Genomic DNA, 144,179 nt, shown 5'->3' with positions numbered 1-144,179 from the left:
TTGCTAAAACTCATGTCCGTTGAGTCCACGATGCCCACCAACCATCTTGTCCTCTGTCATCCCCTTTTCCTCCTACCCAAAACCTTTCCCAGCATCAGGGTCTTGAGCCTGCCAAAATGCAAATTGGATCAAGCAGACTCCCTGCTTGAAATACGCCAATAAAGCAGAATTCAGAACAGAGCCCATGCTTTCCCAAATGGACAGAGCCCTTTAGGATCGCCCCTGCATCGCCCTTCAGCCCTAGCTCCAGTCTCCTCCTCCAGCACCGAGCTCTCCCATCATCATTTCTGTGTGGCAGTTTCCCACATGACCATTCCCAGCTCTGCTTCACATGTGCTATTGCCTCTGCCTAAATCATGCATCTGTGCTGAGGTGGCTCCCTCACCTCCTTAAAGACCCTTAAAGATTTCTTCTGCCCCCTCAGGGGGGTTACTCAGGGTCCCCACCTGCATTATCATGACACCTCTGCCTGCAGGACATATACTTCCTTCACGGTCTTCTGCACCCCTCGGCGACCTCCCTTTCCAGCTGCCTTCTACTAACCCTAATGCCAAAGTCGCTCAGTGTGCCCATAGCCCACACCTCTTCAAGCTAAACTCTCTGTCTTTGCAATCCCATCCATGACATGACATCAAACACCATTTATGGACCAAATCTCCAGAAACTACCAACTCTTTCCCACACTGATTCCTGAGCCCCAGAATCACAAGCATCCCACTATCTTCCTAACAGGTCCAGTGAGATTCTTCCATGGTACCCCAAGTCAGCCTGCTCACACCCCCCAACTTCCCCAAAGATACCTGCTTTCATCCCAAAGATTCCTTTGAATTTTCTCAATATTCTAATCTTTATGTATTTCTCCGTTGTTGCACATTCCGTCTCTCCCACATGCATCAACATCACTGCATGAAACTTCTGTTAGAGCTTCCTCAGTGGGTTCCATGCCTCCCTCTGTCCTCTTATCAAATTATTCTAATCATCACATCTGTAAAGAGCTTTTTAAAATGAAAATTGGCCCATGTAACTTCCCTCCATAGAATCACTGAGTGGGTTACCACTGTTTCAGAATGAGACCAAAATCCTTAGGATGGTGAATGATCTTGCCCTTTTCTCATCTTTCTCTCACTGACTCAGCTGCAAGCATTCTAGATTGAGGAGTGGTGGAGATGGACTTTATTTGTTAGAGCAGGCTTAGGTTTGCAGCAAAACTGAGGGAAATGTACAGAGATCTCTCATATATCCCCTGCCTCCACTGGGGCACGGCCTCTCCCTCTGTTAACACCACTCCCTGATACAACTGATGTACCTACACTGATGCACCATTAGCACTCAAAGTCTATAGTTTACAGGAGGATTCACTCTTGGTGTTTTAGATTCAGTGGATTTGGACTACTGTGTAACAACAGGTGGGGCTTCCCTGATAGCTCAGATGGTAGAGAATCTGCCTGCAACGAGGGAGACCTGGGTTCCATCCCCGGGTCGGGAAAATCCCCTGGAGAAGGGAATGGCAACCCACTCCAGTATTCTTGCCTGGAGAATCCCATGGACAGAGGAGCCTGGCAGGCTACAGTCTATGGGGCTGCAAAGAGTCGGGCATGACCGAGAGACTGACACACACGTGTGGTCTAAGTATGTTTAGCATAGAAAGAAATGTCAGCTTGTCTTTCAAAGTAGCTGCATCATTTTGCCTCCCCATCCACAGTGAACGAGGATTTCTGTTGCCCCACATCCTCGATGGCTTTTGGGGCTGTCAGTTCTGGATCTGGGCCATTTGAATAGGTGTGTAGGCATTAGGTCCTTTGGAAGATCTTTGAGCATCCTCCCTGCTGATGGGACTTACTGTTTCTCTGCCTGGAGCACTCGTGCCTGAGCTGTTCCTGTTCCCCTGGGTCACGTGCTCTAGTTAATGGCGTTGACCTCTGCGTTTGTCCTCTAAGAAGGTGGGACTGGATGTGCAGGAGATTTACTAAGGAAATGTCTGCAAGGGTAAACGGGGACCACAAGTGAGAATGAAGAAAAAAGCCTGTAGGCATCAGACGCATTATCAGCGTAAGAACGAACGTGAGGGTCTCTTAGAGGCTTCTTGTTAAAAGTCGTGCAAGGTAAGCACCAGAGAATAAGAGGCAGACTGATCTCGACTGTCACAGCCGACAGCCATCCTCCCTGTTTGAGCCAAGCTCTGTGTGCCAAGCTGAGGCCTGGCTCTGACCAAGTGACCAGCTCCACCCCTCCTCAAGCAGAGTGACTCCCGCACGCAGGGGAAGCACAAGTGGGCTTTTGCACACTTATTTGATAAGGGAGCATTCTGAAAGGGTTACCGGAGAAAAAGCCTATGTTGATAACTAAATTTCATTTCCAGGTGAGGTCAAGTCAAGATACACTATATAGTCAGCTGACCTGGGGGCTTCCCTGGTGGCTCAGTGGTAAGCAATCTACCTGCCAGTGAAGGAGATACAGGTTCTATCCCTGGGTCAGGAAGAGCCTCTGGGGAAGGAAATGGCAACCCACTCCAGTATTCTTGCCTGGGAAATCCCAAGGGCAGAGGACCCTGGCCGGCTACAGTTTGTGGGGTCGCAAAACAGTTGAATACAACTTGGCGACTAAAACAACAACAGCAGCTGACCTGAGCACAAAAGAACAGACTTTCCAAAAGGATAAAAAGACAAGAATCAGAGCATCCTGGAAGGAGATGCCTTTCCATCTGGAATGCTGAGTCTGGCCCGACAAAGCACATTTCAGACTCCATGGGAAATAAATCCTAGAATGGAGTTTTGTGACACCTCAGTGATTAGGGTTTTATTATCTTGGCTTTTAAAAGAAAAGGGACATAAGATATGGATAATAAAAATTTATGTTTCAGTTCCATTGCTGCTGCTGCTGCTGCTGCTGCTAAGTCACTTCAGTCATGTCCGACTCTGTGTGACCCCATAGACGGCTGCCCACCAGGCTCCCATCCCTGGAATTCTCCAGGCAAGAACACTGGAGTGGGTTGCCATTTCCTTCTCCAATTAGACCCTGCCTATTTAATTCAGGCTCTTCACCCTGAGCCTTTCTACGTTAGAGAAACAATGACAGACTTCCCTGGGGGTCCAGCGGTTAAGACTCTGAGCTCCCAAAGCAGGGGGCACCGGTGCAATCCCTGGTCAGAGATCCCGCCTGCTGCACAGCGCAAAAACAAAGGAAAAAATGCCTTAATGACAGTGGTGAAGACTCTGTTCTCAGTCCACAGCTCTGCCTCCTGACAGTTTTGACTTCGGAAATATTCCTTTACCTGTGAGTCTGTTTCTTCATCTTCAGAAAGTTATTATAAGGATTAAATATAATTCCCGGGAAGTGCTTAGCGCAATGTCTGGCACATTATAAACACTCGATAAATTGTAGCTGTGACTAGCTTAACTATTATTACTTTTTGTTTATTGCATTGCTATCTTCATACTTATTTGATCAGAGTCACTTTCGTTAATATCTAAGCAAAGGTATAATCGGGTACCTGCCTCTCTTTGCCTTATTTCTCCGGGTCTCTCCAAAGTCCAAGGCATATTTTTCTGTGACTTTCCCTCACTGCTCATGGGCCGTCCTGAGGCTTGAAGGTGAGTGCCAGCTCTGAACTTGGCGGCTGCACAACTCTGTGCAGACCCAGAAACATCATGTGCTTTCCCCAAGAAGCCGCCAGAGACCCTTTCCAGGCCTGCCTTTCTGCCTGTATGCGCTGCTTGTTAGCTTGGCCCATTTCTGAGGACAGGGTCTGGGGGTTCGCGTGAAGTGAACACGTGAACATTAACTCAACCAGTGCTGCGTGGGGCTACAAAATCAGGGCTCAGATCGTTTTGTTTGTAGCAATTACCAGGCTGACCTCTTATCTTATATGCCAGTTTCACTTGCCAGGACGCTGTGTTTCACATCAGGGTTAGGGAGCTTTTCTGTCCATGACCAGATGGCAAATACTTTGTGCTGCGTGGGCTGCACACAATCCTGTCTCATATTCCTCTCTTTTGCTCACCGCTCTTTTCTTTTAGATTTTCTTTGTTTAGACTCTTAACCTGAGGGTTGTATGGAAAATCTGTGGGTTCAAACAGACCACAAGCTACAGTTTGCTGACCCTTCTCCTAAACTCTTGTTCTCTTTGTATCAAGACAGTTTGGGCATCAGGAAGAACACGCACTTAAACTCCCTTCTCTTGCTCACATTAAAAGTCAATCTTGCTTTTAGGTTTTCAGGAAACTAGGCTCTTTCAGAGATAGAGTTGGAAGAAGAGAGGTATTTCATTGAAGTATCTTCCGAAATACATCGCATTTACACACACTCATACACACATGATCTCTGTTAACAAAAACGTCTGAGCGGTTTCAGCTGGTGTCCAGGTCTCCATGGGAATGTGGCTTGAAACCCGATGTATATCCTAAACAAGCGCTGGGTTTTCTGGCTGGTGACACACTTTATGAGTTGACTTTGGAGGGAGTCCGAGTCCATCAGGGCCTGCCTGGCGGCCCCGCCCCCGCCCCCTCCTTCCTTGCGCCCCTGCCCCCAACCCCAGCCACATGTGCTCCCTGCGGTCCTCCCTGTCCTCCCGCCTCCACGGGCCTCTTCCCGCTGCCTCGCTCTGTGGGGCTTCTCTGCGACGAAGGTTAGACATCTGGTTTCCATCTCCTCACACTGTTTAACTGAAGCCCCGCCGACCCAGATTTCCTGTTCATAAATCATTACTCATCTGGAACACACTCAGGACTGCTTTGGGGACTGTTTACTCAGCGTATCTCCTTTTTTAGAAGAACTGCTTCCCTTCCCCATCGTTTGCAGCCGGCTGCCATATCCCAAGTTGACAAGTTCCTCAATTTTTATTTTCAAAAGGTACACAAAAGGAGAATTCCTGTGATGAGACATTGAAACAAATTGTAGCAAAATTTGAGATTGGTAAAATGTGAGATTTCATAATAATAAAAGTAGTGAAAAACTGGAGGTCTGTGTATATTTTCTTAAGAAAATAGGATATTTGATATCTTAACTAAAATTGCCAGGAGTTAGCACATGATCGTAGCGATGTGCCAGGTGGTGCTTGGAATGTTAACTCATTTAATTCTCCTAACAATCCTACAGAACAGGTACTATTAACCCTATTTTGCAGATGAGAAAATTGAGACCCAGACAAATGTTGCCCACACATCGAGTGAGTCCTCTGAAGAGACTCCAGACAGTCTGGCACCAGAATCTAGGCGCCTAATTCAATTGCCTGTTAGTTTCTTCATCTGTTAAAGTATCCCCATTTCACAGATGAGCAAACTGAGGCACAGAGAAGCCAAGTAATGAAACCTTTATAGCTATTTTCAAATCTCTTTAAACATTGTCTCATTCCTTCATGTGCCTGTGTGCATGCTCAGTCATGACCAACGCTTCATGACCCCATGGACTGTAGCCCACCAGGATCCTCTGTTCATGGAATTTTCCAGGCAAGAAAACTGGGGTGGCTTGCCATTTCCTCTCCAGGGGATCTTTCCAACTCAGGGATTGAACCTGCCTCTCTTGCATCCCCTGCATTGCCAGCCAGGTGGATTCTTTACCACTGCGCCACCTTTTTTTCATACTTGTATATTTCAGTGCTTTACTGTCTGAGTTCACAGTAAACTTCAAAGAACTCTTTTAATTCTTCTCCGTAGAACTAAAGCTTACAAAGCTAGTCCCATTTTTATATTTTTCATAAAAACATGTGATGTACAGATTTCTCTTAACAAACATCTCGTAAGAGAAATAAAATGAACATCAAAATATTTTTACCTAAAAATAGATCGAGTCAATTAGATGTTTTTCCTATGGTCACAATGATTTCAGAAGAATCTAAGTAAGAAAATGAACATGTGAATTAAGGCAAAGGGCACTGAGTTCTGCTCTAGTTCTTGACTGGAAAGGACTTGGCCATATGTCCATACATAACTTTACGGGACTTGGGAAGTAGAGTTTCGGTGTGTGTCCACCAAAGAGGAGACTGGGTTTTGCTGAACAGCTTACAACCACTATGGAATGTTCTTCCACTAAAATGTAAGCTACATGAAACCAGCAACTTTGTTTTGCTCACAGTTACATTCACAATGCCTAGGGCAATGCCTAGAACATATTAGACACTCAATAAATTCATTTTAAATGAAGGGAAAATGTGATCATAGGCAAACTTGACTTAAAGGTAATCTGAGAAGGCTCAAGCTACAGTTCAGGGCATATTTGAGAACAAATTCCCTACGACTCACGCTCCTGTTTATTTCCCCATGTGTACTTCTTGCAGATCAGTAACCTCAGAACTCAGGAGACTCGAAAGTCCCAATGTCGCGGTTTCCTTTAGTGGGCCTGATGAATAAAAACCATGATATCCAAAATGTCTGGCATTAAAGATTTACAAATGTATGCCTCAAAAATAGAAGAGAAAGGAACCCTGGCAATATTTTAAGCAGGTAGGTCACTAAGACTCTCCAGCTTTAGAGAGTCTCAAGATTTTTCCATCATTCAGCACTCACCCACACCTTTCTTGATCTTCAATGTACCTACAGAATGGGTTAGACTGATGAGAAGGTATACACACACACACACATGCACACATCAGGAAATCCGTTTTGTTCAGTCCATGTCCATGGCAATGTGCCAGCAAACAGACATGTGTTGAGACAGCATGTGTTGAAACATCCAGTTGACCAATGGGTGGTGCTTTCCAATGTCCATCTTATTCTGTCTCCTCCAGTTCACATCAGATGTGCACACATTTAGGACCCACACTGCAAGTTGTGAGGACAAGTAGCTACACCATATCAAGACCATGCAAGGGAGGAAATAGATTTAACCAGCAATCCTATACTCAGAGAGTAGTGGCAGCTCTGGATACAATGACTGTGTGTGTGTGTGTGTGTACACATGTGCTCATGCACAGCCAAGCAGTGGACTCTAGACTGGAGAACTTGCCAAGCCTCATTTATCTAGAAACTTCTTTCCTGTTATCTACACAGTCAGCCTTATCAGGATTGGATAAGTAGGTCCTTGTCCAAACTGGCAGCTAGGCCAATTCGTCTTTCCCTAGAAATTGAAATGGGAGAGTTGGGTAGCAGAGGGGTGATGTTTTCTGATGCTGGGGAAGGGAGAGTTGTGTCAGGAGTTCCTGCAAGGTGATGAGAAAGAAATGGAATGGTTATAGGGTCTTGTGACAGCTAAATGATGTCACCATAAAGCAGTCTTTCATAACAGTGATGATTACTTTTTACTGAAAACACACGATATGCCAAGCAGGGTACTGTTTACTTGTAAGAATTCTAGAAAGTAGATATTATTAACATCCTAGTTTATTAAAAACACTGGCTCTGAGTTGTCAAACTAACACAAGTGTTCTAGAATTCTGCTGCTATTATAGCAAATATACAACAGCAGTAGCTTATATCAATACAAATTTTTTTATTGCACAGTTTTGGAAGCCAGAAGTCTGAAATGGATCTTACTGGGTGAAAATTGAGGTGTGAACAGGACTGGATTCCTTCCTGGGGGCTCGAGAAGAGAGTCCTTTTCCTTGCCCTCTTCTTTAGAGGCTGCTAGCATTTCTTGGGGCTTCCCTGGTGGCTCAGATGGTAAAGAATCCACCTGCAATGTGGGAGACCTGGGTTCAGTCCCTGGATCAGGAAGATCCCCTGGAGAAGGGCATGGCAACCCACTCCAGTATTCTTGCCTGGAGAATCCCATGGACAGAGGAGCCTGGCGGGCTACAGTCCTTGGAATCAAAAAGAGTCAGCCACGACTGAATGACCAAGCACAGCATTTCTTGGCTGAGGGCCTCTTCCTCCACCGTCAAAGGCAAACACCTAGGAGCTCTCTGACCTTGTTTTCATTTTCATGCCTCACTCTCTGATTCTGATCTCTGTCCTGCCTCTTCCACTTTTCAGTACTCTTGTGATTAAACTGGGCCCATCTGGATAATTCAAAGAACTTCCCAGATGGCTCAGTGGTAAAGAATCTGCCTGCCAATTCAAGAGATGCAGGAGACATGGGTTTGACCTCTGGGTCTGGAATATTCCCTGGAGAAGGTAATGGCAACTCACTCCAGTATTCTTGCCTGGAAAATTCCATGGACAGAAGAGCCTGGTGGGCTACAGTCCATGGGGTCACATAGCGTTAGACACAACTGAGAGACTGAGCACAAATAATCCAAAGTAATCCCCTGTCTGCTGTTTAGCAGACTTAGTCCCATCTTCAAACTCAATGCCCCTCTGCCATGTAATGTAACATAATCACAGATTCCAGGCATGGGGATGTGGCCACCTTTGGGGGTGCACCCTTCTATCTGAATCAAGGTTGCAGAGCTGACAAGTAGCAGAGTTTGCATGCAGATAACAGAACTTGGAGTCATAACTGTCACATTCTCCTGCCTCTCATCTGATTTCCCTGCTGCTTGTTTTGCCCCTGGAATGACTTCTTGGGACACTTCAAGCCTGCATCCCATTCTTCAAAGCTCAGTGTGACTTTCATCTCCGCCGGGAAGCATTTCCTGAGTAAAGTTCTCCCAGTGAGCATCAAAGCCCTGGTCAAACTCCCATCTGTAATCTTCCCTTCCAAGTGTGCAGAGTCTGGAAGAACTGGAACCCAGCCTTATGCAGCCTACTTCATCTTCCACCATCTACCCATCTGGTTTGAAATCTTAGGACTGAAAAGAACTCTTCTACAGAAAAGCTTCTCACATGTGCAGGAAATAACCAATGACCTGTCACCTCGAATCTTCCCCTTGCCTCCTGGAAGACCTCTGCTTCCTTCAAGCATCTTCATGGTCAGGGACTGGTGCCACCTCCCACAGTGAGCATCCTCTCCTGCACACACACGTTTCCCGATGGGCTTCTTATGGAGCAGCAGTTCCTTTGGTGTGGTCTCACCAGACCTCCACCTAGACATCATATTTCCATAAACTCATGTGAAATCAAACAAGGTTTTCAATGGATATTTAACAGTGTTTACTCTTATTTGACTGAGTGAAGTCACTACAGTCATGTCTGACTCTTTTTGACCCCATGGGCCATAGCCTACCCAGTTCCTCTGTCCATGGGATTTTCCAGGCAATAATACTGGAGTGGGTTGCCATGCCCTCCTTCAAGAGATCTTCCTGACCCAGGGACCTAACCAGTGTCTCTGACATCTCCTGCATTGGCAGGTAGGTTCTTTACCACTAGCACCAGCTTGGAAGTCGCTACTATTAAACTATTATTTCTTTACCCTATATTGGAAAGTAGTTCATTTCTAGGATTTGGGTGAGCAGATCCAAAGAGAATTATTCACATTTATGGCTATCTAAGTGGATTTTTACACCTATGGCTAATTCATGTTGATGTTTGGCAGAAACCAACAAAATTCTGTAAAGCAATTATTCTTCAATTAAAAAATAAATAGACTTTTTAAAAAGTGGATTTTTATAGACTCAGCCCCCATCAATCAACTTCTCATCAGTCTCCCTACCAGTGCACTGCAGGTGGATTCTTTACCAACTGAGCTGTCAGGGAAGCCCTTCATGCTATCTATAAATGCGAGAATAGTGAGCTCTGTATTTCTGTTCGTGGCCCTGATATAAAAGTCTAGAGTTGGAGAAAGCTCTACAACACCAAGACCAAAAACCTTTGGGTGGCTGAGTCAACAATCCCTTTGGACACCGCTAGCCAGCTAGTAATTTGTCTCAGCATCCCAGGCTCGACCTCATATTTTTCCAGCATGTCCACAAGGAGATCTTAAAAAGCTGGTCAAATGTCTTCACAAGGAAGAGATGGTTCACTGTGCTGACCACATTCCCCAGCTAAACTCTGGTGAGAGAATTGAGAGCTGGGTAGTTCCAGTTGTACTGCTAACAGTTACTTTCCCCAGCTCTTCCAATGAACCAAATGCAGTGTAGGGATTTTTCAAACCAGTCACCCTACATAAAATGGCAAATATCTTGTTTAACATCATGTAAGTGATAGAATCCAAGAACAGGGTCATGGAGACAGGTCTGCCTCTGATGCCTCTGGACACATCAGTGTTCCAGTGAAATGAACACAGGGTCTGCTCTGCCTGTCTCCCAGGGCTATGTTAAGTGTCAGTTAGCTGAGATGATGAACTTATGCTTTGAAAGCTGCAGCACTATACATTTAATGTGATCTTGGGGATGGTGGTTTAGTCGCTAAGTTGTATCCAACTCTGTGACCCCTATAGACTGTAGCCCGCCAGGTTTCTCTATCTAGGGATTTCCCAGGCAAGAATACTGGAGTGGGTTGCCATTTCCTCCTCCAGGGGATCTTCCTGACCCAGGTATTGAATCTGCATCTCCTGCAATGCAGGCGGTCTACTGAATGGCAGGCAGATTCATTACCTGCTGAGCCACCAGGGAAGCCCAGGGTGATTTTGACATCATCCAAGAACACCTTTCATGGCCCTACCTAGATATCTTCAAGCAGCTCAGGAATGTCTACACATGGATACAAACCTCAGGGGAGTTATAGCAGCAAGAGGTTCCTTAAAAATGCACCTTCTATGTATGGACAGTTTGGAATTGAAGAGCCATTCATATAACTAAAAATAAAACATATGACTTGTTCTTAAGTTCCAAACTACTCATATGTAGTAGGTGCATTTGGGGCTTCTCTGGTGGCAGGGTGTTATAGAATCCACCTGCCAGTAAAGGAGACACAAGAGACATGAGTTCGATCCTTGGGTCAGGAAAATCCCCTGGAGTAGGCAATGGCAACCCACTCCAGTATTCTTGCCTGGGAAATCCCATGGACAGAGGAGCCTGGACGGCTACAGTCCACAAATAATAGGACACAACTGAGCAACTGAGCAAAGGTGTATTTTTAAGGAACTTATTGAAACCAGAACTACTGCACATAAAATAGATAAATAAGGACCTACTGTATAGCACAGAGAACTACCCTCAGCGTTCTACAATAACCTAGATGGCAAAGAATCTGCAAAAAGAATACATAGATATAATACTATATGTATAACTGAATCACTTTGCTGTACACTTGAAACTAACCCCACGTTGTAGATTAACTATGTGTCCTTAGTTGCTCAGTTGTGTCTAACTCTTCGCAACCCCATAGTCGGCCAGGCTCCTCTGTCCATGGGATTCTCCAGGCAAGAATACTGGAGTGGGTTGCCATGCTCTCCTCCCAGGGATCTTCCCAACCCAGGGATCGAACCCAGGTCTACCACATTGCCGACAGATTCTTTATACTTCAATTTAAAAAAGAACAATTCATTTAGTTGGAAACTTTAATAGTACTAATACCAAGAGAAAGGCAAACCTGCTTTGTTTTAATAGAACAAGTTTCATATGAAAGTGCTTCATTTTTATAGTCTGGCATCTTTGGGATGACTTGTCTGAAGAGAAAAGTTGACATTGAAAGGATACCTTTCAGGCACATGTGGTCATACCTGGTACTTGTGTGTGCTAAGTCGCTTCAGTCGTGTCTGACTCTTTGTGACCCCATGGACTGTAGCCCGCCAGGCTCCTCTGTCCATGGGATTCTCTAGGCAAGACTACTGCAGTGGGTTGCCATGCCCTCCTCCAGAGGATCTTCCTGACCCAGGAATCAAACCCATGTCTCTTACACTTCCTGTATTGACAGGCAGTTCTTTACCATGCACACCACTTGGGAAGCCCACAACTGCTAGCTGGTGCCATGCAATAACCTGAGAGAGGACCAGCGGGAGGGATGAGGGTGCGTTTTCGCCAACTCTCATTCAAACACACAGAGCAGCAACGGGAAGTGTGCGAAGTGTGAGGAAACAAATGTAACAGACAAAAGACCAGCCCTCCTCGTTCATCAAATGTGTGACCCCAACACAGCCACTCCAAGTCTCAGAACTCAATCTCCTCATCTGTAAAGAGCATTCACCTTCTCTGCCTTGGTATCTCCTCTACAGAACCGTTGTGAAGGCTAAGTGAAATAATGTATATGGCATTGCCCACCCCAAAGCCAGGCTAGACCACAGGATTTTCCGTGACTAACATAGCAACAAATGTTTGCCTTGAGATGAATCATGGCTAATTCACACAAGACTAGCTGCCATGGATGACTGAACTTTGCCTTTGATCAAAAACTTATCATTCAGTATGATGCCAGAGCTTTCAGTCAGTATACCACAATCCTCAGCAAACCCACGTTGGGTGAAAATAAAACTTTATATAATGTATGAACACTTCCGAATGTGAACTTGTCTGCCTTTGCAATAACAAAAGCCCAAACATAAGAAGTCTTTTAAAAGTGGGGGGTGGTAGACGGCTTCACAGCTGAATTCTACCAAAAACTTAGAGAAGAGCTAACACCTATCCTACTCAAACTCTTCCAGAAAATTGCAGAGGAAGGTAAACTTCCAAACTCATTCTATGAGGCCACCATCACCCTAATACCAAAACCTGAAAAAGATGCCACAAAAAAGAAAACTACAGGCCAATATCACTGATGAACATAGATGCAAAAATCCTTAACAAAATCCTAGCAATCAGAATCCAACAACACATAAAAAGATCATACACCATGACCAAGTGGGCTTTATCCCAGGGATGCAAGGATTCTTCAACATCCACAAATCAATCAATGTAATTCACCACATTAACAAATTGAAAAATAAAAGCTATGATTATCTCAATAGATGCACAGAAGATCTTTGACAAAATTCAACATCCATTTATGAAGAAAACTCTCCAGAAAGCAGGAATAGAAGGAACATACCTCAACATAATAAAAGCTATATATGACAAACCCACAGCAAACATTATCCTCAATGGTGAAAAATCGAAAGCATTTCCCCTAAAGTCAGGAACAAGACAAGGGTGCCCACTTTCACTGCTACTATTCAACATAGTTCTGGAAGTTTTGGCCACAGCAATCAGAGCAGAAAAAGAAATAAAAGGAATCCAAATTGGAAAAGAAGAAGTAAAACTCTCACTGTTTGCAGATGACATGATCCTCTATATAGAAAACCCTAAAGACTCCACCAGAAAATTACTAGAGCTAATCAATGAATATAGTAAAGTTGCAGGATATAAAATCAGCACACAGAAATCCCTTGCATTCCTATACACTAATAATGAGAAAGTAGAAAAAGAAATTAAGGAAACAATTCCATTCACCATTGCAATGAAAAGAATAAAATACTTAGGAATATATCTACCTAAAGAAACTAAAGACCTATATATAGAAAATTATAAAACACTGATGAAAGAAATCAAAGAGGACACTAATAGATGGAGAAATATACCATGTTCATGGATCGGAAGAATCAATATAGTGAAAATGAGTATACTACCCAAAGCAATATATAGATTCAATGCAATCCCTATCAAGCTACCAACTGTATTTTTCACAGAGCTAGAACAAATAATTTCATAATTTGTATGGAAATACAAAAAACCTCGAATAGCCAAAGCAATCTTGAGAAAGAAGAATGGAACTGCAGGAATCAACCTGCCTGACTTCACGCTCTACTACAAAGCCACAGTCATCAAGACAGTATGGTACTGGCACAAAGACAGAAATATAGATCAATGGAACAAAATAGAAAGCCCAGAGATAAATCCACACACATATGGACACGTTATCTTCGACAAAGGAGGCAAGAATATAACAAGTGGTGCTGGGAAAACTGGTCAACCACTTGTAAAAGAATGAAACTAGATCACTTTCTAACACCATACACAAAAATAAACTCAAAATGGATTAAAGATCTAAACATAAGACCAGAAACTATAAAACTCCTAGAGGAGAACACAGGCAAAACACTCTCCGACATAAATCACAGCAGGATCCTCTATGATCCACCTCCCAGAATACTGGAAATAAAAGCAAAAATAAACAAATGGGACCTAATTAAAATTAAAAGCTTCTGCACAACAAAGGAAACTATAAACAAGGTGAAAAGACAGCCTTCAGAATGGGGGAAAATAATAGTAAATGAAGCAACTGACAAACAACTAATCTCAAAAATATACAAGCAACTTACGCAACTCAATTCCAGAAAAATAAATGACACAATCAAAAAATGGGCCAAATAACTGAATAGACATTTCTCCAAAGAAGACATATGGATGGCTAACAAACACATGAAAAGATGCTCAACATCACTCATTATCAGAGAAATGCAAATCAAAACCACAATGAGGTACCATTTCACACCAGTCAGAATGGCAGCGATCCAAAAGTCTACAAGCAATAAATGCTGGAGAGGGTGTGGAGAAAAGGGAAACCCTCTTACACTGTTGGTGGGAATGCAAACGAGTACAGCCTCTATGGAGAACAGTGTGGAGATTCCTTAAAAAATTGCAAATAGAACTGCCTTATGACCCAGCAATCCCACTGCTGGCCATACACACTGAGGAAACCAGAATTGAATGAGACACATGTACCCCAATGTTCATCGCAGCACTGTTTATAATAGCCAGGACATGGAAACAACCTAGATGTCCATCAGCAGATGAATGGATAAGAAAGCTGTGGTACATATACACAATGGAGTATTACTCAGCCATTGAAAAGAATACATTTGAATCAGTCCTAATGAGGTGGATGAAACTGGAGCCTATTATACAGAGTGAAGTAAGCCAGAAAGAAAAACATCAATACAGTATACTAACACATATATATGGAATTTAGAAAGATGGTAATGATAACCCTCTATGCAAGACAGCAAAAGAGACACAGATGTTTAGAATGGACTTTTGGTCTCTGTGGGAGAGGGAGAGGGTGGGATGATTTGGGAGAATGACATTGAAACATGTATACTATCATGTAAGAAACGAATCGCCAGTCTATGTTCGATATAGGATACAGGATGCTTGGGGCTGGTGCACGGGGATGATCCAGAGAGATGATATGGGGTGGGAGGTGGGAGGGGGGTTCAGGACTGGAAACTCATGTACACCCGTGGCTGATTCATGTCAATGTATGGCAAAACCAATACAGTATTGTAAAGCAAAATAAAGTAAAAATAAAAATTTAAATTAAAAAAGAAAAAAAAAAGAAACATTTAGCAAATACGGCAGAAGCAAAGGAAAATCAATGGATAACACAAGGTAAAATGAAGCCTCAATTGCTTAACAAAGAAGAAGGGAAAACGCATGAAACATCAGGCTCCAAGGCCCGTGAGGAGGACTGCCCCTCTGGTCTCATAAATCCTATGTAACAAGACAGAGATTACCAGCCATAAAGCATCTCTTTCTCATATGATGTCATTTCCATAAATATAGTATTTAAAGAACACAATGATGAGTGCTAACTCAGGTCACTAGGGAAAAGACAAATGTGTTCAGAAAGGAGTTTTTGTTGTCAAAGTGAGGTTTTAGAACTTGTCTCAAAAGGATGTTACAAAACTGCTTTGAAGAAATAAATACACACATATGCATGAAAAAAATAATAATAAATAAAAGTGGGGGGTGGTAAGACTGTTCACTCTTACTGAGATATAAAATAACAGAAATGCAAATGGTGTTTTAATGGTAATATTTACAAAACCTTGTTTAGTTTTTTTTTTTTTTGATTGGAGCATAATTGATTGACAATGTTGTGTTAGTTTTAGGTGTAAAGCAAAGGGAATCAGTTTTACAGGCTTCCCAAGGGCCACAGTGGTAATAATTTGCCTGCCAATGCAGGGGACACAGGAGACACAGGTTCAGTCCCTAGGTCAAGAAGATCCCCTTGAGGAGGAAATGGTAACATACTCCAGTATTCTTGCCTAGAAAATTTTATGGACAGAGGAGTCTGTCAGGCTACTGTCCATGGGGTCGCACAGAGTTGGACATGGCTGAGCACACATGGACACACTCTTGAAAGTCCTCTATCCATATAGGCCATTACAGAGTATTACGTGCAGTTCCCTGCGCTGCACAGGTGTGCATTCTAAGTCGCTTCAGTTGTGTTCGACTCTCCACAGTCCTATGAACTGTTTCTCTCTCCTCTGTCCTTGGAATTTTCTGGGCAAGAATACAGCATTGGGTTGCCATTCCCTTCTCCAGGGGATCTTTCCTGACCCAGGAGTCGAACCCATGTATCTTGCATCTCCTGCATTAGCAGGCACATTCTTTACCATGGTGCTACCTGGGAAGCCCCATCTTATATATAGTAGTGTGTATGAGGGGCCACAGAGGATGAGATGGTTGGATAGCACCACTGACTCAATGGATATGAGTTTGAGCACACTCCAGGAGACAGTGAAGGATAGGGAAGCCTGACATGCTGCAGTCTATGGGGTCGCAAATGGTCAGACACGACTTAGAGACTGAATGACAACAACAGTATGTACAATACCTTTTCATAATAAAGAAAAGAGTGTTCTGTAGCAGAAAGAAAGTGAAAGTAGCTCAGTCGTGTCCGACTCTTTGTGACCCCAGGGACTATAGCATCCTTGGAATTCTCCAGGCCAGAATACTGGAGTGCATAGCCTTTCCCTTCTCCAAGGAATCTTCCCAACCCAAGGATTGAACCAAGGTCTCCTGTATTGCAGGCAGATTCTTTACCAATGGAGCTATCAGGGAAGCCCTGTAGTAGAATAAAGTGAAAGTGAAGTCGCTCAGTCATGTCCGACCCTTTGCAACCTGTGGACTGTAGCCCACCAAGCTCCTCCGTCCATGGGATTCTCCAGGCAAGAATACTGGAGTGGGTTGCCATTTCCTCCTCCAGGGGATCTTCCCGACCCAGGGATCGAACCCAGGTCTCCCACATTGCAGGAAGGTGCTTTAACCTCTGCACCACCAGGGAAGCCCTTAAATACAAGAATACAGTCTCTCAGAAAACCTCCAAGAGACACAGAACTTTGGATCCAAGTACTAACATCAAAGATTTCAAGGGAGGAAAGGAAGCCAGGTTGAAAGAAGAAGGGGGAGGACGCGGGAGAGGGGGTTGATAGGGGTTGCCTTACAGTCATCTCCTGCCACCTGCAGATGCCCAGGTGTTATGGCACTTTTCCCCGGGCCTCCAGAGAAGGGAGGACTGGAACTCGGCGCTACCAGAAATCAGACCAGACCAGAACCAGAGTTCGAGTTCTCTGCCAAGAGGAGGTGATCGGTCTCCAATCCTCAGCTCAGGCTGAGGGCCCTTCGACCAGATTCCTGCATCCAGGACTGGGGGACTAGAAAAATGGGGAAGAATAGGAAGGGTTAAGGAGAGGAAAGAGAGGGAAGGGGAGAGAAGGCAATAAAGTCTCTTGTTCCTTACTGGTCGGGGCACTCTGGCCAGTTGTCCGCATCAGGAGGAGACCAGGGACAAAAGGGTCCCAGTTGCGGCCGCTGGGTCTGGTCTATTGGCAGGCAAGCTGGCCCCTGAGTACCCCGAGTGGTCAGGATGTCAGTCTCAGCGAAGAAGAATCCCACCAGAGTTGCCATTTGTTGCAGGAAGGCTCACCCCTTCCAGGGCCCGAAACTGGGCTCTTGTCTAACACTCGGAAATGAATTGTCCGAGGAGACATATGTGCTGACAAAGCAAGAGATTTTATTGGGAAAGGGCACCCGGGTGGAGAGCAGTAGGGTAAGGGAACCCAGGAGAACTGTAGTAGAATAGTTAATACTAAAGATTTAAAACAAAAAAAATATGTATTGAACTATGCAAATACATTAGGAATCTTCCACAGACATTAGCTCAGTGAACCATTTTTGCAGACAAGAAAACTGAAGCTTAGAGTGGTTAGGAAGCTGCCTCTGCCTACACAGATGTTCTGGGCCCAAGGGGAGATTCAAGTCCAATCTGTTCCGCTCCACAGTGTGTGCCTTTTTTGTCCGACTGCAGACTCCAGTAAAACAAGCTGCCTCCACATTCTTAGTTCACCTCTTGCCACTTTTTTCCCAATTATCTGGGAAAAAATATTCAGGATGCTCAATACGTTTACATATTGAGGTCTAAGGAAGTCATTCTGGCTTATGCATGAGATAACTTGAATTTTATGCTGACCAAACATACATTGTGCATTTTCTTTAATTATTTTTTTAAAAGGGGCACATTGATCAGAAGTAAAAGAATAAATGCCTCCTGCCGTGAGACACTGATGCTGGTCCTCCTTCAATGCTAAGAGCTCCTTCCCAGGTGCCCAGGTTGGGTACATGGCACATGGATGTGCTGAGTTGCCGTGTACGTGCTAATCTGGTCTTATTTTGAAACCTTAAAGAAACACATCCACAACTTGTTTAGTTTTTTTTCCCCCCTTTATTTTCATGTTCTTTTCCATTCTGGTTAATCACAGGACATTGAATATAGTCTCTGTGCTATACAGTAGGACCTGGTTGTTTATCTGTTTTATATAAAACAGTTTGCGTCTGTTAATCCCAAGCTCCCGATCCTTCCCTCCCCTGGGCCTCCCCACCTTGGCCTGTTCTCCAAGTCTGTGAGTCTGTTTCTGTTTCATATATAAGATCATTTGTGTCATATTTGGGGCTCCACACATAAGTGATATCATATGATATTTGTCTTTTTCCATCTGACTTGCCTCATTTGGTATGATAATCTCTGGGTCAGTCCATGTTGCTGCAAATGGCATTATTTCATTCTTTTTTATGGCTGAGTAATATTCTGTTTTGTGTGTGCATGTGTATATATATCATATCTTCTTTGCCCATTCCCCTGTTGATGGACATCTAGGTTGTTCTATGTCTTGTTTGATGTTCTTTGTTCTGACAAGATATAAAACTACACTGAAAGCCCTGCTTCTCCAGAGAAGTTCCTCAGAGTGATCAGAGAGGCTGGCTTCTGGACTATAGCCCTCGGCTTGTCTCAAATAAAATGCTGTTCTATTCCTATTATAGATTACTTCTGGATGATTTTCATCAATCTTCTGGAACTGCCTCCCTGAGCTCATACCACTGATACTTCCCCTTCTGCTTATGGTCAAGGAAACTGGGGAACAGGACATGCTGGAGATGAGAGTCTGAGTCAAACAGGCTTTGAATTAGGGAGGGTGGGACATGGCTGGAGGAAGCCAGGACCCTCATGGCTTGTGTCCAAGTGTGAACAACCTTTCAGGCGAACCCAAGTGGATGAGGATACTGAGAAACAGCCATCAGGTTGGTCCACATATGAATCAGGAGGATCTGGAGGTCCTGTATACTACCTGGCTCAGGTCATCTGCAGACAAGGACTGGAGCAGAGGATCCAAGACCTAGCACTCCCAGAGGGAGCTGAAGTCAGACAGGAGTCAAGACCTCAGCCAAGACTGCGGTGGATCCCAAGCCTCAAAGATAAAAAACTGTTTGCTGCAAACTGAGTGAAGAGGAGTATGGCTGAAGGCCACAGGATGCTCCGCTGAGCAGAGGCACTTAGGCACTATAACCCTTTTTTTGCTTTAATCCAGTAGCATCAGGAACACTGAATGGCCAAGGAGCAGCATTATTTCCTACTCTCTGGATGCATCATTGTTATAAGACTGGAAATCTCAGTTCTTCCTAGGGTACTGACCTCTTTAACCAAGAATATTCCAGAGTCATGGTAACACACCCCAAAAAAAATGCAGTCAGGTCATCAGGGAAACTTGTGGGAAATTGCATATCCCTTTTCACATGACTGTTCTTAGAGTCATGTATATTAACTTCAGAAGAAAGAGCAGCATCTCTTAGCCTATAGGCCAACCGCTTAACATCACAAGCCAATGGATCTGGTTTTCAGTGCTGCTCATTTTGAGTCCCTGACTCTCGTACCATGGTCCAAGAGCCAGTGTAGAGCCTCATCCCTTGCCATTTCTCTCATCTGCTTACCACAAAAGGAGTAAATGTGAGAAGGTGGTGCCTAACACACAGCTGCTGATGGTTACCTCCCTCCCTGTTCGGATAACTTCGTTGAATTCAGCTCAGCTCAGTCGTGTCTGACTCTTTGTGACGCCATGAATTGCAGCACGCCAGCCCTCCCTGTCCATCACCTACTCCCAGAGTTCACGCAAACTCATGTTCATCGAGTCTGTGATCCAGCCATCTCATCTTCTGTTGCCCTCTTCTCCTCCTGCCCCCAATCCCTCCCAGAATCAGAGTCTTTTCCAATGAGTCAACTCTTCACATGAGGTAGCTGAAGTGTTGGAGTTTCAGCCTTAGCATCAGTCCTTCCAAAGAACACCCAGGACTGATCTCCTTTAGAATGGACTGGTTGGATCTCCTTGTAGTCCAAAGGACTCTCAAGAGTCTTCTCCAACACCACAGTTCAAAAGCATAAATTCTTTGGCACTCAGCTTTCTTCACAGTCCAACTCTCACATCCATACATGACCATAGGGAAAACCACAGCCTTGACTAGAAGGACCTTTGTTGGCAAAGAAATGTCTCTGCTTTTCAATATGCTATCTAGGTTGGTCATAACTTTCCTTCCAAGGAGTGAGTGTCTTTTAATTTCATGGCTGCAATCACCATCTGCAGTGATTTTGGAGCCCCCCAAAATAAAGTCTGACACTGTTTCCACTGTTTCCCCATCTATTTACCATGAAATGATGGGACCGGATGCCATGATCTTCATTTTCTGAGTGTTGACCTTTAAGCCAACTTTTTCACTCTCCTCTTTCACTTTCATCAAGAGGCATTTTAGTCCTCTTCACTTTCTGCCATAAGGGTGGTGTCATCTGCATATCTGAGGTTATTGATATTTCTCCCGGCAATCTTGATTCCACCTTGTGCTTCTTCTAGCCCAGCATTTCTCATGATGTACTCTGCATAGAAGTTAAATAAGCAGGGTGACAATATACAGCCTTGACGTACTCCTTTTCCTATTTGGAACCACTCTGTTATTCCATGTCCAGTTCTAACTGTTGCTTCCTGACCTGCATACAGATTTCTCAAGAGGCAGGTCAGATGGTCTGGTATTCCCATCTCTTTCAGATTTTTCCAGTTTATTGTGATCCACAGAGTCAAAGGCTTTGGCATAGTCAATAAAGTAGAAATAGATGTTTTTCTGGAACTCTCTTGCTTTCCATGATCCAAAGGATGTTGGCAATTTGATCTCTGGTTCCTCTGCCTTTTCTAAAACCAGTTGAACATCAGGGAGTTCACGGTTCACGTATTGCTGAAGCCTGGCTTGGAGAATTTTGAGCATTACTTTACTAGCATGTGAGATGAGTGCAATTGTGCAGTAGTTTGAACATTCTTTGGCATTGCCTTTCTTTGGGATTGGAATGAAAACTGACCTTTTCCAGCTCTGTGGCCACTGCTGAGTTTTCCAAATTTGCTGGCATATTGAGTGCAGCACTTTCACAGCATCATCTTCCAGAATTCCATCGCTTCCACTAGCTTTGTTCATAGTGATGCTTTCTAAGGCCCACTTGACTTCACATTCCAGGATGTCTGGCTCTAGATGAGTGACCACACCATCGTGATTATCTGGGTCGTGAAGATCTTTTTTGTACAGTTCTCTGTGTCCTTGCCACCTCCTCTTAGTATCTTCTGCTTCTGTTAGGTCCGTACCATTTCTGTCCTTTATCGAGCCCATCTTTGTATGAAATGTTCCCTTGGTATCTCTAATTTTCTTGAAGAGATCTCTAGTCTTTCCCATTCTGTTGTTTTCCTCTATTTCTTCGCACTGATCGCTGAGGAAGGCTTTCTTACCTCTGCTTGCTATTCTTTGGAACTCTGCATTCAGATGCTTATATCTTTCCTTTTCTCCTTTGCTTTTCGCTTCTCTTCTGCCCCTCCTGACCTTGAACGTGGAGTAGCAGGATGTCTTCGTGCAAGGTGGATAAGATAAAGGCCCCGAGCTCTGCTTTTAGGGCGTTCTCCCTTCTCTGTAAAGGCCCTGAGTAAGGGCTGAACTCAGCAGCGCTCCACTGTCATGTGCACTGACTCTTCTTGTAGAAACATCTGTACGTCCTGTTCCATTTTTCTTCTCCATCAGCTGTTAACGACACGGTTGAAGAGTTGGTGGCACTGTGACAGAAGTGGGAATGTGAGCTACTTGCTCTGGCCAGGTTCTGGGGTCTGCAGACCCTGCTCGCTCTGACCTGGATCTTCCACTGAACAATGGAGTGACGCGGGGCACACGTGACTAGATGGGTGGCTGGTGGATCGGGCATCATCTGGCTCATGACTGGGGACCTATGGCACTCTCCCCTTGCACTTAGTACCATGGAGGAGCCATTTCCAAAGGAGAGTCTCTACATTGTTGAGAGTGCATGGACGACTCCAAACTCCACGGGAACTCTGCAGTGATTCCATCCACTGGGGGGCTCATCCTGGCTCCTTGCAACTCCCTCACGTCCATGGACAATTCGGGGAAGTCCGACTGTTGAATCACAGCTGGTCCCCGTATGCTGGTTCCCTGTGTCTGTCTTATGATAAACTCAAAAGCCTTCAAAGAAAACAAGCGGATAGCAGTAAAAATAAATTTAGAAGATCCAAGGCCTGAAGTTCACAAAGTTTAATTTTGGAAGAAATGAAAAGCATAAGTAAACAATCTAAGAAGCTTTCACATTCGAAAAGGAAAAATGAAGCCGCGTAAACTGAGATCCTGAACACCCAAGAAGCTATTAAAGAGGATTAAAAGATGACACAAAGTTTTAAAATGATTCAAGAGAAAGAAAGTGAAAAACAATAGAAAGACGAATGATTAGGGAATAAAGTTGAAAAGGGCAGAAAGACAGTGTTTAAATAAGACGGCAGTTTGAATTCCAATGCCTCACTTGACAAAGGGGAAAGGACCCTTCAGGTGGTCTACATGGACCCCCCACCTCTGTTTAGAGGGGAGACCAGGCAAGGCCCTCGAGTTGACATCCAAGCAAATATGTGGCTCCTTGCCTTATTCAAGCAAGGGTTTGGGAACTGGACGCCTTGGAGGCTGAGGCCATTTTGCCCTCAGTAGGACATTGGCACATGGCCATGAGTGTCCCAAGAGATGTCCTAACAGCCTTCACTGCCAAGCGGCCAACATCCACACATTCACTCTCCATTCCAGGCAGATGCATTGAGTAAGGGGTCCTGTGGGTCGTGAGGGACACACGAACTAATCCAGACCCTGGCTACCGAAGACTCATGGAATACTTAGGAGCAAAAGTTACCCACAAAAGTTACTGAGACCCAAACATCTGTTTTCTTTGTCCAGTGACCTTCAGTTTTGATCTTTTCCCATCTGCAGGGTATGACTTTGCCTTGGGTCCCCAACCAAATTTGAGTTAATGTCCCTTTTTGGTGGCTCAGACAGTAAAGACTCTGCCTGCAATGCAGGAGATCAGGGTTTGATCCTTGGGCCGGGAAGATCCCCTGGAGAAGGGAATGGCTGCCCACTCTAGTGTTCTTGCCTGGGAAATCCCATGGCAGGATACAGTAATCCTGGCCAGCTACAGTCCATGGGGTCACAAAGAGTCAGACACGACTGAGCAACTAACACTAACCAACTAACTATTCAAAAGTTTGGGGCTCATAGGAGACAATATATTACAGATAGAGCATTTCACTGAGAAACTCAGACACCACTCACCAGGCCTCTAGTGGTACCCAGCCAGTGGGTACATCCTTACTGCCACAGGTCAGGGGTGACAAACCAGCACCTGAGATGGAGATTTGGGTGCAGAAAGGTTATTTTTTGGGGACATGTCTTGGAGACCAACTCTGCCATCTCTGAGAATGGTCACACTTCTTGTGATGGAAGAGACGGCAATGAAGACAGTGAAAAGGAGGCAGGCAGACGACAGCAAACCAATGGGAGGCAAGAGTTTTCACTGGGCCGGTGCAGGGGTGTGGGGCAGTAATGGCTCTGGGAGGTGATGATGGAAGCAAGATGGCACACGCACCCTCCAGCCCCGGCATCGATGGGATTCAAAGCAAACCCCTTCAAAGGGCTGAGGCAGACGGCATCCCCTGGGGGCAGAAAACTAGTTTTCAAGCAAGGCAAATAGGAGGGGGAAAAATCACTCTGAAAATTTTATTGAAAAAAAAATTTATTGATATAAGGCGAGTTTGCTGATGGCAGCAGTGATTCAGAAGGCTCAGGGGCAAGGTTTGGGAAGCAGGGAAGAAGTGCAGGATGAAGAATCTTAATTAGGTGATGTAGAGGGCACATGGGAGATGATTGCAGGCTGCAGTGAAGGATTAAGCACCCTCATATACTGGCCAGTCCAGAGCTTCTGCAGAAGGGCTTCTGGGCAGCTTGTGAAACCTACAAGCAGCCTCAGTCAATACTGCTCACTCTGCATGTTTCAACCAAATAAGGCACTATTCCAGACCCTACCAGAAGGAAAAGAAACCAGACCTCTGGGGGTCAGAATTGAGAAGCAGAAGATGAATGAGGTACCAGTGGCCACTTCTCCTAAACCCTGCCTGAAGGAAAGAGGGAGATGAGCAGCAGGCCTGAGCATCCAGCCAGTGGGGGGCAAGGCCGGGACTGGTGCCACGTGAGGCTGTAGCAGTACCGCTGCTGCGCACCCATATGCAGAGGCCTCTTTATTCCTGTGCAGGCCACTTAGAGCTGAGGTCAGCCACCTGTGTCTTGTGCCCAAGGATGACCTGAGAAGCTGAGAAACCTGAGGCCTCTGTTCACGATCGCTGAGGTTTCCCTGGCTACAGAGCTTCAGTGAGCCGCCTCTCAGTTTCAGCAGGTGGTGCCCGTGATGTCTGTGCCACAGCCTGGCATTCCCAGGCAAGCCACACTTAAGACCCCAATGCCTGAGGGAGGGAGGGAGTGAAAGCCGCTCAGTCGTGTCAGACTCTTTGCGACACCGTGGACAATATAGTCCATGGAATTCTCCAGGCCAGAATACTGGAGTGGGTAGCCTTTCCCTTCTCCAAGGGATCTTCCCAACCCAGGGATCAAACCCAAGTCTCCTGCATTGCAGATGGATTCTTTACCAGCTGAGCCACGAGGGAAGCCCCCAAAAGTGAAAGTCACGTAGGACTCTTTATGACCACATGGGCTGTACAGTCTGGAATCCAGGCCAGAATACTGGAGTGGGTAGCCGTTCCCTTCTCCAGGGGATCTTCCCAACCCAGGGATGGAACCACGGTCTCCTGACTGCCTAGGAACCGTGAAAGCTCACTTCTGTTGATTAACAGCTGACCTGGGGATTTTGCCCTTTGCTGTGGTTCCTTGAGTGAGACATGACTTCTGACACTGACTGGTGGGGGATCAGGATCCAGGGCAGTTGTCAGAGAAGGGGCCCAGGGCCTGTGCAGATGGTCAAGCTACATCTCCCATGCTGTTTTTTAACCTGGAGATAGAGATTGCAATAGGAAGGCAGGTAGCAGAGAAAAAGTTTATTGTTGGGGGAGACATTAGATATGAATTTTCAGTCACGTCCAGCTCTTTGCAACTGCGTGGACTGCAGCCCACCAGGCTCCTCTGTGCACGGGCTTCCCCAGGCAAGACCACTGGAGTGGATTGCCATTTCCTTCTCCAGGGGATCACCCCAACCCAGGTCACCAGCATTGCAGGTCAATTCTTTACTGTCTAAGCCACCAGGGAAGCAGATATGCGTTCAGAAAAATGTAAGGTCTTGTAAACAAAAGGAAAATGGTAAGCACTTTAAAAATGTACAATATTTGTGAAAATCATTTACTAAGTAATCTTTCAAACAGAACAATAAATAGGCCCAAAGGAAAACAGACAAAGAAGTCAAGACAGACGTTCAGGCCATGTTGAATTCAAAGGCCAATTTGTCCACCAGCAGCTATATGGCTCAAATCTTCTCTGAGCCTCCACTGCCCTGCCTGCAAAATAAGAGCTGCTACTAGGCTCCTTTCCAACCTCCCTGTTCCCCTTGACATAAGCCCAACAGTCCATGATGACAGAAAGTGGGAGAAGATTGTCCACCTGTGCTGAGATACAATTGTGTCCTTTGCCTGCCGATATCTAATAGTCAATGTCCCTCTGACTTCAAGGTATTAAGCACAACCCTTTTGCATGACGAGTAAGGTGCTTGAAGACCCGTGGGCTGGCTTTCATTCCAGCATCATCTCTACCATCTCAGGCAGGTCCAGCAACAACAAAACTCACGTCTCCTGAACACTTGCTTCTCTCCAAAACCACCAAGCCATCGTGCTCAGGGATACCCCTCATTCTCACCTCCACTGGAGCAAGTATCTTGTGTTTCCTTGTCTGTTCATTGGCCTCTAAATGCTATTTAAGGGGCGGGGCCAAGATTTTCATTTTTTTCATCCCTACGGGCTTTCACAGGCTCATTTGACAGTGGTGTCTCTGCCTTGGGCATTCCTCTATCAAAGCTCTTGCTGTATCGCACTGCAATCTTTAAAACAAATTTTATTGGGGTACAGTTGATTTGCAACGCTGTGTTAGTTTCAGGTATAGAGCAAAGTGAATCAGTTATCCCTGTTGCTGTTTAGTTGCCGAGTTGTATCCTACTCTTTTATGACCCCACGGACTGTAGCTCGCCAGGCTCCTCTGTCCATGGGACTTTTCAGGCAGGAATGCTGGAGTGGATTTTCATTTCCTTCTCCAGAGGATCTTCCCAACCCAGGGACGGAACCCGTTTTTCCTGCACTGCAGACAGGTTCTTTACCACTGAGCCACCACGGAAATCCATACATATATCCCCTCTTTTTCAGATTCTTTTCCCATATAGCCATTGCAGAGTGTTGAGCAGAGTAGAGCTATACAGTAGGTCCTCATTAGTTATCTAATTTATATATAGTAGTGTGCATACGTCAATCCCAATCTCCCAATGTATCCCTCCCCTTCACTTCCCTGCCCCGGTAACCGTAAGCTTGATTTCTACGTCTGTGATTCTGTTTCTGTTTTGAGGATATTCATTTGCCCTGTGATTGTTGTGTGCCTGTCTGTCTTCCCTACTCGAGCACCGTTCCCCCAGCTATTAACACAGAGTCCATCTGGGTGGGGCACACGCAACCCCCGGCCTGCAGGGTCTGGTACCGCACATCAAAAGAGTTGTCAGGCTCACACGCACCCTCAGGCACGCCAGCATGACTGTTCTTAACATTGTCTGGATTTTGTCATTACCAGATACGACAATGCCCAGAAAGGGCCAAATCTCCGAGGCTGGAGTGAGAAGAAGGAGTTGGTCTGAGCTTCTCTTCCAGCAGCTTCTTCCTCCAGGCACTTCATTTATGATAACATCTTGAGCGTTTGGCTCACAAGACAGGTCAGCCTCCTCTCTCCTCGTGACCCTGAGTGCCCAGCACATTCAGGACGCCCCCTGCGTTGTAGCACAGATTCTGTTTACTCTTCCTAGAAACAGCCTTGCTGGACACAATGGATCTTCAGACAACCCTGGCAACTCTCACAGTCAGGCACGTATTTACCATCAGACCTGCAGACCTTGTCATTTGCTCTAATCTTCTGTTGAGGGTCACATCTAGTGATTCTGAGGTCAAGCTGGGTTTTATTTCCAGGCCGCAGCTCAGAGTTCTGCATCGTTGCAGACCAGACACAGCATCAGTGAATGTCCACGCAGCACCTCTAAACCTGAGACTGCAAACTGCTGGCCCGAGGGCCAGGTGTGCCTGGGGGACATTGACTAAACCTGAATGCCCATCCGATGAACCTCTCCCCACGCTGTACCACAAGCTCTTAGCAGTCCCTTCCCCAGCCTTGCTCATCTAGGAAGCCTGCCAGGCCCTTGAAAGATTTGGGTCTGAGAGGCCACCCACCTCACATACTGCATGAGCTCCAAACAGATTCGGAAGCTGAGACTGGGGGCGGGTCTCTGGTCCATCAGGGAGGCTCTCTGGTTGCTAACACTTTTCCTTTGCACCGTCCCATTCTGTCTACTCTGAAGGGTGGGGACCCCCAGGCCCAGAAGCCTAGGAAAGCATGAGCCTGGATGTCAGAGCGATCACAAGAGGGCCTGGCCTGAAAGCCCCGGGCTGGTGGGGCTCCTCTCTGAAAGCAAAAACTAATCTTGGGCTGGGGTTGGCGTTGCAACTTCTGCCAAACAAGGGAAGCACAGAGGCCCAGAGAGACCCAGCAGACGGTTCCTGTATTTTCACAGCAGACGAGAGCAGCCATGGTGGAGAAGACTACTGCACCCTGCCTGCTATTTTTAGCCTCCTCTCTGCCACGCTGGCGAGGCTCTGCTGTGAAACGGCAGGCAATGGGATCCGGGTGTGCAGGCTGGCCCACTCCCAGCAGCTGCGCGTTTCCTTAAAAGGCAGGAGAATGTCCAATCCGACGGCTACGGGGCCGGAGCGTGGACCCCAAGCGGCCGGCGAATTTCCATCCTAGAGGGCTCTTCAGGAACAAGGAAACTGACAAGAGCTTGCGTGTGAGCATCTTTTCAGTGAAAAGAGGTGTTTATTTTGAAACTCAAATAAAGGCGAGGATTTGAGCTGATATACATTACATTCTGGTCATCAGAGGAAAGACTATCCCAGTGTGATTCATCTGTGGCAAGACTAGAGACCTACTCGTATAAATTCCCTTCAGACATTTACTTTACAAACCAAAGCTGTTTGGCTATTTGGTTCAAGTTTGATGCTAAACAGACCGGGACTTACTCCAGCCTTTCCCAGGGTGATCCCACAGAAGGAAACGGTTTTCTGAATATATTTTAACATAGAATAAAATGAGCAGAGTAGGACAGAATGGAGCAGAATTAGAACGTATTCTAATTTGACACCCTTACTCTAAATAGTAGAAAGCAAGCACACATTTTTGCTTGCGGAAATGGTTGATCCTTATTTTTATTATTCCGAAGTTGCGTCTTATCACGAGTAGCCTAAATTCCATTGATGGGGTGGGAAATTCGACAAGCTATTATACGTAAACAAGGGCCAAGCACTTGAACATTGAATCTCTCTTTTGTCCATGAAAGTGCAAAAAGAAAAAAAGGTGGCCAGATCAAAGTCTTTTTTTGCTTGCTGTTTTCCAAGTACTGCCATGGGTTACAAGCATAGTGCTGGCCTTAGGATGAGTGAAGGAAACCAGAAAAATTGAGAAGGTGGGGAACTAGGCATGGGCGGGAGTGTCAGGCAAGGGCCACCGCCATCCAGGTTGAGAGGCAACAGAGCAGGTGCCTCACTGAAGCAGTTGAGTTGACATCTTGGCTTTTCCTGGACCACAGAGAGGGACCACTGTGAGGGACCACAATAGACAGGAAATGTCCGTTAGCCCCATTGGTTCAAGTGCTCTTTAACAAAAACTATAAAGTTCTGTTTCTGCTGTTTGGTTTTTTCCTTTGAAAAAATATCAAGAGCTGATTTACAAGAATAAAGCTTACACCCCTGGGGGAAGGACACACTGTTTATTACATGGCACATGGCACTATGTCATGGACACACACATACACAAACCTGTGCACATACAGCAATGGATACAGCCAGCCCCCAGCCCCTGACCAGAGTCCCACTGACCTTCTCGCCGTGGGCCCGTTTGTCTAAGAGTCATCATGCCAGTGCTCAGATTAGGAAAGGCCAAGCATGCTCAGTCGCTAAGTCATGCCTGCCTCTTTGTGACCCCACGGACTGTAGCCCGCCAGGCTCCTCTGTCCATAGAATCCTCTAGGCAAGAATACTGGAGTGAGTTGCCATTTCCTACTCCAGGGCACCTTCTTGACCCAGAAATCAGATCTACATCTCCAGCATCTCCTGCATTGGCAGGTGGATTCTTTACCACCTGGGAAGTACCCCCCAGGAAAGGCCACCTGAGCCCATTCTAAACGTCAGAGTTCCAGAGGTGTCTGCTGGGAAGCTGCTGGGAAACACACCATCCCTCTCAAGAGAGCCACAGAAAGAGACGGGCCTCCTGTTCCTTTAAATATTGCCATCTCCAAATGGGACCATCTCGATACCAGTGTAAAGGTAGTGCCCACACTGAAAATAGCACAGGTGATGAAAAGCACCTGGTCCTGGATGACATCAGTCAACCATCTAACCGACGGACCCCACAGCCCATGCTCTGGATTTCCTGTAAGGTGGGGATGAGAAGTTGTCTTTACAGGAAAAGCCAGTGAGAGACAGGGTTTCCGTTCCTGGCTGCAGAGGGCACCTAACATATAGGTCAGCAACTGTGCAAACCTTCTAGAGACCTCCCTGCCCTCATCTCAGCAGCACTCAACACAGCCGCACACACTCTTCTTCAAAGAGTTTCCTTCCATTCTCTCCAAGATATCCTTCTCTCCTGCTTGTCTTCTAACAGCTCCAGCTGCTCCTTCTCAGACTCTTTAGCTGGGTCTATCTCCTTTGCTCAACCCCTAACCTCTAAGTGTGCTGAGAAGTCTATCCTAAGCTGCTTTCCTTTATCTGTCTACACTCACAGACTGGGGTGTCTCATCTGGACTTGTGACTTAAAGTATCATGTGCTTAGCCGCTCAGTCATGCCTGACTCTTTGTGACCCCGTGGACTGTAGTCCCCCAGGCTCCTCTGTCCACGGGATTTTTCAGGCAAGAGTGCTGGAGTTGGCTGCCCTACTCTCCCTCCAGGGCATTTTCCTGACTCAGGGATCAAACCGGCATCTCCTATGTCAGCTGCACTGTAGGCAGGTTACTGCTGATCCATCCGGGAAGCCTGCACCATTTTACTTGGCTACTTTTAAAGTTATGTCTTATTCTTTGACTTTTGGTAGTTTTACTCCGATGTGTCTAGAAAAGTGAAAGTGAAGTTGTTCAGTCGCATCCGACTCTTTGTGACCCCATGGACTGTAGCCCACCAGGCTCCTCCACCCATGGAATTTTCTAGGCAAAAGTACTGGGGTGGGTTGCTATTTCCTTCTCCAGGGGATCTTCCTGACCCAGGGATTGAACCTGAGTCTCCCACATTGCAGGTGGACACTTTCCCTGAGCCACCAGGGAATCCTAGATGTGTCTAGAGCTGTCCAGAGAATCTGTGGCTTTCTTTGTATCATATATTCCTCCAAAGTGCCCGATCCGTGACTTTGGTCCCAGATACTGCCCTGAACTTCAGTCGCCCTTCTGATATTGTTGACTTGAAAATTCAACAGGATCCCACGTGGCAAAGCACATGAGGGAATCCTTGATTTCACCACTCGTCTGTAAAAAGAAGCAAATGGCACACCAAGAACACCATTTATCCCTCATTTGTTTCTCATCTCAGTAAAAAGCATCAACCATTTAACTCCCTTTCCTTAGCCCTGTGTCTGATTCGTAGCAAGTCTTTCTGACTCTGCTTATTGACTTATTGATTCAAAGAAGTCCAAACACACCCTCTTTTCTCCGCATCCTCTGTCTGCTCCAGGGCCGCATTTCCTAACCACCCCCTCCCCTGTGTGCTCCAGCCCCTCCAGTGATCTCTCTCTTTCTCCAACGCACCAGACTCAGCATGTCAGACTCAGCAGAGCCCTTGACCCAGCTCTCCTCCCAACCCGGATTCCTTCTCCTTCAGGTCTTCCTGTGCCTGGCTCCCTCTTGCCTTTGGGGTTTAACTTATAAGCCAACTCCTCAGAAGGACTTGCCTTAACCACCTAAAAGCTCATCAGGTGCCCTCTGCCTGTGGGCACCTCCTCATTTACTGTGAGATCTGCCCATCCCCCCTGCCACATCAGATTCATGCAAGTGGGGTATGTGCATTTTTCACCCCGTATCCCAGGGCCTCATACAATACCTGGCCCACTAGGTGCTCAACAAACATTTGTGAAACATGTGATTGAATGATGGAGTGTGTACCAGTCTAGGTTCTAAGTGGCGACAGAAACTTCTCTGGTTAACACCTGCAGAAAATTATTTTCTTGGGAGGATGTTGAGTAGCTAGCTGATAGACACAAAGGGAAGACTGGAAAACCAGGTCTGGTTCCAAAACGGACAGGACCCAGGGAGCTAAGCAACTAGAGGCACAGCCAAAATTCACACCACGGCAGGTCGGCGGGACCACGCCTCTCTGTGGAGCCACGGACCACAGGACACAGGCTGGTCCTTTACCAAAGCAGGTTGCCAGTCCCCGTCTGCCGGGCATACAGTGGGCTTACGGTAGGAGCTCAGATAGTCTGCTGAGTCAGTGAGTCTCCTCCTCTCTCCCCATTGGAGTAGCCAGATGTGCGGTGTCTGTCTTTGTCCTCTCCAGACAACACTCTCTCATCAGCTGGGTTTTATGTCTGTACCTCCGTTCCCGTGGATTCACGTCCGAACAGGCAGGTAGCTGTGTTGTTTATGCCACACTCCGCAGCCCACCTCTGAGCGCACAGGCAGCAACACAGTGTTTGCAGGCACTTGACAGCTCTCTGCTTCCACAGCTCCCAGTCTCTCAGGCTGAGAATTGTTTCTAAGAGTGTGGGCAGGGAGCCTGGAACAGCTGGGCCTCAACGACTCCCCCTCCCCGCCCCACAGTCGCCCCACGAAAAGGGAGGGGCGCCAGGAGACAAGCACCAGCTCCCCTTCTCCATCACCTTCTCCCCACCTCCGGCCCAGGCCCCGACGGGCTGCAGCCCCGCCACACACCCCCACTGCAACCACAGCAGTGACCTGCTCAGACTGACACACTTTTGTTCAACGTTTCTGTCTTGCTTCTCTGACAACTTACTTGAGAACACTTACTCTGAGAACACTTACTTTCCCATAGAAGCAACTTGCAGCCAAAACTTAGGGTCTGTTTTTAGAAGAACCCACACCAGGACTGTTCCACAAATGACCTGGCAAGTCCTTAAGCCAGAGTTGCCATCCAGCGCAGCTTCTGTAATTTGAATCTTTAAAAACAGAGTTTTGTGGGGGGTTTTTTCTCACGTATATAGAGGTTCCCCAACTTTTCAGCCTTGTTTCTAACATCTTCTAATTTCTGTTTCTAACATCTCCTGGAAAATCTGTGTGGACGCTGGAACTTTAGAATTCCTCTGGAATTCAAACATGCTTGGCTGGTTTGCCCTGCAGCTACCCAAATCCTTTCCACTAGATGGCTTTTTGTACCAGTGGCTTAAAGGTTTTCACAGACACCTCTGACTTCAGGCAGGAAAATCCTATCTACTTTCCAGGTTGAGTCTTACTTGGACAGTGTCCCCCTTATGCACAGAGGCCTTTTCTCCTCTTTGTTTCCCATCACCAGCTACCAAGTGTCTTCGCGCTATCATGACTGGATTTTTAAATACTCTTTCTCCAGCGTTTCACTCTTGGGCAGTTGCATGCCCACCCTGGGGGTTGCAGAGTCAGGAATAGTATGGAAAGGGATCTCTGAACTGGCTTCAGGCTGGGCTGCAGGATCTCTGAAGGATGGTCCAAATCTGAAGCTGGGATTGCAAACAGACAGGAAGACCCCCCTGAGAATCTGATGGCCTGAAGGACAGCGCTTCAGCTCCAGGGGAAGGCAGAAGGCACAGGCAGCATCAAAGACCAGAGGCCTGAACTGAAACTGGAGCAGGCGTGGACCCATGGACACCCCTGGACACCCCTGGACCAGAGCCCCGTGGCTTGGCACCATCGACAGCACCCATCTCCGGAAGCCACACCCTGACGGCTGGACTCAGAGAACTCGGCTCCTGACAGACAGCCAGGTCCGGCTGGAAATCTGACAACAAGGGAAATTTGGCAGCAAAATCTGAACCATTCCCTGAAACTGAATCGCTGTAGGGCAGAATGTCAAATTGATCTTGAAGTTTCGGGATCTTGGCTTCCTACAGAAAGACTGGCACCCCGTCATACTCTTTGTGATCTTTTTTTAAACTATATAGACAGTTCTAAAGGTGGTGGGGGAGGCACTTATATTCACAAATGCAGTCAAGTTGGTGAAATGATTGAAATGTGCTAATAGTACCGTCCAAACAGATGTCCCAATGACCCAGCCCCAGAGAACCAGGCACAAGCCCAGAATATCCAGCTTCTCTGAGTTCTTCTTGAGCCAGAGCAGCTCTGGATAATGGGAAAAAATGATGGGAAAACTGTCGTTAAAGGAAAAGGGAAGGATAGAGAATTTCTTTCCACTGAGAGTTACAGAAGGTCTTGAAAAGTGTGCTGAGAAGGGCAAACTTTGTGCTGGAAGAAAATGTAGAGTCAGAGCTTGGACCAGCCTCCTGCCAAAGAGCCCCTGGAGAAAGAGAGTGAAGGTCCCCTGGGACCAACACATCTTTGGGAACTCGGGGAGAACTTCTGGGTCACAAAGACTTTGTCAGATGCAGCCTCTGTTAGGTCATAGCTGGGTGACCTGGACCACTCTGACCTTCTGTTTCATCATCTGGACAGCTAGTATAGTGACCGCTAGCAGACAACACGGCCTGAGATAATGTGTGTGAAGCCTGACACGTAGCTGCTACTGGACAGCAGTAAATTGTGTTCATTAAGATTATACTGTCTTCTAGAACAGCCCCAAACCTCAGCGCATTACCCCAGTAGAAGTTTAGCTCTTGCTCACAAAATTCTAAACAGGTGCTCTTTCATGGCAAGCCACCTCCATCCACACAGCCAGGTAGGGGGTTGTCTGCAGCTGCCCCAGAAAGCATTAGGTGGACGCTCAAATCAGGGGCATGCCACAGCTCAGGAGTGAGGATGTGGAGTCCATGGTACAGTCTGGCAAAGACAGGTTTTCAGAAAGAGGTCCACATCTGTCTCCAGGCAGAAGTCCTGCAACTGGGACCACACTTTGCTGAACCAAAGTTAGGACGGATGATCTAACAGGGGGGCTGGTTGTAGTGCCACACTGCTATCAATTCTTGCGTATTTTAGATCACAGTGTCCCTGGAGTCCCCCCTCACTCTGTCTGCCGTTGTTCTGGTCCTTGTCACCACCGCCTCTCATGTGAATTTCTGCCGCAGCCTCACCACGATGTCGTCGCCCATCACTGGTGTCAGCCCCTCATTGATCTCACATCTCATCTACACATGGCAACCGGTGGATCCTGTGAGGTCAAGGACCTTGCTGTAAGTCCCTGGATGGAGCTGCTGAACAATGGCTCCATGTCACTAGTCAGGTGATCTGGGCTCCCAAGGGTTCCCCAGCCCCTTGCTCTCACGCAACACAGCCCAGCTCATAGCATTCTCCTCCATCTAATGCACACCCTTTGCTCTTGGGGCCCTGCCTGCCCCAAACTCTCTCCTCAGTTACCCCCTTGGCTATCTCCCTCATCATCTGCAGGTGTTTTTCCATCTCCTTCTCAATGAGGCCCATGGTGTTCCCACTCCTGAAACATGGCAGCCACCCCAACACAGCACTGCCTGCCTCCTGCCCCACAGCCTGGTCGCCTCCTGCAAAATCAAGTCCACCTTTTGCTTCTTTTAAAAAAAATATTCATTGGAATATAGTTGATTTAAAATGTTGTGCTAGTTTCCACTGTACACCTGTTAATCAGTTACACATACGCATACATCCACTTTTTTCGATTCTTTTCCCATTGAGTAGAGTTCCCTGTGCTATACAGGAGGTCCTTATTATTTACCTATTTTATATACATTCATGTGTATATGTCAATACCAATCTCCCAGCCCATCCCCCGTTCACTCTCTGGTAACCAGATGGTTTTTACATATCTGACTCTGCGTCTGTTTTGTAGATAAGTTCACTTGTATCATTTTTTTAGATTCTGCATATACTTCTTCATAAGGAAAGCTGGGCACTGAAGAATTGATGCCTGTGAACTGCAGCATTGGAGAAGACTCTTGAGAGTCCTTTGGACTGCAAGGAGATCTAACCAATCCATCTGAGAGTCAATTCCTAGGCAGGCTGATAAGAAGTCCAGGGGTCCCCAAGGAGAGAAGGGTCTGGAATTCTTGAGGAGGAGAAAAGGACAAACAATTTTTTTTCCCTCTACATTCCTTAGTCACATGAAATGTTTTTATCTTTAAGCCTGGAACTGATGATTACACAACGAACAACTCAGTTTAAACTTTGTACTAAAGATTCAGTTCAGTTCAGTTCAGTCGCTCAGTCATGTCCAGCTCTTTGCGACCCCATGAATCGCAGCATGCCAGGCCTCCCTGGGATCACCGACTCCCGGAGTTCACTCAGACTCATATCCATCAAGCCGGTGATACCATCCAGCCATCTCATCCTCTGTCGTCCCCTTCTCCTCCTGCCACCAATCCCTCCCAGAATCAGAGTCTTTTCCAATGAGTCAACTCTTCTCATGAGGTGGCCAAAGTATTGGAGTTTCAGCCTTAGCATCAGTCCTTCCAATGAACACCCAGGACTGATCTCCTTTAGGATGGATTGGTTGGATCTCCTTGCAGTCCAAGGGACTCTCAAGAGTCTTCTCCAACACCACAGCTCAAAAGCATCAATTCTTCAGTGCTCAGCTTTCTTCACAGTCCAACTCTCACATCCGTACATGACCACTGGAAAAACCATAGCCTTGGCTAGATGGACCTTTGTTGGCAAAGAAATGTCTCTGCTTTTTAATATGCTGTCTAGGTTGGTCATAACTTTCCTTCCAAGGAGTAAGCGTCTTTTAATTTCATGGCTGCAATCACCATCTGCCGTGATTTTGGAGCCCAGAAAAATAAAGTCTGACACTGTTTCCACTGTTTCCCCATCTATTTCCCATGAAGTGATGGGACCATATGCCATGATCTTCGTTTTCTGAATGTTGACCTTTAAGCCAACTTTTTCACTCTCCTCTTTCACTTTCATCAAGAGGCTCTTTAGTTCCTCTTCACTTTCTGCCATAAGGTGGTGTCATCTGCATATCTGAAGTTATTGATATTTCTCCTGGCAATCTTGATTCCAGCTTGTGCTTCTTCCAGCCCAGCATTTCTCATGATGTACTCTGCATATATGTTAAGTAAGCAGGGCGACAGTATACAGCCTCGACATACTCCTTTTCCTATTTGGAACCAGTCTGTTGTGCCATGTCCAGTTCTAACTGTTGCTTCCTGACCTGCATATAGGTTTCTCAAGAGGCAGGTCAGGTGGTCTGGTATTCCCATCTCTTTCAGAATTTTCCACAGTTTATTGTGATCCACATAGTCAAAGGCTTTGGCATAGTCAATAAAGCAGAAATAGATGTTTTTCTGGAACTCTTGCTTGTTCAATTATCCAGCAGATGTTGGCAATTTGATCTCTGGTTCCTCTGCCTTTTCTAAAACCAGCTTGAACATCTGGAAGTTCACGGTTTAGGTATTGCTGAAGCCTGGCTTGGAGAATTTTGAGCATTACTTTACTAGCTTTAGTAAGGATTGTATAACAACAGTGTATCCTGCTTGAGGACAGTTTCTCCTTCCTGAAAACCTTCTGGCTAATCCTGTTATCTTAAAATGTAAATTATGGGAGTGGGTCTAGTAAGATCTTTACAACCTCCAGACATTCTTTTGATTCACTGTAATAACTAATTAAAAGGTATATAACTCCATTGCTAACACTAGCGAGGGGGCACTCTTTCTGCCCCCTTCTGATGTTTATGTCAGAAGCTTTCTCTATCTCTTTTATACTTGAATAAAACTTTATTACACAAAAGCTCTGAGTGATCAAGCCTCATCTCTGGCCCCTGATTGAATTCTTCTCCTCTAGAGGTCAAGAATCCCAGCGTCTTTCATGGTTCGGCAACAACCTTTCACATCCTAAAGGAGACTCGGTCCTGAATATTCATTGGCAGGACTGATGCTGAAGCTGAAACTCCAATAGTTTGGCCACCTGATGTGAAGAACTGATTCATTGGAAAAGACCCTGAAGCTGGCAAAGATTGAGGGAGGGAGGAGACAGGGACAACAGAGGATGAGATGGTTGGATGGCATCACCAACTTGATGGACCTGAGTTTGAGGAAGCTCTGGGAGTTGGTGATGGACAGGGAAGCCTGGCGTGCTGCAGTCCATGGGGTCGCAAAGAGTCAGACATGACTGAGCGACTGAACTGAACTGATCCTTCTTCATCTTGGTCCTTGCATTCTGTGTGTCTCCCACCAGGAGGACATAAGCCCCATGTGGTGAGGGATCCTGTCCGGTTTGTTCTCTACTTCACCCTAAAAGCCCAGAGGAACACATACAATGTGCTCAGCTGTCATATGAATTAGTTGACTAATTGTCTCCACTAACAAGACAGAATTATGTGAAAATGGGATCTTAGTGTGAGACTGAAAATTTGGGATAACGGAACCCATTCAGGATTGTTCTACTTCTTTTTATAACTAATGTTGGGATAAAATGCAGCTTCAAGATGAGGTCTGGACGTTGGGAAGGGAAAGTGCCATGCTGAGTAGGGCACACATCTGGTGGCTGAATGGGGGCCCCAGGACGGCAGCCCTCCCTCCAGCTGTGCTTGATTCCGCACGTCTGAGTGTCCCTGGTGTGAGTGTGAGGTGTGGCTGCAGTGATGTGTGCGGCCTAATTTAAGCTCTCCCAAAGACCACGTTTTCTCTTCCTGGGCATCCCTACATGCTAACGGCACCGCGGGAATCGGAAAGGTGGCCAGGGCTGTTTTTCTCCTCCTCTCTTCCCACCTCCTCACATTTTATAGCTGTATTTGCATTGTCTGGTTCCCCCAACTAGGTCAGTTCCAACGAACTGCATTTCTAGTGCCTAGACCTGGTCTAGCACATGATACACGTTCAGTAAGCACTTATGGAACGAAAGAAAGAATGAATGATGCATGGTTAAGTACGTCCATACCACACAGATTATAAAACAATTAAAATTTTCAAATAGTGTCATTTGTATGTTAAAACATCTTCAATTTTAAAATAACTGCTTGGTAAGAGTCATACATGTTTATTTTAGAAAAAAATTAAGTCTAGAAACATTTAAAGAACATTTAAATCACCACGCCAGATATAACCACTGCTTAAATTTTGTTGTATTTACTTTTATTTTTTTCTCACCAAAGAGAAGTTCTCATGTGTACATGCACACATATGAAAGCATCATATTAAATACACAGATCTGCATATTTTTTAACATTGTAGCATATACATCAATTGATTAATTGCAAGGACCATTTACCTGCATTATGACATATTTAATGGCTGTCTTTTTCTTTTGTTGATTAAGCATCCTTTTCTTGTTGGCCGTTTTGATGATCTCTAATACATATTTGTCGTTGCACATAATGCCATACCCTTGAACATAAATTTTTGTGCATCTCTGATGGTTTCCAGGAAATGAAGATTATGGGATCTGGTCCCATCACTTCATGGGAAATAGATGGGGAAACAGTGGAAACAGTGTCAGACTTTATTTTGGGGGGCTCCATAATCACTGCAGATGGTGACTGCAGCCATGAAATTAAAAGACGCTTACTCCTCGGAAGAAAAGTTATGAGCAACCTAGATAGCATATTCAAAAGCAGAGACATTACTTTGCCGACTAAGGTCTGTCTAGTCAAGGCTATGGTTTTTCCAGTGGTCATGTATGGATGTGAGAGTTGGACTGTGAAGAAAGCTGAGTGCTGAAGAATTGATGCTTTTGAACTGTGGTGTTGGAGAAGACTCTTGAGAGTCCCTTGGACTGCAAGGAGATCCAACCAGTCCATTCTAAAGGAGATCAGCCCTGGGATTTCTTTGGAAGGAATGATGCTAAAACTGAAACTCCAGTACTTTGGCCATCTCATGAGAAGGGTTGACTCACTGGAAAAGACTCTGATGCTGGGAGGGACTGGGGGCAGGAGAAGGGGACGACAGAGGATGAGATGGCTGGATGGCATCACCGACTCGATGGATGTGAGTCTGAGTGAACTCCGGGAGTTGGTGATGGACAGGGAGGCCTGGCGTGCTGTGATTCATGGGGTTGCAGAGTCAGACACGACTGAGTGACTGAACTGAACTGAACTGATGGTTCCCTTGGGATAAATCTCTACTTGTAAATGTACTGGGGGAAAGTCAGGAACACTGTAAATGCTGTTCATTTACACATGCATGCTGCCGGGTGGGATTATGGGAATGATGGCCATCGTGCACGTGGTGAGGGTTACCTGCAGGTACTCGTTTGTGAGAACTCATCAAGCCACACACAGAAGGGGATGCATTTTACCTTATGTAAAGTTGCTTGTTTTCAGTGCGATGGGTGAACAGGCCCCGTGTGCACCGTGTGGGAAACAAGGGGTCCACCATTCCGCCGTCTCTCGGGTTTTGGTTTTCTGAGGGAAGATCTGAAAACCACTGTGAGGGTGGAGGGGAGTCTAAGCAGCTGGAGGAGGGAAGGGGAGGGGAGACTTGCAGTGATGGCTAGGGGAGGAGAACTCTGGGGCTAAGGCGGCTTGTTCAAGAGCGTGCCTGTGAAGTCAAACCATGGACACGTGATGAGCCTTCTCCCGTCCCCTCAAGGAGACTGCCACTAACGGGTGCTGACGCCGGCTCACACACACTTGTGGGGTGACTTGGGGTGCCAAGGCTCACTCCTAGGACTTCAAGGGGTGTAGGAGGAGCAGTGTTCAGTCTGTGCTAGGGGTCTGGGACTCAGAGAGCTCCACTCCTCAGGTTCCTGCAAGAGGCTGGTGTCAAGTGCCCGATGGACCCTGTTTCCCCAGAGTTGATGGCTGGGGGCCCCGCTCAGAGCAACTGCAGCGTAGCCCCAGTCACTGATGACGTAGACAAAGACCAGGGGAGGGGTCGGGGGCCTTTCAGGGGCAACAATGTGCTTATGAAGACACTGTGCTCTTCCCTCACCTCCTGGGGGGGAAGGAAGGGACCCACTTCAGTGGCATCAGGAAGGGACGTCCACCTGTCCACGGGGACCAGCGCCATATCTGCTGATGGAGACCAGCTCCCATCCAAAAGCCTTAAGAGAAACACCCAGGGCTGAAGACCAGGGTCTGATTATTCCTCCCCACCACCACCAAGTCAGGGGCCAGAAACCAGCTCTCAACTGACCATGGGCCTGACCCCTGGGCCCTAGGACCCTGACCCCTGGCTGAATGAAAGGAAGGGTGTGGCAGTCAACATGGCAAGGTTACGCAAATCTCCTGTGGATTAAGTGACCTGAAAAGCTGGCTGGACCCAAGCTGACTGGCTGCCACTGCTCATCAGGAGGTTGGATTCTTGCACAAAGACACCAGCGCTGAGGGTCTGTGGGGAAGGTGATCCCCAGGAGGGGGTTGTGGGGGAGGAAGAGGAGGTTCACAGAAGCCAGACTTCCCAGGAGTGGGCCCCCCAGCTTCCTCCAGAGAACCGACGACCTATACCCCAAGAGAGAGTCAGCAGGGAACCCCGTGGCAGAAGGGAGACCAGGGTGGGGGCGAATGGTGAGACAGAACAATGGAGACCAACAGGGAAGTTCACCTCCGGAGCCCAGGACGGAGCTCCAGCCCAGAAAACCTCTCCGGCATGGAGAGTAAAGAGGAAGTGGGGTGGGGACAAGCCGAGGGCTTCTCTGCTCCGGTCATCCAGGCCAAGCATCCAGCCGGTGCTGGACCACAAGGGAAAGGCTCTGAGCAGCATCTGGGATGTGAGTGTGAAATGAACAGGACCGGCCTGAGGATCCCACAGCCACTGTTTCAGTAGCCAGGGCTGATAAGAAACCAGCAGGACTCACTCTTCACTGCAGCTTCTGCCCTCCTGTTGGCAGGGCCTCTGCATCTCAGAGGTGGGAGCTGGAATTGGAGCCCCTAAAACTGTGGGATGGCTTAATTGTGTCCCCCCGCCACCCACCCACCAGACTAGGTAAAGCGTCTGCCCCGTAATGCAGGAGACCCAGGTTCAATCCCTGGGTCGGGAAGATCCCCTGAAGAAAGAAATGGCAAACCACTCCAGTATTCTTGCCTAGAAAATTCCATGGATGGAAAAGCCTGGTTACATTCCATGGGGTTGCAAAAAGTAGGACATGACTGAGCGACTTCACTTTCTTTCTTTCCACCCTCCAAAAAATGATATGCTGAGGTCCTAACCCTCAGGACCTCAGGATCTGAACTTATCTGGAAATAGGGCCATTGCAGATATACTTAGGTGAGATGAGGCTATACACCCTGGTCTTGTGTGGGTGTCCCAGGTGGCACTAGTGGTAAAAACCCGCCTGCCAATGCAGGAGACGTAAGAGACTCAGGTTCAGTTCCAGGGTTGGGAAAATCTAAGAAGGAAAAGGTAACCAACTCTAGTATTCTTGCCTGGAAAATCCCACAGACAGAGGATCCTGGCAGGCTAGAGTCCACAGGGTGGCAAAGAGTCAGACACAACTGAAACAACTTAGCACACACACGTGCTAGTCCCATGTAACCGGCGTCTTTATAAGATGGCCATGTGAGGACAGAAGCAGAGATGGAACTCACATGCCTACAAGCCAAGGAGTGACCAGAAAGTAGGGAAAAGCAAGGAAGGATTCTGCTATGGGTTTCTGAGGCAGTATGGATGGCCCTGTCGACACCTTGATTTTGGACTTCCAGCCTCCACAACTGTGAGGGGATGAATTTCTGTTGTTTGAAGCCACCTGGTTTGTGGTACTTGGTTATGGCAGCCCCAGGAAATGCACACAGACTGTCCAGTCCACTACTCCAGTGAGGCCCCCTTACCTGACCCCCACTGCAAATGTTTCTTTGCTTCATTGAGATGTAATGAACTTGGCCTGACTATACACCTGAGGGGAGGCAGGCAGACCAGTTTCTATGGAGGGGGATGATCCTCTGGGGCTGGAGGTCTCTGGGCGGGCTGGCTGAGAAAGGCGCAGAACCCACACTTTCCACCCTGGGTGAACATCCCTCTGGATATCATGGCCATCGTGAGGCTCTTGGTCATTCCATTGGTTTGGCCTTGGGCTAAAAGGAGGGCCCTTCAAAGATGGGGAGGCAGGCAGCGTACCCTAGAGGGCAGGGGTGGTCCAGGGCCCCCCCAACCATGAGAGCTTCTTGGGAGTCCTCAAAGCTTTGCAATCACCCCCAAAGTTGCCTTGATGGTCACCTGGGCTCTCTCTGCCCCAGCAAGTTGCAGGTAAACTCAAATCCCCAGTGTCATGGATTGTGAAGTGCCAAGTCCTCGCCTGAATTCCTGCAGATTCCAGCAGGGCTCTCCTCTGTCCACACGGTCCTCCCCTCCATCCCTGACTGTCTACCTGCTCTGGCAGATGTACTCAGGGACAAAGCTCAGTTCTTCCTCCAGGTGCTAGGCAAATGTGCTCAGTTTGAGTGCATCGGTGAATTTAGAAATTGCACCTAAAGATCTGGGTGGAAATCACAAGGAGTGAAGGGTCTTTGTGACCACCCAGTCTCTCCCCATCCATCTCCATGGCTTGTGACAAACGCTGACTCCTCCTCTCTCACCCCCATCAACAGACTGACAAACCATCCCCCTTCTTACATAAAGCAGTTCTGTCCCCACCCAAGGAGCTCTGCCAAAAGCACTTGTCAGTGTCCTTGTGCTTTATCATAGAAATTCACTTTCCTTCCTAAGTGGAATTAAGGTAACCTCTAAATATGTATTTCTTTTTTTCTTGTGTTATTTCTGAAGAAAAGAGAGAGAGTCTTTAAAGGAAAAAGACAGTTTATAGTTTGTCTGAGACTCCAGAAAGGGGATGGAGAGTCCTGGGCCAGCGACCTCCCACTTCTCAGCCACTGTGGATGGAAGCAAACAGAACCCCCACGAAACGGTTATCTTAAAGAGGCAGTGGAGGAGACCCTGTCTCTGGGACACAACTACAAGTCAGAGGGGAGCATGAAGGCCAGTCTGGTACTTACTCCAGGGACCCTAAGCGAAGACTGTGATCCACCTGGTCATGGAGCGCTGGAGGGCAAGTGGGCTGGACCCACCGGGTCTCCCATGCACTGTCTGATAGAGCACCTTTGCCCCTTCACTGGACATCACAGGGTGATATGCAAGACTATGCACCTGGATAGGGCCCAGTTCCCCCTGCCTAGGGGTGATTCTGATGACCAGATGCTATATAGAAACAACACAACCAAGAACGCCAAACCCACACTTTCAATATACTTTATTAAAAAGTTTCTTTGTATAAATTTCCTAAAAATCTTAAAATTAAAATTAAACCCCACCCCCGCACAAAAAAATTTTTTTTAACACACACACAACATTAGAGGAATGCCAACAAATCTTCTCTATCGTGACTTTCTTTTCGTTCTTTAATTAAGGCATTGGTCCCACAACAGTGCACCAAGATTAAGGGATTTTGCTTCCTTCTAACTAGTTTGTTAGAAGCTTTAGAAAAAGAAAATCAGCTCAAAATCTATTTCAGGAGATTGGGGGCAGGGGGGATGAAAAAGTTGGATTCTTGTTTCTTCTCCATACACAGGCTTTCCATCTAAAGTCATGCTTAATAAAGAGGCGAGAAAACGAACCAAGCAGAAGTATATAGGATAGCTGTGAAGTCAGGGGGTTATTTTCTAGATCTTACACTTGCCTGAAAGAGGCATAACGTGAAACTCCAGAGGGAAGTTGAGTCTATAGGAACGTTCACATAAACGCCAGCAGTGGGTAATGGTTACACAACGTTCAGAGTGTACGATGGAATCGCCCGGAGACGAAGAGGGTCAGGTCCACAGACACATGTAGCACCATATTGATAGGTTATGCGGCAGAGACTTCTTCCCAAGTCCGGGTGTAAATCAAAGCATGAAACGGTACAGTGCGAGGGAATCTACACCCGGAGCTCCTACAAAGACGACCGGCGGTGGCTGACTCCTTCTTCTTCAAGAGGTATGTGTCGCTGGTCGGCCACGCCTAGGTCCCCATCGCGGCGATAACCCCGGGCTGCTTGATGGGCACTGGGCGTGGATGGAGGGCAGGGGAGGGGATGAGGATGGAAGGGCAGAAGAGGAGGAGAAAGTCACATTACTGACCCGCAAGAATACCGTGTTTCTCGGGAAAATGGTCCATGGCCTCTGGCTTTCACCATCAGTCTCACTCTTCAGCTCGTTTCCTTCAACGGCTCCCCTGGAGTTTCCTGGCCTGGACTTCGGGGTTCTCTGTGTCCTCTGAGCCCTTTCTCTCTATCTCCTGGTATCACCCGCCTGGCCGTTAAGCAAATTCAGCACTGGCCCCAGACTCCCCGTGTAGCTGTTGTGACTTTATTATCAATCAAGTTGCCTAACATGACAGAGCTATCCGATGACCTTGCTGTCAACGGTGTTGTTTAGAGAAAGCAGGACTATTTAAAGATGAATAGACTAAAGAGACTTCCCTGCAGCTCGAATGGTAAAGAATCTGCCTGTGAGGCAGGAGACCAGGGTTCAGTCCCTGGGTCGGGAAGCTCCCCTGGAGAAGGGAATGGCAATCCACTCCAGTGTTCTTGCCTGGAGAATTCATGGACAGAGAAGCCTGGCGGGCTACAGTCTGTGGGGTCGCAAAGGGTCAGACACGACTGAGTGACTAACACACAGACTATACAGAGGCTTCCCAGGTGGCGCTGGTGGTAAAGAACCCACCTGCCAGTGTGGGAGACAGGAGACCCAGGCTTCATCCCTGGGTCGGGAAGACCCCCAGGAGGAGGGCACGGCAACCCAATCCAGTATTCTTGCATGGAGAATCCCATGGACAGAGGAGCCTGGTGGGCTGCAGTCCACAGGGTCTCAGAGAGTCAGACATGACTGAAGGGACTTAGCGCAGACTACATATACAGGCGCTCCCACGTGGCACTAGTGGTAAAGAGCCTGCCTGTCGATACAGGAGATGTAAGAGACGTGGGTTCGATCCCTGGGTTGGGAAGATCCCCCGGAGGAGGGCACGGCAACCCACTCCAGTACTTTAGCCTGGAGAATGCCATGGATAGAGGAGCCTGGTGGGCTCCAGTCCATAGGGTCGCAGAGAGTCAGACACGACTGAAGCGACTTAGCACACAGACTATATAGAGGTTCTTATTAATTTTTCATTACATTATTTTCCCAATAATCATTTTTGTTACAATATTTATGAATAACAGAAACCTAGCAATATTTCTTTTCTTTTTTTTTTTTTTTTAGCCACCAGGGTGGCATGTGGGATCTTAGTTCCCCAACCAGGGGTTGAACCCACAGCCTCTGCAGCGGAAGCATGGAGTCTCAACTACGGGACTGCCAGGGAAGTCCCAGCAGCTTAGGAATATTTCTAAAGGGTGAGGAGTGGTTAGCCATATGTTTCCTCATTGGCAAAATTACAAGTATGCTTTTAGGAGATAATAATAACTCAGAAAATGAATACCATGTATTGTATTTGTACAACTTCCTCATCTGAAAATTCAATTTGCCTTCTTTTTCAAATCTATCAGCATCATTAAACATCTTTAAAAGATGAATGCTTGGCCTGGATCCTTTGTTTACAAAAACCACAAATACAAGATCAGAATCACTTACCAGGAGGGCAAACCTTTTCACATTCATCCTGCGAATTAAATCTGTTTTCGTTTCCACCGCAGCCTCCATACCAGAATCTGGCGCAGTTTTCAGTTACGGAATCATAGTACCACTTTAATACAAACTCTCTGCAAGTTCCGCCGTCCTTTGGCAACTTACATATATCTTGAGGAACAGATGGGGAAAGAGGATTAACATGGATGTGTAAGTGACTCTGCTCCTCGCGCGAGGAACTGAAGGTCTAATCCCAGCGCTGTCAGAGAAAGAAGGCTGAAGCGTTTCCAGAAGGAAAAATTCCTTTACCCCACAGAGCTTCAGTCTCTTTACTGTCAGGGGGACATAATAATCACCTACAGCTTCGAGAGCAATAAATACAATCCTATCAATAAAAGGGCTTCACAGACTGCACTTGGAATCTCAAATGTTGGCAACTATTATCAGATGATTTCAGATGAAATGAATTTGTTTTCCCCTTTCCAATCACTGAGTCAGTTAGTCTATGGTTCTTTCAATGCTCAACCCCCAGAGAAGCAACCTAAATTTTAAAACCTTGGAGTTTTCTACTTCTTGGCAAAATAGCAATTATATTCTGTCAGAACACTGTTCAAAAACAAGACTCTCCATTTCACTACAAGCCAAGTTGATGAAAAACAAAAGTCAAAGTGGGAAAAGAAAATCCTTTATGAGTCTGTGCGTACATGCATATAAGCGTGTGTATGTAGCTACTAACTCTGTGGCCAGCCACAGCTAACAAGCCAAAAGAAGTGCGAACACTGATGTAAAACTCACGACAGTGAAAATGTCACCTAGTAAAGCTATTTTGAAGACAGAGAAGCATTCTTTTGCCAGTTAAGGAAGTCTTTTATGTTTTGAATGCATTTTAAATGCATGCTTCTGATACAGCCCAGCTGCAGAGTGAAAGCTACATTTTCCACCATGCCTGGAGAGAAAAGTCTACAGTTCACACACAGTAAAACTTCTGTTTACAGAGTTTTTTTGGCTAACTCTAGATCAGGCTGGGAGAAAGACGCATTAATATTAATATCAACTGTTATCTGAAAATTTGAAAAATGTAAAACAAAGCCCCTGGAGTGGACAGCGCTACTTGTTTATGTAACTAACATGTGTGAATCACTGCTCCACACTCCACACACACACACACACACACACACACACACACACACCAGGCTCACATCTCCGGGGGCCTTCTCCCCAGCTGCAGGGGTGGCAGGGGTGGTGAGCTTCTGCAAATGATACCAAGAAGTTAAAGGAAAGACCTGGGTCTTCAGGTAGAAAACCAAAGCTTGGGTCAGCCAAAATGGACCAGGCTTACGGGCACAGGATTGAAGCTCAGAATTGGTCTAAGACACTGTCTGGTGACTCTGGGGAGGCTGTCACCCCTGCAGGAGGAAGGTGGCCCCACAATTACAGCATCTCTGAGTTGCAGACTTTTCAGAGGCCCAGAAGGCTAGCAATGCTACCCAGAGCTTTTTGAAGACCTGAGGAGGCCAGGATAAAGTGATGAGAACTCACAAAACCAATGTTCCTCCTCTTATAAGTGCCAGCACTGGGGTAGAAGGCCTGGTTTTAAGGAAAGAGGGGACTGAGCAAAGTAAGACCATTCAGCCACAAACACACATCCCTTGCTTAGCAATGGATCCCCATTAGTGTGGGAACCTGGGCAAATGGTCACCTCATCCCCTCCTCTTTCTTCCCTACAGCATCCCCCAGGGGCCCAGGTTGGTTCCACATTGTTTATTCAAAGTGCGTTCTCATCCTGGCCAACCCTGTTTAGCTCTTTGGGTCCTACTCCACTGTGGTCTTCTAAAGCAGACAAAAGTCTTCCCAGATCTGAGGATGCCCAGCCGGCAGGCAGCCCTGCAGTAGGACACTGTTCCCTGACCCACTGGCTTTTCCAGTGTCCTTTGCTCTTCACCTTTGCTCTCCAGCACTAAACCACAGCATTCTACATCCTTTATTCCAACAGGAGTCACTGCCAAGACCTGTAAGGTTTACTAATGAAATATCAGGACATGACCACTCTGGACACACAGACACTGAAGAACCAAGAGAAATAAATTAACATGGGCCTCAGTAGTATCCAAACACAAAATCTTGGGATTCTCCATTTTTTTAAATTAAATTGTACTGGAGTACAGTTGCTTTGCAATGTTGCATTAGTTTCTACTGTACAGCAAAGTGAATTCACTATAGTATACATAGTTGTTGCATCTGACTCTTTTGTAACCCCATGGACATGTTGCCTCCCAGGGTGCTCTGTCCACGGGATTTCTGGGCAAGTATACTGGAGTGGGTAGCCCTTTCCTTCTCTAGGGGATCTTCCCCACCCAGAGATCAAACCCTGAAAAGAATGAAAGTGAAAGTCACTCAGCTGTGTCCGACTCTTTGAGACCCCATAGAACATACAGTCCATGGGATTCTCCAGGCCAGCATACTGGAGTGGGTAGCCTTTCCCTTCTCCAGGAGATCTTCCCAACCCAGGGAGTGAACCCGTGTCTCCAGCATTGCAGGTGGATCTTTTATCATCTGAGCCACCAGGGAAGCCACAGATTACATGTATCTCCTCTTTTTTTAATTCCCTTCCCATTTAGGTCACCACAGAGCACTGAGTGGAGTCCCATAGTAGGTTCTGAGCCATACAGTAGGCTCTCAAGCATCAGAATGGGAGGATTATGTTCTAACATTTTCCTGTATGTTCTGAATTCTTCACAATGAGTATCTATTGTTTTATTACTAGAAAAAGGTATCTCATGGGGTTGCAAAGAGTTGGACACGACTGAGCGACTGAACTGAACTGAACTGAAAACTGAAAACACGTTGAATTGGAAATTCTTGTCTTTTATCAGTTGAGATTTCTATAGTGTCTAAAAGCAGCATTTTTAAAGGCCTCATCTTTGACATTTTCCAAGCCAGGAATTTATCAGTATTTAAGTACTTTCTTAAGCAAAATTGTGGGGGCTAAGAGGAGTGGAAAGTGTTTACAGTGCAGATATAAATATGTGCAATTGTGTTCCTTATTAGTTTAATGGCTTCAAAACAGGAAGGTTTAATTGCCTTCGGACCAGACATTGTTGACATGATGTAAAGCGCTTCCAAACCTCTGAAGCAGATACAATTGGCGGGAATGAATAAAACTTTCCCATGTCTATATTTTGAGTACTGACTCAGAATTACCAAGGAAATATTTTCTGCATTTTTTACTTTATTTTAAATGTTGTTGTAGCTGTATGTTAAATGTAGTTTCAGGTCCTGACCAATAAAGTTTCATTTCATAAGACATTTATGGTTCACAGTAAAAAAAAAAAAAGCCAAATGCCCTTGGGACCCCTCATAATTCAAACATGGTAGCTGACTTAGCTACCTTCTCATGCAGCAATAAACACACTGCCTTGAAGATGGTTATGTCTCTTCAACCAAGGAGAAGAAGTGTTTGTAGCTATTTAATGTACCTGAACTTGTGGGGTTAAGTTAGTTCTTTAAATTATTAACATAAAGTCATATATTTTCCACATCACATCATTTTATGGCAGCCAATGCTATGTATTCATGGTGGAACATACAAATACTGGATTTCATCAAATCTAAGATACCTTAATTTTATGATGCATTATTATTTTATATTCCACTAAGTAAGAGGAAATGCTGCCAGTAAGACACAACATGTCATCAACTTCAAGTCACATTTCCATTTTGGAAGTACTACAGTGGGAAAATTTGTGCATCTTAGAATCAATAAAGTAAGCAAAACATCGGTGAACTTATTTCCTTCTCAGCTGTGTAACGGACCCAGCAATGCCTGCTCAGACAAAACATGGTCATTTCTACAGACTGCTAATTTCTAGAGTAACTAAAATGAATGCTACCGATTTTGTTAGTTATTTGACTCCCTTTGGCACTGAAACATCTCTTCATACATAGGCAGGTCAATAATTTAGGATTCATTCTATAATACTAAAAAAGCAAATTTTCTGAGGTTTTTTTTTTTTTTTTTTTTTTTTGCTGTTTGAAACCCTCAGTGTCTTTGCTTTACTAATCATTTGCATATAAAATATCTCTCCAAGGCTTCTGCAGCCAAAAATAAGAGAAAGAGGAGAGAGACGGTTAACAGAAACCTAATACAAATGACAGTGTCCTCAAAACCAGCAGGAACAAAGCGCGCTACAAAAAATGCTTAGCATAGTCTGTGCTTTTTTTAAGACTGTGATAATCACTGAAAGATTCATTTAATTGCTACTAAATGCTATTTTCAGGCAGCAAATGCATCCCAGAAAAGTGGGTGTGTTTCTTTTAGATGCTGAGAAAAGCAAAAAGTGGGCAGGGATTTTTTTTCTTTTCACAGGGCTTGTTATATTTTGTTGAGGAAAAAAAAAAAAGTATCAACCATTTAAAATGGAATCATGGGGCTTCCCTGGTGGTCCAGTGGTTAAGAATCTGCCTGCCAATCAAGAGGCCCTGGGTTCAATCCCCAGTCGGTGAAAGCTGCACATACTATGGGGCAACTAAACCTGTGCACCCCGACTCCTGGAGGCCACTCACCCAAAGCCTGTGCTCTGCAACAAGAAGCCACCGCAATGAGCAGCCCACACGCCGCAAGGAAGAACAGACCCCCACGTGCCGCAACTAGAGAAAGCCCACACACAGCAACGGAGACCCAGCACAGCCGAAATGAATGAATAAATGCGTCTTAAATAAAATGCAATAGAACGGAACTGTGTAGTACTGCCAAGCCTGGACTCCTCGACGTTAGTAATGATGCTATCGGTCTGCTGCTGTAGTCAACCTTCGTCTCAAACCGGTGCCTTACTCACATTCCACCTCACACTGATGCTACAGCTCACACTCCATGCAAAACAGGGCCAGGCCTCATCAGGGGAGACAAAGAATCCTTTCGTGAGGGTGTCCTCACGTTCGGGGCCTGGGTCACACTTCTGGTAAAGAAGTGTCTATTAAATGTGAATTTCCAAAGCGGCGAACAGTAACAAACGCCAACGAAAACTCAGGTATTAGTACTGTCCAGCCTTCCTCCCCCTCACTGGATGCCGTGGATCCGAGACTTGTTCATTTCACAGGATTTGGGCCCACAGATTCCTGCACAGATTCAAACACTGGTCACCATGTTCCCCAAACCCAGAGTGGCTAACTATGACAAAATTCATTTCCCAAAGACAGAATCAAAACCTAGTAAATCTTTTATTCACGAGGTAAAAAAGGCACACACACATAAAAAAGTGTCTAGCATTTACTATACAAGAAAGGGCCACATCTCTGCAAGCACAAACCACGTTTCTAGTGAACTGGTGCTACAAAAAAACAAAAAGAATCAAACCGTATTCATGTTCACATAAAAATGCTAGCTTTAAAAATGATACTTGCCTGAACTGTCTTGAAAATACAGGTTTGCAGAAAGAATGCATATTGTGGCAACTGACATTTAGATGTGAAATATACATACAACTAGGGAGGAAGATACAGTTACTGCACTTGTAAAGTTTCTCATAAATGATTTGTTGTTACTCCTTTTTCCTTGCTACCAAAACATGAATATTGTTAAAATGTTTTACACCCTGGGAAAATTTCTAAAATGCCTTAATTGTATGGGAGGCACTGGGAGGGAGGAAAGCAAGCTTCCATCTCCTGATCTGTTTATGCATTTTAAATTTATACATTCTAAAGTAAATACCCAATTAATTCAATTCAAGAAGAGCTTTCAAGATGGGGTATGTGTATATGTGTGTGCATGTAACTCCATATGTTCACGTGCAAATGTTTACTAAGTGACTTCTTCAGGCACAGCACTGTTTTGTTACTTGTGGGCTAGAGATCAGTTGTGCAGAAGCTTGTTAAGAAGAGCAAGTAATTTAAACTTTCAGACTGACTTGAATCACTGGAGGAAAATAGACATACATGTGCGCATGCACACACACACACACACACACACACACGTGAAACAGCATTCAGGTCCTGGGGCTGAGGGTTCTGTACAGGTCAGAAGGAAGGAGAAAGGTTTTGGGTTCATACACATCTAACTACCAGTCGTCACCTTGAAAGACACACAAGCCCCGGTTTTAACATCTCTTTTCTCTCTGTCACGTGAAGAGATGAGACCTAAGTGTTGAAGGTGTGGATTGAGAATACCTTCCTACTCCTGAATCTGTGACTCAGTCTTAAAAGACAAGACAGCCCAGCAAGATGCCTGTTTAAAGATTGTGTTGTTTGTATTAACTCAACACTGTTTATATATTCTTATCCCTTCTGGACCACACATAAGACCAAACACAACCCCAAATCTCACTGTGCAATTTATTCCCAATTATTTTCTCTCACCGAAGCATCACATTTGCTAGAAGTTTCACCTTCCCCGCACTCTATGAGGGGTGAAGTTACCAACGAGTGGCAACAATGTGCACAGATCTCAGGGACTCTGAAGTCAGAATGTCACCAGTCCTGACCCCTATCTTTGGTGAGATCCTAGCGGATCCCTTACGGCTTCTCTGAACTCAAGCGCCATGTTGGGTGGGCTAGGGGCTGCAGAGAACCCCCAGAGCAGAGACAAAAGCAGGTCCATGGTCACTTGATGATAAGCCAAAATCAAAGGGATTGAAAAAACTCTAATTTGAAAAGATACATGCACCTCAACGTTCACAGCAGCACTATTTACGAAAGCCAGGACATGGAAGCAACCTAAGTGTCCATCAGCAGAGAAACGGATAAAGATGTGGTGTGTGCGCACAACGTGATGCGACTCAGCCACAAAAAAAGAACGAGAGAAGGCCACTGAGCAGCAGGGATGGGCCCAGGGATGGTCTTCCTGAGGGAATGAAGCCAGAGAAATAGAAACACCGTGTGACATCATCACACGTGGAAGCTAAAATACGACACAAAGGAACTTACCAAACAGAAACAGCCTCACAGACAGACATAAGAAAGAAGCCTACGAACCCGAGGGGCATCACAGGGGAAAGCAGGCAAGGGAGGAGAGGTAGATGAGCAGTGTGAGGCTAGCAGATCCAAACCACTACTCATAAAGCAGACAAGTAAGACCCTTCTGTTCAGCACAGGGAACTATATTCAGTACCATATAACAACCCATATGGAAAAGAATATATATGTATATCAGAGTCATTTTGCTGTGCATCAGAAACTAACACAACATTGTAAACTGTAATTCAACTCTACTTCAGTAGCTCCGAATACATAGACTTCAATAATATATCTCAAAAGAGAAAGAAAAAAAAGAAACAGAGGCACTGAGACTTCAGTTTCCTTCTGCCTCTCAAGCCACATCCTTACTTCCATTTTTTCAGTCTAAGTTAAACGTCATAACATTGAAAGTTTTTATAAAGTTTTTTCACACAATTCTTAAGAAGTTGAAACTGAATCACCCAATGTAACATGAATTTCTGAATTATTCCCATACATTTATATCAGGAAAGAACTTGGAAAGCCCAGAGGAGCCTGAAAAACACCTGGCTCTCTGATGCTGGGAAAGATTGGGGGCAGGAGAAGGGGCGACAGAGGATGAGATAGTTGGCTGGCATCACCGACCCGATGGACAGGTTTACGCAAACTCTGGGGGACAGTGGAGACAGAGGGGCCTGGCATGCTTCTGTTCATGGGGTTGCAGAGAGTCGGACACGACTTAGCAGCTGAATAACAACCTCTATCACAGACCAATGCCTAAACTTGTTTCCAAATATAAACTATTTTGAAACATTTTGCAGCTTTATAAAGTAGTTGGTTTGTTGACCCTTATTAAACATCTATGTATGTAAGAGTTTCATAATTCCTGTATTGACTTCATTATCTTCTCTCTAATAACTCCTTATGTCCAAAGTCATTATGGGTTATGGCTGAATTAAGAGATGATAGATAAATGTGAAAATGCAGATGTAGATATATACACATGCATACACGGACGGGGGAAAGTCCCGTATTCAATGGAATAAAATACGATCATAGTAAAAGACAAGACTCCTCCAGAAACAACTAAAAGAACCAAGTCCTATATTTCCAAGCAGGCCCAAAGAGATGGAGGTGTGGAGGAGGAAACCACCCAGCTTCACTTAAACGCAGGTGAGCTAGGATACAGACTCTACAAGAAGGGTGAGGTGGAGAAACAAGGATCATTTTAAAACTTGCAATGGAAAGAGTAAAATGGGGAATCCTCACAGCTCAAAAAATGAGCGTGCTGCTGCTTCTGATGATACAGGACAAAGTGGGAAAGCACAGCTGCTTTTACAGCTAGGATCTACAAAAGCGGCTCAGCACCCAAGAAATGCCTTTCACCCTAATCCATAAGAGAAACAAACTCTATAAAGAAATACACCTTCCTCCTCCTGACTGAGGCCAATAGGTTGTTGTTGTTCAGTGGCTAAATCCTGTCCAACTCTTTGTGACTCCATTGACTGCAGCACACCAGGCTTCCCTGTCCTTCACCATCTCCCAGAGTTTGCTCAGATTCATGTCCATTGAGTCAGTGATGCTATCTAACTAGCTCATCCTCTGGAGCCAACATATTAATTTCAAAACTAACAAACTGTCCCCATAATTAGTGGAAACCCTTTGCTTTGGGGTCTATAAACCAATAAGGTATCTAAATCCCATGGAATTTGACTGTGGAATTAATACCAATATCTTTGGCAGAATACTCTTAAGCAAAGCATATTGGCCATTTCAATAACCGTTTCCCACAGATGAACAATCACAGCTCACGTTCCCCTGGAGAGGTTATGGGTCACCCAGAGTTCCACTGCCCAGGAAGAAAAACAAGAAACAGCTGTCACTTCCAGAAACACGTCTAACTTGTCACAGATTTCACATAGAGCATGCACACGCTTGGCTCAGGCCCAAGAGAAGGGCAGGCTCGATTAAGCCAGGGTATATGCAGAGGGAACTGGGACCAGAGCAGCGACCCCGTGGGTCACTTCCAAACCCGCGAATTTCATGGATTCCAAACTGAGCTGTCTCGTGTTCTTCTGAGTAGTTTCTTATTAAATTAAATCACTGTGCAGATGAAACCCTATGCCGTGCTGCATCACAGATCACAAATAAACTCAAGTCCCAAGATGAGGCACTGGGGAAATGACTAAGGGACTCATGAGTTCCTGGCTACAGTTCCCCAAAGCCGCCCTTGGTCAGCTTTTTCTAAGAACCTCGGGACAGGCAAGGTAAGTCACCATTTGGAACTTGGAATATGGAAGTTAAGACCAGGATGGACCACACAGAGCCACTTTGGAACATTCTCCATACAAGTCACTCCTGGTCTGAGAATTAGAACCCCAGCAGATTAAACTGTTTGGAAGAATTCTCTTTTTTAAAAAAATAGTATGATTTACTGGACTTTCTCCTTTTAAGTATGAATGGGCCGTGGAGTTCTGCTTTTAGCTCCGCTTTTGTTTTCAATGTTTGGCCTCACCACACAGCACGTGGGATCTTAGCTTCCCAACCAGGAATCCAACTCATGCCCCCTGCCGTGGAAAGACGGAGTCTTAACCACTGGACCCACCAGCATAGCCCCAAGAATGCTTTCTTAGCGCTGCAATGCACCTAAGGTTTTCAACGGCTCACCTGCTTTACTCCCAGCCAACCGGTCTGTGCTCACCACTAGGTTGACGGTTGCACTAGAAGCTGACCGCTCTGCTTGCGGAGGTGGAAGCTGAATTTTCTCTGAAAAAGAAAAAGATTCACCCCTAGTAAGTAATTTGGAAAAGTAAGAGACTGAGGCAGGCTTGCTTTTCTGGATCATGTCTTATGTAAGCATGGGCCACTGAGACACAGAGCCCCAAGAAGTCTCTACACACATGACTCCTATCCGGTGTCTGCACGTCTGATTCATCTCATCAAGCAAACAGAGAGCCTCTGAACTTGGGACAGGTCCTCACAGTTTCCACGTAACTTCTGCTGTTTCCATCCTAGGAAACAGAGCCCTGGGGCTGAATGGTCTTTGGACTCATATCTTTCTGCATTGCATGGTAACAGATGGGAACTGCCCATCCTCATTCATAGTTCCTTGATGTGAATGACACTGGCCCAGGGGAAAAGAGTGGGAGCCTCCCCCTCCACGTCCCAGGAGCGGCAGGGGTGGAGAAGAGCCGGGCCTAAGGGAGGGGTGTCCAGGAAAACTTGGGGGTGGGGTATTGTCCTGAACAGAGACCGGGAAAGCACGCTAGGGCAAACCCCGGGGCAGCACGGGCACCACGGGGCCCACACGGCAGAGGGCAGAGCAGGACACCCTGGGCCCAGGGGAGGGGCACGCCGGTGCCCTTTCTGCAGGGCTGTGGACGTCCCGCAGTGCTGGGACGGTGCAGCTCCAAGGGCTCTCTGGTTACTCCCTACGGAGCGCGACTCGGGGTGTTTTCCGTTCACTGAACACGAAAACATGCTTCTGACACTCAGGCACAGCGGGTGGCTGAGACCCAGCCGGGTTCCGCGGGCATATTTCCTCCTCCCTGGGAAGTGGCTACACTCGGGCCCCGTGGGTCAGGGCTCCTCCATCTAGTAGCCCAGGACCCCAGAGGCCGGGTCATAGTTCACAAGGAACCCCGGTGTCTCTTTGGTTAATGCATCGAGTTCGGTACAAGCAGGACGTGCAGGGTCTCACTGTACCCTTGTTGCTGTTTTTCAGGACAAGGTCCAGTGCGTGGGGATCGTTCCCCTGGCCGCCCCGTTTGATGTCTTGCGCAGAGAGGGGTACCGACTGTCCTGCAGGCGACCGAGTACTTACTCGTGCTGAAGCTGCCTTGGTAGACGGCTCTGACCTGAGACCTCAGGGAGCAGGTCACTGTGACGTGGTAAGTCTGCCCGGGGACCAGGCCCCCGATGACGCGGTCCGTGCCAGTGAGGTTCTGCCTCAGGACCACAGCCTGATCGTTGGCCGAGGTGACGGTGAGGTTGTACAAGTAAGGGCTGGGCGGCTCGGGCCTCTCCCAGTGCAGCCTGGCACTGTTCTCTGTGACCTCGGACACGTGGACCTCGCGAGGTGCCTTCACTGCGGAATAGAGAGAGTGTAGGGAGCATGAGGTACAATATGCTACCCTGGGGGCTTTCCCTGGTAGTGCAGTGGATAAGAATCTGCCTGTCAGTGCAAGGGACACAGGTTCGAGCCCTGGTCCAGGAAGATCCCACACGCCGAGGGGCTGCTAAACTGGTGTGTCGCAGTTTCTGGAGGCCGTGCACCTAGAGCCCACGCTCTGTTCAACAGAAGCCGTGGCACTAAGAACCGTGACCCATAACCCAAGGGGAGCCCTGCTCACTGCACCTAGAGAATAGCCCTGGCATCAAGGCAGACCCAGCACAGACAAAATCAAACAGATACACAATTTTTAAAATGATCTTCATAAAAAAATCTTTAAAAAATTAATTGATAAAAAGTAAAACCCTAAATGACTGTAACACATAGGCCAGAGATGAAATCTGAAACCTGAAAGACATGTGCCAGTAGACAGCTGATCTGAAGCTTAGGGGAGGCAGAGGAATAATTTCTCATTTAAGCTCCTGAGAAAGACTGATGCTGTAACTACCAGCATATGGGAAATGTGAAATTCACAGTAATCAAAAATCTCATCATTCATCCACCAGGTATAACACTACCTTTTTTTTTTTTTTCTGTTGAAAATCTAATTAAGAAGATACTTTGAAAATGCACAGTCCAGCGTGCTCAATCTGAAATCTTCAAGACAGAATAAGCCCCATCATTAACAGTCTATTAAATACACATCATGGAACTTCAGGGCATGACCTGAAATTCTTGGAAGGAATCCCTGCTCTCTCTCTGTTCATAAAATGAAGACAATGTCCACTTTTTCAGGAGCACATACATCCTGCCTTCACTTTTCAACTCAGTTTGTGACCCCAAAGGAACTTCTAAGTGTCTTCTTTGAGGGAAAAATAAAACAACACAGTCTGAGTCCCGTGAAGCCCACCTGCCCCTGGTAATCCAGTCCAGCCTGGAATGTACTCTTCCCCAGGGCAGTACCAGCACGCAGTCCAGCCTGCAGGGACAGACAGATGGTCTGGCTCTAACTTTCCTCTTTGCTAAACAAAATGCCCCAAGGTAACCACAGCACAAAGCCTGGGCTTCCTTTCTGTGGGTATGAGCTTCACAGTGGGGACAAGGCTTGTAACTGCAAAGCTCCATCCAGAACTTTGGGGGTCATAGTCTGAGAGAGGGAGGTCTAGCTCCAGAGCTAAAGCCTAGAACATCTTTTTCACCGCCTAAGAGCTGACAACAGGCTTTATCCTTCTCTCAGTCCCTCAGCGGGGTCTAAAACTCTACATTGGCTTAGAACTTCTCCCTTTAGCCTAAGACAACCACATCTCCAGCTGGGGCGGGGGCTGGCCACATGCTAAACCCCGGAGAGAATGGGTCACTACCGAGCTCACCTGGTGCAGGCTTGGGGTTGGGGTGGGGAGCGTGGGAGAACAGGCAGCAAAGGCAGGGGGATTTATTTCACTTGCTCTTTGCATGGAACTCATCGGCCTCGCAAGGTGTGCGGCAAGGGAGAGAAAGATTGCTTTTGAATACAGAAAATAAGCGATGTTCTGGTAATTCCATGCTCAGATCAGCACCTTTCAAGATACTGCATCTAGATGTCAGATCCCAGATCAAGGACTGTGTCTGCTTTGCTTTGTAACAGGCTCCGGGGACAAGCCCTATATGCAATAAATGGGAACAGCGCGAGCTGGCGGCTTTCTTACCCACGGGCTTAGCAGTGGCGGGTCTGCTGGCAGCCATTCTGGCTGCCTGGGGCCTGGGGGCCTCGGACCTCGTGGCCGTGGATCTGGCAGCAGCAGGGGGTCTGGCAGGGGCAGGTTTGGCTGCTGCAGGCTTCGCGGCCGCTGCAGGTCTGGCTGTGTCTGCCTTTGCAGCCTCGGGCCTGGCAGCCACAGGTTTGGTGGCCTCAGTCTTGGTGGCCATGAGCTTTGCAGCCTCGGTCTTGGTGGCTTCAGTCTTGGTGGCTGTGAGTTTTGCAGCCTCAGCCTTGGTGACCACAGGTTTGGCAGCTTCAGTTTTGGTGGCCTCAGTCTTGGTGGCCACTGGCTTGGCACTGTCAGTCTTGGTGACCTCTGTCTTGCTGGCCACAGGTTTGGTGGCCACAGGTTTGGTGGCCTCAGCCTTGGTGGCCTCAGTCTTGGAGGCCTCGGATCTCCCAGCCGTGGGTCTCTCACCCGCAGGTCTCATGGCAGCTGGCTTTGAGGCTGGCAGGTTCACCACTGTTACCGGTTTGGTGGTGGTGATCACCGGCTTTGTTGTGGTCACCAGTTTGGATGTAGGACTTGAAGTGACGTTATTTGGAACATTTCTGTTAAAATATATTAAATGTTATTTTGACTCATACATATTTTCTCCTGCCATTTAAAACAAAGACATAATTCCATGTGCCATGTAAAATTTGCTCTCTCAGCAAAACACATGCAGTAGCTTATATATATTACATATAGTATTACATATACTAAATGTGTCCTTTTAGGATCTGTGCCACAGAAAAGACATTTAACAGCATATAAAAAACAGAATTATTAAAAGTGAAACTTCAATTGTACTATAAATATACTTGTTGTCTTATTTTCAATTTATAAAGTAAAACCAGGGAGAGAGTAAAGAAACAAAAATAAATATTGTCATTTAATAATACTTATGAATAGTGAATAATAAAAAATAAAATAATATTTAAATAATACTTTAAATTCCAGGAGATAGTGGAGCACAGAGAAGCCTGGCATGTTACAATCCATAGGGTCAGAAAGAGTTAGGCATGACTTAGCAACTGAACAACAACAAACTAATTATAAGAACTGACCAACTGAAAAACACACCCCGAAAACTAAGATCATTTAACAGCTACTCTCATTGTAAGCAGGTATCTACTCAACAAGATGCTGTGTTGAGCTGGAAAATACGAAGTTGACATATATGTTCAGTCCCAGTATTCACTGCGCAATTTTGGTTTTACTAATTTCTGTGTGTGTGCTTGTTTCTCTCACAATTTATTAATTTATTCTGAATCCTTAAAAAGAATAACAACATAACCAGCAGACACGACAGCACAGACCCAATTTTGTTTGTTTCTTATGCCGAGACGATCATTATTGTCTTATAGGAGTGTCATGCTATATGGAATATACAGTATATTTTGTTCAAGATGCTATCATAAAACTTCAAACACTAGGTTGCTTTGTTTATTCTGTTTTCCTAAAGATAAAGTTGAGCCGACATGATGGAATATTCGAGGGAAATTAGATAGATTGTATTAAAAGGCTGGGAAGATAGAGCCTGTGGACCAGCACCAGAGGAGGGTCACTGTTGGATTAGGAATGATTTCCAACCTGCCAGGCTCACCACGCTTTTACCCTTATGGCAGGAAATGAAGAGGAACTAAAGAGCCTCTTAATGAAAGTGAAAGAGGAGAGAGAAAATGTTGGCTTAAAACTCAACATTCCGAAAACCAAGATCATGGCATCTGGTCCCATCACTTCATGGCAAATAGATGTGGAAACAATGGAAACAGTGACAGACTTTATTTGGGGGGGCTCCAAAATCACTGCAGACACTTTCTCCTTGGAAAAAAAGCTATGACAAACCTAGTCAGCATGTTAAAAAGCAGAGACATTACTTTGCTGACAAAGGTCTGTCTAGTCAAAGCTATGGTTTTTCCAGTGGTCATGTATGGACTTGAGAGTTGGATCACAAAGAAAGCTGAGCACCGAAGAACCAATGCTTTTGAACTGTAATGTTGGAGAAGACTCTTGAGAGTCCCTTGGACATCAAGGAGATCCAACCAGTCCATCCTAAGGAGATCAGTCTTGAATATTCACTGGAAGAACTGATGCTGAAACTGAAACTCCCAATACTTTGGCCACCTGATGTGAAGAGCTGACTCATTAGAAAAGACCCCAATGCTGGGAAAGATTGAAGGCAGGAAGAAAAGGGGACGACAGAGGATGAGATGGTTGGATGGCATCACCGACTCAATGGACATGAGTTTGAGCAAGATCTGGGAGTTGGTGATGGACAGCGAAGCCTGGCATGCTGCAGTCCATGGGGTTGCAGAGTCAGACACGACTGAGCGATTGTACTGAACTGAGGCTGACATAAAGCACTCCCTCTGAGGACAGAGGCAAGAGCTGAAGGAGTTAAGGGGTGCAGAGAGAAGTACGTAAGGGTGGTAGGAAGAAGCCACCTGGGGGTCAGCCAGGAGAAGCCAGGAAGCCACTTCGCAAGGCTAACTCGAATCTGCATCTCATTTGGACTCAACAGCCAAAACCTGCCTTTTCCCCAGAGTGTGACACTCCATCCTCTCCCGGAGGGCATGGATTGTTGGCACAGTGCTTGGCCCCGGTTCCTGTCACCATGTCCCCCTCGTGCAGCACCCCCATCACACGGCCACCCCGCCCTCCTCTCTGCTCCTGGATTTGGCGTCAACAATGGTGCTGGGCATAAGACCACAGAGCATGTGCCAAGTGGCCAGCATCACTGTGAGCACTGCAGCCCTACCCATCTCTCAGCCCCCTCATGGCTCTTCCCAGGAGATCATGCATGTTGCCTCCTTCAGTCGCCACCATCACCTATGCTAGTACAGCATTAATCCTTTTAAGAAGAAGACTGGAGTCCATTTTTTGCTTCATGTGTCTAACCCTTCTATAGGAAATCCTTGCACACCGGTTAGATATCTGGGACATATGGCCCAATGGCCCACCTTTCTCTGTACCCATGCTCTTAACAGTGTGATGTGGTGGGTCTCCCCAACAGGTCCAGCTCCCTACTCTTGAATCTAGCAAGGCTGGCTTTGGACAGGCTTTGGCCAGTGGAGCTGAGCATAGGGAACAAGTGTGCCAGCTCCAGCCTGGACCTCAGGGGGGCTTGTCCACTTTCATCTTCACTCTTAGAACCCTGCCCAGTCTCCTTGGGCACAAATCCAGGCTTGCCACATAGAGCAGAGATGAGTGACCCATGTCAGACCACCCCAGACCATCAGTCCACAGCCGACCAGCAGCTGATCACAAGCATGTAAGTGAGCCCCTTAGAGGCCAGAAGAACTGCCCAGCTGAGCCCAAACAAAACCCGCCAGCCCACAGAATTGCAAATTAAACAGTTGTTATTGTCAGCCACTAAGTTTCAGGTAGTTTGTTACACAGCAAAAACCAATGGAGACAACAGATTCTTCTCCTGAAATGCTCCACGTGACCTTTGGGAAGTCCCATTTTCTGGATTTCAACATCCTCACCCCATAAAGTTATCTGTTGGCTACAGGACCTGTGCGTGCCCCCTAGCACTCTAGCTTCTGAGACACTTATAATCACTTACATTTGTTTGTAACCAAACTGCACAAGATTCTTTGCCGGTTGGTCTGCTTGGAACCAATCACACTGTTTCCTGACATCTGGGGACAGGTAGAAAGCATCTTTACCTAGAGAGAAAAAAAAATTTAGTGCATGTGAATCACATGCAAATTAAAATTCCTCTGCTAAGGAGTTAAATGGATCACACAGTAGGTAGTCCATAAATACTTGTTGAAGTAATTCATTCTTCCAGATGACCTAAATCCAGTGATTTGAAACATGAAGCGTAATAGTCCTCAGTCCATAAAACATCTTAAATCAGTATCTTCTATTTGGCAATATTTGGGTGATCAGGTTAAAGGTAACATTTACTCAGTGTGCAGGAAGACAGGGATAGAGGAGAAATCAAGTGCAGAGGTAAGTGAGCTCCAAGCTCTTGAACGTCAAATGAGAATCAACATTTACAATGTTGACATTACTGTCAACATTTTCTCAATGCTATTTAACGAGGCTTCTGTTTTTAAACTTCTGAAGACAGGAATAGTGACCCCTGCGTGAACTTGCCGGCCTAGCTTTGCTTTACCTTTTTTTTTCCCCTAAAATTTTATGCAGTGGAGGGGGCAGTGTATACTTTATAAAGCTCCCTTGTTTGTAAGACTTTTCTTTGCTGACTCTGGACAAGGCAGTGGTGAATGACACACCTCCTCCAGGACGTGTGGTCTACGGGGACCACAGATCCAGAAATGAATGACAAGAGGCCATGTAACAAATGCAGGAAGTATAGCATCCAGATTAATGATGCTCAAGCCCTGGGCATTGGGAGCATCCTGGTGAGAAGGGGCACATGGAGGGAATTTTTGAAGATGAATGTGGATTCGCTGCTGAAGCAGGGTAGAGAGCATTTCAAGGAGGGAGAGCCGCAACAGCAAAGGCTCGGAAGCAGCCAAGTGTGGGGTTAGCGGGTAAGATCAGATCAACTCTGCTCCTTCTAGAAGCTTCCCTGGTTCCCCTCAGGACACACTTCAGTGTGACGTACCAGCATACTTAGTGTTGGGCTTAATAAATGTGCACTTGACCCCTGTGCCCGCCTCGACCATTAACCCCCAGGAGCACAGCCTGTGGCTGGGAGAAGCCTGGTCAAGTCTGGTTGAACAAACAAGTGAAAGAAGGCAGGATTCCCACCTATGTCCACTGCAACCCCAGCTCCTACCAGTGTGTCTGGGACGTGGGAGATGCCAATAGACACCAGTTGAATGAATGGACAGGTCGATGTGGGGACACCAGCTATCATTCCCAAACCCACGGGCCCACCCCTGGAGCCAAGGGCACGCAGGACTCACTGCCGACGAACGATGGCAGCAGCCTCCCGAAGCGCATTAGGGGCTCCTCATTGAGCTCCGTCGACTTGTCCACCAGCTTGAAGAAGACGTCGTTGGGCTCGCTGGCAGAGCTGTACAGCTCCTTGACGTTCACCTTCCTGCCAATGCCCAGGATCACGAAGAAGTAGCCTTTGCACTTGGCCTGCAGGATGGCTCTCTGGGCCTCCTCCAGCTGCTGCTTCTGCACCTCGCCCGTCAGCATCAGCACCACGATCTTCAGGTCCCGGGGGTTGGGTGCACTTTCAAAGATGTTCTGGATGGTGTAGTCGATGGCGCGGCCCAAGGCCCTGGTCCCCTGCAGCTGGGTCATCCTGCTGCCGAGGAAGGCCAGCAGCTTCTCCTTGGAGCCATAGTCAGTCAGGGAGAACTCCACCTTCACGGGCGGCACGCTGGCGTTGTCCACTGCCTCGTAGGGTGCGTGCTGCACCACGGCCACGCGGGCGAAGTGCTGGGAGGCCTTGGGGTCCGGGCTCACGTCCAGCTGTCGGACCAGGTACTCGATGTACTTCCTCATCTCGTTGAACTGAAACGGGGTGGTGGACTCGGAGCTATCTAAGATGAAAGCCATGTCAATGTCCACGTCGCTGCCTGCTGCCCTCCGGTCCCTGAAGGAAGGCCTCCAGCTGCCGAATCCACAGGATGGGTCGATGTTGCAGATGTCTAGAAAGAAGCGTGGCAGCCTGTTTATTCTGTCACTCTCAGAGTGAGAAACCGCACGTCAGTCTGCAGGGGGTCTGGGGTCATTAAAATTGTCACATAATGTATAAACTTATACCTTGCTGACATTATTGTGGCCAGATTTCAGTTTTTCACCACCTAACACTTACCAGGGGGAACTAATCAGCAAGCTAAAATCCTTTTTAATATGGCTTTGGGTTCGATCCCTGAGTCAGAAAAATCCCCTGGAGGAGGACATAGAAACCTACTCCAGTATTCTTGCCTGGAGAATCCCATGGACAGAGGAGCTTGGCAGGCTATAGTCCATGGGTTCACAAAGAGTCAGACATGATTGAGCAATGAACACTTTTGGCATAATGAAAGAGTAAAAAAAAGGGGAAAGGAAAGAAAAACACCTTACTTCTTTGCCACTCCTTGAAGAATATTTTCCAGAAAGTCACAAAGCCAGATTATTAAGTTCTGGACTCCAAGGTCAAAACGTAAGCAGAGCCCTCTTGCTCCTTTATTACCTATGGAATCCAATGCTCTCCTAACAGAGACAGGCTCTATTTGGGGGGAGTCATCTTCAAGCATGGAAATTACATGTGCAGCATTTACACTGGTAAATACAGGGCCATGTGAGTCTTCGTTTAACTCAGGCTCTTTGTACAGATGGTGATTATTCACTCAATGTCTCCCTGTGGACGGTGTGTTTCACAATTGCAGCTGGACAGGCTTTCCTCTTGGAGAAGCAGCTTACCCAAGCAGACATGACAAGTCAGGACATTCTTCAAGAAGTCCGTGAGGTCTCCGCCAGCAGGAAGAACAAGGGCATGTCCCACCGCTGTGTTATTGATCTGGTTTAAACAAAAAGAAATGTTCATATACTAGAATATACTGGATGTTACCATAAATACAGCTGAAGAAAACATTAGAGTCACATCAATTAAATAACCCCCCAATAGCTTCTCTTTCTTAGGAAGTAGGGTTAGAAAGGAAGGCGCTGATTATAATAGAAAAACATAGGTTTTCTTCCAACGAGATGAGCTGGAGTTCAAACCCCTCTCCTGCACTCTCTGCTGGACCTGAAGCAAAGTTATTTAACTTCTCTGGAATTCAGTTTCCTCTGCTGCAATCTGGGATTAATGGTAGATTCCCATGAAGTTATTTGGAGGATTAAATTAGGTAATGAAGCTAAAGTGCCTGGTATAGTCTCCAGCAAACAGCAGGGACCTCAATGTTAACTGTTATTTCTAGCAACAATAATAGCAACTAGCCAATGTTGGCTCCATCCCTCTTTCATGTGCCAAGGTCCAGAAAGGGATTTTACAACAAAACAAGCAATCACTTCCAGAAGATTTAAAAAGTCCTGCCAATCACAGCTTCTGACACACCATCAGTAATGATTTATTTTGTGAATAATTGAATGAATGAATAATTGACTGCCTGAAACTATCCTTTTGAGAAACACACATGGTGGCACTTCCCTAGTGGCCCAATGGTTAAGAATCCACTTGCCAGTGCAGGGGGACTCAGGTTCAATCCCTGGTCCAGGAAGATTCCACATGCCTCAGGGCAACGAAACCTGTGTGCCACAACTACCGAGCCTGTGCACCTGCAGCCCGTGCTTTGCAAAAGCAGCCACTGCAGTGAGAAGCCCAACTCCTCCAACTAGAGAGAGCCCACGTGCAGCAGCAAAGACCCAGTGAAGCCAGTAAATAAGCAGATAAAAAGGAACACGCAAGGTTCTGGACCACCTGGCCCTCACAAGGGAGATGTACACACATGAGACCCTGCTAGGAACAAACAGCTGATGAACCCAAGGCAGAGACCCAGCCCAATACTTGGTGCTCAAACTGGCCTGAAGTTTGGCAGAACAAACCCTGAGAGATGGCACCAGTGACCCAACTCTCCCTGGCTGACGTGGCACTGATAAAACCATAGCTACTTGGTTTGGAAAGGAAGATGTTAGAGACCAGCTCACCCCTCTGCATCTGTTGCAGCTGAGAACCCTGAGCCACAGAGAGGTAAGGGGGAGGGCCTTGTTACTTTCAGTGACTTGAAGCCAGAAGGTGACTGAACTAAAACCAAGCCAAGATCCTGGTCCCGCTGTTTTCCTTCTTGACCATCATCCACCCATCCTGGACACAACCAGGATCGGCATTGGGCAAAGACTGATTGACTGATTAATCAATTATTTTATATATGTATGTATCATTATAACAATTACACAAGTTATTTAAGCAAATGACAAGGGAGTACTTAGCTGCTTCACAGGCAGAAGCTAAAGCTTCCTTGTTCTTTGTTTAAATGACTTTTTTAATTGTTAGATGGCAGCCTGGCTGAGAAACGCCTGAATAGGGATGCAGTCTGGGGGCTGGCTCGCTGATGTCCCTAAGGGAGGGAGGGCTCCCAGGGTCAGCCTGGGAGCATCTCTTCCAAGGTTCGAGGAGGGACCTGGTGGGAGTAAGTCACAGGCACAGTGAGTCGCGCTAGTGCCAGAGCCATCAGGCTGTTCTAGAAATCCCAGCTTGGATACCAGCCTCATCTAGATGCTTTGAGAAGCTATAGGGTGCAAACTGGTCCCAGATTTGGGCATGGATGTGCCCGAGTGCCTGCTCAGAGGCCCGGAACACAGACCTGTAGGGCGTTGATCAGCTGCCGATCCTCCTGGCTCGTGAGGAACAAGGGTGTTATCCCGGCATCTGAGAGCTTGAGCACAGCCTCCCGGAGCTGCGGGGATGCCCTCGTGGGCCTATTACTGAAGAACACTGCCACCTTCCTCATCAGGAACCCGCTCCGCACCCGCTTAAACGTGTTTCTGGCTACAAAGGACATGGCGGTTTCCAGGCTCTGCTGCTTGGAGGTCAGCGACACCTGCAGGTTCTTGATCTTGTCCAGGAGGATGGACTTCTTCTTGGAGTCGGCAAAGCGGATCTCCGTGGTGACCTCGTTGTTGTAGGTGACCACAGCCACGCGGGCCCCCCGTGGGCAGTTGCTCTCAGCGATGGTCAGGTCGTCCAGAATCTTGAGGACCACCTCCCTCATCCGGCTGAACGTATCCTGGGTGACCCCCTCGGAGGTGTCCAAGGCGAAAGCCAGCTCCGTTGGGAAGACGGGGCACTCCAGGGGCCCTGTGGGAAGTGGGTGGGGGTGGGGGTTCACAGACACACTACTTACCGGAAAAAGGGACTTCTGCTTCCCTCAGAAGGAAGTCCAGTCACCGAGATAACTTACCGTAACAGCAAGCTGGAAAAGAACAGAGGAGCATGAAAGCCACGTCCACCGGGCTTTCACACGCAAGAATAAAACCGCGGTGCAGACAGCAGAAAACAGCGTACTTACGGCATTTATCTTTGATGCTCTGGACCAGTGCACATTGCTGCAAAAGGGAGGAGAGAAGACATAAGAAGGCGGACAGGAGGCTCACAGGGCGAGGGCGAGGGCAGCACGCATGCAACTTACGTCCATCGAGTCGCCTCTGCTGCCTTTGTAACCCTGCAAAACAAGGACGGGCGGCTGAGACCTCGCACACGTGGAGCATCCTGCAGAGGAAGAGCCCAGGCCCACGGACGCACACCAGAGGAAGTGAGGGGGTCCCTGGCTGGCCTTGATTGTTCACAGGCTCTCCCTCTAAATTTGACTCAACTGCTCCAGGAGGAAAAGGGAGACAGAAGTGTCTCCAGTTGAAGCTAACAGCCCTGCACCCTGGAAACCAGGATGCTCACCACCAATCAGGGTAAACCACACATTCGAGCTCGGGTCTAAAAGCCACTTCCCCCAGAACAGATCTGCCTTTCCCTCTAATCTGCCCCTAGGCTTCCCACGCCCTGTCGCAGGAGGGACACCCGGGAGTCAACAGAGCTACCTTGAGGCTCCGGGTCTGAGCACTCTGGCTGGATTCCACCCCCAGGATACACCCAGAGCTGCCCTCGACATCTCATCCCAGCCTGTGGCTGCCGAGGGTCAGGCCGTCGTCTCGTGGGCTAGCCAGCATCTTTCCGTCCAGCTGTGCCTGCGTACCTCCCACTGCCACTGGCCTAACCATCGCCCATTACAGGCTGCCCTCAGTTAGACCCCTGCCTCTGCCTTCTTCTCCTGGGTTCAACCAGTTCAACCCTTTAACATGTTCTTTCAGGGATTATTTTCCCTCCTGCGGTATCTTCCCCACTCTTCTTTGAACTTCATCAATTTCAATGTCAGGAGACAGTATCGGGAGAAATTCAAGCAAGGAAACAAAGACATTTGTAATGAAGGATGTGTACAGGCTGGAGAAGGGCGCCCCCATGGTTCCAGGTGGCAGGTCACTAGTGGGGTTCCGACTATGAATCCCTCTGGGACTTTATAGCCCAAAGGGAGTCTCCTCCAAACCGAGATCTCTACTAACCTTCCTCAAGATGCAATCAAGAGGTATTTAGATGTGTTTACTTTTCTTTGCCCGCTATACAAACCTCAAAACCTACACTAGGAAATTTTAAAGGCAACTTACAATACACCCTGGATTACAGAATTTTGCATGAAGTTTCCTTTACCGTTGTCTTGGTACTCTAAAATTCAAAAAGTCTTTTCTTCATTGTGATATCAATAAGGGAACTGGTTAAAAAGCAAATAAACAACAAAAATGCAGACAACGCTTTCATAAGGAAAGGAGATGGTGGAAAGTCTTCAAGGACCATGTGGAAGGCTCCCAGCCCTCAGGCAGCTTGACTGGGAATGGGTAGGTACTTACAGATGGCCCTGGGTAACCGGGGTCTCCCTTCTGTCCAGCTATCCCTGGAGGTCCCGAGTTTCCCTGGAAGCAGAATAAACATGTCTCAGTTGTGACAGAAAGTGGAGAATTCTCAGTTCCTACAGTTGGACGGGATAGTAGATGTGATCTTGTCCAACGTCCCTCATCACCAAGAGGAATCTCTCATTTCAAGAGACCTTCAGTGTAGGGACAAGTGGCCCTAACAAAAGAGAGTGCATCTCCCCAAACTCTGTTCTCTGGCAGGTCAAGGGGAGAAGATGCTGGCCTGAGAACCTTTAATAAGACCACGATGGACGTGCAAGAAATCAGTAACTGACAAATCATGAGCTTACTCTTCGAATGTAGAGAACCAGGCCAGTGTTTTCAAACTCCATCATGAGTAGTAAATGATTTAGTTTGAACGTCCTCACTGAGCAAATTAACAGGATAATGATGATGAATTTAACTGTATTTTAACCTAAAAATATCTGTGAGACACCTTTCCCTGTTTCTAGGTCATGAATTGCTAATTCAAGACTCAGTGCAATTTTAGAGGATGAGTAGATATCCTCTAGGGAGAAAAACACACAACGGAAAGTAGCTTAAGAAAGAGGAGTCTTAGTATGATGGGGAGGCGAGGGAATACGTGGTCTCAGCCTTGCTCGACCCGAGCCTGGAACCCTGGTGAGCACTTTGTGCAGCTCATGGAATCCTGTCTGCAACATCCAGTGGGCATGACCGACTGTGTCCACACAGACTTTCAACGTCACTCATTCTGAGTCCCCTGGTGCCAGGCATGGAGTGGACCGTGGACTAGTGACCCCCGAGATGCATCACAGGAGGGGGCCCTCCAGGCCTCCCTGCAGGGGAGCATAACCAAAGGGAGACAGCACTGGCACTGCTGCAGGGGGTCAGGGGGACATCCGTCCAGGGTGAGGGCTCCTCTGCTCCCACCCCCACAACTCCAGCCGGGTCACAGTGAAGAAGGGTAACTCTGAAAGAAGCAGTGGAGTCTTCAGGGTTCAGGCCTGCTGCCATGAAGGTTCTGATTCTCCACCTTCAGCCAAGGGACAGGCAAACTTACCCTTCGGCCTCTGACGCCTTTGGGTCCCGGTGGTCCGTCTGTCCCTGGCTCACCAGGATTGCCCTGGGAAGACAGCCAGGAAGAAGTACATTAAGCTCTGGAATGGCAAGTCCAACTGAGGGTCCCTGGGGACCTCCAAATCACACTTCCCAGGGCAGCCAAATGGATGTGGCTGGACTTTGATGGACTTTTCCACTGAGTTATCAGATTTAGTCTAAGGTTACTGAACTTAGAATTCACATTAATGACAGCATTATATAGATTACTGGAGAAAGTGAAAGTGAAGTCGCTCAGTCGTGTCCGACTCTTTGCGACCTCATGGGCTGTAGCCTACCAGGCTCCTCCGTCCATGGGATTTTCCAGGCAAGAATACTGGAGTGGGTTGCCATTTCCTTAAATGGCAACGTACTCCAGTGTTCTTGCCTAGAGAATCCTGTGGACGGAGGAGCCTGGTGGGCTGCTATCCATGGGGTCTCACAGAGTCGGACACGACTGAGCGACTTAGCATGCACGCACGCATGTGTACAGATTATATTTTGTTGTAGTGTCATTTCTTTTCATCCTCACAAGGGCCACGCCAAGTGCTTATTGTCATTTTCATCTCACTGATGAAGGAAGGTCTTAGAGAAGTTGGGTCTTTCCCAGGGTCACTCAGTTCGCGTCTAACCCACGACTAGACCCAAGATATGGTGACCTTCAGCCGTGCTCCCATCAGACGCATTCAAAACAATGAAGATGTCTACCCACTAGGGGAATGCTTACCTTTGGACCTGGGTATCCAGGGAATCCTCTTTCTCCCTATAAAAGATAAATAAATGACTCAATATTTGGGTCCCAATGTAAAATCATCTAACATAAATTATTCTCAAGCAGAAAAGAAATCAATCTAGTGTCACCAAGAGAAGAAGTTCACCATGTTACGATTAAATTCTGTGAGATAAATCTTTAAAACTACAACATGTCAGAGTTCAAGACTCCTCAGCAGATACATACTTTCTTGCCCCTGCGTCCTTCACTGCCGACTCCATCTCGCCCATCATCTCCCTGAAAGAATGGAAAGACGGCATTGCTGCAGGGACCCATGTCAGGCGCTCCACGACCTTCTTTGTCTAAAGCCTTGAGCAGTGCATCAGATCAAGGTATAGTTCAGGGGAAAGTTCCTACACCCACCCATCCTTCAGTGTGAACTAGACCGTGTCTATAGGTGGGTGAGCTTCATGGACTACAATGTAAAAAACTGCTACAAGCTATTGGTAACGATGCTGTTTGGATGTAGAATCAAAGAGTCATGGAGCCAGGGAATCTTAGAGTCCACAGGACTCTTGAAGGTCACCTTGACCTATGGATCTATGAGTCTTTGTTGTTGGTGGTTTAGTTGCTAAGTCATGTCTGACTCTTTTTCATCCCCATGGACTGTAGCCCACCAAGCTTCTCTGTCCATGGGACTTCCCAGGCAAGAATACTGGAGTGGGTTGCCATTTCCTTCCCAGGGGATCTTCCCAACCCAGGGGCTGAACTCACATCTCCTGCATTGACAAGCAAATTCTTTACCACTGAGCCACCAGGGAAGCCCCATGAGTCTTTGATTCTACTTCAAACAAAGAACATGGGACTCAATCTATACCTTCCCGCGTCTTCTTTGCTCAGCCCCTGCTCCCCTCTCCTGGGTGCCCCTTCCCTTCCTTCCAGGTCACAGCTCTAGATTTCCTTTCTTCCCAAAACCTGTCTCCCTGTACTCGGAGACTTGTCCCTATCACTGTCTCCTGGGGGGGCTCTCCGAACTGGACACTGTTCATTATTCCAAAAGAATCAGAAGAATGTACTTGAAATATATAATAATACCTCTAAAACGCATGCAGAACATGCCCCTTAGTTAATTCACAGTTTTAAACAACCAAAGAGCTGTTGCCCCAAATTAATCGAGACAGAATCAAGAAGAGATTTTTTTTCAATGATTTGAGTCGTTTTTAAAGTTTGATTTTATTTTTCCCCTCTGCTTCTGAGACTAAGCAATAGCAATGGATTTTTAAGCTGCCATTCACTACAGAGAAATTACAAACACAAGAGTAATATTTTCAAGCTTTGGGATCACGAGTCAGATCAACCTGGCCCATGTATGGAGTATTTAGGTGTCATAACTCATCTTAGGAAACTTCCCAATGTGCTGAAGATATTTTTTTTCCTAGATATAAATATACGTTACAACATTATTGTAAGTGAGCAGTTAGAGGATTTTTTTAATATTTTTTAAAATGAATTCCCAAAGTAAGAATTTCCATTCTGGGATATCTCATTCCTTCCCGGGTGGCTCAGATGGTAAAGAACCTGGCTGCCAATGCGGCAGGCCTGGGTTCGATCCCTGGGTTAGGAAGGTCCCCTGCAGGAGGGCATGGCAACCCACTCCAGCCTTCTTGCCTGGAGAATTCTATGGCAAGAGGAGCCTGGCAGGCTACAGTCCATGGGGTCGCAAAGAGTCGGACAGGAGTGAGCAACTAACACTTTCACTTTCATATCTCATTCAAGACAAACTGTTTCAGTCTGAACTGAGATCTTATCAAAGCTCACTCCATTTTAAACCAAGGACATTTATTTCTTTACAGAAAAGCTCCATCTAGTCGGACTTGAAAAGCATTTGCAAGACCTGAAATGAAGGTGGTTTGAGGGTCAAGACACCACCACATTCACTCCTCAGAAAAAAAAATCTAGAAAACCTGCCTTTATTCACTACCTCTCCAATGAAATAAGAAGTATTTCAAAACTCATATGCACCAAGTTTCACTATTTTCAATCATATCCCCAGTAACATAAGAAGCAGCTTGTCACTGCATGGAACCAACCCAGGCAGCAATGACAAAGCCCAGCCCAGCCCAAGGCCCAACTGCCTGCTCCCCGAGCATCTCAGCAGAGTCGACAGAAGCCGGGGCCCCATGCACGTGGCGACCTTACCGTCTCCCCACGAGGACCCCGGTTCCCGATGCTCCCCTTAGGTCCTGGATCTCCGGGCTCACCCTAGACATGAGAAATGGGGCTAAGATGACTCAAACTGTGGTTTCAGGACTGTGCTTGCTCTGCGTGATGTCACTGGCAGGCTGCCACAAGCTGCTAGCTTCACCTTTTAGATTTTGAGGTTAGTGAGTTTTTTACATTGCAGGGCTCATGCGTGAACTCCTGGAAGAGAATCCAGGCAGGCTTCTATGCTTGTTCTCTCCATCATTACAGCAAGGGGACAGGCTGCCAGGGAGGAGAGAGAGGCAGGCACAGGAAAGAGGGCTGCGTGGAGTCAGCAGTGAAACCCCGACGCCTCACTCAGGGCAGAGAGGTGAGGCTGAGTTGCCCGAACTCACTGCTCTCCCCGAGAAATGCTGCATCTCAGACGAAGGACAGCAGCTCTTCCCGGGGCTTGTAGACTGTCAGCCTGCATCCAGCAAGCTGCTGTTACCCAAAGCCGCTGGGCTCTGGGGCCCTTGGACCAGCTGCATGTGGCCAGCGAGGCTGCTGGACCATCTGGAGAACACTCGAAGCGTCCGGAGGCAGTCCTGGGGGCTGCCTATGTGCCCTGGGCTCCCTGAGCTATCCTCACAAGCCTGGACTTAGATGCGGCAGGCCAGTATTGGCTGGTGTCCTAGCTACGCGAATACATACCAATCCACTGCTCACAGCCCATGCACACCCTCGAGGCGGGGACGGTGATCCCCCAGCCCAGCCGCTGTCAGCAGGGGCGGCGGGTGGAAGAGACCAGAGGGGAGAAGGATGTGCACACCAAGCAGCTGGACAGACTGACAGATGAGGGAGCCGGGACGGGGTATTTGGGGGAGGGGCGGCTTGGCCTCCAGAAACATGCGTTGCCCTTGTCCCGACAAACCTTTCTTCCCAGGGGCCCGGTTCTGCCGCGTTCTCCAGGAGCACCTGCGGTTCCCCCGCTTCCCTGGAGCAGGAGGAGGGGAGAGGGGCAGTGAGACACCCACCCCTCCAAAGCCGAATCCCACTTCCTGCAGCCCCCACCCTGCCTCTGCATGGAGGTCAGAACCTGCAGCTCTCTGCCACTTCCAGCCCTGGAGGCCCCCGTGCAAACATGCATGGAGAGGGCCTATGCCAACCTAAAATATGAGCGTGACCTCTTTTCACATGTGTGCACACATCCCAGGAATTAACGTTCACCTCCTGAGTTGCTGACTAGGGACAACCACGCAGCTGTATACAGCATTCCCTCCCCTCGCTTTCCACACCTCCCCACAAGCACCTGATTGTACAGGCGTGGAAACCTACACACACTCAAACGTTGAGTGAGAGAATAGGTCAACAAAGGGACACGGCTCTTAAAATACAGGACAGCCCACAGAGCCCAGAAATGACCCTGCCAGGCCCAGCAAATCCAGATGGTGATGGCTGTTTGTATTGCTTGCTATTTGAAGAGTTTCACCTCACCTCTGCACCATCAAAAAAACCTTGACTAATCAGAGCTTAAATATATGTTAGGAAAAAAACACACAAGCTTTTAAAATAGGTATCTATCAGAGTTCAAATTGAGGAAAGACTTCCCAAGCAAATAGCGGTTCTCACAAAGTTCCTATTGGCCCTGTAAGACACTTCTGGGCGTTTACCTAGCCTCAAGTCAGTTCTTCGCCGGTTTATTAGTCATGACTATTTTCTGTAACAAACAGTAGGATGGCTCCCTCAGGATCACAGCAGACCCCAGGGACACCAAAGTGTGGAGTGTGAGGGCACCCAGGCCCGTCTCAGCTACACCAACTTGCTTCTGCTCATCATCGCTAACAGCTGAGACAGATGCTGGCGTCTGCAGTGGTGGCAAGTTTAAGGGCCATCTTCCACGTCACACTTAAGGTGGGGGAATTTCTTTACACAGAATATCAGAGCACAGAAATAATTTCCAGCAGTACGGTGTAATCTGAGCATCTTAGTAGATTCACCTGACTTCCTGAGTCCACCCTAAGACTTCTGCAGCGAGGTCCATCCTTGCTTTGCTCACCACCCACCCGGCCTATGTCCATTGGAACTTAGCCCAAGGAGTCCCAAGAAAAACGGTCTCTAACTTCCCCAGGGCAGGTGAGCCAGTTACTATGAGAACTAAGGTCTGTGTTGGGAAAGTGTCGGGCTAAGGGGTCCCACCATCCACGAAACACAGGCTATCCATGCTGGCTGTTTAGGGAAAGAGGGGTCAAGACGGACTTACTCGAGGTCCAGGAATGCCCTGTTCACCAATCAGGCCTGGAGGACCGGTGGGACCAGGCGGACCCTGAAGAAGTAAGATGCCCACGTAAGTACTGCATGGAGGCGACCCGCCACGACCACCACAGGACCCACACAACGGGAGGTTACTCTGCACGGGAAGGAACAGCTCCCTGGCACAGGCCACAGCATGGATAAACCTCAAACACGTGATGTTGAGTGAAGGAAGCCAGATACAAAAGGCCACCTGGTAAATGCTTCTGTTCGTATAAAAGGTTCAGAAGATGCCAGTCCACCAAGGCAGAAAGGGAATCAGTGGTTGCCAGGAGCTCGGGGGGGGGGGGGGGGGGTGGGAGGTGCGGCATGACTGCATAACGGGCACAGTGTCTCCTTGAGGGACAATAATCGTGCTTTGAAACCTGATAGAGATGCTGCTTGGGCAATGCTGGGAATGCTCTCAGTGCCCCTTCAAAAGATTAAATTTTGTGTTCAATTTTGAAAAACTGATTGTCACCTCAATTTAAAAAAAATATAAGGTAAGACGCGGCTCGGTGGTGAAGAATCCGCCTGCCATCGCAGGAAATGCAAGAGACATAGGTTTGATCTCTGGGTTGGGAAGATCCCCTGGAGGAGGAAATAGCAATCCACTCCAGTATTATTGCCTGGAGAATCCCATGGACAGAGGAGCTTGGTGGGCCACAGTCCATGGGGTCTCAAAGAACTGGACACGACTTAGCTACTAAACAACAACAGCAAGACATCTGGGAACGTATCACAGGACACGCGGGCATGCCGGGGTACTGACCTGTGCGCCTCTGGTCCCCTGCTCTCCCACAGGGCCCTGCGGGCCGGGGCCTCCCTGGTTGCCCTTTGAGAGGAGAGAAGAGGCAGGGAGAGGTCAGCCATCTGTGCTCCGGTCACATCTGGAGGAGGGCGCAGGGAGCTGTCCCAGCTGTTCTGGGGGGTCAGAAGTAACACCGCAGCTCCAGGGAGAGGCATTGGACATGCAGAGCCAGTTGTCACTTGGCACCCTTAGAATCGATTGCCCCACTCATCTCACCTTTTCCTCAAGATGACTTCATGACATGAAGCTATTTCAGCCCACACCTGTCTCACAGAGACAGCTGAGAGGCAGAGCCGCCGAGACCAGTAAGTGGGCACATCCCCAGCAGGAGATGTCCAGGACACGGCCTCCTGCCTCTTTCCTGTTCCCTCTCCGCCATCCCCCATTCCCACAGCCACTTTCATTCTGATAACCATTCTCACTGCATCATCAAGATTCTCCCAAGCCTTTGCAGAAAAGGCTAAATTCAAGGAGATGGTAGGAAAGCTGCTGTTGGAGCCACAAGCCTTGATGGCGAAAGAGAGAGTCCCTCTTAATTTCTGGGTGGGAAGGGAGGGCCAGCCCCTGGGAGCCCCTGGTGAGTTATACAGTCATGACATCAAGGAGATGGCGACGGAGAGGCTTTACCTTAGCTCCTGCTGGTCCCCTTCGGCCAAAGCCACCCTGGGGAGAAACCACACAACTGTGAAGGGGAGGCAGGGAGGCTGGAGGAGTGGGCACCTTCGCCACACCCGCTGGGAGCCAGACGCTGTGCCTACCGGCCCGCAGGAAACTCTCATGAGTGACACCTTTCCCCTCCTCCCCCCCACCCCACCGAGGGAAGGGTGTGCTCCCACGCTGCCCTTGTCAATCACCTAAATGGAAGATTTGAGAATGACTTCAGACCTGCCAAGCAAAACAAGGAGTCCTCGGGCTACGTGGCCCCAGCCAGTTTCAAGAAAACAGGAATGCCGACCTGGCTATTTTTCTTACATTTTCCTAACTGGAGGGAGGTAAGACGGCAATTATAATGGAAGGAAGCCCCAGACTCTCCACACTGCCCTGGCCAACTATAACACACACTCGGTTAAGTAACGTGTCCGGAGCACATGCGCGTCAACCTAATAGCCCGGCTGTCTCGGTTTGGGCTCAAGAGTCGGCAGCATCTTCCCCGATGCTCCAGAAGCGAACCTTAGTTCAAATAAACGTGGGCGTGCTTGTGAGTACTCCGGTAAGTCCCACCTTATGATTCCTTCCTCTTTGGTGGAAAGGTTTGGGGGTGGGCCCCCATCCTGGATACATCTTGGCAAGGTTAGGAGGTGGAATTCCAGAGCCTGTCATCAGCCAGCCTGTGACAGGCATGGCCCGTCTGCTTCCTCAACCCAAGAAGCACGTCCACGGCCCGCAATGGATCACCCAGCGATATTCTGGGGCCGCCGCTCTGCAGTGACTCACTGCAACGGCAGCTCGTCCAGTGAAGACCTGGGCCTCCGTCTAGGGATGAACTGTGGACAGGTGGGAGAGGTGCCGCCAGGCCACGCCTCCACAGGGCAGCAACCTGCTCGCTTCTCACAGTCATCCCCGAGTACGACCGGAGGTCACCTGTGCTCAGGCCACACGGGACAGGAGGCAGCCCAGGAGAGGACGGCTTTCATCTCAGCGTGAGCCTCACTTGGGGAGCTCCTAACAGAAGTCCCAACTTGACCACACTGAACTCAAACCCCAAGCTCCCACCCATGCTTAGAAATACAACTGAATTCTGTGCTCATCATGGAAACAAGTTTTGGCTCTGTTCATAAAGCTGGACAGCACAACAGTGGAGTGTTTCATCACTGCTTTCCATTGTATAGATCAATAGTATTACTCAAAATTTATACTCGAGACTTTTAAGAGAGCACTTTTCAAAATTTAAGTTTTCTTCTGAATGTTGAAAGTAAGGTGATGCCCATAGTATATCATCTGCTTACAGGTAAGAGTCATTTCTTTTGAAAGCCCCCGTTAGCATGAATCCTGTCGTTTCTTTTAAAAGCCGCTGCCAGCAGACACCCTCGAGTGATCCAGCTATGGATCCCACAGCGTGTGACTTCCCCGGGTGACACAGAGGAGGGGGCCCTGGTCTCAACCCTCCCCACCACCGTCCCCAGTGAGATGCTGAGCAAACACCTGTCTCAGGCACTCACCAGCACCCTGAACTGACTAAGGATTCACAAGCTTCTGGACCATCTTCTTCCAGCTAGGAGGGCCGAGCTCCGGGTACCCCCTGGGCCCTGGAAGCATTCAAATGGCTTCCCAATGATCATCCATCCCCCTCTGACCTCAGCAATTCTTCAACAAGGCAAAGACGAGGCAGTGAGTGGTCTGCAACAGGCATTTCTGAAATGCCTTGGAAAAGCAACGGTGAGAAGCATTTCACTGGAAAACTGGCTCTGGTTTCACTGCTTGACTTACAGCAGCGGAAGAACAACAAACAATCGTCAAACAAAATAAACATACACCCCGTCTGCCTCCCTGCCCCTAATCCCCTCAATCTTTCTGTATTTCTGTTTGGATTTTTTAATTATTCAGTGGGATAAAGCCTGACTGAATAGTCAAAAGCAGCAAAGATATTACTTTTTAAAGTGTCTGTTTGGTCTGTTTTGGAGAAGGGCATGGCAACCCACTCCAGTGGGAGATTCTCTCTTGCCTGGAGAATCCCATGGACAGGGGGCCCTGGCAGGCTACAGTCCATGGGGTCCCCAAAAGACGGACAGGACTGAGTGACTTAACACTTTGGTCTGTTTCGGGAGGGGAAGGAAGCAGATTGGGGGTGGGTCAAGAGTAAATGAAAATGACAAAGGGTATGAAGAAGCAACAACAGGTGGCTTCTAAAATCCCTTAATTCCCCCAATAAAAAGTTGCTCAGTAGCTCTGAGTAGGAAGTCTGGCAGAGCTGGGCAAATAGTTCAAAGCCTACCCCCGCAAGCCCCAAGAGACACTCACGCTCTTCCCAGGTTCTCCAGGCCCTCCAGACACCCCGTCTCTCCCAGGGAGACCCTGGCGTGGGAAAGAAAACTGATGTAAGATTCTCCGCAAAGAAGACTGTGTAACTCAAATTCTGCCCAAGACGCCGGGGGACGGGGGTGCATACAGAGAGGGCCAGTCACCCACACTAGGGATGCCTCAGACACAGGTGCTCTCTGCCCCCCACGAGGCTTTGGCTTGACACACACTCTCTGGAAACATCTAGGGGGCACAAACTCCACCCGGAAGAAACCCCTCTTGGGAGGGGCTGTTTGAGCTCCCCTTGGAGACCCCTTCTCAAGCACGCACGCTGGGTTCCAGGCTCTCTGCTCCCAACCCCGACCTTGCGCATCCACAGCCTCAAGGCCCCCGTCCACGGCCCCCGGGGCTGGCAGTGACCCAGCGCAAGGCTAGCCCCCCGGGCCTGCACCGCAGGGAGGGTCTACAGCGCAGAGCACTGTACCACGGGGCCGATGTCTCCGGTTTCTCCTTTGGCTCCTCTCTGCTGGCTGTCCTGTCCTGAATTGCCCTGAAAAGAGAACAGGAGGGGAGTAAGTCACACATGCGTATACAGAAAGCCACTGCTGCGGGGGGCCAGGGACCAAGAAAATTGCAGTGACGTCTGCAGCTCAGTGCTTCAGCCGCATCCCGTTCAGGTAATGCCCATCCCGCCCGACAGAGCTTGCTGTGGGGTCAGCCATCGCTCTAAGCCCCAGATGGGGTGGGGGTGATGGCTCTTCCTCTCTGTTCCTTCTCCTGGGGAGGACGGCGGCCAGGCTCACGCTTGCCTCGTCCTGTCTGGACCCCCAAGAGGCTGGCCCAGTGGTGGTCAGTTGCTGACAGGTTTCATAGCCCCATAAAACAGGAAAAGCTGTAAACGCTTCTCTTTCTCTAACCCAAACTTAAAGCATCCCGAGACCACACTTTAGGGAAGCTTCTTGGGTCCTAATAGGAGAGGCTTTGCAAAGAATTATCTTGCAGTTAGAGAGCAAAGACATCTCTAGCCTCCCCAAAATTCTAAGAAAAGGACAAACCACATATTTCGCCAGCATGCTTTAAAGCAATTTCAGTGGTGAAATCCTTCCTTTCAATCCACCTCTCCCCACACCCCTGTTCTCCAGGCTCAAGTCTCGTATTAGTGATGAAGAGTCAGCTCCTCTTACCGGGTCACCTCTGATCCCGACATCACCTCTCTCCCCTTTGTCGCCTTTGGGTCCTTTGTCACCCTAAATAAAAACCACAAGCAGAGCCTGAGAATTAGTCTCACATTTTCATCTCACCCTCAAAATTGCATTCATCCCATCACAAATCTTAAACTGAACAGTGTTCCAGCAGTTACCATTTACTCATTTGCCACAAAGGTAAAACTATCTCCAAGCATTTCAGGTAATCCCCAAGTACTTATGGAGACCTGCACTGTATCAGGCGCTGGGGATTTATTTCAACAAAACACAGTCGGGTCTTGCCCCATGGGACACACTCTCCAAACAAGAAAAGACAACATAAATATGTCATGACTGACAGGGGAGCTAGGAGATGCCAAGAACGCACCCCAAGAGGAGGTCAGGGAAGGCTGCCCAGAGGAAGCAGTCTTATACACAAGTGAAAGAAATCATCGTTGAGTGAAGCATTCGTCACTTCTGCAGGACAGCCACACTATGGACATATGCTTACCCTCCTTCCTGGACTCCCTTTCTCTCCAGAAGTGCCGGGCAGCCCTTTGTCACCCTGCCAAAGGCAACAATAAAATGTCAGTCCTGGCGCAATGTCTGCCGGAGACTGACGGATCAGTCACCAGCATCTTCAGGCCCAAGCGCAGTTTGCACTTAAGAGTGGAAACTCACTTACATCTTCACCATTAAGACCGTCCAGTCCAATTTCTCCTAATTCACCCTGTCAGGGGACAAGACACATGAGTGAGCGCAAACTCTGGCAGAGTACTGGGAAAGTTTCAAACATACAAAGAAAACCAGGCTGAAGTACCTTCTCTCCTGGGAATCCACGCGAGCCCTGGAAGGCAGGGGAAGAAGGAATGTGAGCTCCTTCCTGGAGGCTGGAGAGGGTAAGCCAGAGTAGGCTACGGGCTGACCCCTCCCCATCCCCAACACGAAGGGCGGGGTCGAAAAATTCAGTTTTAGAGATTCACTTGTTGGGATAGCTTTCTCTCCATCAAAAAGGGATCATAGGCTAACCTGCCTGGACCTGAGTACATGGGTGTTGTTGGACCCCTGGGGTTGGGGGGCTGCAGGCCAGGGGCAGGAGCTCCAAGGAGGCCCCTTTGCAGTGCTGCAGTGTGGGGGCTGGTCCCTTGACATGGGCTCCCAAGCTCCAGCAGATGCAGAAGAGTCATCTGCCCTCGATCCAAGTATTTCACATGCAGAAACTTCCAGCACGGGAGTCCTCTCCCAATCTCCGCCCCCTCCCCCCACTTCCCTCACTCCCCCCAGGTCCGTGGCTCTAAAGACTCTGGGCACCAGTCCTCTCTCGGCCCAGCCCAGGTTCTCTCTGTCCTGTCAGTACCTGCTGGTCACTTCACATTGCCATAGGCAACTTGTCTCTCCAACCTCAGGTTCCCTTCCCAGCACAGCCTGTGCTCCTGAACCGACCAGGCCCGGGGCCACCTCCATGCGAGGCAGCCGGCTGCCCAGCGCTGAGCGGAGAAGCCGGGTGGGCATCCTCCTGCCCCAGGAGGTGCTGGGAGGGGCTGCCTCCTTCTGCACACGTGCGGGGCTGCAGGGGTCCCCCCCCCACACTGAGGGGCGTCCACACTCCACCTTGACTCCTCTCTGCCCAGGGCAGCCCTGGAAACCTTGAGTGCCGTTCACGCCAGGAGGACCGCGCTCACCCTGTGGGGAGACACAAAGGGGTTCTGTAGGTTGGACCTTCTTGTCGAGTGTGTCCACCGAGCGGGCATCGTTGAGGAGGGCTTGCATTAGGTGGGGCTGATGGGTGATGTGCCAGGCGGGCCTCCGGGCTCCCTGCACTGGGCCTGGAATCTGCAGATCCCTGCCCCGGAGGGAGACGGGCTGGGGCAGTCAGCAGCACAGGGCGTCTCCTGGTGGGCAGAGGACGAGCAGGCCCTGGGGGACTGTGTCTGGTGAGGACTGGGCCCCTGGAGGACCCTCAGGCTGGCTGCTCCTCAGTGTGGTCCCTGGTTTCAGTTCTCCAATGAGGTCCAGGCCCAGCGCTGACACCCAGCTCTGCTGATGGGACCTTTGTGGCTTCCAGTCCTTCCAGACCTTTGTCCTTCCTGGGAGGACCTTCTAGTCCTCCCACTGGGGCTCTCTGTCCCCACCAGGAGCTCTCTATCTCCACCAGGAGCTCTCTATCTCCATCCCAAGGCTGGGCCTTGTCGGTTCTCAAAAACCTCTCAAGTCACCTCTGGGTCAGGTTCTGCTTCCCAAAGGCCCTGCTGCAGATTCCACCCACGCCCACCAGACGCCTTGGCTCCTGATAACCCAACCGCCCTCAGGGAGGCTCCTCTCAAAGGATGTCACCCCTAAAATCCTGCCGAGGTTTCCCCTGCACCCCAATCCAGCCTGCTCGCCTCTCGCCTGGGTATCCGAATTTGGCAGATGCTGGGTTTGGTATCCCCGGTGACCCTCTGTCTCCAAAGCCACTCTGTCCCTCTTCTGAGATGGAATAAGTGAAGACCTGCACTTCATACCCACATGCTTCAGACCAGTTCCTGTAGCACAGAGCTCTGAGTTGAGTTGTTAAGACAGATAGGAATTCATGGTTTTCCCAAGGGGAAAGATTGGAAATGAAAAAGATGAACTCCACAATTCGGTCCCAACATGTAAGGAACAAGGAGGGAATATAAAGACTTAGGGAATAAAGCAACATTGACTTACAGGTCCACCTTCATCACCAGGATAACCTCGGTAGCCATCTTCTCCAGGAATGCCCTAGAACAAAGTCATCAGTTGCTTGGTTAAGAGCTGTGGTTTTCTTTGTTTCCTACTTGAGCATCTCCCTGATCCTCCTTCACGCAGCAGAGCCGTGTATTAGGTATCCCTTGAAGGTGACAGCTTTCCACACATTATTTCAGTGCAATTATTCTATCAGGATCTTTAAGGCTCTTGATCTACCAAGAAATACTGTGTGTTTACTGTAACTTAGAAGCAAATGCAATGGTGAATGGAATTGTTTCCTTAATTTCTTTTTGTACTTTCTCATTATTAGTGTATAGGAATGCAAGGGATTTCTGTGTGTTGATTTTATATCCTGCATCTTTACTATATTCATTGATTAGCTCTAGTAATTTCTGGTGGAATCTTTAGGGTTTTCTATGTAGAGGATCATGTCATCTGCAAACAATGAGAGTTTTACTGCTTCTTTTCCAGTTTGAATTCCTTTTATTTCTTTTTCTGCTCTGATTGCTGTGGCCAAAACTTCCAGAACTATGTTGAATAGTAGCGGTGAAAGTGGGCACCCTTGTCTTGTTCCTGACTTTAGGGGGAAATACTTTCAATTTTTCACCATTGAGGATAATGTTTGCTGTGGGTTTGTCATATATAGCTTTTATTATGTTGAGGTATGTTCCTTCTATTCCTGCTTTCTGGAGAGTTTTTATCATAAATGGATGTTGAATTTTGTCAAAGGCCTTCTCTGCATCTATTGAGATAATCATATGGCTTTTATTTTTCAATTTGTTAATGTGGTGAATTACATTGGTTGATTTGCGGATATTGAAGAATCCTTACATCCCTGGGATAAAGTCCACTTGGTCATGGTGTATGATCTTTTTAATGTGTTGTTGGATTCTGATTGCCATTGCAACAAAAAGAATAAAATACTTAGGAATATATCTACCTAAAGAAACTAAAGACCTATGTATAGAAAACCATAAAACACTGATGAAAGAAATCAAAGAGGACACTAATAGATGGAGAAATATACCATGTTCATGGATCAGAAGAATCAATATAGTGAAAATGAGTATACTACCCAAAGCAATTTACAAATTCAATGCAATCCCTATCAAGCTACCAGCGATATTTTTCACAGAACTAGAACAAATCATTTCAAGATTTGTATGGAAATACAAAAAAACCTCGAATAGCCAAAGCAATCTTGAGAAAGAAGAATGGAACTTGAGGAATCAATTTGCCTGACTTCAGGCTCTACTACAAAGCCACAGTCATCAAGACAGTATGGTACTGGCACAAAGACAGAAATATAGATCAATGGAACAAAATAGAAAGCCCAGAGATAAATCCACACACATATGGACACCTTATCTTTGACAAAGGAGGCAAGAATATACAATGGAGTAAAGATAATCTCTTTAACAAGTGGTGCTGGGAAAACTGGTTAACCACTTGTAAAAGAATGAAACTAGATCACTTTCTAACACCACACATGAAAATAAACTCAAAATGGATTAAAGATCTAAACATAAGACCAGAAACTATAAAACTCCTAGAGGAGAACATAGGCAAAACACTCTCCGACATAAATCACAGCAGGATCCTCTATGATCCACCTCCCAGAATTCTGGAAATAAAAGCAAAAATAAACAAATGGGATCTAATTAAAATTAAAAGCTTCTGCACAACAAAGGAAAATATAAGCAAGGTGAAAATACAGCCTTCTGAATGGGAGAAATAATAGCAAATGAAACAACTGACAAACAACTAATCTCAAAAATATACAAGCAACTTATGCAACTCAATTCCAGAAAAATAAATGACCCAATCAAAAAATGGGCCAAAGAACTAAATAGACATTTCTCCAAAGAAGACATATGGATGGCTAACAAACACATGAAAAGATGCTCAACATCACTCATTATTAGAGAAATGCAAATCAAAACCACAATGAGGTACCACTTCACACCAGTCAGAATGTCTGTGATCCAAAAATCTGCAAGCAATAAATGCTGGAGAGGGTGTGGAGAAAAGGGAACCCTCCTACACTGTTGGTGGGAATGCAAACTAGTACAACCACTATGGAAAACAGTGTGGAGATTCCTTTAAAAATTGCAAATAGAACTGCCATATGACCCAGCAATCCCACTGCTGGGCATACACACCGAGGAAACCAGAATTGAAAGAGACACATGTACCCCAATGTTCATCGCAACACTGTTTATAATAGCCAGGACATGGAAACAACCTAGATGTCCATCAGCAGATGAATGGATAAGAAAGCTGTGGTACATATACACAATGGAGTATTACTCAGCCATTGAAAAGAATACATTTGAATCAGTTCTGTTGAGATGGATGAAACTGGAGCCGATTATACAGAGTGAAGTAAGCCAGAAAGAAAAACATCAATACAGTATACTAACACATATATATGGAATTTAGAAAGATGGCAATGATGACCCTGTATGCAGGACAGCAAAAAAGACACAGATGTGTATAGTGGACTTTTGGACTCAGAGGGAGAGGGAGAGGGTGGGATGATTTGGGAGAATGGCATTGAAACATGTATACTATCATGTAAGAATCGAATCACCAGTCTATGTCCGATGCAGGATACAGCATGCTTCGGGCTGGTGCATGGGGAGGATCCAGAGGGATGTTGTGGGGAGGGAGGTGGGAGGGGGTTTATGTTTGGGATCGCATGTACACCTGTGGTGGATTCATGTCAATGTATGGCAAAACCAATACAGTATTGTAAAGTAAAATAAAGTAAAATTAAAATTTTTTTAAAAAAAGAAGCAAATGCAAAGAATCGTTGCTGACCATCGTAGTGAGGCTGCCAGTCAATGATGCCACTGCTCTCAACATGGTTTTATAAGTTAAAGAAACAATGCAGAACTGAACCCGATGGAAAGGAGGCAGGAGCAGACACGGGGAAGGGTCTGCCCCTCAGACCCCTGTCCTACAGCACAGCTATTCCTGCTCTTCCCTCTCCATCTCCCTGCCATGACAGAGGAGAAATCTCTCAGCCAGAGCAGCGCCAGCTCTGAAGCTAGTCTCAGGTGGAAAATAGGGTAAAGCCACCTACCTTTGGCCCGATGCTGCCTATGGGCCCTCGGTCTCCTCTTTGTCCAGAGCATTTGCAGGGAATCCCACAGCAGGCTTTCTCAGCGATGTTGTCCTGTGGAGACAAAATGCAAAGTTCACTCCTCAGTAAATGCCTAGGAAAAAAGCATAAGTCTGAGGAATGTGGCATTCATAGCAAGAAATCGCATCCTCCCCGTGACATTTCCTCAAAGACTTAGCCATCAGCAGGCTATGGGATGTCACAAACAGAGTCTGAAGAGCTGCCAAAGACAATACATCCTATTCATAAAATATTCACCTAAGGCTGGGCCTTACTTCTAAAGTTTCCAGCATAGATACTCAAGCTTCAGTTGCTAAGTATAACACAGATATCTTTAAGCTGCAAAAAGCAAAGCCTAACAAACCTTTGCAGATGGCCATGATGGAAGGGGGTTTTAGAGCAGACCATATGTCTTTCCCTGAGCCCTGGGCAGAGTCACAGAACAGGGTACCTTCCTAGAGAGAAGGCCTGGGAGTGGCCATGGGGTGGGGTCCCTGCCTGAGCGACGAGCACCTCACCTCTGGTCACCAAGGCCTCCAACATCCATCAGATACCCTGGACATGACCTCCCAGCCCAGCCCCTGGCCTCATGTGGGAAAGCGCACACGCAAGATACATTCCCACCTGCTGAACTCATGACGGTCAATGCATTTGCTTGCAGTGAATTTCCTAGAATTTTCACGCTCTCCCAAGTCCCAGATTTGTCTACTAACCTCCTTCCACTCAAAAAAAAGAAAAAAAATCCTAACCCCAGTCCTAGGAAGAAGGCAGGAGGGAAAGAATGGGCAGAGTCACTGAATTCTGCGGTTCACTGCTGCCTCCACCAAATAGTCTCTGAGTTGAACGCTCAGGCCCACATCCCAAAGCCCCCAGGCTCACCTCTAACCCACCAGCTGAGAAGTTGAACTCAGGGGGATTAGGAAGCCTCATGGTCTGTCCTCATTTGCAGCAAAGGAAACTAGAAGAGAAGGCAATAGAAGCCCCTTTCCACCTAGAGATGATCTTTCTTTTCCTGCCTACTCTTGTTTTCCCTGTTTCTGGCTTGGAGAGGGTTGATCTCAATGCTGACTTCTCAGCCATCTTATAAAGGGAAAAACGTCTCATTAACAGAGTAGAGGCTGCTCTGAGGCAACAGCTGCCTGGACACCCATTTCCCAGGTGGCCGTCTTTCCAGTCCTCAGACAGCTCCCTCCCCAGGACTCGTGTGATGGCAACAAAGCACGTCCCTAGTGAATCAGAGGAGTTAAGCTGCCCACCCAGAAGTCTCTCCTCCATTTGCCTGGTGATGACGGACTGTATTATCCTGAGATGCCCCAACTTGTGGCATCTAGACCAACATGTATACAGATACACAAAACACTCACAAGCTGCTCGGCTAGTTCGTAGTCTAGGTCCAGCAAGTTCAGCCTCAGGGGCCGGTTGTACATGAATCCTCGCCCAAACTCCAGCTGCATGAGCTGCTCCAAGTTGGCGACGCGTTCGAGGCCCACCAAGATCAGAGCTCGGACACCTGCAGGGACAGGTCCACTTAAGACTGCTCACATGGGCATTCAAGAAACACAGCGCTTTCCTCCCACCTCTATTTTTTAAAGAAAACTTCAGTATAAAAATTTGGCTTTATAGTGAGGTGGATGAACCTAGAGCCTGTTGCACAGAGGAAAGTAAGTCACAAAGAGTAAAACAGATATCACATATTAACACACATATATGGAATCTAGAAAAATGGCCCTGGTGAACCTATTTGCAGAGAAGGAATGGAGACATACAGACATAGAGAATGGACTTACAAACACAGCAGGGAAGGAGAGGGTGCGGGGAATTGAGAAAGTGGCACTGATACATACGCACTCTCACGTGTGAAATAGATGTTAATAACTAGTGGGAAGCTGCTGTATAACACAGGGAGCCCCGCCTGGAGCTCTGTGATGACCTAAAGGGGTGGATGGGAAGGGAAAGGGAGGTTCAAGAGGGAGGGAATATACATATAGCTATGACTGATCTCGTGGTGTTGTACAGCAGAAACCTATACAACACTGTAAAACAATTATCCTCCAGTTAAAAATAATAACACAAATAAATAAAAGTTGACCTTTAACTGAAACACATGTAATCACACTATTAGCTATTCTGCAGAGTTGCAATGCTAGAACTCTGGACTCCTCTGAGCAATTGTTCCCAAGATGTCAAAAAAGTACACTGATGAATGCAACTATAGGAAATGACACTGTCATTTATGACCTACATAAATTCTCAAGTTCTGGTCCTACCTAACACAGATGTGCTCTGGGAAGAACTGAAATCCCACCCCTCCAAAACCAGATGACAGGAGCTTCTTCTCCATTGCTCTGGAGAAGCAAGCTAATAAACTGAACATTCCTGAGCTAAGTCATGCTTCCACAAATTCTTCTTAAACCTCTGATGTTAGTACTTACTTTTTCTATCGTCAGTGCTATCAAATTCCAAAGTAAATGGTCAAATAGTACATCTGGTAACAGGTACCACTGCAAAGCGGTAACAGTAAATTTGGGAAATATGCTTTCATTATTTTATGTTAACTTTGTTTAACATCATACTATTTTTGAGCTGTGATAACTGCAAACCAAAAACACAGTAATTCCTAATTTATACGATAAATGTATAAATGAATCAAATGTACAAATGAATCAAAACTTAATGTTATTTTGCAAAAACATCAAGCTTTCTAGACACTGTACCACATGAATGGGCCTAGGACACCATGGAGTCTGTGTCAGGACTTGGTCTTTGTAAGTGAGGGGTACTTGCTGGTTCATCCCATGCCCTCAGGCAGGTGAAAGAGGACCAAGATGCTGGACAGAGGTGCCCGCAGGACAAGCCGCTGCCCCAGAGGGTCTGTTAGCGAACTCGCTTCTCTCCAGCCCAGCAGCGCACCTGCCCCCCATTCAGAAACTCCCCAGAACCCACCGTCTTGTCGGAGTTCCTCTGATGCTCTTTGTACATCAGCCAGATCCCCATCCACTCCATCCGTAAAATGAATGACCACCTGAAGATAAAAGATGTGTGAAAACCCAGCTGAGATTAAAAATAAACATCACAGACCCTTGCAAGGAACATTAGCCAGTTCAAATCCTTCACCTCATGGTGGAGGAAACAGGGGGCCAAGGTTGAAAACCAATCACCCCCTATTCATAGTTCCCTGATACTAGATGAGGTATAAAATAAATGGGTATGTTACAGGGCTTGATTTGTTAAAAAGCACAAGCAACAATGGAAATAAGAATTTTGTCTCTTTCTCTTATTCAGGGGATGTAGCGTCACACATGCATGTGGGGGAGGGGTGTGCATGTAGGGGAAGGGTGTGCGTGGGGGGAGGGGTGTGCATGTGGGGGAGGGATGTGCGTGGGGGGGTGTGCATGGGGGGAGGGGTGTGCGTGTGGGGGAGGGGCATGCATGTGTGTCATGGGCTGGACTGTGTCCCTCTGAAATTCACAGTTTGAAGTCCTAAGCCTCAGTGCTTCAGAGTGTGACTGTATTTGGCAACGGGGCTTTTAAAGAGGCAATGAAGTCAATGAGGTCATCAGAGCGGGCTCCCATCCAACGTGGCCGGTGTCCTTCTAAGACGAGGCAATGGGACACAGACACAGAGAGGGGAAACTACTCGGAGACAGAAGAGACAACGCCGTCTCCAAGCCCAGCTGAGAGACCAGCCAAAAAACCTCCAGCCTCCCGGGCTGCGAGAGAACAAATTACTGTTGCTTAAGCCACCCCGCCTGCAGAGCTCTGCTATGGCGGCCCTGGAGAGCTGGTGTGTGTGTGTGCAAACACAGAAGGAAAGATAAAATTATATACGAATAGAGAACATAACGTATTTAAACGGCAGGACTATGGTTAAACATGCATTAGTCACAAATTCAACCCATTCAAGCTTAACTACTGATTTTCAAGTTTTGTTTTTTAAGAGCTTTAGTAAAACAAAGATATTTCATTTCAGCTCAGTTGATGACAAAGGACTCTTATACACAGGCACCACCAACCCCACCAAACATGAAGAACACCCACAGAAGAACAGTTTGGGGATGGGGCTTTTGGGGCGTCAGGGTATGACCCTTGCCCAGTAAAACCCAGAGGTGACACAGGAAGCAGAAACGCGGTGGCTGCCCTGACCTTCACGTTGTCCGACGAGGCCTGCTGGAACTTGTTCTGGTAGAGCTTCAGTGTATCCGCGGTGAGGACGTAGGGGTGCTGGGCACGCATGTTCTGGAACTTCTCAAACAGCTCCGACTGGTACTCAGCAAAGTCGAAGGCCTCAACAGGACCCGAGGGCGTGAGGGCCACCACGGACACCCGCACCGTGGGCAGCTGGCTGCCGCTGCAGCTGATTTTCTGCATCTGACTGATTCTCCTCAGGATGGCGTCCATCTTGGACTCGAGGCCCTTCTGAGCCACAAAGACATTCTGATCTCTTGAACCATCGAAGCCCAGAATCACATCCAAGTTACAGGCTATAAAGGGAGAAGAAGGCCATGAGCTCAAAGTCAAGCTGCTGAGACACTTTCAACGTACAGGCACAGCTGGGGACATGGACCGGGAACATGCTCACTCAAGGGCAAGATGAGATCATCTGTGTACGAGCTCTGAGAAGCAACTGGATCTGCCTCTCTCACCGGGAAAATGCAAACTGACTCTTAGGAACCAAAACTGTTGCATTTCAGTATGTTGGCTTTGGGGACTTAATCAGCTCTAGCACGGAATACAGCCAGTATCTAGATGCATCCCAAGTGTCTGCTTTAGACTAAACACACTTGAGAATTCCCTCTGGTCTCAAATAATCTAAGGAACCTACAAAGTGAAATAGACATCAATCAGTCTGAATTATTTAGGTGAATTATTTAGGGGATTCGACAGGAGGGGTAAATCTGGTAAGAGCAAGAAAAGACAGACATCCACTCCTATCTGGGAAACACAGCCTATCACAGAGGCAGGTGACAACCAGGACCCAACCACGTGGATGTAAGTCGGTCCCAGAAGCAGCAGGTGCTGCAGGAGACCCAAGGCCAGCTCTGGGCACCTGGGCAACCAGATAACTTGCCAGCATTGAAAAGACAGGATTGAATATATGCACCTAAAGGACGTTACCTTTGGAAACATCAGTCATGCCTGGACATAAGGTCTCATGCATCGCATCGTGCAGAGTTTCCAAAACCTGTTCGCTCAGTTCTGACAGCTCCTGGACGTTCCCCACCCGGAAGGCCGTGGCGCTGTTGGACGCTATCTTCCCAACCTCCTCCGAGTCGATGTTCCTTACACCCACTGCAAAAACCTTGACGCCTCTCTGTGTGAGCGCCATGCTCGCCTCCTGAGCGTCCTCCACCGACTTGCCCCCCGTGATTACAAAGGCGATCTGCGGGACCCTCTGGTCCAGGCGGCTGCCTGCCTCGGGCACGAAGTGGTTCAGCCGCAAGTGCTCCAGGCCCACCTTGGTGTTTGCGTGTCTCCCCCCTTTGTAGACCACCTTGTTTATGGCGTCGATAATCTGCTGCTTGGTGGGGAAGTCCTTCAGGAAGAACTCGTCGGTGGGGTCAGAGTTGTACTGGACTAGCCCCACCTGGATGGAGTCGCCCCCTTCATAAACTGTGTCCACAATTTCTGACACAAAACGGAGCACTTCCTGGAAACTGTCTCTCCGGAAATTGATGGAACCATCCAGCAGGAACACGATATCAGCTTTCTTCTTCTCTAAAGATGATGACGATGAGAAAAGGGGAAATTCAGTTTCCATACCCAGAACAAAATCACCAAGCAGAAAATGACTAAAATAAGGCCTTCCTGTCATTCATTCACAGTGAACACCTTGGCTCTAGTCCATGACTCTGTAGTTACCAGATTCACAGCCCTCAAACCATCATGCCCAAAACAGGAAGATAAATGATAAATCATCTAAATGAAAGGAAAGGAGATGTGGGAACTCAGCAGATCCCCAGTTATCCCATGCAAAATGGGGTTTTGCCATGGATTCATCAGTCCATGGTGTCAAGTGTTTTAGGAAATGCCACTGAACTCTTTCTTCCTGGTCAAAAGCAAATGATAGTGTCTGGCAGAAGGGGGGATGTGTCCTAGAGGCAAGGCAAGGGAAGGCTGGAGAAAGACTAGAAAACAGGAAGCAGACTGCATGCACCTTTGGAGGACTGCTGGACAGCATGCCAAAAGCTTTGTTGAAGAGAATTTCCCAATTCTAACCAAGGAGTTGAGAATAGAGTCGAGAGAAGGAAGATCCAGGGCAGTGTGGGATATTCCACCACCAGCACAGAAAGAGGACATGAAGGAGCTAAGTGGAATGTGATGCCTCATGGAAAAGCAACCCTAATCATTTGCTCCAGATGTCTGCATGGCCATCACCTGCAGAGGAGCTGAGAAAGACATGGGTTGGTGGAGGAACTCAACTTGCTCTTGGCAGCACCCAAGGTCAGATCCAGGAGCATGATGTCAAAGCTATAGGTGGACAGCTCTCAGTTCCCCCAGGGAGGTGCATTCAGTCCAAGGAAGGAGGGTTGCCTCTGTACCACCTAGGACAGAGGCTGCCTTTCAGTCGTGTTTGGAGGGGCATGGACTGAACAACTTCAACAGTGCCATTTTATTCTGAGAGCCAATGAGTCTGTGGCTAACCCTCGATGCACTATTACAGAACATCTCAATAGGGCTGCAGTTAGTCTCATGGAAACTCATGGAAGAAGCAAGGACCTTTTGCTTTCTGAAATGGTTCTTTCCATTCCTCCTACAATTTCAACTGAGTTATTCTTCTTGTATTTAATTTCTGGGGACTTCCCAGGTGGCTCAGTGATAAAGAATAAACTTGCCAATGCAGGAGACTTGGGTTCAATCCCTGAGTGGGGATCCCCAGAAGAAGGAAATGGCAACATACTCCAGTATTCTTGCCTGGGAAATCCCATGGACAGAGGACCCTGGCGGGCTACAGTCCATGGGGGTCACAAAGACTCAAGCATCACTTAGCAACTAAAAAAACATTTAATTTGTAACAGTATCACAGCCACAAATCTGAGAGAAGAAAACCATTAAAATGAACGTTGACTGCTTTTTTGCAATTAAAAAATAGTTGGTGTTCCCTCAGAATGGCCATCATCAAAAAATCTACAAAGAATAAATGCTAGAGAGGGTGTGGAGAAAAAGGAACCCTCTTGCATGGTTGGTGGGAATGTAAATTAATGCACCCACTATGGAGAAGAGTATGGAGATTCCTCACAAAACTAGGGGTAAAACTACCATACGACCCAGTAATCCCACTACTGGGCATATACCCTGAGAAAACCATAATTGAAAAGGACATATGCAACCCCAATGTTCATCACAGCACTATTTACAATAGCTAGGACATGGAAGCAACCCAGATGTTCATTGACAGATGAATGGATAAAGAAGCTGTGGTATGTATATACGATGGAATATTATGCAGCCATAAAAAGGAACACATTTGAGCCAGTTCTAATGAGATGGATGAACCTACAGCCTATTATACACAGTGAAGCAAGCCAGAAAGTAAAAAAAAAAAAAATATCATATACTAATGCATATAGGTGGAATCTAGAAAGGTGGTACTGATGAACCTATTTGCAGGGCAGCGATGGAGACACAGACATAGAGAACAGATGGACACGGGGCAGAGCAGGGGAAGAAGAGGATGGGACAAATGGAGAGAGTTGCATGGAAACATGTACATTACCATATGTAAAATGCATGGCCGATGGGAATTTGCTGTATGACGCCGGGAGCTCAAACTGGAGCTCTGTGACACCCCAGAGGGGTGGGATGGGGTAGGAGGTAGGAGGGAGGTTCAAGAAGGAGGGACCGTGCGTATACCCATGGCTGATTCATGCTGATGTATGGCAAAAACCAACACAAAATTATGAAGCAATTATCCTTCAATTAAAACTAAATAAAAATAAAATAATAACCACTTTGTATCCCAGGGCCCCCAGCACATACCTGGCCTTGAGGGAGAGGGTGTGTCCACTCCCGAAGGTGCAGGGGTGGCCCTGGAGGACCCAAAGGAATTCATGACCCTTTCTTCTATGTTGGGGAGGTCTCTGAACTCCCGTACCGTGAAGACCAGCCTGGGGTCACTGGTGATGGTCTGCAGCTCTGTTCTGTCAATGTTTCGGTCTCCAACTCCTAAGCTTGCAATTCCCGCAGATTTTATCACCTGGGAATACCTGGAAATATCATCCTGCGATCTTCCACCCAGAAATAGAACCAGGTGTTGGGGCACCCCATCTTCTATCCGGCTCCCGGCAGACTTGACAAAGTAATTCCTGGCCACGAATTCCAGAGCTTTGCCAGTGTTGAGAGGAGACCCCCCTTTGAACCTCAGGCGACGTATGGCGTCCAGCACGCTGGCCTGGGATTTGTAGGTCTTTAGTTGAAATTCTGGGAAGACATCGTTGCTGAACTGCAGGACCCCAATTCTCACTTTGTTGGGACCAACGTTGAGTCTCTGCACGATCCTGATAACAAAGTCCCGGATGTGTGCGATGCCATCTGGCTTCACGCCATCAGAGCTGTCGATGAGGAAGACAATGTCCGCAGCATCGGCCTCCACAGCTGCGGGTGAGGAGGAAAAGGAAAACTCAGCACAGGACTGGCGCGCATCTGGTTTCGTTTCTGAACTTAAACTCCATGACACCATCACGCTAATTAATGCGAAAACTACCAGCCAATGTGCATGTGCTTGTCTCCCACATTTTCTAATCAGTCATTACAAATCGGGCCTTTTGCATCAAAACAATTTCTGCTCCTTGAAATATTGTTAGTTCTCCAAAACTTCCCCTTTCTGAGTTTAATGGTGGCTTTGCAGTCTGGGTTACAACTTCTTTCAAAAGCAACAGCACTTAGAAACACATCCTGGATGACCATAATCTATGAATCATGACTGTTACTACCAGCAGAGACTGAGATCACACAGACCAGCATCTCTTATTATTACACAAGAAAAGAGAGACCGCTCTTATTATGACGCAAGAAAAGAGAGGCATCTCTTATTGTGACGCAAGAAAAGAGAGACAGCTCTTATTATTACCCAAGAAAAGAGAGACAGCTCTTATAATGCAAGAAAAGAGAGACAGCTCTTATTACACAAGAAAAGACAGACAGCTCTTATTATTATGCAAGAAAAGAGAGACAGCTCTTCTTATTACGCAAGAAAAGAGAGACAGCTCTTATTATTACCCAAGAAAAGAGAGACAGTTCTTATGATGCAAGAAAAGAGAGAGACCGCTCTTATTATGACGCAAGAAAAGAGAGGCATCTCTTATTATGACGCAAGAAAAGAGAGACAGCTCTTATTATTACCCAAGAAAAAAGAGACAGCTCTTATTATTACCCAAGAAGAGAGAGACAGCTCTTATGATGCAAGAAAAGAGACAGCTCTTATTATGATGCAAGAAAAGAGAGACAGCTCTTATTACTACGCAAGAAAAGAGAGACAGCTCTTATTATTACGCAAGAAAAGAGAGACAGCTCTTATTACTACGCAAGAAAAGAGAGACAGCTCTTATTACTACGCAAGGAAAGAGAGACAGCTCTTATTATTTTCCAAAAAAAAAGAGAGACAGCTCTTATTATGACGCAAGAAAAGACAGACAGCTCTTATTATTACGCAAGAAAAAAGAGACAGCTCTTATTATTACACCTGAGGACAAAGGCCACCACTTAGCCAGGGGCAGCCAGGGGAACCCCGACTCTCTCCCAGGGTGTTTGCCTCACAGTGTTTCCCTGACTCTCTCCCAGGGTGTTTGAGTCACAGTGTTTCCCCAACTCTCTCCCAGGGTGTTTGAGTCACAGTGTTTCCCCGACTCTCTCCCAGGGTGTTTGATTCACAGTGTTTCATTTTCCTCACATATCTCTAGCATTTACACAAAATTTTCATTTTCACTATTATTTCCCTGTTTTCTTTGCATGAATCAGTTTTTTCACTATACAATTAATCAAAAGTCCTAGGAAAGATAAGGGACCCTGGTGGCTCAGATAGTAAAGAAGACCCAAGGAGATCTAGGTTTGATCCCTGGGTTGGGAAGAACCCCTGAAGAAGGAAATGGCAACCCATTCTAGTATTCTTGCCTGGAGAATTCCATGGACAGAGGAGCCTGGTGGGCCACAGTCCATGGGGTCACATGACTCAGCCACTAACACTTTCACTTTTCAGGAAAGATAAACCATACCTTCCTATTAATTAGATTTCTAGGTACTTCCTGGATGTCATTTATTAAATAGCTCACATCTTGCCTCTCAACGAATTCAACCTTTTGCCTCATAACACACTGGCCACTTCTAGTGGAAAAAATAGCACAGCAAAAGCTGAGCAGGTCGTGGAATGGAACCATTTTATGTTGAAAACAGAAAAGCTGGCCCAGCACACACAGCCAGGCCCTGGATTCTCCAGTGGAACACCAAAGATTTCACAGAACACCAACATCAGGGAAAGCCATGCTCTTTTTGTGTCTGAACACTGACAAAAAGAAGCCAAAAGTAACCAAATACCCACCCACCATCTTGGATCACAGGTGTGACCACCGTTTCTTTACCAATCACAACTTTAGCCACGAGAGTTAGTAAGATACCCAGCCAAAGGACTACTCCCCCTTCTCAACAACATCCAGTCCAGGGCAAAGTCCCACTTCCTCAAGCCTTCCACAAAACCGTCTTGGGCAAATTCAAATCCTGCCATCAGCCCTTCCTGATGCCCTTCTTCCCTGCAACAAGCCACAGTCCCAACCGGTTCCATCACAGGTGTCTGTTATCTTAGCTTTACTTGTGAGCATCATGGCCTTTGAGCCCATTTATATATATATATATGTGTGTGTGTGTGTGTGGGTGTGTATGTGTTTTTTGTTTTTTTTTTTTTTTTGAGAAGATACAACAGAAGAGCAATAGCCAACACCCAGTCTCACCTGGAGGTGGGTAGCGTGTGCTGGCCAGGAGCTGCTGTATCTGTCCGGCAGTCAGGGTGGTAATGGGTGTCAGCAGTTTCTGCTCCAGGCTGGGGAGCTCTCGGAAGGTGTTCACTGAGAACACGTACTCGGGGCTCAGCGAGATCTTCACCAGCTCTTCCTGGTCCACGTTCCGGGCGATCATGATTGGCGCCACACCAAACTGCTTGAGCTCTACGGCCGAGTCGTCCACCTCGTCATCCGACTTCCCGGAGGAAATGAGGACCAGGAACTGAGGGACACCCTCCTCAATCCGGCTCCCCAGGGGCCTCTTGAAGATATTCCTTGCCACGTACTCCAGGGCACCCCCGACGTTGACCTGCCTCCCGCCTTTGGGCCGCAGCCGCCGCACCGCGTTCTGCACCTCGTCCTTGCTGGAGTGGACGTTCAGCAGGAACTCCACCCTGGGGTCATCGCTGAACTGGATGACCGCCACCCGGGTCGTGTCGAAGCCCACATCCAGGTAGTCGACCAGCCTCTCGATGAGCGTTCGGATGTACTGGAACTCGGGGCCAGCACTCTGGGACCCATCGATGAGGAAAACCACGTCCCTCTTGCCGCTGACCACTGTGAATCAAATGTTATCACAGGGCTTCAACTCCACTGGCACCAGAGCCTTTGCGATGATGAACCGCCTCCCAGTGTGTCACAGAATTGACACCCAGCAGGCGAGGCATCCTAATTCAGACTATTCAAGTTAAAATACCAGCCCCAGGAGAGGATCCTGGGGAATCCAGTGCTGACACAGCAGAGAAGAGGAAGCAGCAGCAGAGGGTAAGGAAGAATGGCTGCAGGAGGAAGAGCCTAGACACGCAGGAGCCGAATCTAGACCAAGGGAGCATGGCGTTCCAGGAGGGAGGGGGTCGCAACTGACCCTCACCCGGGTCACCCCGGGTCACCCCGATGACACTCACAGGTCAAGCGGAACAGCACCCAACACTGACCACTAGGATTTGCCAGATGGAGGGACTTTGCCCAGCACACTTTCTGTGGAGCGGGGAGAGCAAACAACAGGTTAGGGCGAGTTCAGAGAGAACTATAGGCAGTGGAGATGATGCTTATAAAGGAGACCGGGGTGGGATGGTTTGAGAGAATAATGCTGAAACATGTATATTATCATATAGTGAACTAGATCACCAGTCCAGGTTCGATGCATGGGCACTTAAAGCCGGTGCACGGGGACAACCCAGAGGGATGGGATGGGGCGGGAGAGGGGAGGGGCTTCAGCACGGGGGGCTCATGCACGCCCGTGGCCAATTTGTGTCAGTGTATGGCAGAAACCACACAGTACTGTATAGTAATTAGCCCCCGATTAAAAGAAGTAAATTAATTGTTTTTTAAATTTTTTAAAAAAGGAGACTGGGACCCTCCTGGAGGAGTGAGCAGGGCATCCAGGGAGTTTTTACAAGAGAAGGAAAGGCACTGTGTATATCATGAAAGGATCCATCCAGCGCGTTGGAGAATCAATGATGCAGGAGACAGGAGAGCTGCAGGAGGCACTCTTGACTAGGGAGGAGGCAGACTGCCAGGGGAAGCAGAGACGTTCTTCTTTGATTTTATTTATACTTTCTCAGTGAAATGGAACCAAGATCACCAGCTCAGAGTAAACTGAAGAGGGAGAGGTGTAGATGAAGCAGGATGAGGAAAAGGTAGAAAATAGTCATCCTGAAGAGGGGGAAAGCAGATGGACCAGGAGTCACACTGCTGTAGAGACGTGTGCTTGTGTTTAAAGAAGCTGCCACACATGATGCCAGCATTTCCAAAGAGCCTTCCTGGGAGCGCCAGTGCCTCAAATGCACCATAAAAAAGGTGGTGAGTGGGGTGGGGGATAAAGTCGTAGTTTGGAGTTGACATATACGCACCACTATATTTAAAAAGATAACCAACGAGGGCCTACTGTATAGTACACGGAACTCTACTCAATAGGCTGTGATAACCTAAATGGGAAAAGGGATTTTTAAAAAGAACAGATATATGTATATGTATAACTGAATCACTCCACAGTACATCTGAAACGAACACAACATTGTAAATCAATGGTATTCCAATATAAAATAAAAACTAAAAAAAAGAGAGAGAGAGAGAGAGAGAGATTCCTGCAGCCAAGCAAGTCACACAAAACGCATCAACTAGGGAACAGCCAACAAAACCCTCACTGCATTTGTCCCACAGTTACCCCCAATTTATTGGATGGTGAGCCCTGTAGAATATTCCAAGGAAGGCTTACAGGGAGTGCTCTGTTCTGCGTGGACACCAGCGAGGGGACGCTGCCCCCTCTCTCACCCGCCCTAATGGTTTCCTGTATCTACTTTTCTCTCAGTTGCTTTCACTCTTCCCTCCCCACCCCGCCAACCCCAGCCTCCCCATCCCTGGATGCAGACGCTGTTCTGTAGCACGTGAACCACGCAGGGGTGACATTGTACATGCCTGTTCTCCACTGTGCCCTCCCCACCCGAGGGCCCAGGGAGAGGAGGTCCTCCGTGGGCATTCTTGGAGGGGTGGGCCTATCTGAGCCCCCTTTCTTCTGCATCAAGCCTGGGGAAGCGGAACAGGAAGAAGAATAAGCCGAGGTCAGGAGAGCCAGGAGGCCTTCCTGCCAGTTCAGACACTCCCTTCTCTGCGCCAAGCAAATTCAAACTCCATCTTCACACTTGGGCTCTGAGAATACCAACATTTCAGAAACGGTGCCCAAGGTTGACAGAGGCACCTGGGACGAACACCCTCCCTGACCATCAGAGGCTGCCAGCTGAACCCACAAGGGTAACGAGGACCCGGCATCGAACGGGAGTTTTATCAACTAGATGGCCCCTCTCTTCAGTTATCAACACAGAAGCCTTCATGCAGAGTTAGGGGTCTGAACTGTAAACCAAGCCCACTTCTCTTTTGAGACTTAAATTTGGCTAAAAACACAACTCTCAGCCTCTCTCCAAGTCGTTTCTGGCCACCAAGGCCACGCAGCTCCTAATTCTTCATGTAACCCTAGTTTTCACTCCCCATGGCCGAGGAAACAAAGCTGAGAAGCCTTTGTAACCCACAGTCCCAGTAGCCCCAGATATTTTAAAGAAGGAAGTGCCAGAGAATTGGCTCCTTACCCGGAGGGGTCACGGGGCTGACAGACGCCTGCAGCCTGCTCAGCTCCTCGCGGCTGAGCTGGGTCACTCTCTCCGAGATGACCTGTTGGATGGTCCCCAGCTGCCGGAAGGTGGGGATGGCCACGGCAAAGTCCGGGATGAAGGAGATGGTCTGCATCTCAGTGATGTCAGCATTTCCAATGCCAATGCCAATGGGCACGGCCCCTCCCCTCCTCAGGACCACAGAGGGGCCTCTCACGTCATCCCCAGACCTGTCGGCCGTGAGGACAATCAGGAGCTGGGGGACGCCTTCCTCTATGCGGCTCCCAGCGGAGCCCACCAGGATGTTCCTCAGGACGAACTCCAGGGCGGCCCCCGTGTTGGGGGCTGGCCCCCCAAGCAGGGCCAGCCCGCGGATGGCTCCCACCACGCTCTGCTGGTCCATGTAGGAATTCAGGTAGAACTCGGGCCTGGTCCGGTCGCTGTACTGCACCACGGCCACGCGCACCCGGTCTGGTCCCACGTCCAGGCCCTCCACCACTCTCTGGACGAACTCCTTCAGCAGCGGGAAGCCGCTCCTGACCCCCTCGGAGCCGTCAATCAGGAACACCACATCCTTTTCAACTGAAACTGCAAGGAAGACCGCCTCTGTGACTCAAGGCAGGAAAGGGACAATTTCATACCAACCGTGGTACACTGAGTAACAGCCCCCAAAGATATCCAACTCTGAATCCCTGGCATTTGTATGGTAGAAAATGTTCAGGGGTGGTTAAATTAAGGATCAGGGGCATGGGGATGGGTACTGGATTATACAGGTGGACCCACTGTAATCAATCGCGTGTCCTCTAAAAGGCAGAGAAGAGGGTTAGAGTCAGAGAGAGATGTAAGGAAGGAAGCAGAGGTCAGAGACAAGAGAGGATGCTACCCTGCTGGCTCTGCAGATGGAGGGGAAGAGGCCGTGGGTCACAGAATGCACGTGGCTTCTAGACCCCAGAAAAAGGGTTATCAGCCAGGACCTCCAAAAGGAAGGGTGACATCTTGATTTTAGCCCAATAAAACTGGCTTTGGATTTCTGACCTCTAAAACTTAAGATAGTAAAATCATTCTGTTTCAAGCCATTGAATATGTCACTTAAGTCAAATTTGGTGGCTTTACATTCTAAAAGAAATCAACTCAATAAACATTGGAAGGACTGATGCTGAAGCTGAACCTCCAATACTTTGGCCACCTGATGTGAAGAGCCAACTCTTTAGAAAAGACCATGATGCTGGGAAAGATTGAAAGCAGGAGGAGAAGGGGGTGACAGAGGATGAGATGGTTGGATGGCATCACCGACTCAATGAACATGAGTTTGAGTAAGCTCCAGGAGATGGTGAAGGACAGGGGAGCCTGGCATGCTGCCGTTCATGGAGTGACAAAGAGTCAGACATGACTGAGCAACTTAACAATAGCAACAAAAATCACAATAATTTTTAAAGCAGCCATAGGAAATTATTAATAATTAAAATAACAAAAATTATTTTAGAATTTTTGTACGTTTGAACAGTATCGTTAACATTCAAAGCTGTACTCAAGAAGAAATGTTGAGGGTGGGGAAGAGATATGGGCAGAGTCTGCATAACCATCACACCTTATAAATGAGAGATTTCAAATGAGTTGCTGCAAGTCACAGCGGGTCAATGGAGGGAAATGTAACCCAGATGTCCAGTTAACCACCCAAAACCAACAGTAGATATGCCCAATCATCATTGAAGAGAAGTTCTAGGTTCTGTATTTTCAATCTAAGAGATTATATGTGAAATTAATTACTCTTGTTCCTGCATTTTTATCACCCAGTGGAAAGTGGTTAAACATGAAGTCATGGTAACAAAGATTATTACTCAGAAACTTTAATATAGCATTTATAATGGGAATGTGCCTGTCTCAATTCATGCTTTGTGTTTCTAATGAAAATAGAGCATGAATTATAACACAGTGACAGCCACTTAAAATAAGATATTTGGGAAATATGTGAAGAAGAAGACTCTCTTAGTTCTAATGGAACCATGTTATATGCCTTTTATTATGCACATAATAAAAGTATTGGTTTTAGAAAAATAATTATTTTTCATCATTGATATGTCTAAATCTTTATAATGCATCTTATGATGAAACAGTCTAATGTCCTGAAAAGTGATCACCCTGATTCTTCTGTTTTTCCCTAGAGAGAAGTCAGAGAGCCAACCTGGGAACGAAAAGTCATATTTCATTGCAAGGAAATCAAACCAGTCAATGCTAAAGGAAATCAACCCTGAATATCCATTGGAAGGACTGATGCTGAAGCTGAAGCTCCAATACTCTGGCCACCTGATGTGAAAAGATGACTCATTGGTAAAGACCCTGGTTCTGGGAAAGATTGAAGGCAGAAAGAGAAGGGGGTGAAAGAGGATGAGATGGTTGGATGGCTTCACTGACCCAATGGACATGAATCTGAGCAAATACCAGGAGATAGTGAAGGACAGAGAAGCCTGGCATGCTGCAGTCCCATGGGATCACAAAGAGTTGGGCATGACTTAGGGACTGAACAACGAACAACTGCAGAAATTACCTATCTTTCTTGGAAACCAAGGAGGGCTTCTACCTGAGGACCTGGAGCCAGCAGCCTAGAGGCTGCTCACGCTAGGGAGAGCTGGACTGCAGAAGCAACCAGATGTCTTGTGCCTTACCTGGAGCTGGTGCCCCATTTTGCACTGATTTTAAGAGGTTCACAATCTGTGGCTGCAGGTCTCCAATCTTAGGAAGAGACTCCGCAGCCAGAATAAAGGCTGGGGATGGTACGATCAGCTCCAACTCAGCAGGGTCCGCGTTCTTCGCCTGGATGATGAAGGGCACCACCCCGCTCTGCTTCAGGTTGAGTGCAGGTGTATCCACCCGGTCCGATGACTTTCCCGCCACCAGCAGCACCAGGAACTGAAGCACTCCGTCCTCGATCCGGCTTCCAGCAGACTTCACAAAGATGTACCTCTGTGCGTAGTCCAGGGCGTAGCCCAGGTTGAGGGTTTTGCCCGTCTTGAGCTTCATCCTCTTCACGAGATTCAGGATCTCAGGCTTATTCTGGTGCTGGTCAAAACGGGACTCCACCTTGACGTCGTCACTGTACTGAGCCACCGCGATCCGGGTCCCGTCAGGTTTCACATCCAGCTCGTCGATGACCTTGTAGAGAAAGTCGCGGGCGGCAGTGAACTGGCCCATGAGGTTGGCTGAGCCGTCGAAAAGGAACAGGATGTCTCGCTTGCTCTCTGCAACAAAAGTGGGTCGTGGGGCACAGTGAGGGACAAAAACACAATAGGCACCAAACCGACCTCAGCCCAGCACTGCCAGCTTTCGGTCATGGGGATTCAGGCAATTCACCTGAGGACCACTGTACCAGCAAGGGAGGAGAAAACCCACACCAGCTGCCATTCAAATGCCCCCTTTCAAAGCAGTGCATCTGTGCACAGGGCTAGGACAACTGGACCCACCTGCCCAATCTAGTGCCCTGCTTCCTCAAGGCTGCAAGCCAAAGAAAAGCCTGGGGTGGGGGGGGGGGGCGGTCTGTTCTAGCATCAGGTGCCAATCATTCTAGGAGAACAGATGGTGTTTCCAAATTGTTATCAACTTCTGAAAACATGGTATTTATCATCCTTGTGCTTAAAAATTGATCTGTCTCTAGTGACAAAGGCTGCTAGGGGTTATCCACCCAAGTGTAACTGGCACATAATCAGGTGTCATCAATGCTCTATTTGGATTCTCTTTCCATTAAATTTGAGGTTATGGGTTAGAATCCAAGATAGTGTCTTCACCACTCTGTGGGTAAGCGACTTCCAGCCTGCTGTGGTCAGACTACAGAAAACACAGCAGCCGCCAATCGGGGGCTACAATGTCTCACGTGCACATTATTTTCTGTTCAAGCCACTCTTAGAACTATTTCGATTAGGCTTCAGTGGGCTCCATCTAGCTACCCATCTGCGTGATGTCAGCAACTGGTGGAAGTAAGGGTCCGTAATTCATCATCTTATTAATTTGCCACCATAGTCATCATCACCTAGACTGCCTTTGGAAACCACTCTACCATCACAAAAAGACACAGCCCTTGTTAGGTTTATGACAAATATTTTTCTAGATACAGCAGATTTGGAACATAAAAACATCCTATCAAGAAAATCAACTCCACTTTTAGATGTTCCCAATGTATACTCATGTATGAAAGGGGATCCAGCTTTCTGTCTCTCTGTTTTTCTCCCATTTCCATCCAGATTTGCACGCCAGAATCTTCAGAGACATTGGGGCAAAAATAAATAAATAAATGAGTAAAAGCTTCTGAATCCAGGGTGGGATAACCTGGGTAGAACATAAGCTGGATTTTCTACTTTCAAGGACAAACACCCTTTAGACAGAGGACCTAAGCTTGCTGGTACAGTGTCTTGAGCCTCCCTTCAAAAATCCATGAACCAAAGGGACCCCATCATCTTTGCACAGCTCGTCACCAGCCTCTGGAGTTCAGCCCAGGCCACCTGCCCACCAAAGAGGTGTCTGGGGGGAAGGGGAGAGGGAGCCCCGAGCAGTCACAGAGCTTTACCTGGCTGGGCGAGAGGCACCTCCTCCACACCTCCACTAACATAAGTGGTTAGGGGCTGAATCAGCTGTTGAGGCAAAGCTGGCAAGGAGCCGAAATCATCCATGAGATACACCAGGCCCGGGTTAAAAGCAATCTGCTCAAGCTCCGCCCTATCGGCCTGGCTAGTGCCCACACAAAAGGTCAGGATGCCCGCACGCGCCAGGGCGTTGGCGGCTTGCAAATAGGAGTCCTCAGACTGCCCGGCCGTGAGCAGGAGTAGCAGCTGCGGCACGTGGTCCTGGATCCTGCTGCCGCCAGCTTCGGTGAAGTGGTTGGCATGCACATAGCTCAGGGCCGCGCCCGTGTTCAGGACCGACCCCCCCTGGAGCTGCATCTGCCTCAGGTGAGCTAGCAACTCTGACTTGGTCGGGTAGGTGTTTAGGGAGAACTCCGTCACCGGAGTGTCACTAAATTGCACTAGACCGACCCGAATGTGGTCGCTTCCAACATCAAGGCTGTTAACTAGGTTCATGACAAAGTCCCGCACATAAGGGAAATTGGTCTTTCCGACGTTGGACGATCCATCCAAAAGAAAGATGATATCCCTTTTGTTTACGTGAACTGCAGTGGAGCACAGAAAACACAGTGAGACACACACAACCGCAAAGGGCTTCCTCATGTGTGCCCGTACGTGGGCACACATGCCAACACGAAGAATACAGAGAACACCAGTGAGGCTAAGCACGTCCATCTTATAAAATATGGCAGAAGGCTGCATATTTTCCTCCAGTGGGGGCTGGTGATTGTGAGGTGTACTGATAGCCGAGGTTATGAAACCCAACTGGGTCACAGAGTGATACAGTGCCAAAGCTAGAATGTTTGCAACCAACCATAGTGATCAGAATCCTTGAAACGGAGCATTCCTTCTGTGGAAATGAAAGCTACAAGGGTGCTGTGTCTTTCAGCATCAGTCAGTTTATAGCCACAAACAGAGACAGGTTTACCTGGGTGAGACTGGGTCCCCCAGGGATTCCCTCTACACATCTACACAGAGATTTTCACTTACAGACAGAAGTGTTAGCCCATGTTAACCTGAGAACACAAGTTCCCTAAGGCTAAAAATAAAAAATAAAATTAGGTTGCTCTCATCTTGAAACTTTCCTAGGAAGGTCCATTTTTCATTCTCTACTGAGACTCCTCTATGGGGAGTCATGGCCTTGCCAGGCAATAACCCAGCAAGTGCCCATGAGGATTCCTCCTGAGTGAGATCACGGAATGACTGAAACACATTAAAATGCAAAGAAACTCTTTGCTATGCTTGGCCAAGGAGGCCCTCATCCTCATGAAGGATAAAAGTGAAAGTCGCTCAGTCGTGTCTGACTCTTTGCAACCCCTTGGATTATACAGTCCAGGGAATTCTCCTGATACTGGAGTGGGTAGCCTTTCCCTTCTCTGGGGAATCTTCCCAACCCAGGAATCAAACCCAGGTCTCCCACATTGCAGGCAGATTCTTTACCAACTGATCAGGGAAGGCTGAAGAATCAAAAGTATTTCTCAAATCAGAGTGTTTTCCCCAACACAAGCCGCTGGGGGGAAAAAAAATTCTTTCCCATCTGTTCCCTGATGTTTCCCTAAAATTGGAACCTAACAACTACTTTTAGCCTATTTGTTGCATCAAATTGAACTTCAGCTATGAAAGTGTAGATTAGAAGTTTTAAGGAAATGAGAGAGAGAGAGGGAGGGAGGGAGGCTTTTGGAAGACCAGAGCGCTTGATGAGTGAGCATGCATTCATGCACCGTGGGTCATGCATCGAACATTCTTCCAGTGGTAAAGGTTGTGAGGCAGGGAAGCTTGTTTCCGTGATATCCATCTTCATTAAGGACGGTGAATTGCACTCATTCAATTCGTAAGCTCATAGATCACTACTGTGTCTTTAAAAATAACTGTTCACTGATAACCATAATAAAGGAGGGGTTTGGAGAACCACTTGCTTTTTATCTGCACACTCATCCCCTTACTGTGCTTCCCCATCGAAGGAATTCCTTCAAGAGAGGAAAGGGGAATGCTCTACACTGGTCAGCTTCGGACCATTTACAAGCGGACCATCTGCTTGGGAAGGGAGGAGCCAGGCTACGCTTGGTGGTTGGGGAAGGCGCGGCTGGACCGGAGTCACCAGTGCAGACAGAACACTGGGAACTCGTGAGAGGTCAGGACTGAGAAGTGAGCGCCTCGGCCAGAAGCTTTGGCCAAAGACAGATGGCCCCTGGTCCTACAGTTTAAGTGACATGTTCTTACTTTATGACAGTTTACGACACACAGTTGTAGCACATGGCATTTTAAGTCCTGTCTTTGTCAAGTCAGGGTATGATGAAACTCAAAGTAGATCTAGTTGGTGGCTTCAGTTCCATCATTTAAGAGTCTGATCTTAGTCTAACACAAAATAAATTTGCTTATGCCCCAAAGGCTCTGCCTGGTGACAGCCCTACCACGTGTCTGACTCCCCACCCCCACCCCCTGCAGACCACCGTATCACGTCTGTGTCTCCGCCCTATCACGTGGCTGTCTCCGCCCTATCACGTGGCTGTATCCACCCTATCACGTGCCTGTCTCCACCCTATCACGTGTCTGACTGCCCACCCCCACCCTGCAGACCGCCCTATCATGTGTGTGTCTGGTTCCCCCGCCTCGTACCTTCAGTGGTTCCAGTGAGGGTCCTGAGAGGCCCGAGCAAGCCGGGCAGCACGCCCTGCAAAGGGGCGGGTCGGAACTCGGTGGCAGTGAACACCAGGGAGGAATCGAAAGCGATCTCTTCCAGTTCAGCCTGGTCAGCCACCTTGTTTCCGACGGCGAAGGCCAGGATGCCGCTCCTCTTCAGCTCCTGGGCAGGATGGCTGACCGCATCTAGGGACTTACCGCCTGTGACCAGCACCAGAAGCTTAGGGACCCCCTCGGCAGCCCGGTAGCCGGCCGCCTCCGTGAACAGGTTGTTCCGAACAAAGTCCAGAGCGGAGCCCGTGTACAAGGCCGAGCCATCCAAGGGCTTCATTTTCCGCACGGCGTTTATGACCTCCCTCTTGCTGGGGTAGGTATTGAAATAAAACTCTGGCCTCACTGTGTCTGCATACTGAGCCACTGCCACCTGGATAAGATCCTGTCTGATCTCCAGCCTCTGGATGACCTTGGCAATGAAGTCGCGGATTGCATTGAAGTTGGTCAGTCCCAGTTTGGAAGAGCCATCCACCAGGAAAACTATGTCCCTCTTGTTGACTTCAATGACTGTAGGTAGCAACGTGACAAGGTAAGTGGAATGGCCTGACCCCATCATGTTCAATATGACCCTCTACATAGCTAATTCCACCCAAGGGGAGCTCCAGTTGCTCTTGCCAGTGTCAAGCTGGTGGGAGCCCCTGAGGGATTTATCCTAACTCATGCATTAGTAACAGCCGCGTCCTTCCCTACTGCTGGCAGGTGGGGCTCCCCAACCCCCCTACCTTCTCTTAGAATGCTTTACAAAACATTTGTTCAAAAATCAGTGTAGTTTTATTCACCACTTACTTACTATATTGACACTAAAAAAGTCAGAAAGCTCTTTTCTGCCATAAATCCATTGCTGGGGCTTTAGATGCTAGAATGAAGCCATGGCTCAATTAAAGAATTGATCCGTGCCTGCTCAGAGGGTGTTGTGTTTCACAACCTTGATTTCATAAACACCTCTCACCAAGCACAAAACTTGAAAGAGCACCAACACCCTATTCCCTTCATTTCTCTGGTCTATGCCTTGATGTTTGCAGTCAAGGAGAAAAACACTAATTATTTGGCATCATAATCAATGTCAAAAGGAAATCAGTGTCAAAACTAGCCAGTAGCCCAGAAGTATTTTTATTTAAGAGACCTGTGTTGTGAAGTTCCCACATTACATGTTAAGGTTATGATAACTCAGACAAATCACAAAGCAGAAATGCCTCAACAAGATCACTGCCTCAAAGTGACTATGAACTTGTGTCCACCTGTTGTATCAACTCTCAGGCAACTCGCCTGAATCTCGGGAACCAAGGCACGTATCAGACCTCAGCACCTGATCCAGAAACCAGAGAAGGCTTCTGAGACTTGTAAGATGGTAAATGGTGCAAGCAGAGGCAGGTGTGTCTGCAGCTTACTGAATGATTATCTGAATATGAGGAGCCCTCATTGCTCCATGCAGTCAGATGGATGGTGTATAACATCTTAGTTTACTTAATGTTGACTACATTGACATTGTTGGTCCAGAGTCTCTTCTTTAAGAGAAACATGTAAGGTAGCGTATACACAAAGCATCCAGGGATAGGCATGTGAGGACCACTGCTTTGGCATTAAGTTGTGGTATGAACAGTGTATCCCTAGTCCTCCAACTCTCCGTGAAGGCTGCAGAAACATGAAGCCACATCCCCTGCCTCCTTCCTCTCCCTCTCTCCACAGGTACATAAAAGCCACATTACAGCTGTGCAGGTAACCACGTGTGTGCCTCTAGACACACGCGGACATTAAGCACACCTGAACACACGCACTGTCACACATGCCCCGTCTATACTGTAGGTGCAGGTGCTAAAACCACAACTGCAGAGCTTCCTGTCCTCACTAAGATGTATGAACATGTGAACAGATGCAGAGAAAGGCGGATCCCTTCATCTGCCAGTCACTGGGCTGACTCATCCCATCTCCTCCCCTGCACCCCCCCAACCCTGCTCCAGGAAGGGACTTCCTCTTCACAGGGTTCTGCTGGGGCTGGTGCACAACCCCCTTGACGAGGTGACCCTGAAGGTCCTGTAACCAGTCGGCTGTAGCCCTCAGCTCCCTGTTGATTGACATCCAGCTGGTCGTCAAGTCCCCTTCTGCCCTCACAAACCAGGACTGGAAGTGGTCATCTCTCTCTTGCTCCTAAGCAAAGTCACCTCAAATGTCCAGTCCCCACGGCCCTTCCTTGCTGCTGTCTTCCTCTGCAACCACCTAGGGTGACTCAAGGCTACTCTTGGGCAACTCTTTTCAGTGACTCAGGGACCCCAGCCTCCAATAAAGCAGGTGCCCCTGTACCCTGAGCTTCACTGAGAAAACAGAAGCCCCTGGAAGACTCAGCCAAGCTGGTGATGCTCACCCCCTAAACCAAAGGTTTCTCCAGGGGCCCAGGCATCAGGGAACTCCAGGCCACCTCCTCTCCACAGTTCTGGGTGGGGCCAGGCTCCCTCTCGTTGCAGGACCAACCACCTCCCCTGGCACCTGTTCCCTCTGCTGCCCTTCTGCTTCTGTCCTGCAGTTTCTCTGATCAGTCTTCCCTGGGCACTCTCCTACAGCTCTTTCCCTCCTTCTTTCCAAGACAGCCCCCTTTCATGTCCTCCTCTGGCATACTCTGGGAGTAGTTTTTTCCACTTTTGTGATCTGTCTCCCCATTTCACTGTAATGAACCAGCGGCCACATCAGTCTGGTCCACCAGCGCTGGGGTCTCCAACGCTTGGCATGGTGTCCGGCACATACCTGATTGCCAAGAGTATTTGTAGAACATTTACAAATGAATCGCAGAAACCAAAGATGTTTTTGTAAGTGAGGAGTGAGAGTTAGCTAAGGAAAGCTGACATGAGGGCCTGGATTGCCATGGATAAGAACGAACCTGAAACTTCTCCTGGAATAGAAATATCCTTTCATCCTTTGTCATCAGTTGAAAAACCTGGAACCCAGAGAGGCTGTGTGGCCTGCCCAGGATCACACATTTGGGTAACGTAAGACCCAGTACCAAAGGTCCAGTCTGCTGCATTGGCACTTCCTGAGTAGTTACAAAACCTATGGACGTTGTTCATTTGTTTCCAAAAGCATGCCAGCCCAGGGGAAAACCTTACGATATTGTATTTCAGTCAGACAGGTGTCTGGAAATATCAAGAGAATTTTCAGGATGTAATTTGGCACCAAATCTTAATTTACCCCACCCAACAATATGCCTAATGCCACTGGCAATACAGTCTCAGACAGGTGAGGTTACCAGTGGTGGGAGTTGGTGCACCTGAGTCCGTCAGACTTTTACCTGCCACTACACCAAGAGCCACTGGGTTCTTACTTAAATTTTGGAATATACCTCCCCCCTCCCACATTGGTGAAATGTGTTTTGTTATATGACTTGACAAGTTTCATGTTTCTTTACATGACTCCAATCGGACATTTTTGCCAAAGGCCCGCCATCTGAGTGTAGAATCCCTCCATCAACAGAATTCCTCTTCAGTTCAACAAGAGGAGGGGGAAAAAAGTCCCATAAATACCCCCCGAGTGAGAGCTTTGTTACTTCTTACTTCCAGAAGTGCCGCTGCTGTTACCCGTCACTAAAGTGAGTCTGGGGAGACAGTTCTCAGAAGCCAGCACAGTCTAACAGGCTGACTTTCAGAGCTTAACCCTGTTGTCCTGCAGTAACTTTCTCATAATCGCAATGATCCACTGAGATCCATTTTTCAGACGAGTGCAATAGAGTAGATCACACCTGCGCACATGTGCTCGGTCGCTCAGTCATATCTGACACTTTGCAACCTCAGGGACTGTAGCCCGCCAGGTTCCTCTGTCCATGGAATTCTCCATGGAATTGTCCATATTCATTGAAATAAACAAGACTACTGGAGAGGGTTATCGTTTCCTCCTCCTGGGGATCTTTCCCACCCAGGGATTGAACCTGTCTCCTCTGTCTCCTGCACTGAACAGGTAGATTCTTTACCACTGAGCCACTGGGAAGCCCATGATAAGTAAATGGTATAATGATGTTGCCACGGGGTCGCGAAGAGTTGGACACAACTGAGCGACTGAAATGAATGAATGAATGATGGTGTTGAATAACCTCAAAGTAACAGGTTTGTTGAATTAGCCATGAAAGCACACTTCCTTGACAATTCGTGTTCCACCAAGAGCTTTCCATGCACTCACAGATCTTTGGGGGTGTTTTGGAACACCGCAACCATCCCAGACACCACATCCAAGAACTAGCTCATCTAGGAAGGACTGGACCGTAGGTACTTACAGGTTCTTCCAAGGCGAGTCATCCTGCAAGGCGCCCGCCTGACTCCTACAGAACCACACACAGAACACCCACTACCACACAGATGGTGAGAAAAGCATACGTACCTTGGGTGACAATGGTTGGCGGTTGCAAGACAATGTGCCTTTGGGCCACGCCAACAATGTACGGCAGTAATTGTTCCTGGACGTCCCCAAGGCTACGGAATTCCGGGACAGTAAACACCAGGTTGTCATTGGTAGCTATGTGCTGAAGCTCTGCCTTGGAGGCGGCCTGGGCTCCAAGGCCAAACGAGAAAACGCTAGCCTGCTTCAGTGCTACGACCCCGTCTCGGATCTCATCACTAGAAGGCCCAGCACTTATGAGGACCAGCACCTGGGGAACCCCTTCCTCTGCTCGGCTGCCTCCCGCCCGGGTGAAGTGATTCTCCACCACAAAATCCAGGGCAAGGCCAACATTGGCCAGCTCTCCACCAATGAACCCCAGGGCCTTCACTGCATCCAGAACCTGAGCCTTGGTGGAGTAGCTGTTCAAGGAGAACATGGTTTTGGGCTCATCGCTATACTGCACCACCCCCACTCGGATCTGCTGAGTTCCAATTGACAGTCTCTCAAGGAGATTTACAAGGAAGTCGAGAATGACTGCGAAATTGACACTTCCGGTGTTGTTTGATCCATCAATAAGGAAAATAATGTCAGCAGAGTCTTGTGCTTTAAAAGAGAGAAATGCAAAAAATGTGAAAGCATTAGAACAAGTGATCACATGCATCGTTCGGTGTTCTGACATGTTTCTTGAGAAACCAATAAGAAACACGAAATATGGACAAACAAAACACATGTTGATTAAGGAACGTGAAATTCTCTTTTAGTTCTGCATTCTGAATGGATAAGAGGCAACTTCTTAACAGAAACGATGGTGTTCAGTAGGGGCATTTATTTAATAGCAAAGTTTCCTCTGCACCATCTTTGTAGTTAAATTGCAAAAGATCATGTTTACTTTTCTGGGAGAAGTCTTGGGTATATTCTGAAATTTTCTACTGAATTTGGAGGGAACCATAGATACACAGAACTGTGTCTTACCTGACCTACAGGAGAAAATTAAAGACCACAATAACAAAGGTCTAAAGATGATTTTGAATTTCAGGACATTTCTGTTATAATCCTCAAGTGATCGCAAGAATTTTCTTAGTCCAGATCCACAGCAGAAAACGGAATCTCAGATTTAGGCTTTGGTGACTCATTGTCCCAGTATGTTAAATACGTGATTCCTCGAGCAACCATTGTTTATGCTTTGCTTTTCTTTAGAAACCAAAATGGCTATGAACCTTCCACTTGGGAAATATGAAAAGAAGAACTCAAACTACATCCTCAGTTTTTATCCAAAAATACTCGCTACATTTTGGGTTAATTTTCTTTTCTCAAATGTTGTTTTCATTGTGTAAAACTCAAATGCAGACCTGGGGTTGGGATGAATGTTTTCTTCATTTAATTTTACCTTTGCCTCTATATTCAATCACAAAATGCAGAACAATGTTAAGCAGAGTGATATGAAACCAGTCATGACATAATTATCCAACCTTATTTTTATGACATCCTAGACCAAGTGCCTGACAGGGTATCTAGGCGACCCAGAATCAGAATTAGTTCTGGGCTTGGACAAATGGACATAAAAAGGCTGACCAAGACCTCTTTTCTCCTCACAATGGCAAACATGAAACGTCCATTCTGTGACTGAGAATGGGGGTTTCACAGAAGCGCTGAGCAAGGAATTGGCAATCAATAAACTACCAACCTGGGTGGAATATTTCAAAGCCTCAGCTAGAACGTTTAAATCAGCCTGATTTAAACCATAGGAAAAGCAAAATTATTGTAGTAAGTGTTTTTTTTAATAACTTAAGTGTGTGTTAGGAATAGGCAGAGATTTTACGTAAGCATAGGCAGTATTTATAGTTTGGATTTTAGGAAGCTATATTTGGGGTATAATTGTATTATATGTAAACTCATTCATTCTGATATTTGTAATGACAGTGAACATTTTATATGTAAAATTAATTCTTCCTGGTACTAACAAAATTCCTTTTATTTCCAAATGGAAACAGAATACAAATCTTGTCGCGTGGGATGTTCTTCTCCAAGCTTTCTGCTTGGGTAAACTGAACCAGGAATGGCTGGAATTAGGATTACTGGAATCAGAACTGGTCTTTTTCTCTGCTTACAGGCAAGAAACCCCTAACAACAATTTTGCAGAGGAATTCCTTGCATAGGGAAAGATACTAGTGTGGAAATATCTTGTAAGATCATATAAGAGATTAACTTAGCCTTTGCTAAGAATTCCAGAGCATTTTACTCTTCGGTGGAACCACAAGGTTCCCGAGGGACCTTTGGGAGGATGTGGCTCCAGCAGTGTGAATTACACTGCAGGCTATAGCAATGGCTCACTTTCTCCCAGGAGTTCCAGGCTCCGCAAACCATACCACAAAATTCCTCAGCACTGCCCAGACCTAAGCCAATGACCCTGAGGGACAAAGGAAGATTTACCCCTTACTTACCAAACCAAGACCTTTTCAGGAAAGACTAACTCTGAGCCTAAGATCAGTAAAAGGAAAATGACCCCTAAATCGCAGGATGACTCATTCCTTATTAATTTGTTACTTCCTTTTTGATTGCAGTCCACAATAGAATAAATAAGATAAACAAACACTGAGGGAAAACCCTTGAGTGTTGTCTTCTAAAAAGCTGAACAGCAGCAGGTCATAGAAAAATGTTGGATAATTTGTCATCACTGAAAAAACAACATTGTTCTCTTATGCACATGATGGGACACACACAAGGGCATGCTGTTATCCAGGAGAGCTGAAGCCTCAAACAGACACGCATTCACGGGTTCTTGTGTACAGCAAGGCACACCAGGGACCAATATTAACTCTAAGAGGAATCAGATCTTTCTAACGTTTAACATATGAAACTGTCTGGTTTTCTACTTTTATGGCTCATGTATTAGTATCACACCCTCAGTGGTATTTTCTATGGAAAAGTTTTGAAATATCCATGGAAAAATTGAAGGGGCTTTCAACATTGTTGGAAACACTTTTCCTGAGCACACTGGTGTGAACACAGTGCCTTCTTTAGCTAGTGGGATGCTCCTTTTTTCAAGAAAAATATAAAAGATCATATTTGTATTTCTTATGCAAACACAAAATCGCAGATAGGTTTTGCTAGTTTTCTAAATCTTTGTTTTGTAAAGAAAAGAAAACTCGTCCTCACTGAATGTAGGCCACCTTTTTAGCTTTTGTTATAGTAAAGCTTTTGTATCTTATGTCCATTTATAAAAGGGATTTTCAAAAGCACAACTTTCAGGGATTGCTTGAGTAGAGTTCATTAAGAACAGTGATGATCATATGTACATTGGTGGGGGGAAGTTACCTAGTGGACAGATAATGGAAAGAAATGGCCCTAACTTATTAGCTATCTCCATAATGGCTTCCTGACTACCTTTTCCAAAAACTTTAAGAAAGGATTTTTTTTTTTTTCCTGCTGTGGAACACGCAGTGGAACATGATACAAGAGAAATTACAGAGTAAAGTTAATTAGAAAAGACAATATAAATGGATTAATATTCCACCCTGGTGCTGCTAGTGGCTTGGGCACTAGAAGACAGAGATGCTTTCTTGGCATAAAAACAAAGGTTTTGTCATCTGTGTGGAAAGAGACTATGTTGATAGGCTTATTTTGCATTAATGTGGTAATCTAATTGTTTATCCATTTATATAATGGTTAAACATAAAGGCAAACTCATCCACCCATTTTCTTGAATTGGCCAAAACATCAATAAAGAGAAGATGTTCCATTTCGCTCCTAATCCTCTTCATTGATTTTTGACATGGATGAGTTGTGTTCAGAAATGCAATGATTAGTGGACATTGTAGCGAACGCAGAAGGTCATTAGACTTGCCATCTTGTAATCTCCTTGTAACCTGCAGTGTTTGGTTTGGGGTGCTCTTGGAGTGCCACCTTCTTTCCCTATAATCTGGCAGAGTTGACACTAGTGTCACAAGGCAGAGGTGAGACACACCATTTGAAGCAGGGAATGACCTTCAGGTCTAACGCAAATCATCCAGACTGTCCCTCACTACTCTCTTAGAAGCAGACCCACTGGTAGCGCCATGAGTCCTTCCACCCCTATCAAAGCTGACATCACAGGTAACCACTGGGGAAACCATCTTATGCACAACTTCTGGAACAAAATTAGCTCAGCTTACTCTACACGCCCAAACACCACTGTGTCTCCTGCTTTGTCATCTCTTATTGAAATGACTGATGCCAGCTCTAGCTGAACTCTCCCAGCTTCTTCCCTTTCCACTTCAATATCTTAGCTACATGACCCCTTTCTTCTCCTTTTCCTTCTGATCTCGTTCTTCTCCTTTCCCTTCATCCTGGGGGATGCACATCTCTCCTTCTGGAACTGATCTCGGTAAGAGGCCCTTGGTTCCACCTTAACTTTCTGCCCATTCTAGAATTCCCTCCACCCTGCCTGTTGCTGATGAGGAAACCTAGTCCTGGGCATTGCTCAAAATCGCAGTGGTGCAACACATGTAAATTTACATGGAATTCCTTCCCTATGAGTCTCTTTGCACTGGCAAGAAAGCTAATGGGGGTGACTGGTTAAGTAACTTGCCAGACAATTAGTTCTCTGCATGTCACTGGACATGAACACACAAACATCAGGACACTGACGAGAACCACTGGAATCAGAAGCATCTCTGTGGGTACAATGATGGTGGCAGTGTGGAGGAGAAGAGAGAAAAACCCCATCCAGAGCCAACACATAAGTGACTTCAGCTCCTGGACTCAATTCCTACAAAATAGACTGGGACTGGATCATCTCTAAGGCTTCCAAGAGCCGACTCACCGGAAAAGACCCTGATGCTGGGAAAGACTGAGGGCAGGAGGCGAAGGGGACAAGAGAGGATGAGATGGTTGGATGGCATCACCGACTCAATGGACATGAGTTTGAGCAAACTCCAGGAGATGGACTTACGGAAGGACAGGAAAGCCTGGCATGCTGCAGTCCACGGGGTCGCAAAGAGTCGGACACAACTGAGCGACTGAACAACAAATCTCTAAGGCTTCTCACAGTTCTGAGTCTATCAAGTCTTTGAAATAAATTCCATAGCGTCAAAGAGAGGAGCTCTGTGTGTTGCTTCACTGGACCCAAAAGTGGATGCCCGCTTCCCCTCTCACTTGAGCTCTTTCAGACCCTGAGCTTTCTTTAAAGGAAATAGACTCTTTCCCAGGAACAAATGGAGGGACTTTTGTCAAAGTCCTGCCCAGCCACGCTGAGGCTTTTTGTCCAAGAAGCACTGCTTGTGGGGTCATAATATCAGCATGTGTGTTTTTTGGAGTTGGAATATTAATTGTTTTAAAGGCAGAACTCCTTTTGGAGGGAGTGAATGCTCTATTTTGGAAGGGGATGACAGAGAATATTCAAACCTTTGTTTTTAGGCCTGTGAACAGGCATCTCTTCCCTAATCCACCCCACCGCCTTTTAGCAAGAGGATTGCCTTAATGCCAGCGGTTGCCAAGCTTATCTCCAGAAGAAGAGCGAGGCAGGCAGCAGGTTGGTGACGTTGCCATTACCTGTGATGTCTTTAGGGGTCTCTGTGCCTCCAGCCCTTTCTGGAGTCATGGATGAATGCACACAGGCCACTAAGTTTCCTACTATGTCATGAAGTGAGGTAAAATTCTCTAGGTTGAAAACATGCATATTGAGCGGTTCACTTGCTATTTCTTTTAAGGCTCCTTCATCTGCATCCTCAACTCCAATTGCAAACACGTTAACATCAGCAGACTTAAGTTCCGCTGAGGGTAGAGCAAAGCCGTCCTCCGAGTGTCCATGGGTTAACACTACGATAACCTGAGGGACTCCGTCACTGGCCCGGCTTCCGGCAGCCTCAGTGAGGTGGTTCTGCATTACGTATGCTAATCCTTTTCCAGTCTGATTGCTGCCCCCAATATAAGACATGTTGGAAACATGGGAGAGGACTTCTTGTTTAGAACGATACGTATTGAACAGGAACTCGGTATGTGGGTTGCCGTTGAACTGGACCAGAGCAAAACGGAAATCATTGTCTCCCACTGCTAAAGATTCTATAACATCATATAGAAACTCTCGAACAAGTTGGAAATGTTCCTTGCCAATGCTCCAAGAGGAATCCACTAGAAATATTATATCGGCAGCGGCACCATTTTTGACATCTTTAAAAGAAGACATTGGTTTAGATGTTTCTCCTGTTCAACAAATGACCTCCCATCAGCTCACTCAGTTTCTACGTTGCTGTGACTGAATAATTTACGCATCACGTGTGAGGCAGGTGGGGACACTGACTTACCTGAGACACGGGGACCTGGACACGTGGACTCAGCAGCTGCTGGTGCCCAGTCACTGGCCCAAGTTCCATATACAATGACTGCCACACATGAACCAGTAGCAGGTTCCAGAATGGGGACAAACGTTCCCTGGGGTGCCCTTTACCTCTAGATGATTCCTTGTGGCAGTTTGAACCCCAAGACCCACCTGATCAGACAGGAAGGATATCCTACTCCAGATAACCAAACATCACCTTAGAAGCTCATTCTTCAGTCTGGGGCCTTGGCAAAATGGAATACTGAAACATACTACTGTTTTACCTGAACTAGTCTCCCATGCTTTGGGAAATTTGCAAGAAAAGTAAATGTCATGAATACATCTTAAGTGAAGAAGACTTGTATAACGGTAGCAAAGGGCAAAGGCTTGTTTTTTGTTTGTTTGTTTCTTTGCTGAGATTCCCTAGCAGGAAGAAAGGTACCTTAACTCAATACGACATTTCAGAGCCATCTAAGCCCTCTGAGACGTTGAACAGTATTCACCCCTTTCAAAGATGAATCCAGGTCTCTCAAAAAGTAGGAGCAGGAGGCTCCAGGTTCCAGGCTGTGAGTGGCTAGGGAATGCCCTCCTGTCCTGGGCCAGGCTGGCGGGGCACAGCAGACTCCTGGACTCTACTTACCTGGGGCTGACCTGATGCCCCAACCCATGTTCCCCTGGCATTGGGGTGGTCCTCACCTCCCTGCTAAGAACTACCAGATCTGGAGGAAGAACCCCATCAAGACAAGGAGAGGGACCCAAGTCAAACCTTCCGAGCTTGTAACGCATACACCATTTCTCATTTTTCCAGAACTCTGCAAGTTCTTAATAAGATTAGGTAGGATCTATTTTTACACAGTTTCAGGAAACTGACTTTTTTAAAGATTTGATGATTCTAAATAAAAAATGTCTTTCTGTGTCCAGAGTGAGAAAGACTGGTATTTTTGTTTTGTTTTGTTTTGTTTTTCAGAAAATACAATTTTTACTCTTAATCATTGTCTTCTCTGGGATTTATGTGCTGAGACACTAACCAGTGCCAGAAATGTGGAAAAGCTCTTCCAATGGCAAAATATTTTCGATACAAACTTTCTGCTCACACCCAATGTAAAAACAAACCACTTGCAACCCACCACCAAGACAGCAAACCCAAGTTTCCATTTAAAAAAAAGTCTCTCTCTCACACCTGGATAAAGAGGAGCTGAGAAAGTCTGTAAAATAAATGAACACCCTGAATCAATGGCTTGGCTCTCTCTTCAAAGCCTATCTAAGCTCTCTCTCCAGCTCATGATGTCTGAGATCTAAAACAGAATGCTGTCCCTCTTAATAAAATAAAGAGGTGATTCTGGATCTTACCTGGTTGTTGTTGACCATGAGTAAAGGAGAAGCCTGAGAAAAAGAGGCAAAGAATGGCCACTAAGGGCAAATGCCGATGTTTCCTCATTTTGATTTTGTCTAAGCACCACGTGAGAACCTACGAGAGAAAACAGGGGAGATGAGAGCCATCAGGTTTTGACTCTCCAGTTACTAACAAGTGAATCAAGGATTTATCCCTTGGATGAAAAACAGTTTAAGCTAAACAGAGACACGGAGTCTCTGAATCTAGTGTCCGTAGGACTTTGGCCATAGCTAAGAAACTGTGCAGTTCAACCTTTTTTTCTCTCAAGTTAAGGCAGGTAACAATAGCATATCATGAAGCATATGGCAAAATGACAAAGGGTGGGGAGGAAGGGCACCCAGAGGCACAAAGGGGAGGCTGCTGATGCCCGGCCTGTCAGGCACGTCTACAGGAATCCCACTGGGAAGCTCCACTTCTTGGAGAGATTGGGCTTTGTTTGCATCCCATTGTGCGCAAAAACACCACAGCAGCTGGGACCGTTTTGAATCTTGCCTTTATTCTCCGTTACTATTTACCACTTTTCCTCCAACAAAAACCTGCTGTGTGCCCAGTTCCAGTCGCAGAGTGGAGCATGTCCAGAGATACTGAATTAGCAAGACTGAAGCCAGTCCTGAGGGCTGACAGCCTTGTAGCGTGGTCTCCCTGCAAACTTGACATCCAGCCAGCCAGGGTCATGTCTGGATGGGCCCAGTAGTTGGTGGCACGCTCCCTTTTCCCTTCAAGCAAACACCACCTTCTTCCCACCCCGCACCTCACAGCATCCCCACCCACAACACACCTTCGTCACCCTCCAATCTCCAGTGAGCTCAGCTCGAGGGTCTTGGCTTTTCCTAATGACCCTCCAAAGAACAGGCCTAGGTCTTCTCCACTTAGGTCCCCTTGCAAGACATCACCTCTTTTCTCTTCCCGTTGATCCAAGGCTCGGTTTCCCCTGACTCTTTCTTAGGTTATGGATATCTGACCTGTGCAGTCTCACAGGACCCCATGCTTGGTATAATGGTTTGGTGTTGCTTAAAAGTCTTAATAACTTCAGGGCAAAGACCCTTCATGTTCACTTTGCACCAAGCGCACAGATTCTGGAGCTGGTCCTTGCTGCATCTGTGCATGTGAGTCAATGACTCTTCTTACCCCTACCCAGACTTGTCAGGGGTTCCCTGGTCAGAGGCTTGCACAGAAGCATTAGAGAGGAGGAGTGTGCCAATCAAAATTAGTAGTTATTTTTTTAATTCATTCAAGTAGATATATTCAAACTGCAAACAAAAAAAACAAACCAACAGCACCTATAAAAGAGTTTGGGATAGACAGGTATGCATGGCTACACTCAAAATGAACAACCAACCAATAAGGACCCGCTGCACAGCACAGGGAACCCTGCCCAATGCCATGCAGCAGCCTGGAGGGGAGGGAGCCTAGGATAGTCCCTTCAACAAATGATGCTGGGAAGCCTGCATGCCCACATGCAAAAAGAAAAAGGAACCTGGATCCTTACCTCACACCACTTATAAAGAACTAACACAAAGTGGATTAAAAATCTAAATGTAAGACCTAAGACTACTAAACATCTAGAAGAAAATATAGGAGAAAAGTCTTCATACCATTGGATTTGGTAATGATTTTTTCCATATGTTACCACAAGCACAGACAACCAGAGCAAGGACAGACAAATGGTACTGTATTATTGTCTAGTCACCAAATCATGTCTGGCTCTTTGCAGCCCCTGGACTGTAGCCCACCAGGCGCCTCTGTCCATGGGATTTCCCAGGCAAGACTACTGGAGTGGGTTGCCATTTCCTTCTCCAGGGGATCTTCGTGACCCAGGGATCAAACCCACATTTCCTACATTGCAGGTGATTCTTAACCACTGAGCCTCCAGGAAAGCCCAAATGAGAGAATGGTACTTTATCAAACTTTTCACAGCAAAGGAAACAGTCAACAGAAAGAATAGGCAACCTACAGAATGGGAGAAAATGTTTGCAAACCATATAACTGATAAGGGCTTCACATCAAGAATATATAAAGAGCACCCACAACTTTATAATGATAACAACAAACTCTGATTTAAAAATAAAGGACTTGAATAGACATTTCTCCAAAGAAGGCATACAAATGGCCAATAAGAATATGAACGAATACTCAGCATCAGAGAAATGAAAATCAAAACCACAGTGAGATATTATCTCACACCCACTGAGATGGCCACTATCAAAAAGATAGTAAACAAGTGTTGATGAGAGTGTGAAAATGCTGGAACTCTTAGGCACCATTAGTGTGAATGGAAAATGTTGCAGCCACTACAGAAAATTATATGGAGTTTCCTCAAAAAGTTAAAAGTGCAGTTACCATATAGCCCATCAGTCCTACTTCTGGGTATGTATCCAAAATAACTGAAAATAAGATTTTGAAGCGATATGTTCACACCCAAGTTTAACGCAGCGTTATTTACAATAGCCAGCAGATGGAAACAGCCACGCGTGCATACTCAGTCATATTTCACTCCTTGAGATCCCCTGGTCTGTAGCCCGCCAGGCTCCTTTGTCCATGGAATTTCCCAGGCAAGAATACTGGAAATGGTTGCCATTTCCTCCTCCAGGGGATCTTCCCAACCCAGGAATCAAACCCACACCTCTTGCATCTCCTGCACTGGCAGGTGGATTCTTTACCACTGTGCCACCTGGTCACAGGGTAGAAATAACATCAAATAAATGCCCATCAGTAGATGAATGGAGAAAATGTGGTGTGTATATATAAAGAAATATTATTCAGCCTTAAATAAAAGGAAGAAGTTTTGTCACAGGCTACAACATGAGTGAACTTTGAGGACATTATGCCGACTGAAACGAGTCAATCACCAAGAGATTCCACTGACGTGGGGTATCTGAAATAGTCAAGCTATGAGAAATAGAGAATGGAATGGTGGTTGCTAGAGGGTGGGAGAGGGGAATGGGGAATCATTGTCCAATGGGTAAAGAGTTTCAGTTTGGCAAGATGAAAAAGTTCTAGACATCAGTTGTAGACAAGGTACATATAGATAACATGAATATACTGTTCACTTAAAAAGAATTAAGATAGCAAAATTCACATCATGAATGTTTTACTACAATTCCTAAAAAAAAAAAAAAAACAGGAGAAGTTACCTGTGGTTTTTAAAAACTATGGGTAATTCTGTACACCTAACAGAGTTTTGCCAAGAGAACGCACTGGTCATAGCAAACACCCTCTTCCAACAACACAAGAGAAGACTCTACACATGGACATCACCAGATGGCCAATACTGAAATCAGGCTGATTATATTCTTTGCAGGAGAAGATGAAGAAGCTCTATACAGTCAGAAAAAAACAAGACTGGGAGCTGACTGTGGCTCAGATCATGAACGCCTTAATGCCAAATTCAGACTTAAATTGAAGAAAGTAGGGAAAACCTCTAGACTATTCAGGTATGACCTAAATCAAACCCCTTATGCTTATACAGTGGAAGTGACAAGCAGATTCAAGGGATTAGATTGATAGAAAGAGTGCCTGAAGAACTATGGATGAAAGTTCATGACATTGTACAGGAGGCGGTGATCAAGACCATTCCCAAGAAAAGAAATGCAAAAAGGCAAAATGGTTGATCGTCTGAGGAGGCCTTACAAATAGCTTGAGAAAAGAAGAGAAGCTAAAGGCAAAAGAGAAAAGGAAAGATATACCCCATTTGAATGCTGAGTTCCAAAGAATAGCAAGGAGAGATAAGAAAGCCTTCCTCAGTGATCAGTGCAAAGAAATACAGGAAAATAACAGAATGTAAAAGACTAAAGATCTCTTCAAGAAAATTAGAGATACCAAGGGAACACTTCATGCAAAGATGGGCACAATAAAGGGCAGAAATGGTATGGACCTAACAAAGGCAGAAGATATTAAGAAGAGGTGGCAAGAATACACGGAAGAACTATACAAAAAAGATCTCCATGACCCAGATAACCATGATGGTGTGATCAGTCACCTAGAGCCAAACATCCTGGAATGAGAAGTCAAGTGGACCTTAGGAAGCATCACTGTAAACAAAGTTAGTGGAGGTAATGGAATTCCAGGTGAACTATTTCAAATCCTAAAAGAGGATGCTGTGAAAAAGAGGATTGTGCTGCACTTAATATGCCAGCAAATTTGGAAAACTCAGCAGTGTCCATAGGACTGGAAAAGGTCAGTTTTCATTCCAATCCCAAAGAAAGGCAATGCCAAAGACTATTCAAACTGCCACACAATTGCACTTATCCCACATGCTAGCAAAGTAATGCTCAAAATTCTCCAAGACAGGCTTCAACAGTAAGTGAACCATGAACTTCCAGATGTTCAAGCTGGATTTAGAAAAGGCAGAGGAACCAGAGATCAAATTGCCAACATCTGTTAGATCGTCGAAAAAGCAAGAGAGTTCCAGAAAAACATCTGCTTTATCGACTATGCCAAAGCTTTTGTGTGGATTACAACAAACTTTGGAAAATTCTTAGAGATGGGAATACCAGACCAGCTTACCTGTATCCTGAGAAATCTGTATGCAGGTCAAGAAGCAACAGAACTGGACATGGAACAACAGACTCGTTCCAAATAGGGAAAGGAGTACGTCAAGGCTGTATATTGTCACCCTGCTTATTTAACTTCTATGCAGAGTACATCATGCGAAATGCTGGGCTGCAATAAACATATGCAGATGACATCACCCTTATGGCAGGAAGTGAAGAGGAACTAAAGAGCCTCTTGATGAAAGTGAAAGAGGACAGTGAAAAAGCTGGCTTAAAACTCAACATTCAGAAAACTAAGATCATGGTATCCGGTCCCATCATTTCATGGCAAATAGATGGGGAAATAATGGAAGCAGTGAGAGACTTTATTTGGGGGGACTCCAAAATCACTGCAGATGGTGACTTCAGCCATGAAATTTAAAGACACTTGCTCCTTGGAAGAAAAGCTACGACCAACTTAGACAACATATTAAAAAGCAAAGACATTACTTTGCCAACAAAGGTCTGTCTAGTCAAAGGTATGGTTTTTCCAGTAGTCATGTATGGATGTGAGAGTTGGACCATAAAGAAGGCTGAGTGCTGAAGAATTGATGCTTTTGAACTGTGGTGTTGGAGAAGACTCTTGAGAGTCCCCTGGACTTCAAGGAGATCCAACCAGTCAATCCTAAAGGAGATCAGTCCTGAATATTCATTGGAAGAACTGATGCTGAAACTGAGACTCCAATACCGTGGCCACCTGATGCAAAGAACCAATTCATTTGAAAAGACCCTGATGCTGGAAAAGATTGAAGATGGGAGGAGGAAGGGACGACAGAGGATGAGATGGTTGGATGGCATCACCGACTCGATGGACAGGAGTTTGAGTAAACTCTGGGAGTTGGCAATGGACAGGGAAGCCTGGCATGCTGCAGTCCATGAGGTCACAAAGAGTCGGACAGGACTGAGTGACTGAACAGAATTGTACACCTGTAATGTAGCCGGCAATTTAACAGGAATGGTAAAAATGTGGCATCTCCTTTTTGAGACGTGACGGTCTTTAAGATGGGCCTCCCTGGTGGTTCAGTGATAAAGAGTGCACCTGCCAATGCAGGAGGTGGGAGGGCAGTCCCTGGACTGGGAGGATCCCCTAGAGAAGGAAATGGCAGCCCACTCCAGGATTCTCACCTGGGAAATCCCACGGACAGAGGAATCTCGTGGGCTACAGTCCACGGGATCACAAGAGTCAGACACGACTTAGCAACCAAACCACCACCACCAATCTTTAAGACCTAAGTTTTCTCTAAAACAAGAACACAATACAACTACACATCTTTTTAAAGCATATGTATGTGCGCCTATAATTAAATAACGTAACATTTCCTTGGCACTAGAAAACAACCGGAAAGGAAGAAAAAACAGTGTTTGCCAGCAAAATGTTAAGGTTTGGGGAAGAGGACTTGAATCTCAGGAAAGTGAAAAAGAATCTGATACAAACACTGAGACCTGGAACAAAAGTTATTTCTGTCCCAACTGTTAATAGTGTCATCAGAGCTGTGAAATCCACTCCACCTAAGGCCTAGGCTTCTGCACCTGCTTGATCTTCCTACCTTGACTTTCCTCTTGCCATGGACATGCCATGGGCTGGGTGATTCCGTTCACGGTTGTCCACTGTATACATAATTCAGGAATCCCATTGTCCCTTACTGCTGATGAAGACATGTTAAGGATGGTCTCAGGTTCTCCTGTTTCATTCTAGAGCAGTGGAACTAATGACAGCAGAGGCAAGTCTGTCTGGTAGAGGCGTGGCCTTGGCAGGGCACTGGTGTCTAGATGGACCTCGTAGCAAGATAGCACAGAGGGCGAAGGAGAGCAAAGAGCCCCTTGCTGAGGCGGTCACCCAAGGTTGTGGATGAAGTGGGCTCAGCCTCGTGGTTTTTCCTGTCTGAGGTCAGGCCCAGAGGGAGGAGCTGGGGGCCAGCTGTGAGGAATAGCAAGAGCAGAGTGTGGGCCCCGGGCCAGTCCAGCCTGCCAAACTGGTGGAATGGAAAAAGACAAAACTGTAAACAAGAGCATGGATTCCAAGTCCTGCAGTTGCTTTGGATGTCCCGGGGAAGTTGACCAAAAGTATCACCTGTGATAAGACACATTTACCCTGTGATTCAAATTCCAGGAGCTTGAAGACACAACACCAGTGGCTAATACAAAACCTCCCGTCAATACAACTGTTTTTTTGGAAATGTATTAACAGTGAGAAGAAAAGGTTGTTCTGAAGATAATCAAAAGGCCAGTCATCAAGAGAACATATTTCTTTCCACAGTGAAGTGACAGCCGGTGGTAACATTCCAGCAACACAGCCCAGTCCTCTTGGCTTGAAATAGTTGACACGTGTTAGACAGGGATCTGTATAATATAGGAAGGGATTTCCCCAGCATCCAGAGCTTTTGTTCCACAGGGTCCCCAAACTGTAATCAAGTCCTACTCGGTGCTCAGGGCAGTCCCCACAGGCACATGTAGTAACCCACGCGTGGCTGGCTGCTCTGCTTTCTTCACTATGGATGACCCACCAAGCCACTGTCCCAGCACTGCCCCGGTGTTCTCTACCCTGGGAATCTTCCAGACCTTTCCATCCAGCCATACCTTTCTTTCTCAAATTCTGCTCGACCTATTCCTGAGTTTGTCTTTAGTGGGAAAAAAAAAAAAAAGCACATACAGTATTGTAGTCTTTGTAGATTTTCTCAGTTGAGGATACACACTTTAGAGCAGTGTAAAAGTACATCGTACATATGCTACTCCTGATTCCTTCCCTTAAAAGTGAACGGCAGGTTTCTTTATCAGCAATAATCATCCTACTAGAAAACTATTTTATGGGAAAATTGTCCACCTACATTATTTACATTTTACTGAATTCTTTCTAGAAATATAGCCTGTGCTTTTGAAGACAACTTGTAATATTCTAATAGGTCAAGAATCTTTTTTTTTTAATATGGATCCACAGATTTCAAAGGATTTGTCAACCTCCCACAAATGTATACAGCATACCTGTGTCTGTGGGGGTTTCTGGGGACAGGGTCCATGTTTACCTGTGATTCTGGCCTCATCTCTTCTAACTACCCCCTGAAGTTTAAGCACCACTGCTTCAAGAAAAAGATCTGATGCAACTCTTCTGGGAGGTCCAGTTCAAGATGCAGGATTTTAAGTAGTAGTTTTGTTTTGGAATGAGGGCATGAAAATAGTATAGGACCTCATTGCAAAGCACTGGACAATGTAATCCATGAAGGAAAAATAGGATATGAGACGAGACCTGTTCAGCCACTGGGTGTGGGATGGGGCCAGCTTCAGGCAACTCTGTAGACAGTCTTGACAGAGAGCATGGGTGAATTGGGCGTTGAGTGGTTTTTGCTGGTTTTGCTTGTTTTTAGCATCCCTACCTATATCTTGGGCTCCCCTTGTGGCTCAGCTGGTAAAGAATCCATCTGCAATACAGGAGACCTGGGTTTGATCCCTGGGTTGGGAAGGTCCCCTGGAGAAGGGAAAGGCTACCCACTCTGGTATTCTGGCCTGGAGAATTCCATGGACCTATGTCTTACAGCAGGATCAGATCCAACTTCATGGAACCCGTGTATTCTGCCATATCTTAAACACTGGGTGGAGTCTCTATTGACAAATTCTAAAATAATTGTCCAGTCTGATTTGTTGTTTAGTTGCTAAGTCATGTGCAACTCTCTGAGACCCCTTGGACTATATGTAGCCTGCAAGGCTCCTCTGCCCATGGGATTATCCCAGCAAGAATGCCAGAGTGGGTTGCCATTTTCTTCCCCAAGGAATCTTCCCAGGGATTGAACCCACGTCTCCTGCACTGGCAGGCAGATTATTACCACTGAGCCACCAGGGAATCTTCTGAGGCATTAATTACTACTATACTCTAGGGGAAATGCACTTTAAATTGATTGAAAAATATGTGTTAAGATTTTTATTTCAGAGATCTTAATCTCTAGTAGAGGAGACTTCTAAATGAAGTGCTTCTGATTGGGACACAAAGAAATGAAAAGTATATATGGTGTGGTGCGATTGCCTCCCCTAAAATCTACCCAGATGTTGAAGAAAGGGAAAGAGAGGTGAAGACAGGAGGAGGAGGCAAGGAGAGGGCAGGGGGGAGATGATCTCCCAGCTCTGGCAGCAAGACAGAAGACCTGAATGCCAGACGGTGAGGATTCCAGGCTCCACGGATGATTGATGAGCTCACATGTTGGGCTGAGCTGAATTCCCAGGTGGGAAGAATGCCTTCAGCTCCCCCACAGTCGTCCTGCTGCAGTGCTTGGGAGCCGGTCATGTGGCTCAAGCATGCCCAGCCCAGCTGCTGAAGATTTGCGCATGGTTTTGTTTGCAGCTAAATCTCTCCTATTGTTTATCATGTCTTGGCATCCCACTTTTTACAACTGAAGTTCTTGGCAACCAATCTTGGAGACTTTTTTCTCTCATTTAGATTATTAAAAGATGTCAAACATCATCTCCCCAAATGATCACCCAGCTTGTCCATTTTAATAAGGAGGAACAAGGCAGCCACTCCCTGCCCTTCATTGTCATCCTCTAACTCTCCCTTCCACGCCCAAGAAACAGAGACAAGAGGGCACAAGTCATATTTGCTAAGCCCCTGTCTCAGCGGTGGGATCCCATGCCCTCCTCCCACAGCCCCATGGCTGTGTTTTCCTTCATTTTATAGCTGGGAAACTGAACCCAGGTGAGACTAAGTGTTTTGTCCACTGCCACTTAAAAACAAGATTGAACCAGAATCCTAAGGAAAGTTTGCGTTTCCAAAGCCCAAAGGCAGGAAATGCTAAGAGGCTGTGCCAGACTTGGCCCCAGTCTCAAGGAAACTCCCCATGTCTTTTCTTTGGCGGGGGTGGGAACAGACCTAATTTCTTTGGTGGTGACAAACCACAGATTCTGTATCAACAGAATTCATTTGTCTGCTGCTGTCCTTTCAAATATGAAAAAAGTCAGAATTGGCTGCCTAAGACCCTTGGGTTGGATGGGGTGTTATGCAGCTTTGTGTCATAGATCCTATGATCCAGTCCTATGATCCAGTCCTAGGACTTCATTCAATTCTTATCTGTCTATTGAGCATTAGTAAGCCTTTTTTTTTTTTTAACTGGTCTCATTCTAAAAAGAATTTGAGATGCCTTTTTCCTTTTCATAGCTGTCCACTTGAAACTTAAAAAGACACCTCTCATTATGAAGATTACTCTCCATGGCCCTTCAACTCAAAATTGCATTCAGAGTCCAGTGACATTCCCAAGCTATTCTGCAATTTCATGAGATTAATTTTCATTAAGTCTACTCAAAAGCTTTTTCATTTTCCATGTCTGGAAATCTTTTTTAAGAAAGAGACACACATGCACACAAGGAAATCATTTTCCAACAAAGACTTAAATGTATCCAGAGCTCCCATTTTGAAGTCATTTATTTAGCCTTCTCCAAGCACTGCTTTTTAAAACCAGGCTGGTCCTCCTATCAAGTACTAGCACTCTGTTAACTCCTGACTGTCCTGTTTTATGTGGGAGCTGCGGAAATAGTGGAAGACCGCAGCCAGAGAGCCCTGCCACCTGCTGTGAGATGAAAAGTCACATTTCTCGCAACCCCGGAGGCCGCCAGCTTGCAGCACCCTATTCTCTCTCTCTTTCTCTTGTCCTTCTCCTCTTTCTTCTTCTCTTTATTTTCTGAATCTTGGGGAAAATTCTTGTCCCAGAGAGGAAGCTAAAAGAGGGTTTATTAGATCCTTCAGTTAGGGAGGGAGGACATGGGAATTTAACATATTACTGCTACTGAAAGAGCTTTGGGGGAAACTTCTAAAGCAAGCAATTTGGAACAACTGTAAGAAGACCCCCTCCAAAGAAATGCATCAGAAGCTTCTTTTGTACCATTTATTTTACAATTTGAATCTCACATTTCCATTCCATGAAATTGTGCTACAGAAGAAAATATTAGCCACACATTCACATCTGTAAGCAATCATCTCCCAGGCTCTGAAGGTGTGTCCTATGACAGCAAACCTTAATTCTTCTGATCCTAAGTGTCAGCCTGGGCTCACTGCCACTTACTGGTGTCCTTGTCAGACACTGAGTATCAGATTCAAGACATCTGGATCTTCCTGGTAATGTCATGTAAAACAATGTCTGTTCATGTCCTAGCCACCGTAAACAGTGCTGCTATGAACACTGGGGTACATGCATCTTTTCAATGTAGAGTTTTTGTCTTTTCCAGATATACACCAGGAATGGAATTGCTGGATCATACAGTCGACCTATTTTTAGTTTTTTAAGGAAATTCCATGCTGTTCTCCATAGTGGCTGCACCAATTTATATTCCCAACAGTGTAGGAGGCTTCCCCCTTTCTCCACACCCTCTCCAGCGTTTATTATCTGTAGACTTTTAGTGTCCATCGACAGACAAATGGATACAGATGTGGTATATATGCCCAGTGGAATATTCCTCGGTCATAAAAGAGAATGAAATCGTGTCATCTGCAGCAACATGAATAGACCTGCAGATTATCATATTAAGTGAAGTAAGTCAGGCAGAGAAAGAGGAATAACATGATATGTGGAATCATTATATGTGGAATCTTAAAAAATGAGACAAATGGACTTATTTACAAAACAGAAACAGGCTCACAGACATAGAAAACAAACATGGTTACCAAGGGAGAGAAGCGTAAATTAGGAGCTTTAAGATGAACAGATACACAGCACTGCATATAACACAGACACGCGGGAAGGACTCCCTGCATAGCCCGGGGAACTGTTTTAGTAGGAAATGGAAACCCACTCCAGTATTCCTGCCTGGAAAATCCCCTGGACAGGGGAGCCAGGTGGGCTACAGTCTACGGGGTTGCTCTAAGAGTCAGACAGGACTGTCTGAGCAGGCATGCACAGGGAACTCTACTCAATATTTTGTAGTAACATAATGGAAAAGAATCTGAAAAAGAACGTGTGTGTATAACTGAATCACTTTGCTGTACACCTGAAACACAACATGTAAATCAACAGTATACTTCAATTTTTAAGTGCCTGTTAGAAAAAAAGAAAAAAAAAAGTCTGTTCAGCAGCTCGTACCCTGGAATAGAGCGATCCAGAAAGGAAAGATGGGACTGTGCCCTCACAGGTAACCTCTTCCCAGAACGAGGGCCCATGAGGCTCTGCCAAGCACCATCTGGGTCCACCTTCCTTTTCCCCATAAAGGCACCTTGAAGAACCTCCAGATTAACCACCCAGATATTCGGAAATTTATTTAAAGACATACTGCTAGGGTCCAAGATAATAAACACAAAGCAGGAAGTTCCACGTTCGCTGTGGTTGGAAAAACTAGGTAGCACGATGCACACGTAAATAACTTTCTACCCTTTTAAATGTGAGGTTTTTCTTGCTAGTGACAAGCATTAGGCAGAGACTAGTTCAGATTTAATGTAAGGGAAGAGAATGCCTTAGAAGATGCTTCAAAAGGAATTGCAGGAACGTCCCGTTCCATCCCTGCCACGTGACACACGGTGCTGTCGGCTCCAGGGCAGATGCCGGTATGTCCTCCCTGCCTGCGCCAGCCAGGAACTAGGGGCCACTGGCCTCTCCAAACCATGGGGTTCTGTTGTAGGACTGTTCAAACAAAGCGGCTAAAATGTCCTCAGGTGGTAAGGGAATCTTAACCACTTTTGTTTGTTTTCTAATTTGATTCATGCTCAAGTCCAGATAATTATTTTAAATAGTTCATTTTAATTAAATTTAAGTAGCTGATAAAATATCACCGTGGATTTAGTATAATAGCTTGGAAAAAATCTACTGCATTCCCGTCTCAGTCAGTAAAGTTCAGTCCATCTCTCCCAGCCGCCCCAGCTTTACGTGTAGAATGAGGCTGACTCCCGATGCTCTAACCAGCAGTGGTCCTGCGGCTGCTTTTCCATCTGTTGCCCTAGGCTCTGACTGCTGGTGGGTTTCCTTCTGCCCCCATGAGAAACAGAGAGCCCACCAAGTGCTGGTTGGGGGGGTGTCTGTGGGCTTAGCTGAGCTGGCTCTGGGCTGCTGAATCAACTGATGAGGATTGCAGAAGAGAAAGCCCGTTTCCTGGAATGGCTTCTCTTGAGACCTGAGTCATCTCCAGCTGCTGTTCAGTTCTGCATTTGAAATTAAATCAGTTCACAAGCTCTCCCTTTCAGTGGCCAATGCTCGATGCCCGGGGTCCGTGAAAACCGAAGGTATGGGCTGAACCAGGGGGGCTGGACAGAAGCACTTCTTTCAGACCTTTCCCTAGCCACACCTACCTTGCAGATGTTTCTCTGTACTTCATGAAACATCTTAAAATTCAGGAGAACACCAGGATCACACTATGTGAAACGCAGCCAGGCCCCAACGAAAGACTAACAGCCTTCGGGAGAGGGCTTGGCAGAACTTTTCATACTTGTCCTATTTTTCTGCTTTTTTCTTTTCTTTCCAGTTTTTTTTTTTTTTTTGAAGCAACAATTACCTCTCTGCTAAATAAAATATGATACTCTATAAAAGATTGGTCGATGGCCAAAAAAAGCACCTTTCTTCTCGTGATACTCCAAAATGTACTCCTGAAGATGTGTTCTCGCGTTATGTTCCTGGTCCTCAACACCCACCTGTGAGGGCACACTGGCATGTCCAGGGAATGCTGATTCTGCTTTGGGACCCAGATCGGGAAGATGCTCTAGAGAAGTGAGTGGCAACCCACTTCAGTATTCTGGCCTGAAAATCCCACAGACAGAGGAGCCTGGCGGGCTGCAACGCATGGGGTCGCAAAGAGTCGAACACGGCTGAGCAACTAATACTCTGGGGACCTCAGACAAGCCGTTCATCCCTCTGGGTTCCATTTCTTCATCTGAGGTGTCAAGGGTGTGGGCAGAACATCCACCAAGGTAGTAATTTGGGGATATTTCAAGTAGCCAAACGGAAGGCAATAGCCTGCCAAAGTCAATAATGTGCCCTAAGGCGAGGGCAGGGCCGGAGTCTTAGACATTTTTGTCCCCTCCTCCCACCCCAGAGTTCCCCGCCCTGGAGCACAATGGGGTTTATTAAGCTTAAAGGAATATGAGACGCATGGGCCAAAGTTTGGGAGTTACTGGGTTAGTTCCGTCTTAACATCCCTTCTATTTCTAAAATTCAGAAACCCTACCCGGATACAGCAGACTGGGTTCTGGAAAAGCGTCGTGTTAGTGTAATCTCTTTCTCAGGAGATACCAGCAACATGCTTCCTCTAAAAGTTCTTACTTGGTTAACGCCCTTGCATGAGGGTACTTTTGGATACAGCCTGCTTCACCGCAAGCAGCCGTTCACCTCAAAAGAAAATAGTGAAATCCTAACGGCACATTTACTTCAGATATTAGTCACATTTTTTTTAAAAACTAGGTATTGAAACAGTCTCAACGAGCTCTGCTGAGACGTAACTCAACAGGTTGCCTGTGAGCCCCCAGACTCCCTGCACCGCGCAGGGCTCAGAGGGATGCGTCGCCCTCTAGAGGACAGAAAGCAGAATGCACGTTCAGGAAAAGCTTTCCCAGGAGGAAGACACTAATTCACCTTTTCCCGTCCTTCCCGAAACAGACCAATGAGACCAGAAGGTATTCAAATTACATTCTCAAAAATTAATGAATTCCCCAGAAGAACTCCTCTTTGCAAATCGGGGTGCGGCGGGTGCTACCTGAATTTCAGATGGTCATCACCCCTGGTTCAGAGGGGACAAACAGTGGTTTTTTTCTTAAAAGGGTAGGATCATCTCCCTGATGTTTGGAAAGAGAGAATCCGTATCTAGAAAAGTGGATGAAGACAGCCCAAGACTGTCTGAAGAAGCAGGAACTTTTTTAAGCTTCCCTGCTTGAAAACCTGCATCATTTTTGAGTGTTCCTTTCCTTAAGTGAGAGCTGCTAATGGGATTTTTTAAAATGCCAGCTCCTCGGGTCTTCAGCTATTTACATAGCAGTGGTGTGGGTGTTACAGCCTGCTGTCCACAGCAAAGACACCGTGAAAATTTCGCTCCTGTAGGTTTTGGTGGAAAGGCTGCTGGGACAGAAAGTCCCCTTCAGATGGGAACCCGCCCAAGATTCTTCCCCAAGAGATAACCGATCCCTGGGTTCTTCCAAAAAGGAAACTGACACTACTTTTCAAGTGAAACGTTTGCCTAAAGTGATTAGCATGTGGGCAAGACAGCCTCCTTCAAATTCAGGACCTCCCAGTGGATTTTAAATCCTAAATGTGGAATTTCACATAAAACTGGATAATGACAAAGATCACTTTAACCAGTTGAGCGAGGGCATGGATGAAGCCTCCCGGGCGAAACTCTGCTAACTTTCAAAAGGCAGGAGGTCTGATTTCAAGCTGGCTTTAAAATCAAAGTCAGATGGGGAGCCTCCTTGGAGCCACAAACCCACCATCAATTGTCCGTTAAATAGAGGAGTTTCTTTCTACTTTATCATCAGTGATGTATTAGGTTCTAAGGTACAAAATCACAGATGGCACTTATGATGAGCGAATGAGAAGCAGTGAATCCTCAACACTTTGAAAACGAAGGGAGGTGCAGAAATAAGAACAATTCCTATTCAGAAAGATGCTTATCTGGCATCAAAAGCATCCTTAAGACCCCCAGTTTGGATATTCACCATATATCTCACCCACTAAGGGCCACAAGCATGGTGGGGTGGGGCACACACCCTCCCAAGTGCTGGAAGAGCCGGGGGCCAAGGGCTAACATCCTAGAGGCTTCCCCGGCCACCTCCCAGGAAGGTGGGGGTGGCCACACCTTCCATTTCCCCCACTGGAAAAAGAAGAGCCACCCTCACCACCCTGTGATGAGACTCTTCCCCAAGCCTCCTCTCCACCCAGGATCTTCTCAATGATTTTCTCACTGCCATGAGTGGAGAGAGAAAATTAATAATAATAATACACCTTCTGGTAATGGAAAACCTTTGCCTCAACAAAGAAGAGCTCGAGACCATGTGATCATTCCTAGATCTTGAATTCCTACAAACACCCCTCACCTTCCCACCCCTCTGCCCTCACCCTCAGCAAAGTCCACGCAGGAATGGGGCAGCATGCAGGTCCCATCCCTCTGGGCCCCATCCCCAGAGGTGGCCTGAATGCGGGAAGCCAGCCCAGCTGCTCTGGTTGCAAACCCAGGTCTGTTCTGGGGACCAGCTCTCTCGCCTGGCACTCCTCTCCCTGTTAGCTGGGAGAACCCTGGGGAGCATACACCAGTTCCGCCATCACTTTTCATAGAATATGACAGGAGGGCATTCTCTCCTGGGAGAACAGAATCAAATGGCACATTTCAAATCGCGATGCAAGCTAGTAAGGGGGCCTCCACGGTTGGGCCGTCTGCCTCCCTGAAATGGTAAAGACTGGACTGCCTTCTGAGCCACCTACTGGTGCCACGGCCTCTGCAAGTAACTGAGTGTCTCAGAGCCCAGGAGCATCTTTAAAGCCAGGGAGCCGCACCTCAGCACTCCCACCAAGAGTCTCTTCCTTTCTCTTTAGCCCAGCCAAAGAGCTCAGGAGTTCCAATAGCACCCAACAACCAGCTGGTTTTCAATAACATTTTGCTTAGGAACCAAAAAAAAAAAAAAAAAAAACCCACACACACACAACCTGATTTTAAAGTCATTTCTGTTCAGTTTTTTAAAGTCACAGAGATGGGGGATCCCTGAGTGAGAACTGTCTCTCCCTTTGGGGTCCGAGCACCCTTGTAGCTATGGGACCCAGTGGTTCTCGTGCAGAGTTAACTGTTCAGCAAGAGAAGTGGCTGGCAAGGGCCAGCTCCGCCGAGTCCCCACTGGGTGGAAGACACTCCCCTGCGTCCAGTGCAGTTTGTTCTTGGGGTCCAGACCAGCCTCTCAACTCGCTCCTCGCTCCTCGCTCCTCGGGCTGGCTGTGAAATGCCAATCTCTGTTTACAGCCCCCAGGGCTCCGCTGGGCCCTCTCAGGGAGCCCACCGCACACAGTAGCCCCTGACACAGGTCCCCAGAGCAGACTCGTGACTATCAGGGAACACTTTCCATCCTGGGCGAGAGGACCGGGGCCCCACCCTCCCAGCCGGGGAACAAGCCCCAGGGCCTCCAGGCTTGGCACGCGCCACACATCTGGGCAATGCAGGCCGGCTCATGGCCCCAGGGGCCCTGCCTTATCCACCAGGCCTGCTGCCCAAACACCAAATTCCTTCTCCTCCTCTGACCCTGGCAGCTCCTTTAGGCAACCCCAGAGGGGACCAAGGCACCAGCAGTGACTTCAGATTCCTGAAAAGATGGAGCCCTGACGGTGAGAGCTGAGGAGCCTCCACCTGCCCCTTGCCCGGACAGCAAAGTCACCCCCGTCTCCCGGTGGGCAACAGAGGCGCTCAGCCAGCCCCCCCACACCGGCCACCTCGGAGAGAGTCTCTCCAAAGTGGCTCTGGGATCCCTGCACAGGCACTTCTGCAAACAAAGCCGATTCTCAGATTCCAGCTGAGCTTTCGAAGGAGGAGGCAACGTCAAATAAAATAAACCATGAGCCCAAAAAGCAGGGAAGGATGGACAGAATAGACCGCACTGCAGGACTCGGGAGCTCCAGCCCTCAGCCCCGCCAGGGGAGACCCAGGTGGCACACACGGGGAAAGAAAAAATCAGCTGGAGCTTCCAGAGACCACAGCTCCTACTGAAAAGGGACTCTCAGGGCAAAAACCTGAGAGCCATCGAGACGCGGTCAGCGGGGTTTGAAGCCCTTCCCTCTGGCCACAAACCCGAAACCAGGGGAACAGGGGCGAAGGGGCACTTACCCTGAGCAAACCTGGAGAAGCCTGCGTCCCTGGGCTTCGATATTCAATTATGTGCGATTCTGACGCATGGTTTTCCCCCACGGGCTGCGTCTCCTTTCCCTTCTGCAGGAGAGGGGGGACCCCGGGCGGGGAGAGGGGACCCTGGGCGGGCGGAAAGCTGCTCTCGTGGTCTTCGCAGGAGGCTGGCGCGCGGGAGAACTGAGCGGCCTTTGGTGGAGGACTGAGCTGCAAACTGGACGGGGTCCAGGGATACAGTCAAGGCTCCCTCCAGCTCCTCCTCCTCCCTCCTCCGCCCCCTCCTCTCCCCCTCCCCAGCGGGCCTGCCCCAACACTGTAAATGAAAACCAGACTCCTGCTCTGTCGCTTCTGGCCTGGACCACGAGCTGATGTCACCTCAGAAGGCTGTCTTCACCCCACCAGCCCAGAGCTGGACGCCTGCAAACCCCAACTCTTGAAAAAAAAAAACCCACCCCTTCTACTCATCACCTTTGGGGCTGGGCCCCCGGCGGCCACAAGAATGAATTCTGGAATTTTTTTCATGGGTCTCCATGGTTTTCCAGCAGTGTTTCCCAACACCATCTGAAAGGAAAACAGGAAATGCAGTCTCCCCCGTCCACCCTTACCACACCCTCCCACTTCTTGAAGTTTCTGAATTGAGACTTCTCCTAATAACCTCCCCTTTCAGATATTAAAAAACCAGCCATTAAAATCGCCTTGGCGTTCGGCTAACCAAAGCTCTGTTTGCCAGTGAAAAGGCAAGAAAAAAAGGCTACATCCTTTTTTTTTTCCTTTGGTCATTCTGTGTATAATGATTCCGATTGTGAAGCGAAAGGTCCCAACTCCAGGACACACACAAGGGGAACAAGAAGGGTTATCATGCTCAGATTTACAGGAAGACCCTTGAGAAAGAACTTGTGTTTCTGCAAAGCTGGTACAGTTCACAGTGCTTTGATATGTGTTATCTCTCTCCACCTTTGAAATAGATACAGGTCATGTTTTCTTAAGTGAGATTATGGTCCCATTTGACAGACGGGAAGAACCTGGCTTTGTAGCAGAGCTCAGATCAGAATTCTGGCTGTGGACGCCTTAAACTTCTCACTGCCCACCCATCACGTGACCCTGCTGAAAAGTCATGTGAAATATCAAGAGACATCTGCAGAAACAAATTTACTGTTACCAGGGAGTGGAGGTGGAGGCAATAAGTTGGGACTGTCATACACACGTGATTATATACAAAACAGAGAATAAGGACCTACTGCATAGCAGAGGGATCTCTTCCCAATACTCTGTAATGATCTACATGGGAAAAGAATCTAAAAAAAAGAGTGAAGGGAGCCCTCTTGCACAGTTGGTGGGAATGCAAATTGATACATCGACTCTGGAGAACAGTATGGAGATTCCTTTAAAAAACTAAGAATAAGACTACCATGCGACCCAGCAATCCCACTACAGGGCATAACGCTTGAGAAAAGCATAATTGAAAAGGACACCTCTGCCCTCTAGTCGCAGCACTATTTATAGCTGGAACATGGAAGCCACCTAGATGCCCATCAACCGAGGAGAAAGATGTGGAGCACACACAGCGGAGTGTTACCTGACTGTATGAAGGAGCGCACGTGAGTCGGTTCTAATGCGGTGGATGAACCTACAGCCTTTCACACACAGTGAAGTAAATCAGGAAGAGAAAAGCAAATAATGTATATTAATTCATATGTGTGGAGTCTAGAAAGACGGCGCTAAGGATGGTACTCGCAGGGCAGCGAAGGAGACGCAGACATGAAGAACAGACTTTTGGACCCTGTGGGGGAGGGAGAGGGTGGGATATTTGAGAGAGTAGCTTGGAAACAGACACGTTACCATATGTAAAATAGACAGCCAACGGGAATTCGCTGTCTGACTCAGGGAGCTCAAACCTAGAGGGGCGGGATGGGGAGGCAGCTTCAAGAGCGAGGGGACATATGTATACCTAAGGCTGATTCATGTTGGTGCATGGCAGAAACCAACACAATATTGTAAAGCAATTATCCTCCAATTAAAAAAATTTTTAAAGAACTCTTTTCCTTAAAAAAAAAAAAAAGAGGAGTGGCTATATGTATATGTATATATATATCAGATCCACTTTGCTCTACACTTGAAACTAACACAGCTTTTTAAATCATACCTCAATAAAAAATCTTGTAAAAAGAGAAAGCGAGACATCTGAAGGATACTTTTCACTTGGAGATCCTTCCAGAGCAAGTTTGGGGAGTCAAGGTATCATTAACTCCTTTCCAGACGATTTCCTGCATTTAGGGAGGAAGGGAAGATGGTGCAGGAGAGACGGTCCCCACTGTCCCCCTGCAGCTCAGGGGCCCCCCTTACTCACCCGCCAGAAGGCTCACCCCTTCTCTACACCCCGGGGGCTCGGCTGGAAGAATGTCAGGATGGGGACGAAGAGCTGGACTGAGGTGCCTCCCTGCCCGTCTCCTGCAGGGGAAGAAGAAATGAACAGGGGCTCTGAGCAGGAGCAGCACGGCCGACGTCACGTGTGGGCAGTCAGGGTTCCCACACAGGAAAGCACATGTCCCAGCAGCGTCCCCACTCCGAGGGGCTGGCATGGACTCGTATACCCATGCCAGGACACGCGCTGCCACTTCACTGGCTGGGTCTGCGGGAGCCACCTCTTCGAGGCACATCACAGGCTGCAGATGAGGGAACATTCGCTCACCACTTTCTGTCCCAAGCAGCACCACCCAGAGAGGTTCACAGAACAGGTGTGGCCTCTGTATCTCTATTCAGCGGTTCCTTTTTTCAAATACCAATACAGCTATTTCTTTTCAAAATCACAGAGAATATACATTCCTTGGTATTAAGAATGACTATCAACATTATTTAAACAGCAATGGCAATGCATCATTTAGAACAAGCATTAAAGAAACTGAAGTGAAGTCGCTCAGTCATGCCCGACTCTTTGTGACCCCATGGATAGTAGCCTGCACCAAGCTCCTCCGTCTATGGGATTTTCAAGGCAAGAGTACTGGAGCGGGTTGCCATTTCCTACTCCAGGGTAAAGAAACTAAAACCCTTGCTTAATCAGAACCAGGTCTCCGTAATATTTAACTGTAACTAATCACTGACAATCTAGACTCTTGCCAACAGAGCCCGTGGTCACAGAAACTTCTGGAAGCTGGCAGCCTTTGGTGGAAACCCTCCCACATCCTCCCAGGCACTCAGTAGAGAGCACTGTGGCTCCCATGGGTTTTTCACTGAATCACTGGGATCCGGGATTCTTGGTGAAATGACCAGTTCCTCCTGCCACCTGGTTCCAAGACAAAACCATCCCAGAAGTCAGCTCTGACTGCAACATCGACGGTCCTGGGTCTGGGCCTGGCAGCCCCTCAAGGGAACTCAGAAGTCACCGAATCTCACAGTCTGGTTTCCCCGTAACTGCTGTGTTGAACCCACACTGGTACCTCCTCCCTTCTCCTTCTGCACAAGTTAGAAACTTGTGACCCCTCTTTCCCAGGCTCCACTGTAGCTAGAGCTCCAGGTGAGGATGCACTGGAGTGATACTGGGGACAGGGTGTGGGGGTGGGTTGGGAGGTGGTGGTGATTTCTCTGCTCCTTAGGCTGGTCTTTTCCCTGGCGGCCAGTACAGAATGGGGCTCTAGCCCCTCCCAGACCCCTTCCCAGGCCAGGACAGCTGCCCTAGCCGCAGCTCCCTCCTTGGAGGATTACCCCAGCTGCTGGAAGCTGCCTCTTCGGGAGGCGTTGGGGTGGGTGTGGTGGGTCTAAGGGAGACCCCAGCTTCCTGGGTGCCGAGGGGGAGTTACAGGGAGGCGGTAAAGGCAGCAGGCTCCCTGACGGCTCAGTGGTAAAGACTCTGCCTGCAGTGCAGGAGACCCAGGTTCGATCCCTGGGGCAGAGCGGTCCCCTGGAGAAGGGGACGGCAACCCACTCCAGTATTCTTGCCAGGAAAATCCCATGGACAGAGGGGCCTGGAGGGCTGTATTTAGTCCCTGTGGTCACAGAGTCAGACACAAGTGAGGGACACAGGCCCCCATACTGTGAAGGCAGTAGCAACAGCCAGACCCCAAAGCCCAGCATGGAGTGGAGTAGGCTGCGGACTGCCCCGCCCCGTCTTCCTTCCCGTAACCCTGGATCGAAGCCATGATCCTAAACCCGGGCTCCGAAGTGCAGCACCCCGCTTCCCCACCTCCCAGAATGAAGCAGAAGGCGATGCCGGGCGGCCCTGGGAATTACTCCCGGAGGCCCCGCCCCGGCTCATGCCGCTGACCCCTCCTGGTCATTCCCCGTGATGGATCCCTTTCTGCTCACAGTAAGGAGAGAGGTTTCTGTTTCCTGCCTGAAACCCCGACTGGTACAGATTATTACATCAGCTCTGAAGCTTCCTGCAGTTCCAGCAGCCTGTGCTTATGTATTTTATATGACTGAACAAAAAGGGAATAGCGCTGTGCCCAAACGGGACTGTAGATGTAACACGTGTGCCGTCAGCCTCTGGCTCCGTGACGCACAGAGTTTCCTGTACCCAGTGGCCTCTCAGCCTGTGAGTCTCTTCCCTTGAATGCAGGCTCTGTTGTTTGTCTTGCACTTCTCTCTTGGCGCTTCTTTCTGATAAAGCCTCTCTGCCCCTTGCAGACTTCACTGCACTAGCGAACACACAGAGTCGGCCCACAGGGACACAAGCTCTTCCAATGAATTGCTCTGTCTCAGCCATACATGTGGAAGTCTACACTTAAATGGATTTCAATTTCATTTTTAGAAGAAATGTGAAACGCCTTCTCCTCCAATGCCGTCTCTTCCTTTTCATTTAAGTCCATGCTGAGGGGGAGGAGAATGTACCTAACACCACTCGCGTGACCCTGAAATTGTAACTGGCATCACAGTTGACATGGAGCCCCAGGGAGCTCATGAGAATCTTAAGAAATAACCCTGACAGACGCCTTGGGAGCAAGGGGTCGGATGATTCACAACCAGCTCACAGGAATGAGCTTCTGTAAGTGCATGTGAGTTAAGCCCTTTTCCATTTGGTGTCCTCAGTAATCCCCTTGGATCAGTTCTCTACTACCACGCCCATCCCCTGTTGGTTGCCATAGCAACCAGCATCCCATAACAGGCACTGATAGCACTAACAGAGTGTAAGGGAGCCAGAAGCCCCTGCCACGGTGGCCAGAGCCTCCAGTTCAGAGCTGTGTGCTCCAGGGCTTCACCCTCTGAGCTCAGGGCCTCTTGACAAGTCAAGGGGCACCTCGCTGGCCTCCACACTGGAGCCAGCACCCCGACGCTTCAGCCCCAGGACACTGCTCAAGACCAAAGACCTCGTCTCAACAGGAATCCATAGACTTGGGAAATGACCGGCAGACATGGAGAAGACAGCATTGTGGGAAAGGAAGAATCTCAATTCTGCATAGTTACGTCCTGAATGTAATAACCCTAAAATAAAAGGAAAAGCACATTGTCACCAGTTGGGGCATTCACCAAAGAGACAAATAGTCCCATGTTCCTTGGGTGAGAGTGGGGAGGGGTAGGGTCTCAGATCAGGGCACATAGTCAGGGAGGCTGTCCCATTACAGCAGCCTGGAGGGGCCCTTCGTTTGTCTGGATGTGTGCAGACAAACCTGGGCATTAAATCCTGCGCTTGCTGATGCGTAGGAAGCACTGAGCAGGGAAGAAAAGTTACCTGGCATTTCTGCCTTTAAGATAAAAATCAAGTTCCTAGAAGAGACAGAGTCCGGGGTAGGGAGGGGAGGAGAGACTCTAGAGGGCTCTCTGCTCGCCTGCAGAGCTCCCGCATTCAGAGCCCACAGCAAGCATCTGCCTGTGCGATTGTCTTCATAGATTTGCTTGTTGTGAGGTTGGAGTTTCATCCCAGGGGAGATGCGAGATTCCAAAGTCCGCTTAAAGAAAGAACCCAGGAGGTAACTCAACTATTTCAAGAGAAGAAGGATTTTGAGTCCAACCAAGGGGGAGGACTTGAGGTTTCCTCTGACCCCGCGGCTGGAGGGTGCATGGGAGTCCTCGTTCCATCCCTGTGCAGGTTTTCGGCCTCCGTGAGCAGCCTAGTGGAAAGTGAGCTGCCCGGCTAGAAACGAGGCCCTAGTCCTTCCCTGCCATTAACGAGCCACAGGTCTGGGGCGGTAAGGCTCCACTTTCTCCTCTGCGGACCAAGTGCAGCCGTGCCGGGGGTGTCCAGCACGGCGCAGCATCAATGCCGGGCACTTGGGGATGGAGCAACCACGCTTGCTTCAACCTGGTTTCCAGCCTATACTTCCTCCTCCCCTGCCCCAGGCTGCAAACACAGACTCTCCACCCCCAGTCAGCGCCACCCAATCCCAGGCTCTGGAGTAAGGTTAGAAACACCCAGTGGGCTCGCTGCCCCTTCGCCCAGCTCCCCGTGTGTGCCCTTGACGTGCGCATATTGGCACAGTCCTCACGACTCAGTCTGCTGTTCAAAGAACGCAGTTGTAGCAATTTGGGCTCTAAAGCTAAATGACGTCTCACCTTCAGTTACCAAAGCACAGCAAGCTACCTAAAGAAGGTGTGGGGTATATCTACAATAGGATATTATTCATCTATTAAAAAAGAACAAAACAACGCCATCACAGCAGCACAGATGGACCCAGGGAGAGTCACGCTGAGTCAAGTGAGTCAGACACAGAAAGACAACTATCACAGGACATCGCTTGTATGTGGAATCTTAAAAAAAAATGAACTTATTTATAGAACAGTAGAGTCACAGATGTGAAAACCAAACTTATGGTCACCAGGTCATGGGGGGGATGGACGAATTGAAGACTGGGACCGCGATATACACATGGCTATACCCTGGTGGCTTTATTGACTATGCCAAAGCCTTTGACTGTGTGGATCACAATAAACTGTGGGGAATTCTGAAAGAGATGGGCATTCCAGACCCCTGACCTGCCTCTTGAGAAATGTATATGCAGGTCAGGAAGCAACAGTTAAAACTGGACATGGAACAACAGACTGGTTCCAAATAGGAAAAAGAGTACGGCAAGGCTGTATATAGCCACCCTGCTTATTTAGCTTCTATGCAGAGTACATCATGAGAAACACTGGGCTGAAAGAAGCACAAGCTGGAATCAAGATTGCCAGGAGAAATATCAATAACCCCAGATATGCAGATGACACCACCCTTATGGCAGAAAGTGAAGAGGAACTAAAAGGTCTCTTGATGAAAGTGAAAGAGGAGAGTAAAAAAGTTGGCTTAAAGCTCAACATTCAGAAAACGAAGATCATGGCATCCGGTCCCATCACTTCACGGGAAATAGATGGGGAAAGAGTAGAAACAGTATCAGACTTTACTTTGGGGGGCTCCAAAGTCACTGCAGAT

General features: G+C 47.2%; 1 protein-coding gene across 1 annotated transcript; it reads right to left on the bottom strand.

Annotated features, from left to right (window-relative positions):
• Positions 1 to 43,579: 43,579 nt before the first annotated feature.
• On the bottom strand, positions 43,580 to 137,417 carry COL6A3 (collagen type VI alpha 3 chain). The gene is made up of 45 exons (XM_069544117.1): positions 137,312 to 137,417; positions 136,826 to 137,057; positions 119,504 to 119,621; positions 117,388 to 118,005; positions 111,859 to 112,461; positions 107,425 to 108,009; positions 104,754 to 105,353; positions 102,862 to 103,434; positions 100,178 to 100,786; positions 97,047 to 97,652; positions 94,087 to 94,701; positions 91,225 to 91,824; positions 90,253 to 90,590; positions 89,053 to 89,131; positions 87,474 to 87,619; positions 86,071 to 86,163; positions 82,962 to 83,015; positions 81,882 to 81,953; positions 81,091 to 81,117; positions 80,956 to 81,000; positions 80,782 to 80,835; positions 80,271 to 80,333; positions 79,571 to 79,636; positions 79,087 to 79,140; positions 76,756 to 76,791; positions 76,090 to 76,152; positions 75,289 to 75,351; positions 73,960 to 74,022; positions 73,044 to 73,106; positions 71,091 to 71,141; positions 70,860 to 70,895; positions 70,098 to 70,160; positions 69,014 to 69,076; positions 67,750 to 67,782; positions 67,630 to 67,666; positions 67,522 to 67,533; positions 66,925 to 67,418; positions 65,045 to 65,141; positions 63,589 to 64,287; positions 62,274 to 62,376; positions 58,667 to 59,271; positions 56,694 to 56,957; positions 55,538 to 55,636; positions 45,950 to 46,114; positions 43,580 to 44,386 (listed from the first exon to the last, which is right to left on the bottom strand). Exons 3-45 carry the CDS (start codon positions 119,589 to 119,591, stop codon positions 44,343 to 44,345), a joined length of 9,741 nt encoding a protein of 3,246 aa, XP_069400218.1. The 5' UTR covers positions 119,592 to 119,621; positions 136,826 to 137,057; positions 137,312 to 137,417; the 3' UTR covers positions 43,580 to 44,342.
• Positions 137,418 to 144,179: the final 6,762 nt, after the last annotated feature.

This window comes from Ovis canadensis, chromosome 1 (genome assembly GCF_042477335.2).
Source record: "Ovis canadensis isolate MfBH-ARS-UI-01 breed Bighorn chromosome 1, ARS-UI_OviCan_v2, whole genome shotgun sequence".
NCBI lineage: Eukaryota > Metazoa > Chordata > Mammalia > Artiodactyla > Bovidae > Ovis > Ovis canadensis.
This window is presented reverse-complemented; position numbering and strand designations above follow the sequence as displayed.

Coding starts and splice junctions, on each gene's coding strand:
- COL6A3 (XM_069544117.1), bottom strand. CDS start 119,591: ATGAGGAAACATCGGCATTTGCCCTTAGTGGCCATTCTTTGCCTCTTT. Junction 112,462..117,387: donor GACCCCTAAAGACATCACAG/GTAATGGCAACG, acceptor TCTCTTTTAAAG/CACAAGACTCTGCTGACATT. Junction 86,164..87,473: donor ACGAACTAGCCGAGCAGCTT/GTGAGTGTTTTG, acceptor TTGTCTCCACAG/GACAACATCGCTGAGAAAGC.